Source organism: Notolepis coatsorum, assembly GCF_963971535.1.
Source record: "Notolepis coatsorum genome assembly, chromosome: 1".
In the NCBI taxonomy this organism is placed as follows: Eukaryota; Metazoa; Chordata; class Actinopteri; order Aulopiformes; family Paralepididae; genus Notolepis; species Notolepis coatsorum.
This window is the reverse complement of record NC_140165.1, coordinates 247,178,945-247,323,123: the sequence shown is the minus strand read 5'-3', so window position 1 is coordinate 247,323,123 and position 144,179 is coordinate 247,178,945. Positions and strand designations below refer to the sequence as shown.

The window sequence follows — 144,179 nt, the reverse complement described above, 5'->3', positions numbered from 1 at the left end:
CTTCCTCCCAGCGCGCACCTCACAGGGTAGTGGTCACTGCCCACTGTAGACTCTGACCATACCTCCCACTCACACCTCGCAGCCAAATGGGCTGAGACCAGCATCAGGTCTAGCACTGCCTCAGTTCCCGCCGCCAAATTCACCCTGGTTCCCCTCCCATCATTAACACACACCAATCCCCTCTCATCCATCAGTTCTTCAACCGCTTCTCCATTAGCGTCCGAATGGGACCTCCCCCCCATAGCGTACTGAGGGCATTAAAATCCCTGCACCAGATCTCCCTCCTCCTGTCCTGCCCCCCCGACCCCCGCTAGTACCCCCGCCTCCAGCCTCTTACATGGATTATAAAAATTAACCACCGCTACTCCCACTCTCTCTTCCCACAGCTCCACAACAATATACTCTAGCTCCTCCCCCACTTCCAGCACCCTAAATGGAACACCTTGCCTAACAAACGTAGCACACCCCCCACCCCTACCACTGCCCTCCCTATCTCTCCGAACCCCTGAATACCCACATAGCACAAAATCCAGACACGGCTTCAGCCAGGTCTCCTGGATACAAATAAAAGCTGGCTTACTTTCCATCTCCCTCAAAAAATGCTTAAACTCCTGGCCATTGGCCAACAGGCTCCGAGCGTTCCATTGTAGAAGAACAACCATACATCTCTCAAGCCTTCTGCGATTCCCCGACCGCCTAAAGCTCCCCCTGCACCTCCTCCCACACCAGCCCCTCTACTCCCAAATGACTCATTGCTGCCTTCACTACCAGCTGAATCTTTGTAGTCTTAGATGTGATCCCGTATGTGCTATTGATCACCCCAGCTATAAAAGTCACCAGCGCCTTCTTCTCCACGTATATCCTACCTTCCATCCGCCTATCCACCTCACCGACCACTGCCTCCCTCGTCTCCCACCCGCTGGCCTCTCCACCTCGTCCCCCTACCGCCCTCGCTGCCTGAGCATATGAGAGCCGACCTTCCACTCTCACCCTCTGGACATTCGTCTCCCTCCTCATGACCTCACAGTCCCCAGAAGCCACATTATGCTCCCCACCACAGCTGCAACACCAAGCTTTCACGCCTGCTCCGCAACCCCCATACTCATGATCCCCCCCACACCTCCTACTTTGGCTACATCCCCGGGCCATATGGCCAAATCGCTGGCAGTTAAAGCACCGCATCGCCCTCTGCACATACGCCCTTACAGAGTAGCTCACAAATCCCAAATTCACTCTTCCAGGCAGCCCCTCCCCTTCAAACTCCAGTAATACTGCCTCACTAGGCTCCTTCTTCCCATTTCTATTCTATTCACTTACACTAACTAGCGTACCTCCCTTAAGATTCACTTTTATTTCTTCCTCACTCAAGCCCTTCGGCACCCTGGCTATCACCCCCTTACTGACTGCCCCTCTCCGCTTCCCCACCCTACCCACCTGCACCACCGACAAATTTACTACCCTCTCCATTTCTTTAGCCTTCTCAGCCTGCCCCTCATCCACACATGGGACCAACAGGTTCCCATCAGGTAGGACCCTCGCATATTCTATAATCCCCAGCTGCGTGCTCAGATCTTTGGTCAGCACCATCGGGTTCAACCCTTTCATCACTTTCTGCTCCGCCTCCCCAAACCGAACTACCACAATAATTTCCGTCTCCCTCCTCCCTTCACCTCCCCCTGATCTGCCTCACGGCCGTAGCTACGACCACTTAATGTCAAGGCTCTCAGCCACATTCATTCATTTTCTCCCCCCGCTCTCTTCCCCATGATTTCAGAATACCGGAAGTGTTGCGGTGGTCTATAGTGAACACATTACAAGTCCCTGGTACAGTATGTTCAGCTAACAGATAAACCCACTCCTCAGGTTTCAAACAGAACCATTGAAACAATTCTGGAGTTCGCCTTTTAATTAACTCCATCAGTAACAAGAACATCCGTGATGCTTTCAGTCATGTCTGTCCAGTGTCCCAAACATGTAGGGCAGAATGTCAAAATTTTTATTTTTGCACTGGACCCGAATGAGAAATGTAGTCTCCGACTCAGTGGGACTTGGTTTCCAGTCTTTCATATGAACAGACCCACGAACAGGCCCACAACCCACGAACAGGCCCACAACCCACGAACAGGCCCACAACCCACGAACTGGCCCACAACCCACGAACAGGCCCACAACCCACGAACTGGCCCACAACCCACGAACAGGCCCACAACCCATCTTGGGACCTGAGACCAGAGCTGGAAGTGTCCATGAAGGATCTAGTCAGGTTCTAAGCCATCCCGCTCCACTGTAAGGAGGTGTAAACCACCTCCTCCGTGTCTTCTCCTTGCCCCGGGCCTGGAGAGCACAGCAGGACAGTCTTCTTCACGTTGGAACCCAGCCGTGCGATGGCCAGGACGTCCCACAGGGACATGGGCTCATCCATGGGGAGGCACACAGCAATGAAGTGAGCGTGGAAACGGACGGGGTCTCCTGAAAGTGGAAAAAGTGATAAAGATTTTAAAAAATAAATGAAAATGTAATATGGATAAAAAAAGATGGTGAACATGGGTCTGGCCAGTGTCGGGGATTCCGACTGTGCTCAGATCCTCTTTGAAAGAGAGGGATCCGTTGCGACAAATAATTTTGTTCTATTCAGATGTGGATTTCTTTTATAGTTTAATTAGGCAAAAGTATTAATAATAAACAGAGCAGTTGATGCAGAAAAAATAAAAGACAACAGAATATATTCTCGAGCCAGTGAGTCCCTAAAACGAAATGCCACACAGACTGTCCAGTTAGCCGTCCAGCAGTTTGCCTCAAGAAGCTCCCGTCTGTCCAGTGAGTCCGTCATATATAGCGAAACGTAGGAGTTCCTGGCCCTCCCTCAACAGAGAGAGAGAGAGAGAGAGAGATAACTCTCAAGGTCGGCCTACAAATGGAATGCCGGTTACCATGTAGATATGGCATATTGTAGACACTGTTTCATAGTCCTTTTACAATAGATAGATGGATAGATTTTATATATATTTTACACAAGGTCTGGCCCGGGGACCTTCCAAGGAACCTCGAGGGGGTTAACAGGGGGTCCCCAACCCGAGTGTTAATCTAGCTTGAGACAACAGAGCTGAACCCACCAGGGTAGACGAGGTAGTCTCCTCCGAATTTCCCCGCGGACGTGAGGTAGAAGCCCCGGCGACTCAGGTCCCTGAAGACTCTGAGCCGGGTTTCAGAGCTCGGGTCCTCCTGAGACCCAGTAGGCCTGCTGGCAGCCAGAAAGCCCCGCTCCTCCTGAGACCCGGTAGGCCTGCTGGCAGCCAGAAAGCCCCGCTCCTCTGCGCAGTAGGTCAGCCTGGCTTTAGCCGTGCACAGCTGCACTGTCAGAGCGGTACGAGGGAAGGTGAAGCCACGCTCCAGGGCCTTCAGGTGGTCTGCTACTGGCTTGGTCCCACTTCCTGCCTCGCCACCTGGGTTCACAGAAAAGACACTATTAGACCCGCCCCCTCTCAGACCACTAGTTGATTCATGTGATTTAATAGATCTAATATGATGAGCACATCTCTGGTAAAAACTAGATTAAATGATAATCACATCTCGAGCCCACCCCTCACCTCTCCGTTTCATGCCCTGTTTTCCTATGTGTTTGCCTGTGTGCCCTCCCATAAAACGGAGTGTGATTGTTGTCAATATGTATCTATGTGTATCTACCCTCTGTACAGCACTTTGGTTGACACGTGTCATGTTAAATGTGCTATATAAATAAATCTGATTGATTGATTGTTGGCCAATCATGACCTCAGAAAAGCTCCCCTCTCTGTTGGCCAATCATCCTCCGCATCCTCCAAAAAGAGAAAAAGATCCAATCGACATGGACGAGGAATTGTACAATCATGATCCGGCTAAACGGGAAGACATGTGAAGAAGCCAGGGTTGTCACAATTCGAGAGGTGAAGGATCTGGAGCCATTCAGATGACTAACCCATCATGACGGAAGAACAAGGACATGACCGAGTGGGACTGCACACAGATAGAGATGAGTACCAATCGCTCTCAAAAGCTGAATACACAGAACACAAATTACATGATTTTGAATATGATGTTGACCCAGAAAATCATCTATGTAATGCAATCAATCCAAACTGTGAATACTACACAGAGGAACAATTTAACAACAATGCAGCTGCGTTTGTCGACGGTGACTTGAAATGCAAAGCAGTTGAATATAATATATCTATTCCATGAAATATGACAGAATCAACAGACGAATATTTATGTGACGATAAGATACAAGACTTTGAATGCGATATCGACCCAGAAAGACATGTGTTTACCGGTAATTCCATTGAAGCCAATTGTAATTATTATACTGAGGAACAATTTAGTGAATGTATAGTATTAGATAACACATTTTCGTTAATACATTTCAACTGTAGAAGCCTCTACAAAAACTTTGATAAGATTAATGATTATTTGAATACTCTTAAAGGCAAGTTTAAGCTGATAGCCTTATCGGAGACATGGTTGGAGGATGAAAGGGGTGTTGATTTCCACATTGACGGGTATGAACTATATCACATAAACAGAACAAGTAAGAAAGCAGGAGGTGTGGCACTTTTTGTGGATGGAGATTTTAAATGTAAACCAGTTGGATATATGACAATGGCTATTGATGACATAATGGAATGTTTAACGGTGGAAATCGAAATGGAAAAAATAAGCAATATAATTGTTACTTATAAGATAAGATATTCCTTTATTGATCCCCTTGGGGAAATTCAGGCATCATAGCAGCATGGGGGGGGGGGGAGGGGTACAGGTAGTAAAACAACACAGTATACAGGTAGTAAAAGACAACACAGGCAGTGTAAACAATTTGATCAATATGGTCAATATAATTTACTATCTGACTAGCTGAGGAATATTCACATTATTCACAGTGTCACATGAGGTGCAGTATGCATGAGGTAGTGTTATAATTTACTATCTACTGAGTATACATTAATCAAAGTACCAGGGTAGTCTACTTTGTCCCCCTTGGGTTCCTATAAGTCCCAGGTCAATGTCTGGTAGCAGTCGCTGTCGCTGCCCCCTGTTGTGGGGCCTGGAGGCTGCTAGTCGCTGCCCACTGTTGTGGAGCCTGATGGCCGCTGGTATGAAGGACTGTCCGAGGCGGTTAGTTGAGTGTCGGGGGGGGATGAGTCTGTGGCTGAACGAGCTTCTCATCTTGACTAGCTCGTCGTAGAGGGGGTGGTAGGGGTTCTCCATGATGGCATCCAGCTTCCTTATCATCCCCCTCTCTACCATCACCTCAAGTCTAGGTAGCTCGACTCCCACCACGGAGCTAGCCTTCCTCACCAGCTTGTTGAGCTTGTTGGTGTCCCTTGAGTTGATGTAGCCTCCCCCTTGTATATACAGGAGACCTGGGTCAAAGATAGAAACATTTACAGACACATTGGATGATTTGTTGAGTAGGATAAACAGAAATAAGACATTTATTATTTGTGGAGATTATAATATTGACCTACTAAAGGTTTCTAAGCATAAGGCTTCAGCAGATTTTTTTGAATTATTGTATGGAAGAGGGTTATATCCACTGATCAGCAAGCCAAGTAGAATAACAGAAACCTCTGCTACATTAATAGATAATATTTTTATTAATAGCTTTAAGGATAACATCATAAGTGGATTAGTTATAAATGATATAAGTGACCACTTACCTGTTTTTGTTACTTTTGATTGTCAATTGAAGAGAACAAAGGATGAGAATGGGTACAGATATAAAAGGTTAAGAAGGGATGATGCTGTAAACATGTTCAGGAATGATCTTTTGAATGAAGAATGGAAGGGGGTCTATGTAGAAGACGTCAATGCTGCTTACAATACTTTTTTGAATATCTATCGGACACTTTACGATAGGCACTGCCCAATGGTTCAACATAAACAAAAAAGTTATGACAATAGAAAACCATGGATAACGAGGGGGTTAGAGAATGCATGTAAAAAGAAAAACAAACTATATAGAGATTTTATCAAATGTAGAAAAAAAGACTGCTGAAACTAAATACAAAGTGTATAAGAATAAGTTAGTATTAATTATGAGACGGGCTAAGAAATAGTATTACAATAGATTGTTAGGCGAAAATAAAAAATAATATAAAGGGCACATGGGACATTCTAAATAAGGTAATGGGAAATAAATCAGCGTCCATAAAAATGCCTAGCCATTTCATTAGTAATAGTAAGACAATAAAAAACATGAATGAGGTGGTTAATGAATTCAACTCTTTTTTTGTAAATGTGGGGCCAAATCTGGCAGATGCCATTCAAAAACATGATGAACCATTACAGGAAGGATGGAGAGGAGATAGTAAAGTACTGCAGTCTATGTTTTTGGGAAATGTCAGTGAAGCAGAAATCATGTCCATTGTATCAAAGTCAAAGAATAAGACATCCATTGACAGTGATGGGATAGATATGATTATAGTGAAGAAGACAATTGATTGTATGATCAAACCTCTCTGTTATATTTGTAATCTTTCTTTTCAGACAGGTATTTTTCCAGACAGGATGAAGGTAGCAAAAGTGATCCCACTTTACAAAGTAGGAGATAAGCACAGCTTCACTAACTATAGACCAGTGTCATTGCTATCACAGTTCTCGAAAGTGCTTGAAAAACTGTTTTCGCATAAGTTAGATGGTTTTGTGGAAAAGAACAAACTGCTGAGCGAAAGCCAGTATGGCTTTAGGCAAAACCGATCAACAGCGACTGCCTTAATGAATATTATTGAAGAAATAACAACAGCAACCGATAAAAGGAAATTAACAATAGGGGTGTTTATTGATTTAAAAAAGGCATTTGATACCTTAGATCATAATATTCTAATTTCTAAATTACGCACATATGGTGTGAGAGGAATAGTTCTAGAATGGTTGAGTAGTTATCTCCACAATAGGCAACAATATGTGCAGTTCGCAGATGTCAAATCTGAGCTCATGAAAATTGAATGTGGGGTACCGCAAGGTTCGGTTTTGGGGCCCAAACTCTTTCTTTTATATATTAATGATATTTGTGATGTTTCAAAACTATTACTATAACTATAACTCGTCGTGATACATATCGGCCGATACCGATCCGATACCGATTGTTTTTGATTAAAAAGAAATTAAAAATTATTTTATATAAAAAGTTTTTTTTTTATAAAATATATATATTATATAATTAGACTTGTACTTGTATTATCTGCGACTGCGAGACATCGCCACCACGCAACAAGTCAAAATGCTCACTATCTGCAAACAGCTCCACTGTCTGTGTGTACTCTAGTAGCCCAGCTCAAAAGGATTCTCCGGCGCTGCAGCGGGACCCCATTGGTAACGTTAAGTGCTTTGGTCGTTTCACATTCAGCAAGCCCTCAGCTCGAATACGCATTAAATCAATGTTATAAGACATTGATATCAAGAGCTATCTGTAGCTACTGCTAGCCGGCTAGATGACGTTAAGACAGAACTTTAGTTCAATGGGACATTTCGTTTTGAACAGTAAACGAACGTCAGCTAACGCAAGCTAACTGAGGTATGAACATGAACTACTAGACTTTCTGGATCATTTGTTGATATCAGGAGCTATCGGTAGCTAGCCGGCTAAATACCGTTAGACAATGCCTACTAAACGTGAATAGTTGACTGGGTAATTTTGTTTAAACAGTAACGATAGCTAGGTAGCTAACGTTAGCGCAGGTCGAATGCAGTGCACTACAGACTCGAGCAGAGGAGCCGCACCTCTTTGTTTACAAACTCTACACGGGGGCGGGCGGGGCTAGGGAGGAGGAGCAGCGGCAGTTTGCAGGTCGTGTGTGTCTGAGACAGACAGCGAGTGAGAGCTTCGCTTGATCGGTTTCCGCTATCGGCGAATATGACTAATTATCGGAATTCACAGATTGCATATTTATACTGAGTATCGGCCGATAACGATCGGTGGCCGATCGATCGGGGCATCCCTAGTACTGACAATAGATGGAGTTGATATAGAGAGAGTTAATGAATTTCGTTTTCTTGGTGTGATTATGGATGATAAATTAACATGGAAATCGCACATAGCACACGTTAAAAAAAAGATGTCCAAGAGTATTTTTGTTATGAATAAAGTAAAGGATGTGTTAGAGTATGAGGCAATGAGAACACTCTACTGTTCACTCATCTCACCTTATATCAGTTATTGTATTGAAGTGTGGGGGAATACTTATAGGACCAATATAAAACCATTATATATACTACAGAAGAGGGCTGTACGAATCACACATAAAGTAAGTTATCGAGAACACACAAATACATTATTTATTAAATCTAGAATAATTAAACTTGAAGACATGGTTAAGTTTCAAACAATGTTAATTATGTTTAGGGCAAGAAATAATACACTGCCAGAAAAACTACAAAATCTTTTTCATTTAGAAAGTGAGTTTAGTAGGAGAAAATACAATTTTAAACATCAGTTTGCACGTATCACACATAAACAGATGTGTCCCTCAGTTATTGGTGTAAAGTTGTGGAATTCTCTCCATAGCGAGCTTAAGGGAAGTAATAGTGTTTATCAATTCAAAAAAAATTATAAAAAAGAAATATTTAGTCAGTATGAAAATCAAATGTGATATGAATAGTGAGATCTTTTCTTTTCTTTTTCTTTTCTTTTTTTTCTCTCTTTCTTTTATTCTTTATTATTATTATTATTATTATTTAATTTTTTCTTTGTTTAACTGTGGATTGTGAGTTTCTGTATAATGGTATAAATTATTATTTGTATAAATTAGGTTGTACGCCGACCATTAAGAAAATAATTTTTAGTTTAGGAATAAGGGGCAGGTAACTATAAGATTTATTCTTCTTCCTGCTCCTTTTGTCCATGGAATGTTATTTATGATTGTGTAATGAAGAAACTCTGATTGTATGATTCCATGTGGCAAATAAAAACTCTGAATCTGAATCTGAATCATGACTTCAGAAGAGCCCACCCCTCACCTTTCTGTTGGCCAATCATGACTTCAGAAGAGCCCATCCCTCCCCTCTCTATTGGCTGAAGAGCCCACCCCTCCCCTCTCTATTGGCTGAAGAGCCCACCCCTCACCTCTCTGTTGGCTGAAGAGCCCACCCCTCACCTCTCTATTGGCTGAAGAGCCCACCCCTCCCCTCTCTATTGGCTGAAGAGCCCACCCCTCCCCTCTCTATTGGCTGAAGAGCCCACCCCTCACCTCTCTGTTGGCTGGTCATGACTTGGAGCAGTGCTGCCTTTCTGTCCTCCAAGGCCAAGACACTCTGCTCCTCGTAGCTCCTCTCCTCCCCCGCCTCGTACCGCTCCACCAGCTCTGTGTGCGCCTCGCCTCCGTCCCCCTGTCAGGGACCATACAGTAAATCAAACACACAGCAAGGGACACGCATCCTTTAGTCAAGTGACAGTCCATGCGGACGCTGTTAAGATTAGATTAGGCTCCCTGAGGCTGGAGAGGGTGCCCCAGCTCTGGAAGACCTCCTGCATTGTCCCGGTGCCCAAGAAGGGACGTCCCAGCACCCTCAACGACTACAGGCCAGTCACTCTGACGTCACACGTCATGAAGACGTTTGAGAGACTGGTCCTGCAACACCTCAAGCCCCTGGTGCGTGACTCCCTCGACCCCCTGCAGTTTGCATACCAGGCAAACATCGGGGTGGAGGATGCCATCATCTACATCAGGGGTCGGGAACCTATGGCTCGCGAGCCATATATGGCTCTTCTGGTGACAGCATATGGCTCCCAGAATTTTTTGAGTAAAAAAAAAAAAAAAAAAAAAAATTAATACTTGTGATATTTCTTAATAATACTGTGTCATTTAAAAGTAAACAGAAATTAGTTTTGAAGATACAGCTAATAGTATCTGTAGCTGAAGATATAGCGAGCAGAGCTGGCGAGGGAACACAAGTGGACAGAAATAAAAAATCTTCAACCTGAAGACCAGCTGATTCTTAAAACTTGGAACGAGCTTCCTGTGACATACCACACAATGCAGCGTGAGTATTGCCGTATTGACCATGTTTGGCTCTACATATGCATGTGGGCAGTCATTCTCGCATATGAGGAACATTAAGACCAACCTACGCTCACGTTTAACTGATGGAAGCCTCAACGCCTGCATGAAGCTCAACCTCACCACGTATGAACCAGATTACAAGGCCATCAGCAAAACCATGCAGCACCAGAAGTCGCATTAAAAGTAAGACATATTTAATTTATTATACGTTAAAAATACTATATGGCTCTCAATGAAATATATTTAGAAATATTTGGCTTTTATGGCTCTCCCAGTCAAAAAGGTTCCTGACCCCTGATCTACATGCTCCACAGAGCGTACACGCACCTGGAGAAGCCTTGCAGCTCAGTGAGGATTATGTTCTTTGATTTCTCCAGCGCCTTCAACACCATCCAGCCGTCACTGCTAGCGGAGAAGCTCTCTGCGATGCAGCTGGAGCACGGCTTGGTGGCCTGGATCAAGGACTATCTCACTGAGAGGCCACAGTACGTCAGACTAAAGGACAGTCAGTCTGACGTACTGGTGAGCAACACCGGCGCCCCCCAAGGAACTGTGCTGTCACCCTTCCTCTTCACCCTCTACACCTCAGACTTCTGCCGCAACTCAAGCGGGTGCCACCTGCAGAAGTTCTCAGACGACTCCTCCATCGTAAGCTACATCACCGACGATGATGAGGAGGAGTACAGAGCCCTGGTGGAGAGCTTCGTGGGGTGGAGCGACAGCAACCACCTCCAACTCAACACCAGTAAGACCAAGGAGCTGGTGGTGGACTTCCGGAGGGGCAAGAAGAGGCCCCCCCCGATTCCCATCTCCATCCGAGGGGTGGATGTGGAGATGGTGGACTCATACAAGTTCCTTGGGGTACACCTGAACAATAATCTGGACTGGTCGGACAACACAGAGGCCCTCTACAGGAAGGGACAGAGCAGGCTGTTCTTCCTGAGGAGACTCAGGTCCTTCAATGTGTGCAACAAACTGCTGCAGTCTTTTTACCAGTCTGTTGTGGCCAGCATCCTCTTCTATGCTGTGGCATGCTGGGGAGGCTACATCAACTCAAGGGACACCAACAAGCTCAACAAGCTGGTGAGGAAGGCTAGCTCCGTGGTGGGAGTCGAGCTACCTAGACTTGAGGTGATGGTAGAGAGGGGGATGATAAGGAAGCTGGCTGCCATCATGGAGAACCCCTACCACCCCCTCTACGACGAGCTAGTCAAGATGAGAAGCTCGTTCAGCCACAGACTCATTCCCCCCCGACATTCAACTAACCGCCTCGGACAGTCCTTCATACCAGCGGCCATCAGGCTCCACAACAGTGGGCAGCGACTAGCAGCCTCCAGGCTCCACAACAGGGGGCAGCGACAGCGACTGCTACCAGACATTGACCTGGGACTTATAGGAACCCAAGGAGGACAACCTACACTACCTTAGGCTTACTGCACCCTATGTGGATACTGTGATACTGTGATACTGTGAATAATGTATATTTCAGTGGATACCGTGATACTGTGAATAATGTATACTCAGTAGATAGTAAATTATAACACTACCTCATGCATACTGCACCTTATGTGACACTGTGAATAATGTGAATATTCCTCAGCTAGTCAGATAGTAAATTATATTGACCATATTGATCAAATTGTTTACACTGCCTGTGTTGTTTTTTACTACCTGCATACTGTGTTGTTTTACTACCTGTACCCCCCCATGCTGCTATGATGCCTGAATTTCCCCAAGGGGATCAATAAAGGAATATCTTATCTTATCTTATTAGATTCAAATGTATCATCATCATCATACAGCACAAGTACATTACATTTGCCAAACTTCTTTTTGTTGTAACAGGAAAGTGAAATAGCAATATACAATGTACAGGTGATTAAACTGGGTATAAAATATATAAATTAGTGCTACTGACTGAGTAATAGTGCTAATCAGATGTATGTACAGAGTTGTAGTATTAATATGTAACGGAACGTAGGCCAAATGCGTCCACATTTTTATAGGATTCTATCACATTTTCATAACAATAGCACCCTGCGCCGTTTTCATTGAGGTTTCTTACAAATTAACGATGCTTTATCTTGTCCTTTATATGCCGATTATCATTAGAATCTCAAATTGTACCATATGTCCCCCTTTAGACAACATATGTAACGCTACCAGCGCACTTTTGTTAAGATAATTAGTTGGCCATTCTCGGTCGCTATACCGAGGTCGCAGTAATAGTTTAACGCTGTTCAGATCACGTCAGAGAATAATTTATAGACACATCCCAGTGACCTGCGACCTGTGCTAACGCTCTTGGGAAATGCAGTGTTGTAGTTCTCAACATTTGCAGTCTTTAATTTTAAACCAATGCTGCCATCTACTGACAACAAAAAAGTGTTGTCTAATCGTCACCTTGAGAGCTACTTCCGTATACAGCGCCGCCCCAAACCCATTCTAGAGATTCCCACTTTTTGCTGGGAGTGGGGCGTGGCCGTATTTGGTCCCAGACAATAAGAGTGGCCGCATTTGGGCACCGTGACGTTACAGTAATACAGTAAGAATAGGTAAGGGATATGTACATATATAGATATAGTATCTCTACATATATGTAACAAGGGTTATATGTACAGACAGATGTGGATACATATAATATATGGTATATACAGCATTATTGTACATGCTATCATACGGAGTTATATGGGTTATATGCAGGTGTATAAATACAATAGGTATATAGAAGGATTATATGCAGGTATATTCGGGTCAATGACGTGACGCCTATTTTTTCTGTCCCACTGAATTTCTTACCTTAAAAAAAACATTAAAATTCATAAAAAGTTTACATGTATCTCTAATACCTTCCCCATATACAGACCCACTCTAACTCCTCCAAACATTTGAGTTATTGGTAATTTTTCTGCTACCTGAAGTGTCAAATGTCCATGTGGGGCGACCGTCCAGCATTGACTTCTATTTGGACAACCGGCTTAAAATCACTTTAAATCTATTTAAATATTTCCCTTGCCCTATTTGGCATAATTTCAAACATGTTTTGCATTCATTGACAAAATTATGAAGCATTTGCACATATACTTCCATCATAATATACAAACGAATGTTGTCCGCATATGTTAATTTTATGAAATATCATCTGGGGCGACCATCAAGAAAACACAATTGTGGGACTTTTATTTTGAAACCACCTCAAGGACAGGATGTTGCATCAGCCAGTCACATGTGAGGGACCCAGAGAAACAACTAGCAGGTTAGTAAGTCTCTTTCATATTGGCAAATAAATCTCTTTTTTAACTGCTGTAATGTAGTTGCCACTTTTGAATGTCTTGTGGGACGACCGCCCCAAAACTGTGAATAATACGTTTGATCTGAAAATCTATATTTTGATGATGAATTTGATAGTGACATGTGGTAAGAGCTAGCTAGTTTGGTTTCTGTAGCTAATGGTTAGCCTGTAATATTTGACTGACCTTAAAAACATCATCTGGGCGACCGAGTATCATGTGGGGCGACCACTGCTGAGTGTTTTAGATGATAGATATATGTCCTGTATTTGTAGTTTCTGTATATTTATTTTTTTATTCATGATTTATATACATAAAGTTCTTTGTTTTAGCATAACTCTTTGTATACTTTAACATATATTTTTCAACATTTCTGTAATTTTTCATTCCCATTTAGGAATTAATGTTTCTTTTTTAGTATTGTACAATCTTACGAGATTTTTTTTTTAAACGGTATAGCATGACATTCCATTTAGGTAATTGTACATGTATTAGTCATGTTTAACTAGTTTAACCTATTTTCTAGATGGCACAAACAAACAAACAAACAGAAGACTGCTCACTACAGACAGCGGGTCAATGCAGACTATCTTGCCAGGAAAAGAGAAGGTAAAAAAAACTATAGGTAGGTAACATGCAGTATATTTTTCTCTGGTGTATTTCAAACTGTCATGTTAGTAGGATTAGGAATGACCTTTTCTGTAATATCTTGAACTTAAGTTTGTATGTAATTTAGCCCACCAGAATCAGTATCACATTATACACCATTGTTTCAGCTACCAGAGAAGAAAACAACAGGGCAAGATTCCATATGTGAAGTCAGATGAGCTATCGGAGAGGGAGAAGGCTGCATCCAGAGGTTACAGGGAGAAGGAAAACGATGGAAAAGGCGATGCTGGACCTGACACCACCATCCATGGAGAACACTCCACCAGTTCTGGCTGGTGTAGTAGTAGAGAAGAGCAGCAGGGCAAGCTGTGGTGGATCCCCTACCTCTAAATGAGGATTTGAATCACTAACATTTACTTTGATTCTACAGTAGGTTTAACATCCCTTGAAACCATAGGTTATATATCCACCTCATGATCAACAGTGACATATTTCAACAATAAATGTTCAGTGGATTGCACTGTGCAACATCTCCATTATAATCTGATCAAAGTTTGTTTCGTGTTTGATATATCTTTGGGGAATGTTGACTGTAGGAGCCAAAGCTATATTGTATTGTATGAATGTTTATATGTTTATTTTTATAACCTTACATTGACACAGCATTATGAATATTGATTGGATTTAGATAGTCATTGAACCAGCTTATTTGTCATAATAGAACATTCTAGAACATTTGTGATGTCACAGTATGATGTCATGCCTGAACGTTCTAGAACATTTGTGATGTCACAGTATGATGTCATGATCAAACGTTCTGGAACATTTGTGATGTCACAGTATGATGTCATGACCGAACGTTCTAGAACATTTCTGATGTCACAGTATGATGTCATGATTGAACGTTCTGGAACATTCGTGATGTCACCGTATGATGTCATAACCGAACATTAATAATTTAACTAAATGTAAAAAATACCAGTGTTTTGTTTTTTGGTGTGCTTCTTATTCTAGGTGTTCAGGTTGCCTGATTTGTTAAAACATGCACATGTACCTCAATTTGAAATGCCTGCAGTTTACCATGAGATAATATAAAAGGAACTAGGGATGGCACCAATCCGATACTCAGTATCGGTATTGGTCCGATACTGGCCAAATTCACAGGATTGGATCCGATACAGGCCGTAAAGCATGCCATCACGTGAACAGTAGCGTGACAACAACGTTAGCATTAGCTAAACGTAAGTCAACTTGTTAGCAGCGCGCCGCGATCATGTCAACTGTGTGGAGTTATTTTAAGCTCAAAGAAGAGAAAGGCAAAACAGCCTGTGGTGTTATGCTAATGTGTGTGCATTAATACGACACAGAGTACAGGCCACCGTACTGGGGTCACAGACAGGTACACAGGGCAGAGTAGACTAAGAGCGGATAATAACAGACCTGTATGGTGGAGCTAACAGAATGAAGACACGCACAAACAAATACAGAGGACTCGCATGTATACTTGTGGAATAACACGACACAGCCAAGTGTAATATCTGCGGCGCAAGTATTTCTAGGGGTGGCAGCAACACTGGAAACTTCAACACCACACAACACTTGCAGATTAATCATGGAAAGGGAGTATGCCGAGTTCATATGTGCAACGAATGCCAAGAGGAAAAGTTTTGTCGCAGCAGCTAGCATAGCTGGAAACCATTCAGAAGCGAGAGAAACTCCCTGCAGACAGTAAAAAAGCAAAGCTGAAGAAAACCGAGAAAATAACCAAATTTATTGTGCTGGACGACCAGCCCCTTTCTGTTGTTGAAAATGTAGGTTTCCGACGCATAGCCTCACTTCATGTTGCCAAACCGTCATTATCTCTGACACGGCTATCTCAAATAAGTACAATGTTGTGTTTCTTTTTCAAATGTAGCCAAGAGTAAAGACCCTAACCCTATCAAAACAGCAGTCAAAGTGTATATTTTCAGCACTAGACGCAAGGACAGGAAGCCGTCATGAAATCGCTGTAGTCTTATTAACGTATTAACTAAATAATTTGAACAAAATAAAAAGCAGCAGCACTATTGCATAACTGAGTCATGTGTGGTATGTATTTCTTCCTTTAGGGGAGTTTTTGATGTTTTATAGATGGCTAGGTTAAACACAGGTTTTTGTTTTTTAAGGGAGTATCGGATGGGTATCGGTATTGGCAGATACTCAAGGCTGTGATATCAGTATCGGACATGAATAAGTGGTATCGTGCCATCCCTAAAAGGAACTGATACAACTGTGTTGTAGTTGTTTAGCGTTGATTTCATCCATGCAACTATGTTGGTGGTTATTGTTTATTGACTCTATAGAACTGTGTTGTGGTTTAATTTTTATTCCATACATACAACTCTGTTTACCTTTTATTATTGACTTAAATTGTTAATCCCTGTCCAATGTGACTACCATCACAAAAGTGATGCTACTTAACCCACCTTCTCGCTCTCATACATTGACAAAACCAATGATGATATGAGGACATGAAAATGGACATTTGTGAAATGTTCAAGTTCCTGAAGCATGTAATGTGTATTGCACTTAAACTTTTTGAATGTTTAATGTTTTTAACATTTGTAATATTTGAATGTTCCTGACGAAGCTTGTAACCTACCGTGCCAAATGATTGACGGAGCTAGAGCCCCGGGAGTCGGTGTTGTATTTGTACAACACTGTGTACTTCGGCGCACACCTCACATATCGGCATTTAACTCGAGAACCGCTGAACGGATTGTGTCACCTGAAATTGCTATCGACAGGCAACAAATAGGGCTTTAATTCGATATATATTGGATTAGAATATATGCACACCAGAGCCGGTAGAGGTTGCCAAAGTGCAGGTGGGAAAATCTTCCTCAAGAGGGCCCACATGTGGGCCCTCGCATGTTAACGTGTTTTACTTTTGTGATATTTGAATGAATTGAAGAATATTTTTGTTGACCACTTGAAAAGATTGTAATAAAAACATTGTTCAGTTTTCTTTTGTCTGAACTGCATTGTGTAACATTTTAAATAGACTTTTAACTACTCTCATCATTTGGGGCGACCATTTGTCATGCGGGGTAACCAATGATTGTCAATAACTGTACTAAATTCAAAATAGAATATCCATCAGTTTTGGCTCAAATATTAATCACTGTATACTATGCTTAAGTGGATACTATCTGTACACATTTTAAATCAGTTTTATGGGTTTTAGAGCATATGGGTATTGTAACTGCATTACGAGGGAGACACTGCCATTATAGAATAAACTTGTGAAATCATGGTTTACAAAAAATTAAAGGGCACACAAGCCTGTCTTTCTTAAGATGTATATTTAATTACTGATACCTGTTAAAATATTAGTAATGTTAAGGAAATATATTAATTTTGAGAAATTACGGTCGCCCCAAATGACTTTTATTAAGGCCATGTCCTATTAATTCAACTTAAAAACACTAAAATCTCTTAATTTGGGTTTTTTGCATAAATGCATGTATACACTACATTCCAAATGTTTGAAAAATGGCCAAATATATCCTTATTTTTTGTATTTTAAAATTGGCCTATTGAAAAGTCTTATCCGTCAATGACCCATTCAGAATATGGAGATATACTGTATATGCGGTAGTATAAATTAAATATATATACACGGTATATACAGCATTATTGTACATGAATAGGTCCTGCTCACAGCACTGAAACTGCACTGGTCAAAGTCATCAACGACCTCCTCATCTCCGCTGATTCCGGTGCCCTCAACATCCTGATCCTACTAGATCTGAGTGCAGCCTTTGACACAGTGGGTCACTCCATCCTTCTCCAAAGGCTGCACCAACTGGGTGTTGAGGGCACAGCACTTGACTGGTTTTCCTCCTATCTCACTGACAGACATAAATTCATCTCCCTCTCCGGCCACACCTCTTCCCCCTCCCCAGTCACACAGGGGGTCCCCCAAGGCTCAGTCCTAGGCCCCCTGCTCTTCATCTGCTACATTCTCCCCCTCGGTCACATCATACGTAAATACCACCTCAACCTCCACTGCTATGCTTATGACACCCAAATTTACATTAGCACACAATCCCCCCACAGCCCTCCCCTCAGTCACATCGAATCCTGCATCACTGAACTGCAAACCTGGATGACCCACAACCTCCTCAAATTAAACGGCGACAAGACGGAACTTTTCATCATCGGCACCAACACCACCCTCACCAGATCCGGACCCATGACACTCACCATCAATGACTCTACCATCACCCCCTCCCCCCTAGTCCGCAACCTCTGTGTCATCCTCGACCCCACCCTCTCATTTCACCCCCATGTCCGCTCCATTGTAAAAACATCATATTTTCACCTCCGCAACATTGCTAAAATCCGTCACTGTCTCTCCCCCCCTGCTGCTGAATCCCTCATACACGCCTTCATCTCCTCCCGCCTGGACTATTGTAACTCCCTCCTCACTGGCATCACCTCCTGCTCCCTCCATAAACTGCAGATGGTCCAGAATTCAGCCGCCCGCCTCCTCACTAACACCCGTCCGGGCCCATGAACACATCACTCCTGTCCTCCACTCCCTCCACTGGCTCCCGATCAAGGAACGCATCAACTTCAAAACACTACTCCTCACCTTCAAAGCCCTCCATAGCCTGCCCCCCCCCCCCCCCTACCTGACTGACCTCCTTCTCCCCTACCGCCCCACCCGTTCCCTCCGGTCCTCTTCCACTCTTTCCCTCACTGTCCCGTCATCCAAACTTAAAACGTTTTGGTGACCAGGCATTTTCACGAGCTGCACCCCGACTCTGGAACTCCCTCCCTCAGACCATCGGAGACTCTCCCTCACTCTCCACTTTCAAATCCAGACTCAAAACCTACCTGTTCTCCCTAGCATTCAACCTTCCTTACCCATAACCACCCTCCTCCAACCTACCACCCCCTTTCCCCCTGCCCTACGTTCTCTCCTCTCCTGCCCCACCCCCCCACCCCCCTCGGTTTCCCTTACTCACTTCCCGACTGTCTCCCCCACTGACTCCTGTATTTTTATCCGTTACTCGTGGTTTTATGTTCTTGTGTATTCATATTGTTCTCCGTTTCCCTGTGGTTCTATGTTTTCTTTGTTTTTTTTGCCTATTGTCAGCGACTTTGGGTAATTGAAAAGCGCTATACAAAATAAATGAATAATTATTATTTTATTATTAGAGGTAGGTAGGTAGTTATGTTTATTATTAGTATGATTACAGTGTAGGGCAGTTGTAGACAATGAAAGCAGCAGGCAGGTGTAAATGGAGTAACAAGACACTGAGGCGAGGCTCGTACCTCATCATCTCCAGCAGGAGCCAGAGCAGCCCCGCCAGTCTCCGTCAGGAGCCACGCTTCCTCCCGGCTCAGCTGCAGGGGTCTTCCTAGTCTGCCGTTCTGCCTGGGCTGTCTGGGGAGAGACCCGACCAGCGTCCCGATGACGCCCAGGGCGCGGGCCTCCCTCACGTCCGCAGCGCGCCAGAGGAGAGGAGTGGACCCGCAGAGGTCTATGCTGATGACGGAGCTTCTCTCCTCCCCTCTTCCTCCCTCCTCCTCCTCCTCCTTCTCGGGATCATCTGTTTTGGTTATTTTGGAAGGTGGTGGGATATCCATTCCCTGGCACGGCTTGCATTAATGGGTGCTGAGGTGTCACTGCCCAGTCCGTTGATACCTGCAGGATACTGGTCAGTCAGATGGTGTCCAGTCGTAGATTTACATAGCTGTAGATACTATATCTGTAGATACTATATCTGTACATATCTTTAGATAGATACTATATCTGTACATATCTATATACTATATCTGTACATAGATACTATGTACATATCTGTAGATCTATACTATATCTATATCATAGATACTATATCTGTACATATCTGTAGATACTATATCTATATCATAGATACTATATCTGTACATATCTGTAGATACTATATACATATATAGATACATACAAGATAGATACAACTCTGTACATCTGATGACTATAGCACTATGACTCCGTAGTACTAATTTATATATTGTATACAGTTTAATCACCTGTACATTGTACATTACTATTGCACTTTAATGTTACATTTGCACTCTGGTTAGATGCCAGACTTATTTTCGTTGTACTGTACTTGTGCTGTGTGATCACTATACATTTTAATCTAGTCTAATGTCGCATAGTTCAATATGTCCCACTGCGTGTTTACAAGCATATTTATACTTGGCCAAATGCAGCGTCGGACATCACTGTATTACTGTAACGTTGTCATATGTAAAAACATAAATCATCATAGTCTCCTAAACTAGTTACCTGACTTCAACGTGCAGCATACAAGCCAAACGTGAGGTTTGTTATAATTGGATTTGCGACGAAATAATCCTCATTTCTTTTTTAGGACATGTGTTTTGGCGAAAACACCAGCACTTCCTTCTTCTTCTTCTTCTTTTCTATTTTATTGGCGGTTGGCAATCACTTTCGACGAGCATTACCGCCATCTACTGAAAAGGAGTGTGGATCTGGATGTTCTAAATCCTATAAAATAAACCTGTTGTTCTCAAAAAAATAAAATAAACTCTCCATACAAACTTCTCCAGAATTTCTCTGCAAAATATCAACTATTTTAAGTGCCATCTTTTCCCTCTTCAAATCCCTAATAAGAACTTTCCTTTGCCTTTGATATAATATACACTGTTCTACCAGACTACCACATGTTCCACCGTTTCTAGACTAACACTACACTCACATTGTCCATTAATATGCTTTTTTAACATTACTAACGTACTATTCAACCCTGTATGCCCCAACCTCATCCTTGTAAACACGTCCTCTTCTTGCTTGCTCCTACTAGTATCCCTACTCCAACCCACCCTTTTTTGCACCCCATAAAACCATCTCCCTAACCTCTCATTATCCCACATGACTTTACATTTTTCCTTAACCTTTATTTTGACTATACTTTGGATTTCAGCCTTACTACTCTATTCATTGTAACTCTATTAAGTTCACAAGCTCCTTTGGCCAACTTGTCCGCCAACTCATTCCCTCGAACTCCTACATGGGCCGGCACCCACAAAAAGACAACCATACTACCTGAACGCCGAAGTCTGTCTACCATCTGCACTATTTCCAGCACAATATCCATCCTTGACTGGGACACTACATTTTGTATACTTATCAAGGACGACATTGAGTCCTTGATACGCAATTAAAATCTCACCCTTAGGCCTATTCTCCTCTATCCATGATAGCGCTATCATTATAGCTACTAGTTCTGCCGTATATACTGCTAGACTGTCACTCGACCTCTCTTTTTTTGAAATTCCAAGACTTGGGATTGTAAATGCTGCACCCACTCTGCTTGACTCCATCTTAGACGCATCTGTATAAACCACCAGTCTGTCACCATATTTTAACCTAATATAACTCTCCACCATATGACTACTAATACCCTCTCTCTCCTTTAACTCCAATAATTCTATATCAACAACAGGGGTGAATGAATGAATGAATGAATGAATGAATGAATGAATGAATGAATGAATGAATGAATGAAAACTTTATTTAACAGATTGCAGAATGGGTACAATACAGTACGGCTCAATACATACAATTGTTAAGGGGATGCAGACCTGAGAAAGACGTTTGTCTTGTTTCCATCAGGGTCCCCCATTTTCAATTCATATAGACATTTATGACATACACAACATACATGACATTTATGGCATAGGGACATATAGGTATTTAGTACTGATACATTTGTGACATAAGCGGTATTCAAATATACAGTACTGTTACCCCTAGATCCTGACAGAGTATATACATATAATGGGGAGGGGACTGTACATTAGGAGGGGGTGGGTGGGTGGGAGGGAAATATACATACGGCGGGGAGGGAATATATACATGCGGTGGGGAGGAGACTGTCTATTAGGAGGTGGTGGGGGTTTTGGGCATTTACGGTGGCCAGTTTCGAATTGCAGCCTCCCGTAGGTGCTCTTTAAGAGCGGGTACCCATCAACCAAAGAGGAACTACTGGGAAACAGACTGTTGGACACACACTGATTGATTGATTGATTGATTGATTGATTGATTGATTGATTGATTGATTGATTGATTGAAAACTTTATTAACAGATTGCAGAATGGGTACAATACAGTACAGCTCAATACACACAATTGTTAAGGGGATGCAGACCATAGAAAGACTTTCGTCTTGTTTACATCAGGGTCCCCCATTTTCAATTCATCAGGACATATATGACATACATGACATACAGATAGTCAGTACTGCTACATCTATACATTTATGACATACCAGATTTGCAAATACAGTACTGTTTGTGATACAGAAGGAGTCAAGAAAAGGGAGTATATACATTTGACGTAGAAACTGTACATTGGAGGAGGTTGGGTGGGGGGGGGTTGGGTACACTGGGATATTGACAACCATACTGGGTAATTTACATTGGAGGTGGTTGGGGGGGGGGGGGGCACACTGTATAAACAAGCAAAACTGTACATTGAGGGGGGGGGGGGGGGGGAGACTCTGTACAAACAAACAAAATTGTACATTGGACTATTGACAAAACCATACTAGGTAAATGACTGTACATTGGAGGGGGTTGGGTTAGGATATTTACAGGGGCCAGTGTTGAATTGCAGTCTCCCGTAGGTGTCTCTTGAGAGAGGTTTTGAAAGTGGGTAGTGATCCACATTCCTTTACAGCTTTGGGTAGGGCGTTCCACATTAATGTGGCATAATTGCGAAACGTGTTTAGTCCCTTATTTGAGCCGAATCTGGGTTTAACATGATTTGTGGAGCTCCCTCTGGTGTTGTGATCGTGGTATTCACTGACCTTTGGGAAGTATTTTGCCATGTACATGGGTACCTTGGTCGTGTAGTGTATCTTGTAGACCAGGCCCATTGCAAGTTGCTGTACTCTGTCATCTACTCTAAGCCATCCTAGGTTGTCAAAGTGGGCAGGGGTGAGGTGGGTTCTAGGAGTAAGGTCAAGCAGTAGTCTGACCAGTTTGTTTTGAGATGTTTGTAATTTTGTTTTTAGCGCCTTTGAGGTGCTTTGGTACCATGAGGTGCAAGCATAGTCGTAGTACCCCTGAATGAGTGCTCCTGCCAGAGTCTTCAGGGTATTCTTGTTTACCAGAGAGGAGATCCGGTACAAGAATCGAGTTCGTTGGTTGACTTTTTTTATTACATTGGATGCCATTTTGTCACAGGAGAGATTAGCCTCTAGGATGGAACCCAGGTAGGTAATTTCATCTTTCCTTGTGACAATATTGTCACCCACTGTAACTGAGAAGCCGTCGGTCTTGCTGAGTTTGTTATTTGAACCGAAGAGAATTTCCAGAATGCCCATCTCTCTAGCTTTTGACTCTATAACCCACCCAAAACTTTCTAGCTGCGCCTTCTCTTTTTCCTGACACTGCACTAATACATTTTTGCTAATATGATCCTCCTTATGACCTCTAAGATTGGCCCAATACACTAACCCCAACTGATCTCTTCTAATATGCAGGGGCATTTCTCCCATCTCCACTTGGAGTGCTGCAATTGGCGTAGTTTTCATAGCCCCACAACACAATCTCAACGCTTTACTCTGGATTACATCCAACTTACTTAAATGAGTTTTTGCTGCAGACCTATAAATAATACACGCACCCATAATCAAATAATGATCTGATGAGACTAATATAGACTGTTCTCATAGCATTTCTACTGGCTCCCCAATCCAGCCCTCTCAAACATCTCATCACATTCAGTACTTTCTTGCATTTGTCCACCATCTTACATATATGTAAAGACCATGTTAGCCTTTTATCAAACCACACACAAGATATTTAAACTGCTCTACCCTTTCCAATATTTTATCACCTATTGATATACTCAACTCTTGGGGAATACTCCTCCTTGAGAAAAATAGTTTTTGTTTGTCAATTGACAATCTAAAACCCCACTCTAGCGACCACCTTTTACCTAATTTACTGCTTCTTGCATTTTACGTACACCAGCACTTCCTTCGGTCGGTTGTTATCGAATGAGAATGTAAAGAACTTGGATTGGCGTTGTGTTCCACCAATGACAGTCCGAGAGGCTGAACCCTCTCTGTGAGAGAGAGAACGGCGCCATCTAGCGGTTACATTGCAGCAGTGACCTCGGTGAGAAAAGGTTCTCATTGATTGATTGATTGATTGATTGATTGAAAACTTTATTAACAGATTGCAGAATGGGTACAGTACAGTAGAGCTAAATACATACAATTGTTAAGGGGATGCAGACCAGAGAAAGACTTTCGTCTTGTTTACATCAGGGTCCCCCATTTCAATTAATCATAACATATATGACACACATGACATACAGATAGACAGTACTGCTACATCTATACATTTATGACATATGAGATTTGCAATACAGTACTGGTTTGTGATACAAAAAGAGTCTAGAAAAGAGAGTATATACATTTGACGTAGAAACTGTACATTGGAGGAGGTTGGGTAGGTGGGGTGGGGGATAAGAGACTATAATAATAAGATAATAATAAGATAAGATAGACTATAATACCAAAGCTAACACCAAAGCAGAGAGAGACTGTAATACCAAATCAGAGAGAGACTGTAATACCAAATCAGAGAGACTGTAATACCAACGCAGAGAGAGACTGTAATACCAAATCAGAGAGAGACTGTAATACCAAATCAGAGAGAGACTGTAATACCAAAGCAGAGAGACTGTAATACCAAAGCAGAGAGACTGTAATACCAAAGCAGAGAGACTGTAATACCAAAGCAAAGACTGTAATACCAAAGCAGAGAGACTGTAACACCAAAGCAGAGAGACTGTAATACCAAAGCAGAGAGACTGTAATACCAAAGCAGAGAGACTGTAATACCAACACAGAGAGACTGTAATACCAAATCAGAGAGAGACTGTAATACCAAAGCAGAGAGACTGTAATACCAAAGCAGAAAGACTCATCCTGCGGAGCTAAAAGCTAAACGTCGGCCGCGCCGCCCCAAAATCAATGGCGGACAAATGCGGAAGTAAAAAATGTATACACGCTTGCCGATTGGTGGTAACAGCAGAGGCGGGTGCAAGCGGTGTGTGACGTAATTGGCAGAATCGACTGTCAATCAAAATTTCATTGGCTGAGAGCTCTGGTTGAGACAATAGTATCCAGCTGCAGCCCAGCCGGTAGACCATACTGGGAGAACTAGTATCTAGCTGCAGCCCTGCAGAACATACTGGAGAGAGATAGTGCTATTTCTTGATGTTTCCTTTTTTTAAGTAAGTAAAGAGGCCTATGTTCATATCGGTGAGCACAATTTGTAACACAAATATACAGTAGTTTCATAAAAAAAATATATATATATATTACAAAAAAAAAAAAATTACCAAAAAAAAAAAAAATATTAAAAAAGAAAATTGCCACATATTTTTTTTTATCCACTTTTTCTCCCATTTTCTATATTTTCTCCCATCCCAATTTCGTATCATCCAATTCAACCCTCCCCTGTCACGAACGCTGTTTCTTGCCTCCCACAAGCCGGCTGCAATGTGGACTAAGTCATACATAGCACAAGTCCCCTCCGGTACTTGAGGTAACAGCAGTCGCATCTTTTCACCTGCGCAGCTCGATCTCTCAGTGGCGAGGAGTAACGCGTGGTTCTGATTCTACTGCGCAGGCGCACCAACCGACCTGTAGGAGTCGCTGTCCACAACGCCCGATCCCCACCCATCAGTTTCCCACCCCCTAATACGGCCAATGTGTATTAGTATGAACGACCAGCTAAACTGAAAGCAATGTGGAGCGCTGGGCTCAAGCAGGCGAGCCCAGCGTCTCCGCATTCGTGGCGAGCGCCTTGCCCACTAGGCCACGTAGCCGCCCAGAAAATTGCCACAAATATCGGTATCGGCCGATTGTGTTAGTTGAACAATCGGTATCAGTGGCAAATTTTCATATCGGTGCATCCCTATGTAATACCAAAGCAGAGAGACTGTAATACCAAAGCAGAGAGACTGTAATACCAAAGCAGAGAGAGACTGTAATACCAAAGCAGAGAGACTGTAATACCAAAGCAGAGAGACTGTAATACCAACGCAGAGAGAGACTGTAATACCAAAGCAGAGAGACTGTAATACCAAAGCAGAGAGAGACTGTAATACCAATGCAGAGAGAGACTGTAATACCAACGCAGAGAGACTGTAATACCAAAGCAGAGAGAGACTGTAATACCAAAGCAGAGCGAGACTGTAATACCAAATCACCCACCTGACTGCTAAGCAGACCATTATTTATCCTATTAATTACTCTTTACTAGAACCTTTCCTTTTCTTCTCTTTTGTCTATTTATCTACCCTTCCTCCTGCTGCCGACACCTATCCTCCTCACCGTGTGTCTTCTTCCTCAGAGACTCAGCAGCCGCTATCACCCCAGTCATCACACACATAATAAACCTCTCCATAAAACAGGGACACGTCCCCAAGGACTTCAAAATTGCGAGACTAACACCCCTGCACAAAAAGGGCAGCAAATTAGACCCATGCAACTACCGCCCTGTTTCTATCCTTACCTCCATCTCGAAAGTCATGGAAAGATTTGTATACGAACAGGCCGAAAAGTACCTCGTGGAAAAAAATCAAATCTATGAATTCCAATCTGGCTTCAGAACATCCCACTTCACTGACACATGCCTTCTCTATTTAAACGACCACATCAAACAAGAGGTGGATGCGGGCAAATACTGCGGCCTGGTCATGCTGGACCTACAAAAGGCCTTCGACACTGTCAATCACTCCATTCTGATTGACAAGCTAAAAGCAATTGGTTTTGATAGTCTATCAGTGAGCTGGATGCAATCCTACCTGTAGGGGAGAGAACAGATGGTAGAGGTAAACGGTACCCTATCCCCCCCCCCCCTCCCAGTGAGCTGTGGTGTTCCACAAGGAAGCATACTAGGACTGCTACTGTTCCTAATTTATGCAAATGACATGTCGTCAGCTTGTGACTGCAACTTGTTCCTGTTCGCGGACGACTCAGCCCTGCTGGTCTCTGACAAGAACAAGTTACAGGTTGAAAAAACCCTCAGCTCGGAACTAGGCAAATCTGCATATGGCTCGCCGACAACAAACTATCATTACACATGGGCAAAACAGAGTCCATTCTCTTCGGTTCAAATAACAAACTCAGCAAGACCGACGGCTTCTCAGTTACAGTGGGTGACAATATTGTCACAAGGAAAGATGAAATTACATGCCTAGGTTCCATCCTAGAGGCTAATCTTTCCTGTGACAAAATGGCATCCAATGTAATCAAAAAAGTCAACCAACGAACTTGATTCTTGTACCGGATCTCCTCTCTGGTAAACAAGAATACCCTGAAGACTCTGGCAGGAGCACTCATTCAAGGGTACTACGACTATGCTTGCACCTCATGGTACCAAAGCACCTCAAAAGGCGCTAAAAACTAAATTACAAACTTCTCAAAACAAACTGGTCAGACTACTACTTGACCTTACTCCTAGAACCCACCTCACCCCTGCCCACTTTGACAACCTAGGATGGCTTAGAGTAGACGACAGAGCACAGCAACTTGCAATGGGCCTGGTCTACAAGATACACTACACGACAAGGTACCCATGTACATGTCAAAATACTTCCCAAAGGTCAGTGAATACCATGATCACAACACCAGAGGGAGCTCCACAAATCATGTTAAACCCAGATTCGGCTCAAACAAGGGACTAAACACGTTTCGCAATTATGCCACATCAATGTGGAACTCCCTACCCAAAGCTGTAAAGGAATGTGAATCACTACCCACTTTCAAAACCACCCTCAAAGAACACCTACGGGAGACTGCAATTCGAAACTGGCCCCTGTAAATGTCCTAACCCAACCCCCTCCAATGTACAGTAAATGACCTAACCCAAGAATACACGATACCCTCCTCTTGGAACCAAGTATGGTTTCGTCAATATTCCAATGTACAGTTTTGCTTGTACAGTTGTACAGTTCTTACTGAGACCTGGATAACACCAGATAACTGCAGCTTTATCTACACTACAGCATACACCTTCACTCACACACCACGACCCTCCAGACGTGGCGGAGGCACTGGTCTCCTGACCTCTCCCTCATGGACTACAAGCTTAATATCACTGCCTGATCGCACCCTCTCCTCTCTCCAATAGCATGCGGTATCTGTCTCTAGTCCATTCAATCTCACCATTGTTGTTCTCTATCGCCCGAGGCCCCAGGTCCCCTCGAACACTTTCCAGATGAGCTGGACATGCTCTTAAGCTCCTCCCCAGAAGATGGCTCCTCCCTGTTGCTAATGGGTGACTTCAACCTGCCCGACTCATCCCAGTCAGCCACAGTGGTCTCTCTCCTACAATCCTTCCACCTGACTCCCACTGCCATGCCTCCCTCCCACAAAGCTGGCAGCTCCCTGGATCTCATATTCTCCCATGCCTCCAGGATAATTAACACCACGGTAACTCCCCTTCATGTACAATATCAGCCCTCTCTTCTTTATATCCTTTTCACTAACTCTTATGCTAAACCCCAAACCTCCCACTCCAACTTAGACACAACCTATGCTCCCTGTCCCCCTCCACCCTCTCCTCTGACATCCTGTCCACTCTACCTTTAAGTGAGACTTTCTCTGCTCTCCCCCCCAGATATGACAACCTCCACCCTCATCTCAGCCCTCTCAACCTCCACCCTACTCTCAGCCCTCTCAACCTCCACCCTCACCTCAGCCCTCTCAACCTCCACCCTCCTCTCAGCCCTCTCAACCTCCACCCTCCTCTCAGCCCTCTCAACCTCCACCCTCATCTCAGCCCTCTCAACCTCCACCCTACTCTCAGCCCTCTCAACCTCCACCCTCATCTCAGCCCTCTCAACCTCCACCCTCCTCTCAGCCCTCTCAACCTCCACCCTCATCTCAGCCCTCTCAACCTCCACCCTCCTCTCAGCCCTCTCAACCTCCACCCTCCTCTCAGCCCTCTCAACCTCCACACTCCTCTCAGCCCTCTCAACCTCCACCGTCCTCTCAGCCCTCTCAACCTCCACCCTCCTCTCAGCCCTCTCAACCTCCACCCTCATCTCAGCCCTCTCAACCTCCACCCTCCTCTCAGCCCTCTCAACCTCCACCCTCCTCTCAGCCCTCTCAACCTCCACACTCCTCTCAGCCCTCTCAACCTCCACCCTCCTCTCAGCCCTCTCAACCTCCACCCTACTCTCAGCCCTCTCAACCTCCACCCTACTCTCAGCCCTCTCAACCTCCACACTCCTCTCAGCCCTCTCAACCTCCACCCTCCTCTCAGCCCTCTCAACCTCCACCCTCCTCTCAGCCCTCTCAACCTCCACCCTCCTCTCAGCCCTCTCAACCTCCACCCTACTCTCAGCCCTCTCAACCTCCACCCTCATCTCAGCCCTCTCAACCTCCACCCTACTCTCAGCCCTCTCAACCTCAACTGTGTGCTGACAGCAGGTATCACGATGCACCTATAATTAGTTCTCTACTCAGTAACACAGTTTGTGATGTAAATATAGAAGAATGTCCCAAGTTGCGGCTGGTACGGTTTGCAGGGTTTTATTGTCCAAAGGTGAATGATAGACTATCCTTTCATTCACTATCATTGATAGTGAATGAAATGGTTCAATTAGAGCAGTTGTCAGTTGCTCTGTCTATCAGTTCCAAACAGTGAAACAGGTAGGAAAAATGAATCTCCTTAACAGGTGCATGAATTACAGTGATTAGCTAGGTTACTTATAGTAGGTGAGGAACCCCCTAGAGTTCAAACATAAATAAGACACTAAACAATAATATAAATACTATAAGTCGGTTTCTGCTTCTACAGTCATCATTATGAATTGAAAATGGGGGACCCTGATGTAAACAAGACGAAAGTCTTTCTCTGGTCTGCATCCCCTTAACAATTGTGTGTATTGAGCCGTACTGTATTCTGCAATCTGTTAATCAATCCTCTCTTACCACTAGATGGTGGTCAACAACCAGTGACTGGAAGATTAACAGGTTTTCTTCTGTGTCGTTTGATTGATTGATTGAAAAGTTTATTAACAGATTGCAGAATGGGTACAGTACAGTACATCTCAATACATACAATTGTTAAGGGGATGCAGACCAGAGAAAGACTTTCGTCTTGTTTACATCAGGGTCCCCCATTTTCAATTCATCATAACATATATGACATACATGACATACAGATAGACAGTACTGCTACATCTATACATTTATGACATATCAGATTTGCAAATACAGTACTGTTTGTGATACAAAAGTGTCCAGAAAAGGAGTGTATATACATTTGGCATAGAAACTGTACATTGGAGGAGGTTGGTGGGGTGGGGTTGGGTGGGTTGGGTGAGGGCTGTACATTGGAGGTGGGGGGGGGGGGGGGGTTGGGTAGGGGACACACACACATTTTACACTGTACATTGGAATATTGACAAAGCCTTACTTGGTCATTTACTGTACAACTAGGTTAGGACATTTGTAGGGGCCAGTTTCGAATTGCAGTCTCACGTAGGTGTTTTTTTTGAGTGTTTTTGAAGGTGGGTAGTGATTCACATTCCTTTACAGCTTTAGGCAGGGCGTTCCACATTGATGTGGCATAATTGCGAAACGTGTTTAGTCCCTTGTTTGAGCCGAATCTGGGTTTTACATGATTTGTGGAGCTCCCTCTGGTGTTGTGATCGTGGTATTCACTGACCTTTGGGAAGTATTTTGACATGTACATGGGTACCTTGGTCGCGTAGTGTATCTTGTAGACCAGGCCCATTGCAAGTTGCTGTACTCTGTCGTCTACTCTAAGCCATCCTAGGTTGTCAAAGTGGGCAGGGGTGAGGTGGGTTCTAGGAGTCAGGTCAAGTAGTAGTCTGACTAGCTTGTTTTGAGATGTTTGTAATTTGTTTTTTAGTGCCTTTGAGGTGCTTTGGTACCATGAGGTGCAAGCATAGTCGTAGTACCCTTGAATGAGTGCTCCTGCTAGAGTCTTCAGGGTATTCTTGTTTACCAGAGAGGAGATCCGGTACAAGAATCGCGTTCGTTGGTTGACTTTTTTTATTACATTGGATGCCATTTTGTCACAGGAAAGATTAGCCTCTAGGATGGAACCCAGGTAGGTAATTTCATCTTTCCTTGTGATAATATTGTCACCCACTGTAACCGAGAAGCCGTCGGTCTTGCTGAGTTTGTTATTTGAACCGAAGAGAATGGACTCTGTTTTGCCCATGTGTAATGATAGTTTGTTGTCGGCGAGCCATATGCAGATTTTGCCTAGTTCCGAGCTGAGGGCTTTTTCAACCTGTAACTTGTTCTTGTCAGAGACCAGCAGGGCTGAGTCGTCCGCAAACAGGAACAAGTTGCAGTCACAAGCTGACGACATGTCATTTGCATAAATTAGGAATAGTAGCGGTCCTAGTATGCTTCCTTGTGGAACACCACAGCTCACTGTGAGGGGGGGGGATAGGGTACCGTTTACTTCCACCATCTGTTCCCTCCCCTCCAGGTAGGATTGTATCCAGCTCACTGATAAACTATCAAAACCAATTGCTTTTAGCTTGTCAATCAGAATGGTGTGATTGACAGTGTCGAAGGCCTTTTGTAGGTCCAGCATGACCATGCCGCAGTATTTGCCCGCGTCCACCTCTTGTTTGATGTGGTCGTTCAAGTAGAGAAGGCATGTGTCAGTGGAGTGGGATGTTCTGAAGCCAGATTGGAATTCGTAGATTAGATTTTTTTCCGCGAGGTACTTTTCGATCTGTTCGTATACTATTTTTTCCATGACTTTCGAGATGGATGTAAGGATAGTGATTCACATACAAATTATTATATCTAAGAAACGCACCAGAAAAAACATCATATTTGATGCTTCCAACACCAACAATATTTTTTATATTTTAGTTTTATTGAGAAAACAAATTATATGATGTCAGACATAATATAAAGACAGCCTTTTATGATTAGACTACTGAGGGCTGCGGGTGTTGGCCACGAGCAGATAATATAACGAATAACCACTAAACTGCTAAGCAGACAACCTTTACAGGTGGAAGCCTCAACATGAGTATTTTAAGAAAATAAATCAAGTCCAAAAAACACTCAATAAAGAGGTATTATAGAAATAACTGAAATAAGCCACAAAGGCACCTCCTAATAGAGTTCATACAAATAACCTAAATAACAATAAACCTCCAATAAGGGAGTTTATGTGTAGTACTAATGACAGTTAAAAAGGAAACAAAAGAAAACTGTCATAAAAAGAAACTCACTACAATAAAAGGCTCAGCTACTAGAAAATAAAGTGCTAAAATAAGCCAGTATAGCCTAAAAGCAGAATGGCTACAGAAAAATAGAGATCAGCACTACACTAATATAGCAAAGACTGGCCTGGAAGGGTAGCCAACACGAAAGGAAATGAGAAAGCAGCTAACACTGCTAGATTCAAACTAAATAGCAAATAGACTCATTTACCAATTACCATAGGCACAGCTGCACTGAATCAGGTGCAATCAAGCCCACACACCTGCCCTACAATGAGGCAATTAATCACAGAGGACAGTGATTGACAGGAATGACAGCCAACCCTCACAGGAAGACGAAATAGACAGCTGTCCCTCACAGAAAGGCGAAATAAAGCAAAAACCATTAAATAGACTGATTGATTGATTGATTGATTGATTGATTGATTGATTGATTGATTGATTGATTGAAAATTGTACAATACAGTACAGCTCAATACACACAATTGTTAAGGGGATGCAGACCAGAGAAAGACTTTCGTCTTGTTTACATCAGGGTCCCCCATTTTCAATTCATCATATGACACACACGACATACAGATAGACAGTACTGCCACATCTATACATTTATGACATACCAGATTTGCAAATACAGTACTGTTTGTGATACAAAAAGTGTCCAGAAAAAAAGTGTATATACATTTGACATAGAAACTGTACATTGGAGGAGGTTGGGTAGGTGGGGTGGGGTTGGGTGGGGGGGACGACGACACTGTACACTGTACATTGGAATACTGACAAAGCCATACTTGGTCTTTACTGTACAACTGGGTTAGGACATTTGTAGGGGCCAGTTTCAAATTGCAGTCTCCCGTAGGTGTTCTTTGAGAGTCTTTTTGAAAGTGGGTAGTGATTCACATTCCTTTACAGCTTTGGGTAGGGCGTTCCACATTGATGTGGCATAATTGCGAAAAGTGTTTAGTCCCTTGTTTGAGCCGAATCTGGGTTTAACATGATTTGTGGAGCTCCCTCTGGTGTTGTGATCGTGGTATTCACTGACCTTTGGGAAGTATTTTGACATGTACATGGGTACCTTGGTCGTGTAGTGTATCTTGTAGACCAGGCCCATTGCAAGTTGCTGTACTCTGTCGTCTACTCTAACATCCTAGGTTGGCAAAGTGGGCAGGGGTGAGGTGGGTTCTAGGAGTCAGGTCAAGCAGTAGTCTGACTAGTTTGTTTTGAGATGTTTGTAATTTGGTTTTTAGTGCCTTTGAGGTGCTTTGGTACCATGAGGTGCAAGCATAGTCGTAGTACCCTTGAATGAGTGCTCCTGCCAGAGTCTTCAGGGTATTCTTGTTTACCAGAGAGGAGATCCGGTACAAGAATCGAGTTTGTTGGTTGACTTTTTTTATTACATTGGATGCCATTTTGTCACAGGAAAGATTAGCCTCTAGGATGGAACCCAGGTAGGTAATTTCATCTTTCCTTGTGACAATATTGTCACCCACTGTAACTGAGAAGCCGTCGGTCTTGCTGAGTTTGTTATTTGAACCGAAGAGAATGGACTCTGTTTTGCCCATGTGTAATGATAGTTTGTTATCAGCGAGCCATATGCAGATTCTGCCTAGTTCCGAGCTTAGGGTTTTTTCAACCTGTAACTTGTTCTTGTCAGAGACCAGCAGGGCTGAGTCGTCCGCAAACAGGAACAAGTTGCAGTCACAAGCTGATGACATGTCATTTGCATAAATTAGGAACAGTAGCGTCCATGCCGCAGTATTTGCCCGCGTCCACCTCTTGTTTGATGTGGTCGTTCAAATAGAGAAGGCATGTGTCAGTGGAGTGGGCTGTTCTGAAGCCAGATTGGAATTCGTAGATTTCAACACCAAATAACTGGGTGTAATGATGTATGGTACATGTTTCAGAGATTGAATTAAAATAATAAAATATATAAAAAATTACTTAGAAAATTTAGATTTGTGTTTATGAAACTTATCAAGCAGGATCAAGAGATTTATCATAAAACATTGTTAACGTTGCTTTCAAAATAAAAAAAAAATTGTTTAAGATAAGATAAGGTAAGATATTCCTTTATTGATCCCCTTGGGGAAATCCAGGCATCATAGCAGCATGGGGGAGGGGAGGGGGAGGTACAGTTACGTGGTAATAGTAGAAGACATGATACAGGTCATAAAATTATAGTACAGTAGAAAAGTAATAATAAAAATAGGCAGTGTAAACAATATAACAATATAATTAACTCTGAGTATGAGCAAGTAGGCAGTGTAAATATCAAGGAGAGTCTGTATGCCCTCTCACTCAGTTATATTTGCATTACAATAAATATAGTTACAATAGACATAATATAAATATATACTATGAGTAAGTAAGTATTTGAGATGTAACTCAATAAAGTGACCAGTATTTCTTAAACATATATTTCCAAATCGGTCCAAAATGTAATAGAGTATGAACAACTATATAACATTACTATGTAAATGTAAATTTGCATTTGCATTCAATTACATTTACATTTATAACATAGTAATGTTATATAGTTGTTCATACTCTATTACATTTTATATATATATATATATAAGTTTATTCATATTTATACTAATATAATATATTACTAATATTAGTCTAGACGTGGCGTCACAGTCATTGGAGGCGTGGCTTCGTTTGAAAAAGCATCCCGCGTTTCCCAAGCTTTTCTAAAAGCGTCAGGTTTCATCGCGAGAGTTCAGTACTTGCCGTAGTTGTTCTAGCTTCAGCAAAACCTCAACTGGGTGATCAATTTATCCCATGAATGAACAACAATAACGTCAACGGATTCGCATGGCGTTTTGGATGGTTCAGTTAACCGTTCTGAGTACGTTAATCTTTTGTAACTAAATCCGTATAACGTTAACCCGTTAAAAGCGAACAGTTAACGTTTTCCCTGCTGTAGCTACGTTACTTTATTGTAACCACCGTCGTTACTAACGCCAGCTCTCCATGAAAGAAGCTCCCCTCGGCTGTTCTGTTGTGGATATAACTTTCTCACTTTAAAGACCAAGTCGGACACTTTGGAGGATGAGGAAACAAGTCGTCGTTAACGCGACAAACATCCGCCGAAAGAGTCGACAAAGTCAAAGACGGACTCCGACTAACCGGGTAACGTTGAACTAAACCATGTCAGTGTTTGTTTACCATCATGTCGGCTAGCCGAGTTAGCCGCTAGTTTCAGTTTGTTGTAGAGTATTTCATTACTAGCTTTGAGTTAGTCACCATCACACAGTACAACGAGAAGACGTTTGACATCCAACCAGAGTGCAAACGTAACAGTAAAGTGCACACATGTACAGGTGATTATTAAACTGGGTATAAACTATATTATTAGATGTATGTACAGAGTTGTAGTATTAATATGTACAGTGATACAGGTATACAGACACTATGATGGTAGTAAGTCATACTGGCCAGCTCTAGTAAGAGTAGGTATATGTAGTATCTTATGTACAAATATATTGTAGTGTACTACTGTAGTGTGAAGTGGCAGAAGAACAGACAAATACTTCTAACTTCTGAAAAGTACAAATACAGTTATATATATAACGTTACTTAAAGGGGCACTTCACCAAAGAAACAATGCAGATTTTTTTTGAACATGATCTCTCAAACACCCAACAGCTATTGCACATGTATTCATTTAGTTGGACAGTTATTGGGTGTAAATTAGTTTGAATATGGCCACCAGATCATGTCATCATTGGATGTGTGTGAGATTATGTGCAAGACAAATCATACTCATTTATTATCCGGTTATGTGTTGAAGCATTGATCTGACCACACTTTTGCTTGTCTCCTCAATCACCAGGTGGTTCTTGAAAAGGTTTTGGGCATCACCATCACAAACAACAGCGGCCTGACGTGTGACCCCAGCTCAGGATTGATAGCCTACCCAGCTGGGTGAGTCAAACATGGAGACCTAATGTTATTCACGTCTTCACTGTAATCTTTTTTTTCCCGTTAATATTTTTATTAGAAGGATCTCAGCCAGGGGAGGAAATTAGGCCACTTTACTCGCCAAATGCGAGTTTTTTTTTACGTTTGGCGAGTAATTCATGAAGAGCACTCGCCAGTCTGGCGAGTACTAGTAATTACAAAACAAAACAAAAAAATCAATCTGCAATCTGCTGATTCGCTCACTGGCACAAGCCGAACTCTGACTCCCCCCTTGATTCCTCCCATTTGCGCCTCATAATAATCCAACCATAACCAATGAACATCATCATCGTTGTACAGATGCGCTCTAAGCTCCTCCAATGAACACTCATTTTCTAGAAGATGCCGCCCATCTAGGGGAAGTGGACAGATCACTGCGCGCGCACCTACAGACTCCTGCCACCGGCTTGACAACGTAGACAAACTTAGACAAAAACACATCAGTGGATGAAAATAATTGCATGTAGAGTCGTCGCTTTCGGATATCAGTGCGGTCTGACATGGGGGCGAACAACAGCATGCGACGCGTCTCCTTCGAGTCGGATGAGAATGACAAGTCAACCAGCATTAGCCGGCTAGCTACCTAGCATGTAACAAGCTACCATAACGCGCGTTCAACATAGTGGACTATACTGAGCGGCTTTGCTTAAATGCAGCCGAGTGACATTTTATTATTACCGGGTTTCCCCCCATATCACCACTCGCCCATATGCCCTTCACAACGGTGATGTTGTCATACTTGGCATTCAGAATACACCTGCTGAACCCCTAGCGTTGTCGATTCGGTTCCAATGTATTGTCATCTTACAGCACAAGTACAGTACAACCAGAATACATTTGGCATACAACCAGAGTGCAAATGTAACAAGTCAAGTTGTTTTATTTAGCTATTACATTACAGTGAAATGCTTGGTTCTTTCACTGCCCAACTCAGTCCAACCTAGACCAGCCCAACCCAGTCCAACCTAGTCCAGCCCAGCCCAGCATCTTTCACTGCCTAGTTCAGCCCAACCCAGTCCAGAATAGTTCCCTCTTTCATGTTAATATGTGATATCCTAATATTTTGAAGAGTAGAGACAGTGTGATTAATACATGTTGTATGCTAATATTGTGAAGAGTAGAGACTGTTATTAATGTTTTATGCTAATAAATATTTTAAAGAGTAGAGACACGGTGTGATTTTTACTATGATTGAAAATCAATTTAGACGAAGACATACAAAGAAGTAATTATCACAATTAGCGATTTTTTTTGGCTGGTAAAAAAATCAGTTTGTATGGTAAAAAAAATCAGATACTCGCCAGTTGGCTGGTAAGCCAAAACGTTAGTTTCCTCCCCTGATCTCAGCCTTCTGAGGAAGTAGAGTCGGCTCTGGCCCTTCTTGTACAGTGCCTCTGCGTGTTTTGACCCATTCCGTTTGTTGTCGATGTGCACACAGAGGTATTTGTACTCCTCAACCATGTCCACATCGACTCCCCTGATGGAAACGGGGGTCACAGGTGCACTCCACCTCCTCCCCAGCTCCACCACCAGTTCCCTGGTCTTCGCCACATTTAGCTGCAGTTGGTTTTTATCGCACCATGTCACGAAGTCCACTACCAGTTCCCGGTATTCCCTCTCTTCACCGTCCTTTATACATCCCACTATCGCAGAGTCATCAGAAAACTTCTGAAGGTGGCAGGACTCTGACCGATAGTGGAAGTCATTGGTGTGTAGACAGTGAAGAGGAAGGGAGAGAGGACTGTCCCCTGCGGGGCCCCGGTGTTGCTGACCAGTTTGTCTGACACACAGCTCCGTAGGCGCACATACTGTGGTCTGCCCGTCAGATAGTCAACAACCCATGACACCAGGGGGGCCTCTACCTGCATCGCCTCCAACTTCTCACCCAGCAGCCCAGGCCTTATGGTATCAAAACTAAAAGCACTGGAGAAGTCAAAGAACATGACTCTCACAGTGCTCCTCGGCTTGTCTAGGTGAGTGTAGGCTCGGTTCAGCAGGTAGATGACCGCATCCTCTACCCCCAGTCGGGGCTGGTAGGCGAACTGGAGTGGATCTAGGTGTGGTTTGATCACCGGGCGGGCACTTAGGGACAGGGACCACACAGGAGGTTTTCCACAGTGTCGGGACTAGGGATGGGTACCGAATTAGGTACTTTTAAAGGTACCTACCGAATCACATCGGTACTACCGAGTACCGATTCACGTGAGATCCGTCGGTGCCCGATTTCGGTACTGTAAAAAAAAAAAAATTAGTTTTTTTACGTCAACGTTCACACGCACAATATACGCTTACCTAGGATTTGACTTGATTCAACAACAAAGCAGTCGGGGCAATGGCAAGCCGAAAACGGTAGAAAATTTGGTTATTTGAAGTTTGGATTTTTTTTTCATAACTGAGGTAGGTAGATTACATTTTTAGAGACTAAAGTACAGAAAAAAGGTACCGTTGGGTACCGGTATCGGTTCAAATGTGAACGGTACCCATCCCTAGTCGGGACTCTCTGCAGCCTCCGGCTCATATTGAATGAGCTGGAGCACATCACACAGCTGAGAGGCACAGGTTTTGAGTACTTTTGGGCTCACCCCATCAGGACCTGCAGCCTTGCCTGCGTGTAACTTGCTCAGCTGTGGGGGGGTGGACAGACTAGCCGGGGCGCGTGTACCACTTCCGCAACGGATTTGATTTCCGGGGTTGGCCTGATTGGCCACTAAGCCCACGTGACCCTACGCTGGCACGCCCCCCTTACCCCGCTTACGCCTGAGAGTCACACACCAGCTAGCGGCAGCCTTCAGCCTTGCTACTACTAGCCGAGTGATGAATGAAGCTCCATCTGTTTCACCTAACAGCACTATTGCTCCGTGATCATAGCCATCCATCTCTAAAGCTAACCACTATTTGTAAAAGCCACAACCACGTTACCATATGTAATAATGTAAATCATTGTGTCGTTGTACATATTGTGTACACCGTTAGAAGCTAACGCAGCTTAGCCTGGTAGCTATTGTTGTGCTAACAACATCCCGACAGATGTAGAAGGCATAGACGCAGGTTGCTTGTTGGCCGGCATGAGTGCCCGATTTGGGGTGGTTCTCTCCTCTTTGTGTGCCTTTGTCCTTGCGGGTGTTCTGCCGGGGGAGCTTGTGGACGCGACAATAGTGGTGGTTGTAGGGTGTTTGAGCTTGTAGCGCTAGCAAAGCGGAGCTAAGTTAACAATATACTCGTTATCACCATACATAATGCTTATATTGGAACACGTTGACATTAGGGCCGTGCTTTCAACCTAAAAGTGCACTCTCTTCAACCTCGAGCCTAAATTCCTTAGCCACCCGTGACAAACCAGCGCGCACATTCGATACACAGATATGAAACAAGTCATACGGAACGTATAACGGAGGCTGACATTAGAGCAATATGACTCACGACAGTAGTACACAACTACACATACAGACGCACAAAATGTATTCTGCATTGATTAAGTGATAATCAAAACCCAGCTTAAGCCATTAAACCAATGTAGTGAATCGCGAAGCCAATACGCACACACACAGTCGAACTGGAATGCTTTACCAAACATACACTACCAGCATTCATATCTCAAGTTCAAGTTCTTTAATAGTTGTCATACAGAAGTACAGAATACTTTCATACAAAATGCTTCTTACTGTTACGCTCCAGAGACTGTGCTAGACAAGATAGTATCAAATAACATAATAACATAATATAGCATGAATTTAGAAGAAGAAAATGAGGTCACAGTGTTCGGTATAGACATATGTACAATGTTCTGAGTTACCATATAATATACAATACACAATACTATGCAGTGTACTAATGTACAGTACTATCTAGTGCAAAGCAGAAATGGGATGAGGTACAATTTTAGGTACAATTTACAGTAAGGTGTACGAGTTGTAGTGCAATCCTTCATCCATAAATATAAAGTGTGGGGAGTGGGTGCTACAGTGTGTTTGTTTAAAGTGGGTGTGTGCTATAAAGTGTGTGGAGTGGGTGCTACAGTGTGTTTGTTTAAAGTGAGTGTGTGCGTGTGGATGTGTGTGCTATGTGCGTTTGGTGGTTGTTGTTGTGTAGTGTTCATTCATTGTTCGTTTAGCAGCCTGATGGCCTGGGGATAGAAGCTACTTCTGAGTCTTTCTGTGCTCGCCTTGAGACTCCTGTATCGCTTGCCTGACCGCAGCAGTTCGAAGAGGCAGTTGTTCGGGTGACTGGAGTCTTTAATGATTCTCTTAGCCTTGCCCTTGCAACGCTTGTAGTAAATGTTCTGGAGGGTGGGGAGCCCCCCTCCAATTGTGCGTTCGGCTGAACGTGTCACTCTTTGTAGTCTGCTTCGGTCTTTTGCAGTGCTATTCCCAAACCAGGAGGTGATGTTGCCGGTCAAGATGCTCTCTATTGTACATGAGTAGAAGTTCTTAAGGATCTTCTGGCTGACTTGGAACTTCCTTAGGCGCCTGAGGAAGTAGAGGCGTTGTCGTGCCTTCTTCACCACACTGTTAATGTGTGTGGTCCATGTCAAGTCCTCGGATATGTAGGCTCCGAGGTACTTGAAGCTGTTGACTCTCTCAACCGGTGCCCCGTCGATGCTGAGGGGGCTGTAGTCCTTGACCCCCGACCTCCTGAAGTCCACAATCATCTCCTTTGTTTTGCTGACGTTCAGGGAGAGGCTGTTTTCCTGGCACCATCCCGCCAGGACCTTGACCTCTTCCAGGTAGGCCCTCTCGTCGTTGGCAGAGATCAGGCCCACCACCACTGTGTCGTCAGCAAATTTGACGATTGTATTGCTACTCCGCTGAGCCACACAGTCGTGTGTGTACAGGGAGTAGAGGAGGGGACTCAGAACATAGCCCTGGGGGGCCCCTATGTTGAGGGTGATGGATGAGGAGGTGCAGTTGCCTGCTCTCAGTCACCACCTGGGGTCTGCCAGTCAGGAAGTCCAAGACCCACTGGCAGAGGTCATAGCCCAAGCCCAGGTCCCTGAGCTTGGCTATGAGTATGGAGGGGACTATGGTATTGAATGCCGAGCTGTAGTCGATGAATAGCATTCTCACATAGTTCCCCTGCCTCTTGTCCAGGTGTGATGCTGCTGTGTGCAGCACATGGGATATGGCGTCCTCCGTGGACCTGTTGGGGCGGTATGCAAATTGCAGGGGGTCCATGTTGATGGGGAGGGAGGAGCAGATGTAGCCCTTTACTAGCTTCTCAAAGCACTTCATGGCTATGGAGGTGAGAGCTACAGGGCGGTAGTCGTTGAGGCAAGCAGGCTTGGATTTTTTGGGTACAGGGATAATAGTGGACTTCTTCAGGCAGGTGGGGATGACAGCCTGTTCTAAGGACAGGTTAAATATGTCAGTGAATACTGGGGCCAGTTGGTCGGCACAGACTTTTAGGATGCGGCCGGGGATGCCGTCCGGACCTGCTGCCTTCCTGATATTCACTTTTTTAAAGGTCCGCCTCACCTCATGCTCTGTTACCCTGAACACTGCGCCTCCATCAGCAGCCGACCCCCCCCCCCCCCCATTGCCGAGGCTTGTGAGCTGGTGTTGTTATTACCAGCATCAAACCTCGCATAGAAGGTATTGAGGTCGTTTGCTAAGGAGATGTCACTGTTCAGTTTGAGGGAGGCGCCTTTGTAGTCTGTCATCGTTTTGAGCCCCTGCCCCTCATACATACGTTCATCTTCCAATCGCTTAACCATAACATAACTTACTTACCGGTACCCAAACAACGTGTCCCTGAGTCCACATTCATGCACGAATCAATTTCAAAACATTAGAAAAACGCTCCGTTTCCTCAATCGTCCAATGTCTGGAAGTGGGCCCATGGTTAATAAACGGTCCATAACCACATTCTATAGAAGAATAAGTCTTTATTTATCGTGCAGATTAACACATGCAAGATGAAAGACCCAACGGAACTCGCGCGTTGCCTCACCTGCTCAGCTCTGCTCTGACTGAGAGCGGGAAAGACGGACTGCCCTGCCCCCTGCTGGCGCGTGCTGTGCACTACAGATTTGGCGCACGGTCTGACGTCACGGTATTGAAAATCATACCGACGGGATTTCGAAATACCCTGGTATACCGTCATACCGCCCAAGCCTAGTGGACTGTGTTGTGCTTTTTACCGTTGGGGGGGGGGGGGGGGGGATGATGATGAAGGATAATAACGATAATCTAGCGTTGATTTCAGGAAGATTCGATAATCAGGCGAAAAATGACAATGTGATAAGTGGATTCCACTAAAACGCTATTATCGTGTCAGTTTTTTGCACGTTGACCAGAAGCAACTCACTGACAATCGACGGTGTTATTAGACCCATAGCTATAATATAAGTTATATTTTAAGCATTCGCAAATTTCCCCATTGATTAAAGCGATGGCGCTCTAGCCAGAAGGTAGACGGCGACCCCTGGCGCTGAATGAGTTAAGGGGGAGAAACTCTGTCAGAAAAAAGAGATGAGACGGTTCTAGTTACATTTATTATATAGATATCTAAAGCCAGAAGTACTCATTTTAAAGGGAAAATCTGATTGTGTCAGTTGAAGTGCTGATTGGTTGACAGGGTAACATTAGCTCTTGGAGATATTAACTTTGTAGCCTGAGAATGCGCTGAATAGTTTAAGGGAAGCTAGAATAAGAGGAATCGATGTGCTTCGGTCAGAGACATACAGTAATAGATTGTCCGTGTAAAGTGACAATTTAAATTCCATTTTTGACCTAGTTATTCCTTTATAAGTCGGGGAAGTCCTCAGGTATATTGATAATGGTTCGATTGTGATTGCGAACAAGAGTGCTGACATCGGACAGCCTTGACAATTACCACGTGACGGAGAGAAGAAATTGGATTGTGTGGTATTGGTGCTCACTGTAATCTTAGAGAATTCAGTCAAATGTTTGTGAACATGAACAACCCACTCAAAATTCAAAACATGAAATTAAAACTCGTAAAGGGATATTTAATTTTAGTAGAACTTGTAAAAAGAAAGATCAGCAGTCTTACCTCTATGTAAAGTAATCTACTAGTAAACTAGTTACCACTGCTGTCTCTGTGGAGATGAATGAGGAGCCTGACACCTGGGAGGAATGGTGCTGTTGACAGCAGACGACGGGGATAATAATAAACTTTATTTTTTTATAGATGGCAGTGGTCACTAGTTTACTAGTAGACAAGACTGCTGATTTACTTGTAGATGACTTTACATAGAGGCAAGAGACTGCTAGTTTACTAATATATGACTTTACATAGAGGTACAGTAAGACTGCTGGTTTACTAATAGATTACATTACATAGAGGTAAGACTGCTGGTTTACTAATATATGACTTTACATAGAGGTACAGTAAGACTGCTGGTTTACTAATAGATTGCATTACATAGAGGTAAGACTGCTGGTTTACTAATATATGACTTTACATAGAGGTACAGTAAGACTGCTGGTTTACTAATAGATTACTTTACATAGAGGTAAGACTGCTGGTTTACTAATATATGACTTTACATAGAGGTACAGTAAGACTGCTGGTTTACTAATAGATTACTTTACATAGAGGTACAGTAAGACTGCTGGTTTACTAATATATTACTTTACATAGAGGTACAGTAAGACTGCTGGTTTACTAATAGATTACATTACATAGAGGTAAGACTGATGGTTTACTACTAGATTACATTACATAGAGGTAAGACTGCTGGTTTACTAATATATGACTTTACATAGAGGTACTACAGTAAGACTGCTGGTTTACTAATAGATTACATTACATAAGAGGTAAGACTGCTGGTTTACTTGTAGATTACTTTACATGGAGGTAAGATTGCTGGTTTACTAATATATGACTTTACATAGAGGTACAGTAAGACTGCTGGTTTACTAATAGATTACATTACATAGAGGTAAGACTGCTGGTTTACTAATAGATTACTTTACATAGAGGTAAGACTGCTGGTTTACTAATATATGACTTTACATAGAGGTAAGTCTGCTGTTTTACTAATAGATTACTTTACATAGAGGTAAGACTGCTGGTTTAATTGTAGATTACTTTACATAGAGGTAAGCCTGCTGGTTTACTTGTAGATTAATTTACATAGAGGTAAGACTGCTGGTTTACTAATATATGACTTTACATAGAGGTACTACAGTAAGACTGCTGGTTTACTAATAGATTACATTACATAGAGGTAAGACTGCTGGTTTACTTGTAGATTACTTTACATGGAGGTAAGATTGCTGGTTTACTAATATATGACTTTACATAGAGGTACAGTAAGACTGCTGGTTTACTAATAGATTACATTACATAGAGGTAAGACTGCTGGTTTACTAATAGATTACTTTACATAGAGGTAAGACTGCTGGTTTACTAATATATGACTTTACATAGAGGTAAGTCTGCTGTTTTACTAATAGATTACTTTACATAGAGGTAAGACTGCTGGTTTAATTGTAGATTACTTTACATAGAGGTAAGCCTGCTGGTTTACTTGTAGATTAATTTACATAGAGGTAAGACTGCTGGTTTACTAATAGATTACTTTACATAGAGGTAAGACTGCTGGTTTACTAATAGATTACTTTACATAGAGGTAAGACTGCTGGTTTACTTATATATGACTTTTAGGGATGCCCCGATCACGTTTTTTGCCACCGATACCGATCGTCTTGAGCCATATCGGCCGATAACGATCCGATATCGATCGTTTTTGATTAAAAAAATTTAAATAATTCTTTTTATTTTATATAATTTTTTTTAATAAAATATATATATTATATAATCATACTTGTAGTTGTATTATCTGCGAGACATCGCCACCACGCAACAAGTCAAAATGCTCGCTATCTGCAAATAGCTCCACTGTCTGTGTGTACTCGAGTAGCCTCCAGCTACGGCCAGGATTCTCCGGAGCTGCAGCTGGACCCTATTGATCACATTCACATGTAGCCCCGAAAATGAACTAACGTGAGCTATCATGCACTACTAGACTTGCTGGAGCATTTGTTGATATCAGGAGCTATCAGTAGCTAGCCGGCTAGATACCGTTAACAATGCCTCATGTAGTCACTGGGTCATTTAGTTTAAACAGTAACGTTAGGTAGCCAACGGCTCGGTAGGTAGCCAACGTTAACTCACGTTGCATACACTACTAGAGCAGACTGTTGCCGGAGGCTCCTCCTTCTCCTCCAGCCCCCATATAAACAATGGGTGCGGTAAAGGGGCTGGAGAGAAGAGCAAGTGAGAACTCGGCAGAGAATTGGATCATGTTTTCCGTGTCATCGATCGGTTTTGACGATCGGCAAAAATAAAGCATTATCACCGATCACCGATCGCATACTTATACTGATTATCGGCCGATAACGATCGGTGGCCGATCGATCGGGGCATCCCTAATGACTTTACATAGAGGTACACAGTAAGACTGCTGGTTTACTTATAGATTACTTTACATAGAGGTAAGACTGCTGGTTTACTAATAGATTACTTTACAAAGACTGCTGGTTTACTAATATATGACTTTACATAGAGGTACACAGTAAGACTGCTGGTTTACTTGTAGATTACTTTACATAGAGGTAAGACTGCTGGTTTACTAATAGATTACTTTACATAGAGGTAAGACTGCTGGTTTACTAATATATGACTTTACATAGAGGTACAGTAAGACTGCTGGTTTACTAATAGATTACATTACATAGAGGTACACAGTAAGACTGCTGGTTTACTTGTAGATTAATTTACATAGAGGTAAATCTGCTGTTTTACTAATAGATTACTTTACATAGAGGTAAGACTGCTGGTTTAATTGTAGATTACTTTAAATAGAGGTAAGACTGCTAGTTTACATGTAGATTACTTTACATTAGTAACAGAAGATTTTTTTGTGAAGTGAATATCTCTTTTAAGATGATGACACAATCTGGAAATGAGTTGGACATTGACTTCAAATAGTGACTTGACTATTTACTTTTATGACTTCTCTTAATTCAGATTCACACATAACAACAGTTTTTTCTTGTGCTCTGTTTCTGTTCTAGATGTGTTATCGTGCTCCTTCATCCAAAGAAGAATGAGCAAAGCCACATCATCAACACGTCAAGGTAGATGTATAAACTGCTCTTAACTCATTAAACGCCAAAGACGAGTATTCTCTTTTTTCAAAGCCAACCGTTGGCCGCCAAAAACGTAAATACTTGTTTTATTATTATTATTCTAAACAGTCCGCCGGACCTTCTTGTGTTAGCTCTGTGTGAATTGGAATTGAAATGACGATCGAATCCCGATAGGTGGCAGTATTGCCTACGCCTACCTTTTGAACTGGGCTAGTTTACTGTGGGGAAGGGGGTTGCTCACTCACTGCTCGCCAGAGACGTCGTAGCCACTAGCCTGCGGACTGTCTATGCAATGGCGAGCGAACCATTGGAGATTATTATGAAGAGGACAAAACGATCACACTTATGGATGATAAGGTGCGTTTTCACTAGGGTTGGGCATCGCTTGGATTTGAACGATTCCGATTCTCCATTTAGACTGTTCTAAACGATTCTCGATTCCGATTCTTTGAGGTGCAGGTCAAAACAGGTCACAGCTTATTTCGCAGGAGATTTTTTTGTTGTTGAAAAATCGTAATTTTTTTTCATACTATTCACATTGTCAGTTGACTTGATGCAGTTTAATTTGGTTGCTGTACTGTAACTAGGGTATTAATTAACAAAGTACATATTTTTTGCGATGTTTAAGAATCGAAATGCAAATATGTTACTTCCGGTTCCAGAACCGGTTACTATTAGAACCGGTTCTCGATGCCCAACCCTAGTTTTCACCAGACTACATTGGACTCTGCACTTCTGGTAAATCATTTTTTTTTATCCACTTTTTCTCCTTTTTCTATTTTTTTCCCATCCCAATTCCACTGTGCCAATTCTCCCCTCCCCTGTCTTGAACGTTGCTCGCATATGCCCCCCACTGGCCAGTTGTAGGGAGGATAGAAGCCTTGCATCACGTGTCCCCTCCGATACATGAGGAGGCAGCCTGTCACATCTTTTCACCTGCCAGCGCGGACTCTCATTGGCGAGGTGTAACGTGTGGGAGGCTCACACTACCCCCGCCATTTCCTGGCTCTGCTGTGCAGGCGTCCCCAACCGACCTGTAGGAGTCGCTGTCCACAACGTCCAGATTACCACCCATCGACTTCCACCCGCTAACTCTGCCAATTGAGTTAGTATGACGGCTGGTACAAGCCGGAGGCAACGCAGACAGCCGGAGTCGAACCCGGTGTCTCTTGCGTTGGTGACGAGCGCAATGTCGCACCCAGCCGCCTGCACTTCTGGTAAATCATAAAAATACTATAGTCAAACCGGCCAAGCATGTAACATCTGTTCACCGCTCTGCGGTAGTCGCCAACACTAGAGTTGAGAGCACTCCAGACTAGGGCCAACTAACGTTCGGCAATGGCAATTGCCTAGACTAACAAACTATTAGAGATTATTATGAAGAGGACAAACGGTGACGATCCATCCATAGCATAAGGTCCGTTTTCACCAGACTATGTTGGATTCTAGTATTTTCAAACGGGCTGTTTGGATCTGTTCGGCGCTGCCAGGGCCAACTAACGTTATTTATTGTTCTGACCCAAGACACTTCGGAGCAAGAGTGGACAGGGTTTTGGTGGACCTGCTGACAAAGGTAACGTCTATTTTACCGAACCCCATCATAAAACATGCCTTTGAAATGATCCCAGCGTAGGTGGCAGGCGAGCAACCCGCATGAAATGCGCACAAAAGGCGCCATATCTCGCGATCCAGGAAACGGAACTGTATTATTTTGAAACGGGGCGATTTTTTGCATGGGATAGTGCAGGAACGAAGGTATGCAGAACTAAACGGTTTTTCCCTGTTAGAGTATACATATTTCCTTTCAAATTAGCCATACTCCATAGCTATAATATAGAATATACGATGGGTCTGCAAATATCGTGAAAATGGTAAAAGAAAAACGCTGGCGCCAGGGAGTACAGATGGAAAAACAGCCTGTGACCTTGACCTGTGTATTTACCAAAAAAATGTGATGCGCCCAGGCAGTGGTTCGGCAACTTTTTTTTCTCTCCCCCCCCCCCCCCCCCCCCCCCCCCCTCCGCGCTTTGAAAAGGTTCCTCCATCCTAGCGTATCTGCCAGTGCAGGTGGGTGACTGTCAATCGAAGCGCATTGCGAGTATGGGCGGAGCCCAGCCAAAAACAGCTTGTACTTTGGAAGGGGAGAAAGTGGTGGTGCACCAAAGTACTTGATTAAAAATACAAAACAATGAATTTTATTGAAAAAAAAACCTTACAGATGTATTCCATAGACTCTCAGGAATTGTGTAAAATTGCCCAAATAATAACAATGGGGGACATTTAAATGAACAGACCAATGTTCCCTGCAGACTGTTTTGCCATATATTGGTCCTCACATTGAACAGATGGATGACATGACTCATATTTCCAAACGAGGCACGCCCGAATTGCCCAGTAATTGTGCATAGACAAGCCATGCATTTATTTGCATTTCCTGGTTGAAAGCAGATGTCATTGACAAAATGGACGTTGAATGTCTCATTAAATACTTAAGCTACAAACTTAGGACTGTTCTGACAAGGTTCTGGGCTGGGGGGGGGGGGGTTCCTGCAGTGAAAACATGGCTTATGACGTGTGCCTCAGCCTGCAGTGCCGTCAGTACAGACCGTGGTCCCAGAGACAGACGAGCTCTGTTTCTCTGATCATCAGCATGTGATGTTCTTCACAGTGCAGCTGTAGGGAAGTCATGCTTCTGGATGTGAGATCCTTCACAGTGCAGCACGGCACAGCTGTAGTGGTGGGGTCAGGTTTGTGCTAAAAACTGAAAAGTAGGCTACCGTAATTCCTCTAATAGTAACCCCGGCTTGTATTTGTTTCAACTGTAGCGGGTACCAGGCTTGTATTAGGAGGAGGCCTGTATAAGAGGGAGGCCTATATTTCAAATTTTCAAACGGATCATAATGAATAAATCAACATTTTGTGTCAGTTTGAACCCAGTCAAATGTACTGGGTTCATTTATTGAAACCAAGTACTGTATGAAATAGTAAACAGTGCAATTACAGGTGGTCACTGGTCATTTCAACGTTTTCAAAGTGAAATCAAGTAACTAGCTCAGTATGCAGCTCAGTATATTAGTAACCCGGCTTGTATTAGGAGGCCGGCTTATAATTGCTTAGCTCAAGAGCGCACCCGGCCATTAATAGAGACCCGGCTTGTATTTGAGACCCGGTTACTATTAGAGGAATTACGGTACTTACATTATTGACGCTAGAACAGGGGTCAGGAATTTTTTTGACTGGGAGAGCCATAAAAGCCAAATATTTCTAAATATATTTCATTGAGAGCCATATAGTATTTTTAATGTATAATACATTATTATATAAATAAATTATTAATAAATTTCTTACTTTTAATGCGACTTCTGGTGCTGCATGGTTTTGCTGATGGCCTTGTAGTCTGGTTCATACGTGGTGAGGTTGAGCTTCATGCAGGCGTTGAGGCTTCCATCAGTTAAACGTGAGCGTAGGTTGGTCTTAATGTTCCTCATATGTAGGGTTGGGCATCGTTTGGATTTGAACGATTCCGATTCTCCATATCGATTCATGTTCTAAACGATTCTCGCTTTCGATTCTTTGAGGTGCAGGTCAAAACAGGTCACACCTTATTTAGCAGGAGAATATATATATTTTTTTGTATTTTTTTATTTTTCATACTATTCACTGTCAGTTGACTTGATACAGTTTAATTTTGTTGCTGTACTGTAACTAGGGTATTAACACTTTGATCGCCGGGGTTAAATTCATAATTTACCATCCCTTGCCAGCCCTATTTAACATGGAGAAGTTCCCCTTCTTTGCAGGGCTATAACTTTTTAAATTGTATTGCTAAATTGACATTACCATGGCCCATTCAAAGTCCTATATCTATTGTTCAGGGTGTAGCAACGTTATACTTTTTCATTCACATATTCATACTAAAATACGGTCTAAAGTATAAGTATGTTTTTATCGTTTTCTGCAGCTTTCTCCAGAACGTGATTTATAGCCCTAAATGCATTATATTGATGATTGTATACAGTTTGATAGCAATCGGCGCGAGATAAAAAATTTCAACTGCACATGCTTCTAGAAGTTACTACTGATCATTTGATGTTGACCGGATGGGGGGGGGGGTCGTTTATAATTCCGTGTCCAACGTTATATGATTCATCTAGTGTGGGTGATATGATCATTAGAGCAGTTAGTATCGAACACGTTAAAAAATGACGTTGGATCTTACCGTAGCTTCCTCATAGCGTTGGGCGATGAGCGTGGAACAGAAATGTTCCTATTATGGGATGTAGAAATATGCGATCCATGTCCAGGTTGTATAATAGTATATACGTCCAAATCATGTTGTTTATCGAGTTATTTGCAACCGATCGATGTCCAGTGTATCAAGATGGAGTCCCGCTAACGATAGCGAGTGCCCGGACGAAATATGGGCGAGCACCACTTCCGGCGCATCACTTCCTGTTTGGGCGATCCGCCGATCGGCCACCAGATGGAGCTCTCGAACCGTTGGAGAGTTGAGAGGGGATCAACAGTATATCTCAAGTGTCCGGGGGAGAAATATGATTTCCATCACAGATTTTTGAAATATTGATATCAAAGACGTGGTACGGCGTCTTTGGCAGAATGAGCATGGCGAGGAAAGACGTGGTACGGCGGTTTTGGCGACCATAGTGTTAAGAAATATCACAAGTATTTTAAAATCAGTTCCAAACAGATTTTCTTTTTATATAATTTTTTTTTTTTTTAATAATTTCTTTTTGACTCAAAATTGTCTGGGAGCCATATGCCGTCACCGGAAGAGCCATATATGGCTCGTGAGCCATAGGTTCCCGACCGCTGCGCTAGAACCTCCCAAAAAAAGAAGGTATGCCGCCAGCTGTTGTTTACATATAGCTTGCATACAACTTTATTTCAATGTTCCACAAGTTGATAAAAATCTGTATTTCCAACCGGGGCTTGAGGTTGCTCAGAGTGCCAATCACTGTCTTCGTGAATGATGGTCGCGGTTGTTGTTGTTACTACTGGCTCAATGACAGTGACACGCCCACAGGGGGCAGTTTTTTTCACTATCTAATATTATTAGTTATTAATTTGAATATAGGATATTCGTTGACAGCCCTAGTTCGGTCGGGGCGCCTGCTCAGCGAGGGTAGGATCTGGTGAGAGGTAGTGCGGCCTCCCACATGTTACACTCTCCCGGTGAGAATCTGCGCGGCCATGCTGGCTGCCGGCTGGCTGCACATGCGTTGGAGGAAAGCATGTGACAGTCTCCGGTCTCTCCGACCAACAGAAGGGGAAAGTGCGCAACAACCAGGAAGGGTGGGATGGGAGAGAAATCGGAAAAAGGAGGGGGAAAAGATAATAATAAAAAATTAAAAAAAACAGTAACTGCACACTACATCACCCCTGAGTTGAACACTGAAAGCCAAACTGTCCCCCTCTGTACCGAAAACGTACCGTACCAAACCGCAACTTCAAAACCGAGGTGCGTACCAAACCGTGTTTTTTGTGTACAGTTACAACCCTATTTTCCACACCTTTCTAAGAGCTCTGTGGATGTATTATTTATATATGCAGTGATGGCACAAGTGTAACAGTTCCAGTAACGTTGCCTTGCCAACATCTTTGATCAGCTATCGGCAACCTGTTGTGACATGATCACTGCTGTAATCTGAAAAGACACAGCCCTGGCTCTGCAACTATTGATTAAAACGTTGGTATTCAGATTTGTAGGTTGCATAAGGCTAGTCAAAAGACCAAAGGTTCTGGTTAGAAATGCATCCATACTAGGGGTGTGACGGTGTGGTGGGCCTGAATGTGCTGCATGACGGATAGGAGACACACAACGTCACTTTCATTGAGCTGAAGAACGTGCCAGTAGTAACAACAGCAACCATGGCATGATGGTCGCGAAGATGGTGATTTGCACTCTGAGCAATCAAAAATCCAATCCAACTTGTGGAACCTCAAGACAAAGTTGTAAACTACAGCTGGCCTACCTTTTTATGCTAACGCTATTTTGGGAGTTCTACCGCCAAGAATGTAAGTAGTCTACTTTTCAGTTTTTAGCACTTTATTGTAAATCATCCCTCAGGGTAAAACTAGATATTGAATAGAGCCAGAAGCGTCATGCAGGTCCCTAATAGTTTGATTACTATTTCCCATTTCATGCCAAGGAAAAGATATCGCTTAATGTTTATCAGACCCTGTTTGGAGGTGGGTTGCTGTGTATGAATGTCCGTTCTAGAACGACCATTAATTAATTAATTAATTTGATCTCGCTCCAAGAGACAGCCCCTTCTCAATCTAGCACTAATCTCTCCTCACAGGGGTGTGTGTGGAAGGTAGGTAGGTCTTCTAGCTCTGGCTCGTTTGCGTTCACCATACTAGGAGGATATGCTAAATTACAGGTAATCTCTCAGTGGTGTCCGTGGGCTGAACGAACAACATCCGGCCGTTTGCGCAAAATTTTATTTTGGGAAGTTTTAAAAAAAATTAAGTTCCGCATGCGAAATGGTTCGGTACGAATACGTGTACCGTTACACCCCTAATCGATACCGATATTGAATATCTGGCTGATCCCAGGCTGAAATAGGGTGTTAGTATTGGGAGAATTTCCTCAATACTAAAATCACATGCCAAGAGCCATATAATACTGTGTTGGTCTGAATATAAGACGACTCCTATTTTTTAAGACAAATCTTTTGAAAACTACCTTTCTTTTTATAAAGAAAATAATCATAATGAAACGCATTGTTTTATTCAATGTAGGATGTTGTTTTTAAACATCTTTTGGTAAATGTTTTATAAAAACAGACATTGAATAAAAAGAAATTAGGCTGTTTTTACTCTGTATCCTGTAAATACATAACATTTTAGAAATGGTTTAGCTAGTTATCAACGGTCTGTGAGACGATGTTTCTCTTGGTGTTGTATCTGACAGTGTGGAAGACTGCTGAGTGAGAAGAACAGATGGGATTAATACTTATTATTATTTACAGTCTGGAGCTCAAAATCTGTCTCGGGAGTAACACTGGTTATCACTGATAACTTATCAGTGGGTCCATGATTCCGCTGTAACTGGATTGAAATGCCTCCTGCTAACCTTATGGTGATTGAAACGCTGTCCTCCTAAGTGCACGACTGTCTCTAACGTGAAGCCTGTTGTGTTTGTGTTCCCCAGGAAAACCTTCACTGCCTTGGCCTTCTCCCAGGATGGAAAATATTTGGTCACCGGTGAGGTAAGGCCTCAGAAATGTCCACAAAGCCAAAAGCTGTTCTCTCTCGTGTGTGTGTGTGTGTGTGACAGGGTTCGCACAAGGTCCTTGAAGTGCTTAAAGTGCTTGATAAAAAAAAGCCAAGGAATTCATTGAAAACAGCCAGTGTAACTAATTGTCGGAAATAGGTTTTAAGCCATAAATTAATTTCTATAAAAAACAGCATTTAAAAGTTAATTGTATCTGTTTAAATGCCCTTTTTAAAATGAAAAATAGTGCTTGGAAAAGTATTAAGTCCTTGAATTTCATTTTGCAATGTCTGTGGGAATCCTGGTGTATGTATGACAGTGTTTGTGAGTTAAGGTGCACCAACATGATCATTTCTATTGATAGTGGTTGTATGTGTTTGTGTTTATCTCTGCATGTTGAGTTCTGAAGTGAGATGAATGGTTGTTGCTCTGCCTCCTCTGTATGTGTTGAGAGCCTCTCAGGCACATGTATTCATGACTTGTTGTGAGTTTGTTTGTCTTGTGGTCGAGGGCCAAGTTGGATGACGGGACACGGACACATTTCCAACGGTGGAGTCATATGTAGAGCCTGGTCGATAATTAACCTAAATGATTCCTATATATATATATATATATTAGGGATGGGCATGAGTAATGTTTTCCCAGATCGAGTACTCCCATTAATTACTCGAGTAGTGTTCATGCAATTGTTAACCCTTTTACTACCGCACTACAGACGGTTAACAAACGGTTCTGTAGTGTGGTAGTGAAAGGGTTAAGGTACAATTTATTTTTTAACGCTTCTTATAGTGCATGGCAGCAGCAATAAGTCACGCACACAACCTACTTTATTATGTCTCGCTCCGTGGACACGGTAACGTTAAGTGTATCCATGTTCCACAACTTCCAGCAACAAACTCACGCCTCGAGGGATTTCAGAGCTTGCACAAACTGTATTTAGTATCTAGCTCAATAATATAATTAGTATCCTTCCTCTTTATTGAGTGTATTTACTAGTAAGGCTGAGACCACTTATCGATTAAGTGGCGTCACTTATCGATTTTTTTGCATGTGTACATATATTTTTTTTAACTATTTACCGTTAGTTCGTGTGTGTCACGTAGGGCTATCACTTTAACAAAAAATCTATTTCGAAATTCGTTGCAGAATTGTAGACTACCGTACTTTTCGCACTATAAGCCGCACCTGACTATAAGCCGCAGCAGCTAAATTGAATGATGTGTACATAATTATATAAGCCGCACTGGACTATAAGCCGCAGGTGTTTTAATGTTTAATTACCATATGTAATTAGCATTGGGACACAATACTGTCGGACAAATAACAAGAATTAACTCATTTACAAGTTGTATTAAGTTTAGCAAATAAGGGAACAGATAAATAACATTTCAATGCAGTCAAAAAAGCAATATTTTGATTTTTACATTTTCGGGTTTGGTCACGTCGAGTCACATATAAGCCGCACCGTTATATAAGCCGCAGGGTCGAAAAATGGGGGAAAAAGCTGCGGCTTATAGTCCGAAAAGTACGGTAGTTTGAATTCGGATGTCGGTGAAAAAAGAAAAAGACCTAAATCTAAAAAAAGGTCTAAGCTATTTTCAAAGTTTTGGCAACTTCTTTTTACCATGGTATGTTTAGTATCATTCTTTTCAGCACAGTCTCACCTATATGACCTGACCGTTAAATGTATATTATTATTATAAAATTTTTTAAATTTAATTTATTTTTCTCGAATTCCTCCCTTTAAGTTCTGCACGATATAGATTTTTTGACCCCGATATTGATACCGATAACTTTCTGCTCCTCAAGGTCGATACCGATAACCGATAATATTAGGGATGTCCGATATTATCGGCCGACCGATATTATCGGCCGATATCCGCAGTAAAATGTGATATCGGAAAATATCGGTATCTGTTTAAAAACAAAAAAAAACAATAACAATATTTGTTATATATATATCCAGTGAAATTATTAGTTACCTGAAATTATTCAGTTTTTTGGACGGGGAAACCCTGCATATATCAGTATCGGTTGATATCGGTATCGGAAATTAAGAGTTGGACAATATCGGAATATCGGTATCGGTAAAAAAGCCAATATCGAGCATCCCTAGATAATATATATATATATATATATTTATTGTATTATTTAAAAAAATTCTATTCCTGTAGTTTTGACTAACCATATTTTATCATGACATGAGCGTTACTACTATGAACAAAACAAAGCCAAGACAACAGTTTTGACTCTTCAAATAAAGTGACCATATTTATTTTTCCAAATAAATATAATTTGTAGGGATGTCCGATATTATCGGCCGACCGATATTATCGGCCGATATCGCCAGTAAAATGTGATATCGGAAAATATCGGTATCGGTTTAAAAAAAGAAAAAAACAATAACAATATTTGTTATATATATATCCAGTGAAATTATTAGTTACCTGAAATTATTCCGTTTTTTGGGGTGGGAAACCCTGCATATATCGGTATCGGTTGATATCGGTTGATATCGGTATCGGAAATTAAGAGTTGGACAATATCGGGGTATCGGTAAAAAAGCCAATATCGAGCATCCCTAATAATTTGAATCACAAAATTCACAATCCGTCAATAACTTGTAAACATAACACTGCAAAATGTAAACATTTGCCAATTGCCATAGTGAGGTTCATCACTCAGTGATGTAAAAATAAAATAAAGGCCTCTAGAACTGTTGCAAATCTTTGCATAAGCCTGGGATTCAAATTCAATACTGGCAGGTAAAATCGGACAGTCGGATATGAAAATGCCTCCGATACTGCCTAAAATGCTGGTATCTGCGAATACGCCGAAAGTGTAGCCTCCGATCCCATGACGTCATTTATCTCCTGCGGAGAGTGAGGATTATAAAATGAACGTGTTTTAAAGTGTGATGCTGTTTGTCATTTTAACAGCAGATACACTTTCTTAAATTCCATTGTCCCCGACAGAGCGTGTGACGGGGAGCTCGGACGGGATGTGTTTTGCTTGCTGGTGTTATTATAGCATTAGCTGAAAAGCTAGCTAGTTGTTCTTCTTCTCTGCTCACATCGCAGCGACAACCAGAACCTGCCGATTCCTCCTGAGCAACGTCAGAAGGGTCCGCCCCTTCCTGACAAAAGAAGCCACCCAACTCCTCGTCCAATCAACAGTCATCTCCCGCCTCGACTACTGCAACGCACTGCTCGCTGGCCTCCCGGCCACTGCCACTAAGCCTCTTCAACTCATTCAGAACGCAGCGGCCCGCCTGATCTCAAACCTACCGAAGTCGGCCCATGTCACCCCACTTCTTAGGGACCTGCACTGGCTCCCCATTGCTGCACAAATCCGCTTCAAGGCCCTCGACCTAGCATACCGTGCGGCAAAGGGAACCACTCCCGCCTACCTCCGGTCAATGGTCTCTAACTACACACCCTCAAGACCCCTACGCTCTGCATCTTCTGGCCGCCTCAGACCTACTCCTATCCAAGCTCCGGGAGGGTCATCAAAGAGAAGTCGCCTATTCTCAGTCCTTGCCCCACAATGGTGGAATGAACTACCCACCCCAGTTAGGACAGCCGAAACACGTCCAATCTTTCGCCGTCGACTAAAGACACACTTCTTCAACCATTATCTGACTAAAAAAAAAAAAAAAAAAAAAAAAAAAAAAACTAACCTTACTGTCATGCACTTGTCCTAATAAACTAACCTACACTGTAGCACTCAACACTTTGATGAACATTGTTGCTCAGCTGATAGAGTTGTGCCCTTCCTGATGGCTTGTCGTACAGAACATGTAAGTCGCTTTGGATAAAAGCGTCAGCTAAATTACTAAATGTAAATGTAGTTGGAACAACATCCGCTTTAATGTTTCATCAAAGCAGATGATCGCCTGTCCTTTCTCCAGGACCTGACACTGTCCGTCTATCAACAATAATGCACCCACGGTGAATCGTATTTAAGTCAAGTAGCTACTGACTAGCGTTAGCTGGCTAACGTTATCAAATATCAATGCGGGGAAGATGAGCTAGGTCAGCTAGCTTAGCTTGATAACGGTACCTTGGCTAAAGTTGGTGCTATTCATAATCCAGCAATAATGGCTGCAGACCTGCAAGCAAAGTACAGCAAGTTCCAAGTGCCAAAGGATAAGTCTAGAGCCATATGGAATCCGCGATCACTGAATCGCGGACGGAATCGCGGAATTGAGCAATAAAAATGGAATAAACTATAAAAAAGAAATAATTTTTTTTTTTTTTTTACTTTTTCTTTCTTTTATGTTGTGGGACTTGTACAGCACTTTGTTCAACTTTGTCAGTGCTGTAAAGTTTAAACCTTTTTAAATCTTAGACAAACAAAACACTTTGCTTTCATGAAATATTGTAAGCCGTCATTTGAGGCTTTATAAAAGCAGCACAATGAACACATCTGTCAGTGCCGAGTCCAACCTCATCTTAAATAACAAACAGCATTGCTTGTTGTAATTAACAAAGAGAGGCAGAGTTGATTTTGCAAAAATATATATACATTTTTCTTTTTTTTTATATAATCGAATTTTATTTTCATATTCGAATCCCATGCCCATCGAACGAAGCTTCGAAGTATTTAAGACAGCCCTATTAAATGGACTGTTATATCTTATTAAATTGTGGACATTTATTCATTCCCACTTATTAGACACTATTTCTGATGGTAAAATGAGCGTACAAAGCAAAATATAGAATTCTGAAATATTAAAACGGAATTTGGAAAAAAAAATAATGGAATTTGGAAAAAAATTTAACGGATTTCATATGGCTCTATAAGAGTCTGAGGCCGAGTCTCCAAGGAGAATGTTGAATATTTATTTGGCATCGAAAATCACAACATAAACATTAATACTAGCCAGAGCATCTGCTACTAGCTAACAGACTGGGTAGCAAGTGCAACAACGTCTAACGTCTGTGTGGATAATTGGACAGTATATATAAAACAGTATCTGTAGCTGTAAAAAAAAAAATATATATATATATATATATATAATTTATATAATATACTTTTTTTTTTTATTTATTTTGTATGTATGCACTGGTATCGGATCGGTATCGGCCGATACCCAAAGCTTAGGTATCGGAATCGGATCGGGAAGGAAAAAATGGTATCGGAACATCTCTAGTAATAGCTAGGGGTGCACCGATGTATCGGTCGGGTATCTGTATCGGTATCGGCCGATAAGTGCCTTGTTGACTGCAATCGGCCTATCGGCAGTAGCCGATAAATATCCATCAATTTGTGTAGCGTCAAAAGACAAAAAAAAGTTCACTCGCGACCTGCACAACGCCGTCCCCAGTCCCCCCCCCACACACACACGAGCTACTGCATCAAAGTTACTACTTATGATTAACAAGGCATTCGTTTTGTGGCATTAACGTTATATAGTTAGTGTTACACGTTCAATAACATCAGCATATTATTTACCCGAACGTAGCAAGCGTTCATACTAGCTCAGTTCCTTCCGTTGCTCATAGAGCCCTGAGTTTTACCCATTCTGCAATCTATTAATAAAGTTTTCAATCAGACACATGTATAGAAAGGCTTTGTTTTATTATAACATTAGTTGCAGTAAAATCATTATGCCTCGTTTAAGTCATCCTGCGGAGCTAAAAGCTAAACGTCGGCCGCGCCGCCGTTGTTGTTATAGAAAAGCTCTTGTCAAAATCAATGGCGGACAAAAGCGGAAGTAAAAAATGTATACGCGCTTGCCGATTGGTGGTAACAGCAGAGGCGGGTGCAAGCGGTGTGTGACGTAATTGGCAGAATCGACTGTCAATCAAAATGTCATTGGTTGAGACAATAGTATCCAGCTGCAGCCCAGCCGGTAGACCATACTGGGAGAACTAGTATCTAGCTGCAGCCCTGCAGAACATACTGGGAGAGAGATAGTGCTATTTCTTGATGTTTCCTTTTTTTAAGTAAGTAAAGAGGCCTATGTTCATATCGGTGAGCACAATTTGTAACACAAATATACAGTAGTTTCATTAAAAAAAAATATATATATTACAAAAAAAAAAAAAAAAGATTTTGCCACAAATATCGGTATCGGCCGATTGTGTTAGTTGAACAATCGGTATCGGTGGCAAATTTTCATATCGGTGCATCCCTAGTAATAGCTGCCCTTCAGAAGCATTTATAGACATTTTAAGATAAATTAATATACTGTGAATCCGTGATATATACCGTTACCGTCTATGCTTCAAATTATACCGTGTTTTTCAGAGACTATGGGGGGTGAACCTCCGACCAACTTTATTTTTTTGGTACATTTTAAAAGTTAAATGCATCAATCTGGTGCACTTTGAGAGCAAAATAAAGAGGCTAGATCTATGATGAACACAAAATCGACTAGACTAGTGCTTCCCAATCTCCTCGAAGCACCCCAGCCGTTCAATGTATTTGTTAAATTCCACCACCAGCAAACCTGATTCAACTTAACTAGCCCTTTATTAGTTGAATCAAGGTGTGCTGGTGGTGGCATTTAACAAATGCATGGAACGGCTGGGGTGCCTCGAGGAGAGGTTTGAGAACCACTGGCACTAGAGCATACATTTGAGCCATCAAAGAAATTAAGCAAAAGTGGTTACCTGTGTTGAACTGGTTTATTTTTTAGAAAATAAAAAAATATAGTGGATTACTATTACGACTACTACCACTGCCAATACTACTGATACATCCCTATTGACAAACTTTATATTTAGGTCTAGGTAATTTATGGGAAACCCTGCGTGATATAAATGTTAGACCATACCGTCCAGCCCTAATTTCGAGTTTGATTTCTTGGTGATTAGTGGCTGGTGGACTAAGAGGAGGCAGCCTTATTAGACACAGTTCAGGGATGGTATATTTATCTACAGTCAGTTCCATACATATTTGGACATCAACATAATTTTCATAATTTGGGCTCTGTACATCACCACAATGTATTTGAAATGAAACGATCAAGATGCTCTTTAATCCAAATCAGGTCAACAGTGTAGGAGTTGGAACAGTTTTCAGTTTCAGGTCCATACATATTTGGACATCAACATGTGTCCTACTTTATAAGGGACCAAAGGTAATTGGACAATTGACTGCTCAGCTGTTCCATGGCCAGGTGTGGGTTATTCCCTCATTATTTCATTTACAAGGAGCAGATAAGTTCATTTCAAGTGTGGTATTTGCATTTGGAGTCTGTTGCTGTCAACTCTCAATAGGAGGTTTTTGCAGAGAGATGGCAAACACATTAGGCGTGGCCAAATCAACTGTTTGGTACATTCTTAACCTCTTAAGCCCCAGCTATAATTTCAAGAAACTTGCCTAAAAGTACATACCCAAGTAAATGGAAGATTGCTCTACTTCTTCCAGGGATATTTGCATGTTGTATCTAGGGACATTTATGGACCTCAGGGAATGTATTCCCAGTGTCAGAAATATTGTGTCTGTTACTATGCTTGAGTAAATTGTAACGAACCAAAGGAGAATATAAATTATTATTATAATTCTTTCCATCTTTGACGGTGAATAACACCATGCTAACATTGGCCAGACGTGGAAAGTTGCCAGGATCTCACACCTTCTTGAGATCAATTGTACAGAAAATCTAAGCAAATGAATAAAGGGCAGATGATTTACAGGGTTTTTTGTAGATACAGTGCCATCCGGACACATGCAATTTGAAATATGAATATAGAATATCAGGCTTATAAATTACCTTATTATGGCCAAGTCATACATCAGGCCAAATCTCCTCTTTCCAATGGCAGAGTTCAATCTGGATTTAGTACCACCAGGCGCCCCTGACAGGGCAGCAAAGACTGAATGAAATCTACTGTAAGTAACTTTTTTGTAATGAAAAATTCGCCGCCATTTTTCACCAGATTGAGATGCGTTTTTTTTCTTCTAGACGTTCACAGAAAGGTAAAGAAACAAACTACCATACTTTTCGCACTATAAGCCGCACTGGACTATAAGCCGCATGTGTTTTAATGTTTAATTACCATATGTAAGGAGTGGAGCCTGCGGCTTAATTTGACTCAACACAGGAAACCTCACCCGGCCCGGACACGGAAAGGATTGACAGATTGATTGCCCTTTGCTCGATTCTGTGAGTGGTGGTGCATGGCCGTTCTTATATTGAGCTTTAAGTTCCCACCTCTACAGAGAATGACTCCCATTGGGACACAATACTGTCGGACAAATAACATTAACTCATTTACAAGTTGTATTACGTTTAGCAAATAAGGGAACAGATAAATAACATTTCAATGCAGTAAAAAAAGCAATGTTTCGATTTTCGGGTTTTGTCCACATATAAGCCGCACCGTTATATAAGCCACAGGGTCGAAAAATGGGGAAAAAAGCCGCGGCTTATAGTCCGAAAAGTACGGGTACATTCTATTTTATGCCAATACCGTTCAGGTTTGTGCGACCTGTGAGACATAATCACGGAAATAACGCTGACATTTTTCTCACACCAGACTGGCGTGAGCTGGGTAGTGTAGTTTTATGAAATTCGAAAGCCCTGGGTCTCCTCTTTCATGGGACTACAAACAAGAATGACGGCGTAATTTCCTCGCCTCTATATCCTCCGGTTTCTGACTCAATGCGCTGAGATTTCTATCAACTCATATTTAGCTAATAACACTTAAAATCATTGGTAAACAAAGGTAGTGTTGAAAATATACAATTTGACTGCTGTTTTGATAGGGTTAGGGTCTTTACTCTTAGCTACATTTGGAAAAAAACACGGCAATAATTCATACAGACTATCGATCTATTTATGGCATGAAATTATTGTCGGTCTGGGACCGGACCGCTCGGGCTTAAGGGGTTAAAAAGAAAGAATGCACTGGTGAGCTCAGCAACACCAAAAGACCCGGAAGACAATGGAAAACAACTGTGGTGGATGACCGAAGAACTCTTTCCCTGGTGAAGAAAAACCCCTTCACAACAGTTGGCCAAATCAAGAGGTAGTGTTATGGTGTGGGCATGTATGGCTGCCAATGGAACTGGTTCCCTTGTATTTATTGATGATGTGACTGCTGACAAAAGCAGCAGGATGAATTCTGAAGTGTTTCCGGCAATATTATCTGCTCGTATTCTACCAAATGCTTCAGAACTCATTGGACGGTGCTTCACAGTGCAGATGGACAATGACCTGAAGAAGACTGCGAAAGCAACCAAACGTTTTTTTTTAGGCAAAGAAGTGGAATGTTATGCAATGACTTAAGTCAATCACCTGACCTGAATCCAATTGAGCATGCATTTGACTTGCTGAAGGGAAAAAGCCCCTAGAACAGGCGGGAACTTTTCCCCCCCTCCTTTTTCCGATTTTTTCCTCCCATCCCACTGTTAGTAGTTTTGCCAATTCCCAACCCACTTCCTGGTTGTTGCGCACCCCCCCCTACTGTTGGTCCGGGAGGCCGGAGACTGTCGCATGCTTTCCTCCGACACATGTGCAGCCAGCCGGCAGCCGGCCTGACAGCACGGACTCTCACTGGGAGAGTGTAACGTGTGGAAGGTCACACTACCTCCCTCCAGATCCTTCCCTCGCTGAGCAGGCGCCCCGACCGAACTGTAGGAGTCGCTGTCCACAACGCCCAGGACCCACCCATCAGCTTTCCCACCCCTAATACTGCCAATTGTGTTAGTATGAGCGACCAGCCAAGCTGGTAGCAACGCCGAGAGCTGGGCTCGAACCCAGCGTCTCCAGCGTTGGTGGCGAGCGCCTTGCCCACTACACCACCTAGCCGCCCTTCAAGCACATCTTGATAGTTTCATTTCAAGTCGTGTCAAGTTCCTCTGTCCAGAGCGGTCACCTGTCTGTGTCTCTTCCTGTGTCCAGAGCGGTCACCTGTCTGTGTCTTTTGTCTCCTCTGTGTCCAGAGCGGTCACCTGTCTGTGTCTCTTCCTGTGTCCAGAGCGGTCACCTGTCTGTGTCTTTTGTCTCCTCTGTGTCCAGAGCGGTCACCTGTCTGTGTCTCTTGTCTCCTCTGTGTCCAGAGCGGTCACCTGTCTGTGTCTCTTGTCTCCTCTGTGTCCAGAGCGGTCACCTGTCTGTGTCTCTTGTCTCCTCTGTGTCCAGAGCGGTCACCCGTTTGTGTCTCTTGTCTCCTCTGTGTCCAGAGCGGCCACCTGCCCTGTGTGCGTGTGTGGGACGTGTCCGAGAGGAGTCAGGTGGCTGAGGTCCAGAGTCATAAGTACGGCGTGGCCTGCGTGGCGTTCTCTGCCAACAGCAGCTACATCGTCTCTGTGGGCTACCAGCACGACATGACCGTCAGTGTCTGGGAGTGGAGGGTGAGTCCACACACACGCACTCGCATACACATACATACATACTGTACATACATACACACACGCACACATGCACACACACACATACACATACACACACATGCATACACACACACGCACACACTGTCCTCGACTAAAGAATTTCTTGGCTGACTACCAATCATAGGATTTCTCGACTAATTGATTTCATCCACATGTCAAAATTTGTTTCCCACATGCAATAATACAGAAGAAGCTCCTTAAATGTAGTGCTCACCAGAGGAGTATCACTGTTCAGGAAAGAATCCATTCAGCATGGGAACAAGATAAACATCGGCTTATTATAGAAAGGAACAGGGCCCTGCTTCAAGACTGGGGGCCGTCTCTGCGGGTGGAAAAATGAGGAGAGGTCAAGGCAGCGTCATGACAACGGAAGGAGCTTTCAAATGTAAACAAACAAACACATGGGAGCAGTCTGGCATGGTAGGTCAACTTTGGGAATTGATGCTAGCAGGTGATAAATCGACTGTCTCGAGTCGCTGCGAATGTTTTACAAGAGAGAATGCCCCCAGCTGACTGGAGTACACAGTTCCTTTACTTAAGTAGAAATACCCAGATATAATGGTACTCCTTAAAAATCCTACTTAAATAAAAGTAGAGACGTTTTTTATATTGAATGTACTTACTTAAGTATTAAAAGTATGCACTCTACTTGATGTTTGTGTATTCCAGTGCTTGGGAGTGTTCAACCCTCGGACCATTGACCTCTAAAGGTTAAAGTGGTATGTGGTCCAGTTCTGCTGCTCTGATTAAAGGCTATGTTAAAGTGGTATGTGGTCCAGTTCTGCTGCTCTGATTAAAGGCTATGTTAAAGTGGTATGTGGGCCAGTTATGGTGCTCTGGTTTAAAGGTTATGTTAAAGTGGTATGTGGTCCAGTTCTGCTACTCTGATTTAAAGGTTATGTTAAAGTGGTATGTGGGCCAGTTATGGTGCTCTGGTTTAAAGGTTATGTTAAAGTGGTATGTGGTCCAGTTCTGCTACTCTGATTTAAAGGTTATGTTAAAGTGGTATGTGGGCCATTTATGGTGCTCTGATTTAAAGGCTATGTTAAAGTGGTATGTGGTCAAATTATGCTGCTCTGATTAAAGGTTATGTTAAAGTGGTATGTGATCCAGTTATGCTGCTCTGAAGTAAAGGTTATGTTAAAGACAAGTGGTGTGGTCCAGTTATGCTGCTCTGATTAAAGGTTATGTTAAAGTGGTATGTGGTCCAGTTATGCTGCTCTGAAGTAAAGGTTATGTTAAAGACAAGTGGTGTGGTCCAGTTATGCTGCTCTGATTAAAGGTTATGTTAAAGTGGTATGTGGTCCAGTTATGCTACTCTGAAGTAAAGGTTATGTTAAAGTGGTGTGGTCCAAGTTGAATTCGAAAGTACATAATCTTTATCAAGTCTTGCTGTGTTTTCTATGCAAAATCGTTTTCTTCAAAGTAACTAGTAACTGATGGCTTCAGATAAATGTAGTAGAGTAAAAAGTACAATATTATCTTTGAAATGTAGTGGAGTGAAAATACAAACTTCCCTAAAATGAAGTACAAGTACCGAATTATACTGAGTACAAATACTTAGTTACTTCCCACCACTGCTCATGGTGCAACAGTAAGAATGTCTTCAAAATCGGCACAACATGTCTTTCTTCACTGACAACATGTGTCTGTTTCACAGTGTGATTTGTTTGCAATGAGAGGAGCAGTCGTCAACTTGAGTGCCCAGAAAGAATGCAGTCTAATCATCAGGCCTAACTGGAGCTGTACTTCACGTATTGTGTTTTGGTCCTTGTGTGCAGAAAGGGACTGTGATCGCCTCCAACAAGGTGTCCAGCAAGGTGCTGGCCGTGTCCTTCTCCGAGGACAACAGCTACTTCGTCACGGCTGGAAACAGACACATCAAGTTCTGGTACCTCAACGCTTCCAAGGAGACACGGGTGAGGAGGAGGGCAGACGAGAGACGTCCGTCAATTTGGTGTGGTGTGTCTGGGTGGTTTAGAGGTCTAGGCGCCGCGGAGACCTGGGGTTCAAATCCCGTTGTCAGCGGTACCTGCAGCGGTCTGTCGTTAGTCACCGCTGTGAAGCACCGAAGGGTGCTGTACAAATAAAGTTTATTGTTATTATTGGTGTCTCAACTAGCACACAAGCTCTTATTCCATAAGGGCGGATGAATACAGTATTTTGTTAAAGGAAAACCCCATTTGTTTCTCTCGGTTGTTTCCTCACAGCATTCTGTCCATGTTTCTTCTAATCCCTTTCATCAGTGAAAAGTGTTATTTGTCGTCTCCCTCGCCTTGCCGACTCTTCACTGTATGCTGACGGTTTATCTTTTACTTCCTGGGTGGTTTCCTCAAGGTGAACAGCACGGTGCCGCTGATTGGCCGGTCAGGGTTGCTAGGAGAACACAAGAACAGCCTGTTCTGCAGCCTGGCGTGCGGCCGCGGCAGCCGGGCCAACAGCACCTACTGCATCGTGGCCTCTGGTCTGCTTTGCCTCTTCAACAGCAAAAGAGAGTTGGAGGCCTGGATGGATCTGAAGGTCAGTCCACCTCTACCCCCTAACCCTAGCCCTCATACTATAGCTGGAAGCCTGGATGGATCTGAAGGTCAGTCCACCTCTACCCCCTAACCCTAGCCCTCATACTATAGCTGGAAGCCTGGGTGGATCTGAAGGTCAGTCCACCTCTACCCCCTAACCCTAGCCCTCATACTATAGCTGGAAGCCTGGGTGGATCTGAAGGTCAGTCCACCTCTACCCCCTAACCCTAGCCCTCATACTATAGCTGGAAGCCTGGGTGGATCTGAAGGTCAGTCCACCTCTACCCCCTAACCCTAGCCCTCATACTATAGCTGGAAGCCTGGATGGATCTAAAGGTCAGTCCATATCTCTGGAGCACGCTCAGTAGTTTAGGTCTATATCTCTGGAGCATGCTCAGTAGTTTAGGTCTATATCTCTGGATCATGCTCAGTAGTTTAGGTCTATATCTCTGGAGCACGCTCAGTAGTTTAGGTCTATATCTCTGGAGCATGCTCAGTAGTTTAGGTCTATATCTCTGGCCTGACGATATGTACAGAACTGGCTGTGAGCTCATTTGACTCTGTAGTAAAGCAACCTTTCTACAGATACAAGAGAGACCCAGAGTGGAATTCCCCTTTTGTAATGAATTGCACCGTATGTCATGTAATAGTCAGTCAGACCCTCTCGCTGTCTGTTGAAAACCTGTGGTTGTCCTCTCGTCTCCCCACAGACCACGTCTGCTCGATGCCTGTCGGTCAGCGAGTCCTACGTCTTCTGTGGCTGCGCCAACGGTACGGTCCGGGTCTTCAGTCCCCAGAACCTGCAGTACATCACCACGCTACACCAGCCCCACTGTCTGGGGGTGGACATCACCCAGGGAGTCCAGTCAGGGTAAGAGCTAACATGCAGACCTGAGGAGTCCAGTCAGGGTAAGAGGAGAGCTAACCTGCAGGACATCACCCAGGGAGTCCAGTCAGGGTAAGAGCTAACCTGCAGACCTGAGGAGTCCAGTCAGGGTAAGAGCTAACATGCAGACCTGAGGAGTCCAGTCAGGGTAAGAGGAGAGCTAACCTGCAGGACATCACCCAGGCAGTCCAGTCGGGTGGATCAGTCTGCATCAGGTCCTTTCTAAGTCTGGATCAGTGATGCGACGGGTCTGATGAAGATCTCCTTGGCTGATCAGATGTTTTCCTAGTTAAATAATCATGGATTATTCTGGAGAGTGTGTGACACCGATTGATCTCTGCTCTCTGAATCTCTTGATCTTGGCAGGGCAGGAAACTAACTTCCTTCCACAGTGGCTGAAAGGGTAATAGATTCACCAGACACTTTCATTATTCTACCGGACAAATCTGATTGTAGAATAGAAGGGTAATACATTCACCAGACACAAATCTGATTGTAGACCAGCTTTTAGGAATTTATAGACAAAATGACTAGAAACACAAGAAAGAACAGACATAACCATATCAGCCCATAAAACATAACGGTGCATACATCCACTGATGGAAGCCTGGAATGACCACATCCAAACAGTAAAGCTTCCTCCCAAAGTAAGACTATCTATCTAGTGTAGTATCAGAATAAAGACCATCTAGTGTAGTATCAGAATAAAGACCATCTAGTGTATATCAGAATAAAGAGACCATCTAGTGTAGTATCAGAATAAAGACCATCTAGTGTAGTATCAGAATAAAGAGACCATCTAGTGTAGTATCAGAATAAAGACAATCTAGTGTAGTATCAGAATAAAGTAAGACCATCTAGTGTAGTATCAGAATAGACAATCTTGTGTAGTATCAGAATAAAGACCATCTAGTGTACTATCAGAATAAAGATACCATCTAGTGTAGTATCAGAATAAAGTAAGACCATCTAGTGTAGTATCAGAATAGACAATCTTGTGTAGTATCAGAATAAAGACCATCTAGTGTAGTATCAGAATAAAGATACTGTTCTGAAGGATCAGATTAAACCGAATATATATATTTATTTATATATATATATTTAATTGTATTTGTATATCCCCTGATATCCCTTGTATATTCCTTGTACAATATGCATTGAATATCCCTTCTAGTCTACTGAACATCCCATAATAGTCTCCATTCTACCATTGGACGAGACCTTGGTGCCAGGTCGCCATACCCCTCAGACCAGGTTCAATCGTACCGCTCAACATGTATGGACAAGTCCTAGTTCCGCGTAGGAATATGTCTACCGCACCACTAATGGTACTATTTGTTCATAGTGCGTATATATACTGCGCTATTAAAGTAGAGCTTTCTTTTAGTCCAGTTCCTTACCCTCCAACAGAGTGACAGACGCAAAAGCCTCCCCGCGAACCACGTGTGGGCAGTAAGGCCAATTCGGCCCAGTATCGGCATTGAGACATCGTGTATATTAATATTTGAATAGTCATATTTGGCACTATATCGTCGAGTTGGACGTATTCTATTAAGCTAATAATAGTCTATTCATATGTAGTGCCTCGTGCGGTAAGAGTTCTATAGTAATCAGCACCCCCATCGTTTCGGGCATCAGCTGGACGCTTATCCAGGGTGGTTGACCCCACGTGAAGCTGCACCCGAGGAGCTCCAGGCCAAAGAGCGAGTGGACCTGTATATTGGATTATTCTACCGACGACGGCTAGCCTTCCCCGGCTTGGATTATGCTTTGAGTACTTTGATTATTCTATGGATAAAGGCCAACACTGCGGTGTGTTGGAAATACCCCCCCCGGAGAGGACGACAGGTGAGAAGACGCTCTACACGACGAGGTCGCCTCACGTCTCTCCATCGTGGACCGGAGGACGCCGGCCACAGAGAGTCCAACTGCTTTCATCTGTGGATCGAGGATCGCTGGGCACCGGGTCGCACGACTGTGGGCTCTCCCAGGATACCCTCGGCCAGACTGGATACAGCCAGACTCTACCCCCCCCCTCCAGCTGTCCTACAAGCAGTCGGAACCTCCCCCTAGTGTATCCAGCTATATAATCATTCAAGTATCATTGCTATTGTTCCCTAAATATTCCAGGTTGTATATTTGCTTCCTGCGCAATCAGAGATTGGACATTCGATATTGATCTACCTACGAATACTCATTTGCCATAAAAGTGCATACTATTTCAAATCATAAATGTAATTAAGTGATCGTTGTACATACCTTTTGCTATGTATTATTATTAAACGCAGACTTTCGACTTGGTACATTTGTGTTGGATCCGTTTCATCAGGTGGGAGTGTTTATCATAATTATTTATACCTAGTACTGGGTGGCCAGAGTCTAAAGTACAAGAGGTAGTGGTATTAAGTATCATATCTAACAATACAGTCAGGGAATTGTACCCCTCAGTTAGAATTGGTCCTTCGAGCCGGAGGGTAATCAGTGTAATATTAATATAGTGTTATTAATATTAAAATGGCCTATGATGAACACTCCACGAAACGATCCTCCTAACCAACAACGCCCGCGGCGCAAACGACGGCTCCCTCAGTACCTAGAGGCTTACGCTGTCAGTCAACAACCTAGTCTTCTACCAGCCGTAAACGCGGTAAAACTAGAAAGTAAAATTATGTCTAACCCTAACGACCAGGCTACCCCGACCATAGAGGCCCCTATGGGTTCTAACGTAACTGACCCAGCTCACGGTGGGGACCAGGGGGAACCAGACATGACTTTACACCCCGCCAATACCGAAGAAGTAGTCCCCGACGAGTCCCGGGAGGAAGACAACACTACCGTGAGAGAACTCGGCACGGAAGAAGATGAGGAGAGCACCGTGGAGATAGAGCTCCAAGACTCCGCACGGAGTACCCCAAGGGACGGCTCCCCTATACAACCGTCTTCTCCCAGCGAGGCAGAGAGGACACTACAGCAGGCATTCCTCGTCAGCCTGAAAGCCTCTACTGAACGCGATAGACTCCAGGGTGAACGCGATCGATTGCAGATACAGCAACGGAGCGAAGAAGAGCACATACGCCTGGAAATAAGACGCATTCAGATGGAAGAGAATATGGCAAGAGACCGGGCCGACGCCCAGCGCGCCGCCACCGGTGCCCAGAGAGAATCGGATCTCACCAAGCGCGAAGCCGAGCGCGACAGAGCACAAGCGCAACTAATAGAACAGCTGATCAGAAGGACAACACCCCCTCCCTCCACCAGAGGCTCCAGGAACTCGTCTAGACATCACTCCAGGGCGGCATCCCCTAGCCGAGTAAGCGACCCTGAACTTGACCAACAGACGAGGTTTATACCCCCCGCAGACCCCCTTCCCCAACCGGTCCAAGCGAGACCCAGCCACCGGGAAGGAGCAGCATACACTGCGGAGAGGCTAAATCAGAGACTACAAGCCCTGGATGACCTAACGGAAGACTAAGAGGAAGAGGAGGAGAACCACGCCCGACGACAGCACAGTACTCTACCGGACCAGGAGGTCCAGTACAGCCCAGGCCATACCCCCGCGGAGCTGCGCTACAGACCCCCGACGCTATTCACGGGTGAGCACGACGCACGACCCGCACCGAGGAACAGCACCTGGACCAGCGGGCCATGGTACACAGCCGGTACCAGCCCACGCCAAGGAGCAGGAGGAGACTCGCCTAGGAGGCCTCTCCCCCAACGCTCGCCGATGTATCAACAATCCGCGTCATACATTGGCACACCTATGGTACCAGACTTCACCCAGGAGAACCGGGCCCAGTATACGGAGCTCCGCATGTGTCTGGAGACAATGTTGGTGGATGTCATTGATGAACGCCATAAATACGCGATACTACTGAAGCATTTAAAGGTACCCCGCGCGCACAACATAGCGCTCGCCTACGCCACTTCCACGACCCCATACACCGCAGCGCTGGTAGCGTTGGACCAGAGATATGGACGTATATGGGATTACGTGATCCAGGAGATCAGGCACATCGACCGCCTACCCCCAGCAACAGACAATCGAGCACTGGACGACCTGTCCATCAGAGTGCAGTCCCTGGTAGGGATGCTGGGAGCGCAGAGGGAAAAGGGTAGGCATGAACTATACGCCAACTCAAATGTAGAGAGGATCTTGGAGAAGCTACCGCCCGCCCGACAGGAGCGCTTTAGGCGGCAGAGAGACCACCGAGACCCTAATGGCCCCGAACCGAACCTCCTCGATCTAGCCGACTTCCTGGCGAGAGAAGTCAGCAGCTTACGGCTAGATACATTCGGACGGAGCACCCCTGGCTCCAGAGAAGGAACCAGGAGACTAAATGATGGAAGAAGATCTGTGACTGTCATGCACCAATCGGAGTCAGTGCCAAGCAGTAGGAGCCACAGTACCCCCTCAAGAAAGGAGAAGTGGAAGATAGTGTGCCCCTACTGTGAGAAAGAACACTGGCTGTCACAATGTGACTCATTCCCCAAGATGAATGCGGAGGAAGCGAGTCAATGGATAAAGTCCAACAGACGCTGTTTTCGCTGTGCGCGATCACACACGGCAGCCGAATGCCGCTTAAAGAAAAAGTGCAGTCGGTGCGATGGAGCCCATCTGGACATACTCCACGACAGTAACAGACGGCGGCCTCCACCCGCACCATCAAGCAGCAAAGCAAGCGTCATGTACATCGACCCCGCCAGCAGCAGCGGAGCCAGAGTGCTCTTAAAGGTAGTCCGTGTGACATTGAGCTACCAGAATAAAGTCATGGACACTTACGCCGTCCTTGATGACGGGTCAGAGAAGACCCTTCTGCTCGCGTCCGCTGCGGCCCAGCTAGGGCTGCGGGGGAGCGAAAACCAAATGACAATTCGGACAATAAGAAGAGATTTGAAAACGATAAAGGGCGAGAATGTCTCATTCTCTATCGCAGCAAGCGGCCAGCCCGAGCGACGGTACAGGATTACAGACGCTTTCACCAGCCAAGAAATAGGACTCTCGCGGTACACATACCCCGTAGCCAAGCTGATGGAGAAATATGTACATCTACGCAAGCTACCGATCCCACTCATAGACGGTGCTACCCCGACACTGTTGATAGGCTCCGACCATGCAGACCTCATTGTCCCGATAGACCGGGTTCATACCGGACCCAGAGGCTGTCCTGCAGCAGTCGAGACCCGCCTAGGATGGACTCTCCAAGGCCCACTCGCCAAATCTCTCAACCGAACCACAGCCACTAGCTGTCTCCACTCCCGAGTCACAGAGGGAGACACCGCACTCCTGCAGCATGTAGAGAGGCTATGGACCTTAGAACAAATGCCCTTTAAGAACGAAAAGAAAGACATTCGCTCTAAAGACGACATCTACGCCATTAACCTCCTCGAGACGGGAACAAAGAGAGTCCCAGTCAGCGGCGTGTTGAGATACGCCACGCCACTCCTGCGGCGGGAAGGGATGCCTACCTTTCACGCAAAGAAAGACGCCACAGAGCGGTACCTACTAAACACAGAGCGGCGCTTAGCCAAGGACCCCGCCCAAGAAAGTGTATACCGCGCTGAGATTGAGAAGCTCATCACAGCGGGACACGTCACAAAGATTGACATTAAAGAGGCCGACCAGACGACTGAATCGTGGTACGTGCCCCACCACAAGGTTCATCACAACGGCAAAGACCGCATCGTGTTTAACTGCAGCTACCAGATCGGATCCCAAAATCTGAATAAAGAGATATTGCCCGGTCCTACACTCGGCCCCTCCCTACTAGGCGTACTACTCCGCTTCCGCCAGGACAAGGTGGCTATCAGCGGGGATATCAAAGGGATGTTCCTGCAGGTGAGATTAGTAGAGGAGGACAAGCCCCTGTTGCGGTTCCTATGGAGAGAGAGGCCAGGAGATGAGCACCCAGCCATCTACCAATGGGAAGTCCTCCCTTTCGGAACTACATGCAGCCCATGCTGTGCTACATTTGCACTACAGAGACATGTCGCAGAGGACCCAGCAGCGGACGAAGAGGTCCGACACAGTGTGAAGAACAGCTTCTACGTAGATAACTGTCTACAAAGCGTTTCGACCCAGGAAGAAGCCGAGGCTCTCCTACATAAACTCTGCGCCTCTCTGATCAAAGACGGCTTTGATCTCAGGCAGTGGGCCAGCAGCGATCCGCACGTACTGCGCAGCCTCTCCTCCGAGGACAAGGCAGCGAGCAGCGAGACCTGGATGGCCACAATCCCAGGAGAAGCCCAAGAGATGACACTAGGACTAGTGTGGCGCTTCAAAACAGATTCGCTCCACTATAGACACAAACCCCTGACCACGGAGCAGGGAAGGTCGACGGCAATACCGACCACCAGACGGAGTGTGTACAGAACACTCGCCCGACAATATGACCCGTTAGGATGTATACTACCGTACACCACCAGGGCAAAGATGATTGTACGAGCATTGTGGGACAAGGACCAGGGCTGGGACGACCCCATTCCCGCACACCTTGCATCCACCTGGAGAGAGTGGGAGATGGAACTCCACTCACTCCCAGGCGTTAATATACGCCGAAGCTACTTCCCACCCACGGTGAGGCCAGAGACATGTAAAATGGATTTACACGTCTTCAGTGACGCCTCCGAGGTCGCCTACGGATCAGTAGCCTACTTGCGGGCCCAAGAAGAGGGGGGAGAGATCTACACAGCATTCATCCTCGCCCGCTCGAGAATAGCCCCACGCAAGCAACAGTCTATCCCACGTCTAGAGCTCTGCGCAGCCCTCGCAGGAGCGCATCTAGCCACGCTCATCCAACGTGAGCTCACCATTCCGGTGCATAGAACAATCCTGTGGTCAGATTCCACGACAGTACTCGCCTGGATCAAATCGGATTCATGCAAATACAAAGTCTTCGTGGGAGTCAGAGTCACTGAGATTCAAGAGTTAACCGGAGAGTTAACCGGAGAAGCAAACTGGCGCTATGTTGATACAAAATACAACCCAGCTGACGTCATCACCCGGGGAATGTCCCTAGATGACTTAACCCGTCATAACATCTACAGTGACGGACCAGCATTCCTCAAGCTCCCGGAAGGAGATTGGCCCACGCCCACCCCGAGGGAAGCAAGTGACGAGGAGGCTGAGAATAAGAAACCCATGTTCTGTGGATTGAGCACTGTTGTCTCCGCAGACCCCAACATAGACGATTGCATTACCATAGAGAGTGCGCAGCAACGGACATTCCTGCGGCACCACCCAGAGATTAAGTCCCCCGCTGATATGTCAGCAGCTGACTACGAGGAAGCAGAACTGCTTCTACTGCAACGAGCCCAGAGAGACTCGTTCCCCGATGAACTAGACTGTCTACAGGGAGGAAAGCCCGTCCCATCAGACAGCAGATTGATTCATCTGGCCCCCGAGAGTGACACACATACCCTCATCAGAGTGGGTGGTCGCCTGCGGAGAGCCCCCAATTTACCGGATGACATTAAGTACCCGATCGTATTGAACAGCCGACACAAGGTCACAGAGCTGATTATAAAGAAATACGACGAGGATGTACACCACGCAGGAGCAGAGAGAGTCTTCGCGGAAATCAGACGTCGTTACTGGATACTTCAAGGAAGAGAGGCGGTGCGACGCTTCCAGCGAACCTGTCTAGACTGCCGAAAGTGGCGCGCGCAGCCCAGCATACCACGGATGGCTGACCTACCTCCATGTCGCCTCCGACTCAGCGACAAGCCATTCCACTCAACAGGCATGGACTGTTTTGGCCCGCTGCACATAAAGAAAGGAAGAGGCACCGAGAAGCGGTGGGGTATTGTATTCAAATGCATGACCACCAGAGCGATACATATCGAGCTCCTTCCGACCATGAGCGCAGACTCATTCCTTATGGCCTTCCGAAGATTCACATCACGGAAAGGAAAACCGTCTACATTATTGTCCGATCACGGGACAAACTTCAAAGGCGGAGAAAGAGAGCTGAGGGAGAGCTTCCAAGCTATGGGCCCAGAACTTAAGACCCACCTCGCTCCAGCCCAGATTGACTTCCAATTCAACCCCCCAAACGCACCCCACTTCGGTGGAACTTGGGAACGAGAAGTACGTTCTATAAAGACAGCCCTGTACGCAGTACTTGGGGCCCAGACTGTGGCGGAAGAAGTCCTAATGACAGTCCTCACGGAGATTGAGGGAGTATTGAACTCCAAGCCCCTCGGTTACGTCTCCAGTGATGTAGCAGATGTTGACCCAGTCACCCCCAACACCCTCCTGATGGGGCGGCTAGATCCCGCGTTACCCCAGACAATGTACCGGCCTGAAGAAGCGAACGGCAGACGAATGTGGAGGTACAGCCAAGTATTAGCCGACAAGTTTTGGAGCAGTTTCCTACTGCACTACCTACCGTCTCTACAGACCCGCCAGAAGTGGGTAAAAGAGAGAGACAATTTGACGGAAGGAACAGTCGTCATGATTATTGACCAGTCACTACCCAGAGCTATGTGGCCGGCTGGCCGCGTAAGCAAAGTGATCACCGGTGCCGATGGCAAGGTCCGAGCAGCTGAAGTACTCGTCCAGGGGCGCATTTACACCCGTCCTGTGGCGAGGCTCATAGAACTGCCCCGACTCCCAGACACAATCGATGATGACCATGACCCTATGACTTTGTGAGTTGACTGACCCTTACAGCGAACCCTTGAGTGGTAGACAGTGCGGTTAATCTGTCTCTGCTTAACTAATTGGGTTGGGACCAATTAGGGGGCGGCTGTTCTGAAGGATCAGATTAAACCGAATATATATATTTATTTATATATATATTTAATTGTATTTGTATATCCCCTGATATCCCTTGTATATTCCTTGTACAATATGCATTGAATATCCCTTCTAGTCTACTGAACATCCCATAATAGTCTCCATTCTACCATTGGACGAGACCTTGGTGCCAGGTCGCCATACCCCTCAGACCAGGTTCAATCGTACCGCTCAACATGTATGGACAAGTCCTAGTTCCGCGTAGGAATATGTCTACCGCACCACTAATGGTACTATTTGTTCATAGTGCGTATATATACTGCGCTATTAAAGTAGAGCTTTCTTTTAGTCCAGTTCCTTACCCTCCAACAGAGTGACAGACGCAAAAGCCTCCCCGCGAACCACGTGTGGGCAGTAAGGCCAATTCGGCCCAGTATCGGCATTGAGACATTGTGTATATTAATATTTGAATAGTCATATTTGGCACTATATCGTCGAGTTGGACGTATTCTATTAAGCTAATAATAGTCTATTCATATGTAGTGCCTCGTGCGGTAAGAGTTCTATAGTAATCAGCACCCCCATCGTTTCGGGCATCAGCTGGACGCTTATCCAGGGTGGTTGACCCCACGTGAAGCTGCACCCGAGGAGCTCCAGGCCAAAGAGCGAGTGGACCTGTATATTGGATTATTCTACCGACGACGGCTAGCCTTCCCCGGCTTGGATTATGCTTTGAGTACTTTGATTATTCTATGGATAAAGGCCAACACTGCGGTGTGTTGGAAATACCCCCCCCGGAGAGGACGACAGGTGAGAAGACGCTCTACACGACGAGGTCGCCTCACGTCTCTCCATCGTGGACCGGAGGACGCCGGCCACAGAGAGTCCAACTGCTTTCATCTGTGGATCGAGGATCGCTGGGCACCGGGTCGCACGACTGTGGGCTCTCCCAGGATACCCTCGGCCAGACGGGATACAGCCAGACTCTACCCCCCCCCTCCAGCTGTCCTACAAGCAGTCGGAACCTCCCCCTAGTGTATCCAGCTATATAATCATTCAAGTATCATTGCTATTGTTCCCTAAATATTCCAGGTTGTATATTTGCTTCCTGCGCAATCAGAGATTGGACATTCGATATTGATCTACCTACGAATACTCATTTGCCATAAAAGTGCATACTATTTCAAATCATAAATGTAATTAAGTGATCGTTGTACATACCTTTTGCTGTGTATTATTATTAAACGCAGACTTTCGACTTGGTACATTTGTGTTGGATCCGTTTCATCAGGTGGGAGTGTTTATCATAATTATTTATACCTAGTACTGGGTGGCCAGAGTCTAAAGTACAAGAGGTAGTGGTAGTAAGTATCATATCTAACAATACAGTCAGGGAATTGTACCCCTCAGTTACAGATACCATCTAGTGTAGTATCAGAATAAAGACCATCTAGTGTAGTATCAGAATAAAGTAAGACCATCTAGTCTACTATCAGAATAAAGACCATCTAGTGTAGTATCAGAATAAAGAGACCATCTAGTAGGGTGTAAAGGTACACGTATCCGTACCGAACCGAATCGTTTCAGTGTGTACCGTACCGAACGGCTGTGTAGTGTACCGAACTAATACAACGGTATGTTAACCACTAAAGACCGCCCACCGCGGGCTGTTTTTTTCACAATCTAATATAATAATTATTATTTGTTTTATTCTTTTACAAGTCGATTATTAATTTCAATATAGAATATTCGTTGACAGCCCTACAAGTGCAATTAGTTACTGCACACTACATCACCCCTGAGTCGAACATGGAAAGCCAAACTTCCCCCCACTGTACCGAAAACCCGTACCGAACCTTGACTTCAAAACCGAGGTATGTACCGTACCGTGGTTTTTGTGTACCGTTACACCCCTACCATCTAGTGTAGTATCATAATAAAGAGACCATCTAGTGTAGTATCATAATAAAGAGACCATCTAGTGTAGTATCATAATAAAGAGACCATCTAGTGTAGTATCAGAATAAAGACCATCTAGTGTAGTATCAGAATAAAGACCATCTAGTGTAGTATCAGAATAAATACCATCTAGTGTAGTATCAGAATAAAGACCATCTAATGTAGTATCAGAATAAAGACCATCTAGTGTAGTATCAGAATAAAGACCATCTAGTGTAGTATCAGAATAAAGAGACCATCTAGTGCAGTGGTTCCCAAAGTTGGGGGGGCCACTGAACTTAGAAGCAGGCCAGGACAGTGTTTCTAGTTGTATTCTAAAATTCTATTGTATTAAAAAATGTGACTATATGGTTTTATATTAACTTAATAAATAAACAAAAACGAAAAATCTACTTATTTCAACGAACATTTCAAACTAAATAACAGATTATGCACATAAAACGCTGAAAACAACCGAAGCAACAATAGTATTTTAATGAGGCTATTATTATTATCATTATTATTTTGCAACAAGTTAGCCCTCTCATAAATAGCACATATAAATGAATAACTAACTTGAACTAACTTAATAGGATTGAAGTGATATTTGGCTTAAAAAATCGGTCGCCTGGCAAAAAGAAAAAAAGCCTGACAATGTGCATTGGGCCGAGGGGTCTCTGACGCCTTATTTTCTGGGTCCCGGCCTGAAAAGTTTGGGAACCCCTGATCTAGTGTAGTATCAGAATAAAGACCATCTAGTGTAGTATCAGAATAAAGACCATCTAGTGTAGTATCAGAATAAAGTGGTGAGTAGATTCGAATACTCTAGTAATGTCCAGTGTCATGACTCTTGTGTGTAAACTCACCAGCCATTACATTATTTTCTGTATCTTACTAAGATATTCTGTATCTTTCACAGGCACCTGTTCACTGCCAAACCTGAAGCGCAGTACCCAGACACCCTGGCCCTGACCTTTGACCCCGCTTCCAGACAGCTGACCTGCGTGTACAACGACCACAGTGTGTACGTGTGGGACGTACGGGACTTCAGGAACGTGGGGAAGCTGTACTCGGCCATGTACCACAGCAGCTGTGTCTGGAGCGTGGAGGTGGGTGTCGGGGTCGTTACTGAGCGCTTCCAAATGACACGATGAGGGGTATCTGCAAGGAAACGTACATTTTCATACGGTCTATAACAAAAAGGAGCGAATATACTGTATATCTCAGCAGATGTATCTAAATTGATTGTTTCTTTATTGGAAATTTCATTTCAAACCTTTATTTAAACTCGAAAGGCAACTGAGGTTTCCCTCATTTACAGTCACGTCGAGCGTACATACAGAAATAAGCATAAAAGCATATCAAATCATAACAATAAGACGACAAGACGAGGCTAGACAAAAGCAAGGATAACAAATCAATTAAAATACGTACAACTTCACTGACGATGGTTGGAGATCAAGGTTTTAAACTTTGCAACAGAGGGGAGAATCTCACGCTTAACACTTTGGATGCCAGCGACACGTTTTGTCGTTAGTTCATGCCGACCTATGAATGCCACCAACGCTATATAGCGTTTGTTTGTCGTATTTTTTTTATTGGCGATTTGAATTCATATTTCATCAATCGAGCCTCAGGTTAGTGCTGCAGAGTCTCTCTGAGCTCAATTCGGAAGATACCGCCCCCTATCGTCTCTCCCTGTTGTAACTGCACCCCATTAGTTTAGACTGATGGGGGGGGGGGGGGGGGGGGGCAGTTTCCTCATTTTACTTTTCCGTCAAGCCAACTGAAGAGACCCAAGTTGATCGCCGACCCCAGAACAGCGTGGATTATGTATTTCCAGCACCCAACGCTGAATCAATAAACGCGATCGATATTTGGAATGGCGATCAGGAATTGGAATAATCTTTTTGGATAACATCTGATCTGAGGTAAGTCAGAGGTAACTAATTTTACCAGTCTTGGGATAATCGGAGCTTTTTTCACAGATATATCAACGTGTCCCGTGTGTGTGTGTGCCGCTGATCAGGAAATGAGAGAATCGATATTTCAGCCCGCTTCTATAGCGTGCATAAGTACACATACTATCGATAATCTAGCGTTTATTTGAAAACGATTCATAAATAGGCTGAAAAATTACAACATTTTTGTGTATGCCAGAATATTCCAGTAAATGCTGTTTATCACGGAATCTTTATATTTTCCTGAAAAACGAGGGCTTTTCAAAATGCTATAAAACGGAAATGAAGCGAATTAAAAAAAAAAATCAGTTTTGACAATGTTGACTGCAAACAAGTCATTGATAAGCGACGGGCAGATTAGACACATAGCCATAATTTAAGACAGAGATTATGCGTTCACAACGCTATCATTGAAGTAAGTGCTGGCATTCAGCCAGGTAAGTACGACACCCCCTGGTGGCTCTGAAAGTGTTAAGGACTGTTGGAGTTGAAATTCAAAGGACCGTAATTTAAAGGCTGTCCCCCGTCTGGGAGGAAAACACATTTCAATCATTCTTGCTGGCCTCACCTCAGCCTCTGCCAATCTATCTTGCATAGAGGTCGCTGTTCTACCTTTTTAAGCTCCCAAATATCAACCAAAACACTTACCATTTCCAAATTGTTTCTTAAAAAAAAATTCTTTTGGAATTTGTGCAGAATTTTAAGATGGAAAACTTGATGGTGCCCTAATTCCTGTTCCCTCAGACGTACCCTGAGCAGGTGGAGGCGTCCCAGGCCTGCCTGCCAGCCGGCTCCTTCCTCACCTGCTCCTCGGACAACACCATCCGGCTGTGGCACGGAGACCCCCTGCTGGGACCGGGGCAGAGCCAGCCCCGCGGCCCCGCCCCCCTGCCAAACATCTACAGCAATGTGAGCCTCTAAACCACACAGCATGGAATGTCTCTGCACATAATAGAATATCTCTAGTGTAATATAATATATCTGGACATAATAGAATATCTCTAGTGTAATAGAATATATCTGGACATAATAGAATATCTCTAGTGTAATAGATTATATCTGGACATAATAGAATATCTCTAGTGTAATAGAATATCTCTGGACATAATAGAATATCTCTAGTGTAATAGAATATCTCTGGACATAATATAATATCTCTAGGCATAATATAATATCTCTAGTGTAATAGAATATCTCTGCACATAATAAAAAATCTCTAAGCACAATAGATTATCTCTAGGCATAATAGAATATCTCTAAACACAATAGATTATCTCTAGTGTAATAGAATATATCTGGACATAATAGAATATCTTTAGTGTAATAGAATATCTCTGGACATAATAGAATATCTCTAGTGTAATAAAATATCTCTGGACATAATAGAATATCTCTAGGCATAATATAATATCTCTAGTGTAATAGAATATCTCTGGACATAATAGAATATCTCTAGGCATAATCAATTGTATAGCCACCCACCAGCGTAATGATCATTGACTTACAGTGGACGGTAGGATCACTGTAACTATGTTTACCACTCAACCTACTTTTAAATTAAAACCTGCTCAGGGTGCTGTACGCAGGTCAACAGTATGTTATGTGTTCAGGACCTGCTCAGGGTGCTGTACGCAGGTCAACAGTATGTTATGTGTTCAGGACCTGCTCGGGGTGCTGTACGCAGGTCAACAGTATGTTATGTGTTCAGGACCTGCTCAGGGTGCTGTACGCAGGTCAACAGTATGTTATGTGTTCAGGACCTGCTCAGGGTGCTGTATGCAGGTCAACAGTATGTTATGTGTTCAGGACCTGCTCAGGGTGCTGTACGCAGGTCAACAGTATGTTATGTGTTCAGGACCTGCTCAGGGTGCTGTACGCAGGTCAACAGTATGTTATGTGTTCAGGACCTGCTCAGGGTGCTGTACGCAGGTCAACAGTATGTTATGTGTTCAGGACCTGGGCCCTATTCCCCGTACCTGGTTCAACTAAGTCGATCAAGAGTCCCATTATCCAGATTCAATTAACCCGATGTTTGAATCCGGGATTTTCCTGTTCCTCGAACGCTGATTCAGTCTCGTTCATTCGAACCAGACTTGAGACCCAGGATAATTGCGCGTGGCCGCCTCAGCTGAAAAGACAGCAGGTGTCGATCGCAGAAATCCTGATTTTCTAACGACATTGATTGATTGATTGATTTAAAACTTTATTAACAGATTGCAGAATGGGTACAATGCAGTACGGCTCAATAGCCTCGCCGACAAGTTAAATGCATAATCTATAGGCTAATTTTAAGTCCCTCATTACCCCAATCAATCAGATTATATTTCTTTAAACGTGCCTGCTGGCAGTAGGCTTATGGAATGAATAATCAAATGAGATCTTGCTAGCGAAAATAATTAGTTCAACTCTTTCAGAATAAGGATACGGCTCTCTTATCCATTAATGGATATATAATGGATATTTTATTTATCTGGCACCGTGGTCTAATGGTTAGTCCTTTTACCTCTCACGCGGACGACCCGTGTTCGAAATTCTAATTTTCTTTTTCTTTTTGCGATGTAAATGCTTCAATTTGGTGCACTTTGAGAGCTATATAAAGAATGACATCCTCAATGCATGTAGATTTATAATATTTTAACTTAAAACTAGGCTACTTTTGCGTATAGTCATTAATATTATATTCCAAAAAAAATTATATTAGAAACGCGGGGTTTCGAACTGGGGTCATCCGCTTGACAGGAATGAGCACTAACCATTACACCACTGTGCCAGACAAAATATATCCATTATATATCCATCAATGGACAAGAGACCTGTGTTTCGAATATTTTTCTTTTGAATTAAGTTTTATCTCTTTATTCTCAAATGCATTAATGTGACGTCAACGGCTCATTCAATTGCTCAAATCCGTCAAACAGCGCATCTCATCAGACATTTTAATCCCAGTTACAATATCACAATAACGTGTGAGTGATGATGCAATTCAACAATCCTCAGATTCCTCGTAATTCATAATCCACAAAGACCACAATCCACGCATAGACACTTCAATTTTATGCTTGAATGAAACACAATCCGGGCGCTCCGTTAAGCAAATCTACAGCGGAGAATATATGAAACTAATCAGAGCCAAACGGCCGATAGGTTTCATTCATTAAAAATATCCCAGCGGGATTCACATTTGCAATGCGCCGTTATTAAAATAACCACATGCAGCGTGTATCGCGACTCCGAGCGCCGTATATGACGTGCATTATTTTATTTAGGACAAAGTAAATCTATAGGCTGAATATGATTTATTATCAGCATTTAGTTCTATTATTATACATTTCAAAAGCCCCCTCTAGGAAAACGAAGCACAAAAACATCATTCAGAATGGTATAATGTGTTCAGGACCTGCTCAGGGTGCTGTACGCAGGTCAACAGTATGTTATGCTTCTATCCCCAGGCCATCCGGATGCTCAATGACAATCACGCTATGTAATAACGACCCATCATCTACACACACTGCACACACATCCACATGTACACACTCACTTTAAACAAACACTCACCTTACCACTCACTTTATTCACTTTAGACACTTTAACACACTTTATATGCATCTATTATTAAAGAGATTTGCACCACATTCATACCTCATTTGCACCCTACCCCAAGTTTTGTACCTCTGCATTCTACCTCACTGTTACTCATTTTACTCTGTATTGTATATATGTATATTGACTTTACCTACTTTTTGCTTACTTCTTAATTATTCTTTTACTTACCGGTACTTTCTTTTTACTGTATGTAGCACACTCTCAGGGGCTCATGCAGAAACAAGCATTTCATTATAAAGTATTCTGTATTTTGTTCTGACAAATGATAAACAAACTTGAACCTTGTGTGCTGGTCCAGGACCTGCTCAGGGTGGTGTACGTGGGCCAGGACACGCAGCACCTGCAGGTGGAGGCTGAGAAAGGAGACGCCTCTGGCATGGATGGAAAAGCAGGCATCAGAGTCATGGTGGTCAGTCCTGACGGACAGCACCTGGCGGCCGGAGACCGCAGTGGAAACCTACAGTAAGACACACACACACACAGGAACAGACACGCGCATAGGAACAGACACACACATATTGGAACAGACACGCACATATAGGAACAGACGCACAGACAGACACAGAGAATCGGATGCACACGCAGACACAAGACACACACACAGACGCGCTCAGATGCACACACCCAGAGACAAAGACGCACGCACACACACGGACACAAAGACGCTCACACACACGCACATGGACACAGACACACAGATACATACACATACAGAATCATAAAATCATTTATTTTTGGTTTACAGATAATACATTTCTGAGTGTCTTCAGTATCTTTGTTCCGTTGGTTATATTCTGTTCTATAACATCGCCCCCTACTGTCTTATCTTTGTTTTGTAGGTTATATTCTGTTCTATAACATCGCCCCCTACTGTCTTCAGTATCTTTGTTCTGTCTTTATATTCTGTTCTATAACATCTCCCCCTACTGTCCACAGTATCTTTGGCCTGCAGTTTATGGACGAGATGGAGAAGATAGTAGCGCACGACTCTGAGGTTCTCTGTCTGGAGTTCTCTCCCAGAGAGACGGGTAAGGTTCTCAGTGTATTTGCTGTGTGTGGGATCTAAGGATCTCTGAAATCCAGACTTTACCTGGAATATCATCGCAGCATTGCTATTTCCATTTGGTAACACTGACACTAATATGTTCACCCGAGGCTATAGTAAGTCACATGTATGATGTTTTTGAGGTTTTTAATCTGGGAGGTGAGAAAATCACAACATCCTTTAGCTATAGTGCTTCTCTGCTGTGGTGGCCTGTCGTTGCTAAATGAAAACGGGGGAAAGGTCCTTTGCTGCTTTCAAACACCCAGATGTCAGATCCTGCTACTAGAATCAACCCCTGCTCTGACGGCAGAGTCATTTCAAAAGTTCACTTGGGATATTCAGGGTTCTATAGCTTGACGGGGTTTGTCACCGGCGACGGCTTTCACTTCTAAAACCGATGACTCTTGCTGGTGCTCTCGGTCTTACGGAGCACCAGCATGTCATTTATCCTGTGATTCCACCTGGGGAAACGGGATGTAGGAGAACATGCCTGCAACATGTAAATGACAACATTCATTTTGGACCCGCCAAGACTTTTTAAATGTTAAATTCATTAATCATTTGGGGGGGGGGGGGGGGGGGGGGGGGGGGGGGGGGGGGGGGGGAGAATTTTTTTTATTACGCACCCTTTTATTAAATGTTTTTGTTTTAATCTCACTACTTTCGGCAATAAAACTGTTTAATGAAATGGGATTATTTTACTTGGAAATAATATGAATACATTTTTAATGATCCCTTTTGATTTCTAGTGTTACGGTGTGTTTTGAAGAGCTAGCAACGTGTGTGTTTTGAAGAGCTAGCAACACGTGTGTTTTGTGGGGTTCCAGGTTTGCACCTCCTGGCCTCAGCGAGCAGAGACCGTCTGATCCACATCTTCAACATGAAGCGGAACTACAGCCTGGAGCAGACCGTCTACGACCACTCAGCCTCCATCACCGCCATCAAGTTCACTGGTAGGTGGAGAGACTGCAGAACCAGAGGCAGTAGAACCAGAGGCAGTAGAACCAGAGGCAGTAGAACCAGAGACCGCGGAACCAGAGACCGCAGAACCAGAGAGTAGAACCCATGATACCATATTATCGCCATACTAGAATCACCAGAGACCATGATACCATATTATCGCCATACTAGAATCATCAGAGACCACGATACAATATTATCACCATACTAGAATCATCAGAGACCACGATACAATATTATCACCAGAGACCACGATACAATATTATCATCATACTAGAATCATCAGAGATCACGATACAATATTATCATCATACTAGAATCATCAGAGACCACGATACAATATTATCACCAGAGACCACGAAATTATCATCATACTAGAATCACCAGAGACCATGATGCAATATTATCACCATAATAGAATCACCAGAGACCATGATGCAATATTATCACCATAATAGAATCGCCAGAAACCATGATGCAATATTATCACCATACTAGAATCACCAGAGACCATGATGCAATATTATCACCATAATAGAATCACCAGAGACCATGATGCAATAGTATCACCAATACTAAAATCATCAGAGACCACCATACTAGAATCACCAGAGATCCACAATACCATATTATCACCATAATAGAATCACCAGAGACCATGATGCAATAGTATCACCAATACTAAAATCATCAGAGACCACCATACTAGAATCACCAGAGACTCGCAATACCATATCAGTCAATGATAGCTGACGCTTTTATCCAAAGCGACTTACAAGTTCTGTACGACAGGTCATCAGGAAGGATACAACAAGGAGTTGGGTGGCTTCTTTTGTCAGGAAGGGGCGGATCCTTCTGATGTTGCTCAGGAGGAATCGGCAGGTTCTGGTTGTCGCTGCGATGTGAGCAGAGAAGTTCAACTGGTTCAAGTTCAAGTAAAAAATAAGCCATCACTTGTACAAATCGGGTGGATACTTTTCAATCTATGAGCATTCCTGAGCTACGGGGCTTCAAAGAAACCGTAGCCATTTCTCTTTCGATGCATAATGTGATTAAGCATTACATCACGCGCATGAGTGTGTTATACTCATTAGATCACGCCTAGGGGTGGTTGTTAGGCCCGACGTGCAGCGGAGGGTTGTTAGACCCCCCTAGGCGTGATCTAATGAGTATAACACACGACTTCAACTGATGTAATGCTTTTATACAATGGCCCAATTCACCCAACCTTATTGCTATACAATAAATACACAGTAATTCAAGCATAATGGAGATTTATTCACAAAACCATCCACAGAGAAATTAGATCCAATAGTAGATCCACTAGTAGACACCAGAGGGAGCTCCACAAACCATGTTAAACCCAGATTCGGCTCAAACAAGGGACTAAACACGTTGTAAAGCTGTAAAGGAATGTGAATTAGAGCTGCCGCGGTATTGATTATTTCCTTACCGCACAAATTTGCAAAATATTTCCTACCGCCGCAATTATTACCGCACGCACACAAAAAATAAAAAAATAAAGTTTGAATGCATTTTTAGTAGTAGTAGTCTACTCTTTATAGCATATAGCCTGCCTCTAGTCTAAATGTCTATCTTTAGAGGATGACTTTGCAGCATGAATATTGTTTGGGATTCGGCAAGCACGCATTAGTTATTGAAAGTGAAACACGGATTCGAAGTTTCCCCTCTGGTCGTGCGCAGTTCACTCGGTGTCGCGGGCAGGGGTGGTTACCCCTAACCCCCCCGACCCTTTCTTATTATTATTACTATAAAGTTACTACTTTATAATAAAGGCATTCGTTTTGTGGCATTGACATTATATAGTTATACGTTCAATAACATCAGCGTATTTACCGGACCATAGCAAGCAATACTCTATTCATATCTCAGTTCCTTTCTTTGCTCAGAGCGTGCTGAGTTGTCCCATTCTGCGGTCTGTTAATAAAGTTTTCAATCAGACAAGTGTATAGAACGAAGGGCTTCTATTATAACATTCGTTGCAGACAGTAAAATCATTATGTCTCGTTTAGTACTCCTGAGGCGCGATGGTAGTCCACTCCGGCGGAGAGTTAAAGCTAACGTTATTAGCCGTGTTGTGATGAGCTGACATTCAGGACGTAAAAAACTAATACGCGCTTGCCGATTGGTGGTAACACACTGCATGACGCTACAACGTGTGACGCGTCTCTCTTCTGACCAATCAGTGGTCTGCAATGTTTCACGTGACTTTTCTGGTACCCAATAGGGTCGCTTGGAACCTCGATAGAGGAGTAGGGTATATCTGCAGAGCCGCAAGCCCAACGAGAGGAGGGTAATTTATTATTATTATTATAAAAAACAGCGGTGACGCGGTATTCAGCCTACTCTGCGGTGGCCGTGATGTAACAGCGATACCGCGGTAATCGCGGCAGCTCTAATGTGAATCACTACCCACTTTCAAAACCACTCTCAAAGAGCACCTACGGGAGACTGCAATTCGAAACTGGCCCCTGTAAATGTCCTAACCCAACCCCCTCCAATGTACAGTAATTGTCCTAACCCAATAATACACGAGACCCTCTTCTTGGGACCAAGTAAGGTTTCGTCGATAATCCAATGTACAGTTACCCTCCCCACCCAACCACCTCTGTACAGTTTCCCCACCCCACCTACCCAACCCCCCCCCCCTCCACCCCACCTACCCAACCTCCTCCAATGGACAGTTTCTTCGTCAAATGTATATACTCTCTTTTTTAGACTCTATTTGTATCACAAACAGTACTGTATTTGTAAATCTGATATGTCATAAATGTATAGATGTAGCAGTACTGTATCTGTATGTCATATATGTTATGATGAATTGAAAATGGGGTACCCCGATGTAAACAAGACGAAAGTCTTTCTCTGGTCTGCATCCCCTTAACAATTGTGTGTATTGAGCCGTACTGTATTGTACCCATTCTGCAATCTGTTAATAACATTTTCAATCAATCAAATCCAGTGGTCTGACAAAAAGAAAAAAAAAGATCGACGGCCATTATTATTTTTTTTAAGTCTGCGATTTTTCTTTTGTTTCACAATGGGTCATGACAAACCAATTACATACCGGTAATCCAACATATGTGTAATGAACTAACATATTCCAGTTGACTGTATCTTTTTTGGAGGATTCGTTCAAAGGTTATCTATGGCAGATTCATTCAGACAGAAAAAAAAAGTAACTCGGTTGTGGAAGGGATCTGGGGTCACGTGGAGTGTGTTATACGAAATAACAACGTCTAACTTGACTGTTTCAGCCATCAGAATCAAGAAATGTGCATGCCATTGTATAATCCCGTTCTATTCCCAGGCCATCAGGATGCTCAATGACTATGCAACACTAACCCAACCATCTATGATATCATAGCACTGATTGGAGACAAAATAAGTGATGAGATAGTCAAACAGGTGAAACAAGCTAAATCCTTTCCCATCATAATGGACTGTACTCTTAAAAAGTTTATTTAGTATATTTTTTGTTCGCGTCAAATTATTTGTAACATAATGGAGATGAACATTGGTTGGGGGAGAATGGCTTTTCTCCCCTTTGTGTAATTCACTCACAGATCGGGCTGTCGTTGTGATCATAATTAGGTTTTTATGCACATGAGTCTCCCGAACAATTTAAAACTAAGTGTGAGTCGATCAGAGCTTCCTACGCTGAGATATGGTCACTTTTCCGCACCTAACCTTACCGGTGAATGCGTCATGCCTCCGCGGATTCCCGGAGTTATGCGGTGCCCGAATAATACACACACACATTTACGCTTATAGCAGACTTAACTTGCATCAACATTATCTGGCCATCCTCAGTAAATACTATCAAACTACTATCGAACTAAGACCAGAGATGGACAGGCGCTCGAGCACGCGCACACACACACACATTTACGCTTATAGCAGACCTAATGATTTTAGAATATTTCAGCTAATGAAGTTAAATCAACTATCCAGTTCGTTTTTATAATGTAATGTTTGGCTACTTGAGAGAGAGAGACGGACTCTGTCTGATTTGAGGAGCACGCTCTCCTGGACTTAATCTATGTGCCCTGCCTGCCAGTCAGGCTGGTATGCCTGATTCAGATACAATTTAACACAAACTGTTCCAAAGATATTAATGTTTCACACCGCCAACAAAGTAGCCAACTGAGTCCATTGTCTCGGAATGGAAATTAGCTGTAATATCGGCGCATCTCCCTCCCGAGTATTTAACCACACCCCTCCGAGGCGAATGTAGTTATTTTCAGTGCCTCGGAATACATACTGTCGGACAATCTAACAATAATTAACACATTTTAACATTTACAAGTTGTATTACGTTTTGCAAATAAGGAAACGTATAGAGAACATTTCAAAGCACAATCCGACCTAAACCGCGCCGGGTCGCATATATCATATCGCATATCATTGTCAGATTAGTTGTATTACCTTGGTATAAATACCGTAAACAAATGAGACCATTGCCGAAACAATTCGTGGTCTAATTATCACAATGAAACCATTTCCTAGATGCCATGTGGAAATCCTACATGTAGGACCTTTTAATGAGGTTCTGTCCTGCTTGTGTTCACTGCAGGTGTGAGTCCAGAGGTTCACATGGTGAGCTGTGGAGCTGACAAGAGCATCTACTTCAGAACAGCTGAGCAGGTAGGTCTGGGGTTGGGGTTCGTCTTTGGGTTGGGCTTAGGGTCAGGGTTAGCATGTACGTCAGCACTCAGGACAGCTGAACAGGTCGGTCTGGGGTACACACACTGGATCTCTTTAGGACACTGATGATTTTTATGCTGTATATACCATATATACCGTAATTGCCAGACTATAAGCCGCACCTGAATATAAGCCGCACCAGCTAGATATAGAACGAAAAATAAATGTGTACATACAAGCCGCACCTGACTATAAGCCGCAGGTGTCCACTAGACACCTGCGAGAGCGCCCCTGGTGGCCGTTCGCTGTAAAAATCCATAGATTAGCCGCATCGTTGTATAAGCCACAGGGTTCAAAACATGGGGAAAAAGGTGCAGCTTATAGTCCAGCAATTACGGTATGTATTTATATTTACCATATATGTATCCATGTCTGTCTGAATATACCTGCATATAATCCTTTTACATATCTCTATATACTGTAGCTATATCTGTATATACAGGTATGCCACTGGCCAGTATAACTTACTACCAGTGTTTTTATACCTGTATCACTGTACATAATACTATAACACTGTACATACATCTGATTATCATTATTACTCTGTAGTACCCATTTATATATATTCCAGTATAATCACCTGTACATTGCATACTGCTATTGCACTTTACCGTAACCTTTGCACTCTGGTTGCATGCCAAACCTCTTTTCGTTGTACTGTACTTGTGCTGTATATGACTACAATGCATTTGAATGTAATCATCCGTCTGGAATACACAACGCCCTGTGCTCTTATTTGTGCGAACTCTTCATGAACGTGCTTCAGACGTCCGAGGGGCTGAACTTCTCCCGGAGTCACCACGTGGTGGAGAAGACCACGCTGTACGACATGGACCTGGACGGCATGCGGACACACACCGTCATCGCCTGCCAGGACCGCAACATCAGGTACAGGGAGAAGAAATACTGTCCCGGAGACGATACTACTATCCTAATTGCCCCCCCAGTAGACGTTTACAGTAAAAACTCTTCCCCTCTGCAGAGTCTACAACGTGGAGAGTGGGAAGATGAAGAGGTGCTTCAAGGGCTCCACCAGTGAGGAGGGAACTCTGCTGAAGGTGAGAGACGGACAGCGGTTCTACTGAGAACACCTCGGCTGTTCTACCGAGAACATCTCAATATCATATGTTCTACTAGGACCATCTTGGCTGTTCTAGGAACATCTCAATATCATATGTTCTCCTGGGAACACCTCGGCTGTTCTACAGAGAACATCTCAATATCATATGTTCTACTAGGACCATCTTGGCTGTTCTAGGAACATCTCAATATCATATGTTCTCCTGGGAACACCTCGGCTGTTCTACAGAGAACATCTCAATATCATAAGTTCTACTAGGACCATCTTGGCTGTTCTAGGAACATCTCAATATCATATGTTCTCCTGGGAACACCTCGGCTGTTCTACAGAGAACATCTCAATATCATAAGTTCTACTAGGACCATCTTGGCTGTTCTAGGAACATCTCAATATCATATGTTCTCCTGGGAACACCTCGGCTGTTCTACCGAGAACACCTCAATATCATATGTTCTACTAGGACCATCTTGGCTGTTCTAGGAACATCTCAATATCATATGTTCTCCTGGGAACACCTCAGCTGTTCTACTAGCAACAACTGTATCTGTGTTTTTGAGGGATTAACAAAAGACACTCAAGACCATTTCCGTGCAGTAAAGTCATCTGACATTAATTCCACGTTGTGTTTTGTCACCAGGTTCAGATGGACCCGTCAGGGATTTACCTGGCCACCAGCTGCTCGGACAAGAACATCTGCATCTTTGACTACGAGTCTGGAGAGTGTATGGCCACCTTGTTTGGACACTCGGGTAAGCTCTGTCAGTATGGCCACCTTGTTTGGACACTCGGGTAAGCTCTGTCAGTATGGCCACCTTGTTTGGACACTCGGGTAAGCTCTGTGTCAGTATGGCCACCTTGTTTGGACACTCGGGTAAGCTCTGTGTCAGTATGGCCACCTTGTTTAGACACTCATGTAAGCTCTGTCAGTATGGCCACCTTGTTTAGACACTCGGGGAAGCTCTGTGTCAGTATGGCCACCTTGTTTGGACACTCTGGTAAGCTCTGTCATATATCCACCTGTCTCCACAGGTTTCACAATGCGCCTTTCAGCCCTAATCTACAGTACAACAATCGGCCCTTAAAAAGACAATAATAAATGCGTGGATGATTTTTCTTTCTACATGGTACTTGATTTGGAGGCCAGTCGAGCTGCACTGCACAGTATGATGTTTTAGCAACGGTCTTAAAATGGGGGTTAGTATCAATGGGTCTGTTTCTCTAATTACCATTTTGGCGGATTGCTCTAATTCAGTTGAGACAATCTCCTCCCCCAGTGAATTATGTCATTCTGATTTGACTCTCAATGCGACGCAGCAAGGAGCTGATCTGCAGTAACGCCCCCTCTATGGTTGTAGCGCAACCATTCGCTCAACAGCAGAGCGAGTGGAAATACCCGACACTTCCTCAAGCGGGTTTTGACAGAGAGGCAGAGAACGAGCGAGGGAGAGATGGAGAGGGAGAGATAGAGAGGGACAGGAGCTTCTGTCGGGGAAACAAACGCACACGCATGTACACACACACAACCTGGACCGCCGTGTGGGTCTTCTCCCTGGGAGCACTCGCTTATCACTGTCAAAATATCTTTGACTCCCATGTTGTGTGTAAATGCTCCGTGTCCCTCTCCCTCTCCCTCTCTCTCTGTCTGCCAGTCGCAGACTGTGGGTGACTGTCACTCAAAGCGCTTATGGGCGGAGCCCAGCCAAAACAGCTTGAAAAATGTTGCTTTTGAGTACTTGATTAAAAATATAAAACAAATTTAATTTTTTTACAGGAATTGTGTAAAGTTGCCCAAATAGTGAAAGGAATAGCAATGCATGTCTCCTTTAACACCTTTCCTGTAGAAGGAACCCCATTTAGAAACTGCATTAGTTCACAATGTCACAATTTTAAATGTCACTTTATTATTTTCCAGTGAATTGTGTAGCCCTGTTGTAATATTGATTCCTCCTGCTGACTTGTTTGTTTTTCCGCCCACAGAGATCGTGACCTGCATGAGGTTTAGTCAGGACTGCAGGTACCTCATCACCGTCTCTGGAGACAGGTAAACCCTCCTTTATCATATCGTCTACATTAACCCTTTCACTGACACACTACCACATGGTTAACCCTTTCACTGTGACAATACAGAAGGTTAACCCTTTCACTGGCACGCGACAAAGGGTTAACCCTTTCACAACCACACCACAGAAGGTTAACCCTTTCACTACCACACCGTCTGTAGTGTGTTAGTGAAAGGGTTAACCTTCTGTAGTGTGGTTGCGAAAGGGTTACGTATTTAACAGGTTACTTATTTCCAGTTGTTGAGACACAATGAACCACCTGCTGTCGGTATCATAAGCAGAGGAAGTTGATTAGAGACCGGTTATGTCTCCATTCCATTTATTTTCTTAAGCTAGGGCTGGGCAATATGGCCTAAAAATAAAATCTCAAGATTTTTTTTCACACTACATCCGATTTACGATTTTAATCGATCTTTTTCTCTTAAAAACTAGAAACGCCAAGGAAATCATTCAAATAAGCGTTGTTTTTATTTGACACAAACAAATTATCAAACTAAAATGAATTTCCCTATCTATTGGGATTGAAATGCAATCCTAACTTTCACCAATCTTCGCTGAAAAAATAAAATGTATATATATATATATATATATATCAAACAAAGATGAATGTCCCTATTGGGATTAATAGTGCAATAACTTGCTTTTTCACCAAACTTCACTTAAAACAAATAAAAGGTGCCTCTTGATCATCAAACAAGAATGCATTTAATAAAGTGCAAATCTAACTTTCACCAAACATCACTGTTTGGAATTGAATAAACACACATCTGGATCCCTGCTCTTTAAACCCTCTTGATGTGCCAAGGCAGGTCAAATAGCAGCTTTAAACCCTCTTCATGTGTCAAGGCAGGTCAAATGGCAGCTTTAAACCCTCTTCATGTGCCAAGGCAGGTCAAATAGCAGCTTTAAACCCTCTTCATGTGCCAAGGCAGATCAAATAGCAGCGTTCTGCCAGTCAGAGGTGTTTGCTCTATTTGTATAATATGCACAGAACACCATTACAGTACATAAGTACTCTACATAGTAGCTCACACCCTGGCTTCCACCTGTTAGATCCGGCAGACCTTACAGGTGCATCAGAGCCAGAACAAACAGGCTGAGAGACAGTTTCTTCCCCAGAGCCATCACCACCTTGAACTTTAATATGCACCAATAATTCACCCTTTCCCCCCTCCTCCCACACTGTGCAACGTCCTACCCCTCAAGTGCAATATCCACAGTGCAATACCCACCCACTACCCTCTGATACTGATTGTTATTTTGTATATTGTACAGTATTGTAACATTGTTTTATTGTATAGTATTTTATGTTTCTCTTTTATTACTCGTGTGATTTTATATTCCACTACTGCACCTTAAGTTTGAGTCCCAAATCTCGTTGTATGCAAATATAATGACAATAAAGTTCTAATCTAATCTATCATAAGCATCCACTAGAGAGCACTATTGTCTTTTTATCATCGTCAACCCCTTGGAAGCATGGCTCTGTTCTGAGCTCACTAATTAACATCACTAATTGCATCTCGGAGGAGATGAAGTCTAAAGCCAAAGCTTTGTGTTCTGCTGCCACGGCTCTTAACGCTGGTGTGCTCTGTGTGTCCAGCTGTGTGTTTGTGTGGAAGCTGGACTCTCTGATGACCAACACCATGAGGAAGAAGCTGACGGAGAGGAGGCTGAGAGCCGGTCTGCAGACCACTGACAGACAGCCTGACATGAGGTACGCTAGGCAGGCTGGTCTGCAGACCACCAACAGACAGCCTGACGTGAGGTACGCTAGGCAGGCTGGTCTGCAGACCACCAACAGACAGCCTGACGTGAGGTACGCTAGGCAGGCCTGTCTGCAGACCACCGACAGACAGCCTGACGTGAGGTACGCTAGGCAGGCTGGTCTGCAGACCACCGACAGACAGCCTGACGTCAGGTACGCTAGCAGGCCTGTCTGCAGACCACCGACAGACAGCCAAAATCACGACATGGGACAAGTTTAAGTTTATTAAATTTTTTACCCAGGGACAGTGCACATTAATCAACATCTTCAGTTTCCACATCAATGTAATGTGCCAGAATTGCCTAATGAGCTAGTTTTCATCTGTAGTCCCTGCCTAACATCCATGTCTTTATGGTGTGAACCACCAAGAACCAGTGATGCGTTTTAAGTGCACCTCATGTGAATGTTCTATTTTTTTTTTTTTTAATGTATTCATGTTCGACTGGTAGTTTGATATTTGAATATTGAAATTCATTTTGACAGCCCTATTGTGTAGTACGGAGTTGCTATAGTGGGGAGAGTGAAATCTATGATCAGAACATGGATCAGATATATTATTTCTTTTAGCACATTATACTTCATTATAATGACGGCTACAATTATGTTCTGTAAACGATAGCGTTGGTGAACTTTTCTTCACCTCTCGAGCATTCCAAAACGAACGGCTGCTAATTGAAAAGATAATGTTTTGTTAGGGGTTCATTTGCCTCCAGGGATTTATAATAAGATAAGATATTCTGATCCCCTTGGGGAAATTTCGGGTGTCATAGCAGCATGGGGGAGGAGAGGGGGGGGGGGGGGAGTACAGGTATGGGCAGGGTAATAGTGGAAAGACATAAATATAGGCAATCAAATGTAATCTTGGTGTGTGTGTCTGTAGGAGAGAGACGTTCATCGTGCCTTTCAGTCAGCTGACTCAGTCTGTGGTGGTGGAGGAGGAGGAGGAGGAGGAGACGTTCCTGGGGGAGGAGCAGGAGGAGCAGACGTTCCTGGGGGAGGAGCAGGAGGAGCAGACGGTCCTGGGGGAGGAGGACTCTAAAACTCCTGCTAGATTTGACCTCACTTTTGGTAAGAAGTAATGATGTCAGGACTCAACATCACATCATAACAGTTTCCTTAGCTTTGACAGGTTAACAGTATGGTATTTACTTCTCCAGTACAAATCACTATGTGATATGACGTATTTTTATTTGTGTTTATATTATATGTATTTTACAACATATGTTATAGGGACTCACTGATTCCACTTCTTTAGTACCGATAACTGACACTGATATCTGGGCTTTGGGTGTCGGCCGTTACCGAGCACTGATCCGATCCGTTACTTTTAAAGAACAGTGTAGACTTGGTTTTTGGCTTGTTAAACACGTTTCTTGGTATTGGATCTTAGTATCGGGGGAAATTCTCCAATACCGATTTATATTTTAGCCTGGTATTGGAACTCCATTTGATACCAGTATCTGTATTGGTGCATCCATAATATGTTGCAATGTTATTTTCTTTAACCTTTTTAATACTGCTGTAAAAAAAAACACTTACTGTATATATAATAAAAAGTATTACATTCATAATTCTCAATTTAAAAAGTCTTAAATTCCATTTGCACAGGTATATATATTCCTTGGGGGGGGGGGGGGGGGGGGAGATGAAATAATATTAAATATATTAAATGTTTTTGTATTCAAGTCGTTGTTTTTTGCGGGGCTACCAGGAGCTCGGTGCGTCTGGTGCGAGCTTGTATGGGACGTGCAAGAAACGCCAGTTCAGTGTCGCTATGTTTTTTCTTTTGCTAGTATGGTCGTGAAACTGGTATTAAAAAGTCTTACATTTAACTTGCTGAAACCTGCAGATACCTTGTAAATAAATACAAATCTTTAGGCAAATATCTAGGGGCGGCTGGGTGGCGCAGCGGACATTGCCCTAGTCACCAATGCAAGAGACACTGGGTTCGAATCCGGCTGTCGGTGTTGCCTCCGGCTTGGGCCGGCCGTCATACTAACTCAATTGGCAGAGTTAGCGGGTGGGAAGTCGAAGGGTGGTAGTCTGGTCGTTGTGAACAGCGACTCCTACAGGTCGTTGGGGCGCCTGCACAGCAAAGTCAGGAAAAATGGCGGGGGCAGTGTGAGCCTCCTACACGTTACTCCTTGCCAAAATGAGAGTCCGCGCTGGCAGGTGAAAAGATGTGACAGGCTGCCTCCACATGTATCGGAGGGGACATGTGATGCAAGGCGTCTATCCTCCCTACAACCGGCCAGTGGGGGGCATATGCGAGCAACGATCAGGACAGGACAGGGGAGAATTGGCACGAGAGGTAAATTGGGATGGGGAGAAAAATCACAGAAAAAAGGAGGAGAAAAAGTAGATAAAAAATTATAATCTTTAGGCAAATATCTGTTACTGAATACATGACTTCACGCTCCTGTTCTGCCCTAGAGTTTGAACAAATGGAATAATAATAACTTTATTTATATAGCACCTTTCATACATGGATTGCAGCTCAAAGTGCTTCACAGTAAATAGCATAAAATGAACATAGGCATAAAATTGGCATACAGTTGAAGCGATGCATAAAGTGCAGACATAAGAATAGGTATAAACAGCCAGTCCCCCCCCACACATCAATCCCCACCGCGTCTATTCGAATCCTAACTAATTTATGCTTCCGCGTTCGCGTTTTGCGCTCTGATTGGCCACTGATGTTTCTGGTCGCACCAATCGTGTGACGGCAAGTTCTTTCGCCGGTTAAGCTTAGGCACTCTTTTGAAGTTGGTTAGGGTTAGAGTTTGTCTTAGAGCAGGGCGATAGAACACCAGCCCTGATTCCAAACTCTAACCTTAACCAACTTCGAAAGAGTCGCCTAAGCTTAACCAGTGATAAATTAGGCGTTAGGTAGTTTGCTGCTGGTCGAGGCGGAAATGGGCGCGTCACGCGATTGGGCGCACATGTCACATGACCAGAAACGTCAGTGGCCAATCAGATCGCACCAGAAACGGCAGTGGCCAATCCGATTAGCAAAACGCGAACGGGGAAGCATAAATGCGCTAGGATTCTAATAGACTCATCCCCACCACATCCCCATCCAAGACAAGCATGTCATGACCGAAGGAAAACACAAAAGGCCCCGAATACACCCGGACCATTCACCAAATACAAAATACAATGACCAAACGTCAAAGGAATGTGTGACTTCAGGTGATTGGTTTGAGACCTGTATTCTGTGTGTTTGCAGACTTCCCTGATCCTGATCCCATCGTTCTAGAGTCCAACGGCAAGCTGCCCATGTGGTTCCGCAAACTGGTGCGTCTGCAAGATGAACACTTCTACATGCAGCACAATAATCCCCTTTTTTAAAAGGGGCACTTCACCAAAAAAACAATGCAGATTTATTTGCACATAATTTCATGCATATCCCAAAACTGTAAATAGTTGTACACTTAATCTGACAGGCATTGAGAGTTAATGAGTTTAAATATGTCCTCCAGTGATGTCATCGGAGGTCACTGAATTCTTGTGTTGTGTTAATTACAGCTCAATTAAATGATGGAGATGAAGAAATTGCTATATTTTACATTTTAATTTCTTTAAGCTGTAATTAACACAACACAAGGACTCTGTCCTCCGATGACATCACTATAACTAACACAAGGACTCAGTGTCCTCAGATGACATCACTATAACTAACACAAGGACTCAGTGTCCTCGGATGACATCACTATAACTAACACAAGGACTCAGTGTCCTCAGATGACATCACTATAACTAACACAAGGACTCAGTGTCCTCAGATGACATCACTATAACTAACACAAGGACTCTGTGTCCTCAGATGACATCACTATAACTAACACAAGGACTCAGTGTCCTCAGATGACATCACTATAACTAACACAAGGACTCAGTGTCCTCAGATGACATCACTATAACTAACACAAGGACTCAGTGTCCTCAGATGACATCACTATAACTAACACAAGGACTCGGTGTCCTCAGATGACATCACTATAACTAACACAAGGACTCTGTGTCCTCAGATGACATCACTATAACTAACACAAGGACTCAGTGTCCTCAGATGACATCACTATAACTAACACAAGGACTCTGTGTCCTCAGATGACATCACTATAACTAACACAAGGACTCGGTGTCCTCAGATGACATCACTATAACTAACACAAGGACTCTGTGTCCTCAGATGACATCACTATAACTAACACAAGGACTCGGTGTCCTCAGATGACATCACTATAACTAACACAAGGACTCAGTGTCCTCAGATGACATCACTATAACTAACACAAGGACTCTGTGTCCTCAGATGACATCACTATAACTAACACAAGGACTCAGTGTCCTCAGATGACATCACTATAACTAACACAAGGACTCAGTGTCCTCAGGTGACATCACTATAACTAACACAAGGACTCCGTGTCCTCCGATGACATCACTGGAGGACATATTAAAAATCAATAACTTTTCAACCAACATTTGTAAACTACACTTTCTGGATATGTACGAGATTATATGCATAATGAATCTGCATTGTTTTTTCAGGGGGTGAAGTACCCCTGTAAAAGGTGTAAGGTGGGCGTAATAATTTACTCTCATTTCAGATGATGTGACCTTTAGATAAAACCATGAATAAATATAATAACTATATGTAATGTTTTGTGTATTGTTATTGTGCGTTGTCCCTGTCGAATAAACAAATGGCATAACTATAAATGTAAGCCAGCCGTAACAACAGCCTCGTTGTCACCAGAACGCTGCGGCCAGCACCACCAGCACCGCCAGCACCAAGCCTGCAGCGGAGCCCCAGCAGCACCCCCCTCAGCCCCCACGCTCCCGCTGGGTGGACCAGGCCAACACCCTGGTGCTGCCCATGTACTCCGTCCTCACACCCAGCCCCATGAGACCCGAGGGGGACCAGGAGGAGGAGGACGACCCTCACTTCCACCCTCAGAGCCTGGACAGCCTGCTAGGAGAAGAGGAGGAGGAGGAGGAGCAGGAACAGGATGAAAAGGTAATGGCCTGTAGAAGAGGCTGGGAGGTCTGCCAGGTTTTAATGTGGTCAAACGGTGACCTCTAGGTCTACATTTATAAACAACTTTTTAAAGATTTATTTTTTAGCGTTTATCGCTTTTTGCTACTGGGCAGTCCAGTAGAGAGAGAGAGAGAGAGAGAGAGGAAGAGCGGGAGACAGAGTGGGGGGAAGACATTCTGCAAATGTCGCCGGGTCCGGGAATCGAACCCGGGTCGGCCGTGCCGCGACTCAGCGCGTTACATGGTTTGCCACTTGGGTGCCCCTATAAACAACTTTTTAAGGTGAATATTATGATGACTGCCCAATGTCATCTAGCAGCTGCCATAGGGGAGGGGCTGCTTCTGCTGGCCACACCTCACACTCTGTCTAGAGAGGCACAGAGACACTACTGCTGGCCACACCTCACTCTGTCTAGAGAGGCACAGAGACACTACTGCTGCCTGCTGGCCACACCTCACTCTGTCTAGAGAGGCACAGAGACACTACTGCTGGCCACACCTCACTCTGTCTAGAGAGGCACAGAGACACTACTGCTGGCCACACCTCACTCTGTCTAGAGAGGCACAGAGACACTACTGCTGGCCACACCTCACTCTGTCTAGAGAGGCACAGAGACACTACTGCTGGCCACACCTCACACTCTGTCTAGAGAGGCACAGAGACACTACTGCTGGCCACACCTCACTCTGTCTAGAGAGGCACAGAGACACTACTGCTGGCCACACCTCACTGTCTAGAGAGGCACAGAGACACTACTGCTGGCCACACCTCACACTCTGTCTAGAGAGGCACAGACACTACTGCTGGCCACACCTCACTCTGTCTAGAGAGGCACAGAGACACTACTGCTGGCCACACCTCACTCTGTCTAGAGAGGCACAGAGACACTACTGCTGGCCACACCTCACTCTGTCTAGAGAGGCACAGAGACACTACTGCTGGCCACACCTCACACTGTCTAGAGAGGCACAGAGACACTACTGCTGGCCACACCTCACTCTGTCTAGAGAGGCACAGAGACACTACTGCTGGCCACACCTCACTCTGTCTAGAGAGGCACAGAGACACTACTGCTGGCCACACCTCACACTCTGTCTAGAGAGGCACAGAGACACTACTGCTGGCCACACCTCACTCTGTCTAGAGAGGCACAGAGACACTACTGCTGGCCACACCTCACTCTGTCTAGAGAGGCACAGAGACACTACTGCTGGCCACACCTCACTGTCTAGAGAGGCACAGAGACACTACTGCTGGCCACACCTCACACTGTCTAGAGAGGCACAGAGACATTACTGCTGGCCACACCTCACTCTGTCTAGAGAGGCACAGAGACACTACTGCTGGCCACACCTCACTCTGTCTAGAGAGGCACAGAGACATTACTGCTGGCCACACCTCACTCTGTCTAGAGAGGCACAGAGACACTACTGCTGGCCACACCTCACTCTGTCTAGAGAGGCACAGAGACACTACTGCTGGCCACACCTCACTCTGTCTAGAGAGGCACAGAGACACTACTGCTGGCCACACCTCACTGTCTAGAGAGGCACAGAGACACTACTGCTGGCCACACCTCACACTGTCTAGAGAGGCACAGAGACATTACTGCTGGCCACACCTCACTCTGTCTAGAGAGGCACAGAGACACTACTGCTGGCCACACCTCACTCTGTCTAGAGAGGCACAGAGACATTACTGCTGGCCACACCTCACTCTGTCTAGAGAGGCACAGAGACACTACTGCTGGCCACACCTCACTGTCTAGAGAGGCACAGAGACACTACTGCTGGCCACACCTCACTCTGTCTAGAGAGGCACAGAGACACTACTGCTGGCCACACCTCACTCTGTCTAGAGAGGCACAGAGACACTACTGCTGGCCACACCTCACTCTGTCTAGAGAGGCACAGAGACACTACTGCTGGCCACACCTCACTCTGTCTAGAGAGGCACAGAGACACTACTGCTGGCCACACCTCACTCTGTCTAGAGAGGCACAGAGACACTACTGCTGGCCACACCTCACTCTGTCTAGAGAGGCACAGAGACACTACTGCTGGCCACACCTCACACTCTGTCTAGAGAGGCACAGAGACACTACTGCTGGCCACACCTCACACTCTGTCTAGAGAGGCACAGAGACACTACTGCTGGCCACACCTCACTCTGTCTAGAGAGGCACAGAGACACTACTGCTGGCCACACCTCACTCTGTCTAGAGAGGCACAGAGACACTACTGCTGGCCACACCTCACTCTGTCTAGAGAGGCACAGAGACACTACTGCTGGCCACACCTCACTCTGTCTAGAGAGGCACAGAGACACTACTGCTGGCCACACCTCACTCTGTCTAGAGAGGCACAGAGACACTACTGCTGGCCACACCTCACACTCTGTCTAGAGAGGCACAGAGACACTACTGCTGGCCACACCTCACTCTGTCTAGAGAGGCACGGAAACGGCAGGTTGGAGACTTGATGGGCACATTGTAAATGTGAATGGTTTGCTAATAGTCTGATTTCAATCAATCGATAAAATATATATATTTTATCAACTTTTTCTCCCATTTTCTATTTTTCTCCCATCCCAATTTCGTATCGTCCAATTCTACCCTCCCCTGTCTCGAGCGCTGTTAGGCCATGCCTCCCACAGGCCGGCTGCAATGTGGACGAAGCCTTACATCACGTGTCCCCTTCGGTACTCAAGGAGGCAGCCGTCGCATCTTTTCACTTGCACAGCGCGATCTCTCAGCGGCCGGGGTCTGCGTGGGAGGTACACGCCGCCCCCGTTGCTTCCTGATTCTACTGCGCAGGCGCACCAACTGACCTGTGGGAGTCGCTGTCCACAACGTCCGAACCCCACCCACCAGCTTCCCACCCCCTAATACTGCCAATTGTATTAGTATGAACGACCAGCCAAGCTGGTGGCAATGCCGAGAGCTGGGCTCGAACCCAGCATCTCCTGCATTTGTGGCGAGTGCCTTGCCCACTGCGCCACTTAGCCGCCCTTAAAATTGACATTTATAAAGTATATTTAAAAAACAGTTTTGTATAAGTTGCTACTAGCAACAACTACAAACGCAAAGAAGAAAGGCAACACATAATAATGGGTTTGGTGGGGGACACCTCATTCTGCTTTCTTGACAGCTGGAAAAGTCTTTGTGGGTTATGTCCTTGGTGGGTCGTCTCTCAGAAGAGAAGAATGCCTTCTGAGTAGGCATTTCTTCTAGGAAAAATGCAACGTCGATTTAAATTAGATTTTGAGTAGAGTGAATTTTAACAACTCTGTCCAAAATTACTGAATGCAGTCGTTGGTCCTCTGCGTGGAACGCAGCAAGTGTCTTAGTCAGTTCATTGAGGCAGGTCCTAGGCAGGTCCTGTGCGCGGTAAACGGAGCCAAAATCTTCTGATGGCAATCCAAAATCTTCTTACAGCATAGCCAACCACATACCGCAAGTGCTCCTAAGCCGAGCATGAATGCGATAATCCAAATGTCTTCCACGTCTTCTGTCAATTTGGTAGCCCGATTGAAATGTCCCAAATGGGCAGAGAGGGTCAGCCTCATTCTGCAAGTGGAGCTCTTCCACCCGCAGCAGCATGGCATCACTGCCTTCTGGCTGGAAGCGTTATGATTCAGGGCTCTGGACGAGTCCAGCCTGAGGTATGGATTTTTTTTTTTTACAAATTTTTTATTTTCAATTTTGACATGCCATAAAACTAGACACACAAACATTAAAAGTAAAAATCCACATTAGCTCCCAAATTAAACTATATCCTATATATGTTGCCGCTGACTCTCCCGACCCAGTTACTCAAACAGTATGACAAAGTCATTAATGTATATCTGTGGGGGGGCAAAAGGCCGCTGTTTGGACGGACCAAAATGTATGCAGCAAAGGAAAATGGCGGTTTATCCCTGCCTAAACTAGACTGGTATCACTATGCATTCTCGCTCTCCCAGCTCTCCAAACTGAATCACTCGTCTGAGGAGGCACCTGCTTGGGTCAGGATGGAGGAGGAAATGATATATCCCTCATCTCTGGAATCCTTCCTGACACAATCAGACAGACCTACACCTCTTAAAAACCCTTTGATGGCATTTATCAGGGAAACTTGGAATCAATCGCACAAAATGACTGGTGATAGCCCATACTTAACTACGAGAGCCTCTATATGGTATAATAAGAAACTAAAGATTGGGAAGAAATCAGTCATATGGGACGATTGGGTTAAAAGGGGGATACATGTACTGGGTGATATAGCCGGGGAGGATGGGGTTTTGCCTTTTGAGGATATTAAGGAGGATTTTGATATAGATAATAAAAACTTTTATAAATTCCTACAGATTAGACATTGTATATCGTCATCAATAGGAGGACCAAAGTGCGGCCCAATTACTGCAATTCAAGAACTATTCTATAAAGGATGGCGCAGGAAAGGCGGTGCGTCAAGATTTTATGATGTTATAAGAGAATACAATGCACCCAAATTGGCGGGTTTGAGATTGAGCTGGGAGAACGATGTACATGAGGAGATTACTGAGGAAATGTGGGAGAAACTGGTATCCAAATGGAGTAAATTCTCTAGGGAGGCGCAATCACAACTTATTTTTTACAAAGTACTGAACAGAAGCTATTGGACGCCTAGTAAACTGGCCAGACTGAAATTAAGGGACAGTGACATCTGCTGGAGATGTGAGAAGGAGACAGGCACTTTACTGCACATGTTGTACGAATGTGAGAAGGTCCGGAAAATGTGGGATCAAATTGTGATATTCCTAAGTAAGGTCCTGAATGTGAAGATAAATAACGCCCCAATGGCATGTGTTTTGGGTATAGTACCGAAAGGGATTAAGCTGCCTAAATACCGGGGAATGTGTGTGAGTTTTCTACACCTGACTGAACGATCGGAGGACAAATGATTAAGATGGGAATACAATATTATCAAGGATGAATATGAAAAAGGGGATTTGATCTGATGATACTTGTGCTCTGTAATATATTATGTATATATGTACATATATTTTATGTCCGGATGGGGTGTCTATGGAATGGTCAATGTCTCTATCACACTCACATGTGCGCAGATATAGCCACATACAAATATCTAGGATACACATATTCATATGTGTACATAATAGGTTTACACGCACTCATACACAAGGATAAGGTATACACGTCAGGGGCACACATACATGCACATACTCATGTATAGGAAATAGACATACATACACCTACATATACACATAGTTGAGATATAGGCTTTCACTGACACATAGGGGGATACACAAGTATATAGGAGACACACACATACGTAGCTGAAACGTGGAAAAAAGTAAAAAAGGAAAAGAAAAAAAAAGAAAAGAAAAGATGCAGCACATACCTGCCCGCAGGTAGATCGGCCTACATGTAACGTATGACGTATATATATATATATATAACAGGGATGTATATGCACAATGTATAGTATGTTTTTTTTTTTAAGTGTTTTTTTTTATTTCCATGTCAGTTATTAATGTGTTTGTATGAGTCTCTTACATGTTTTGTATGTTGCTACAAAAACGAAAAAGGCGAATCTTGGATGTTGGATACTATGCTGTGAAAAGATACACTGTGAATAATGGAAAGATTTGTACAAAAATATCAATAAAAAAAAAAAAAAAAAAAAAAAGTAAAAATCCACAATAAATCATATGACTATGATAGTCTAGTATTTAAATCAAAATAAATGTAGATTAAAGGATATACATTACATATACATAATAATTACGATACACTACAATACATACAAATGCTCTTGCTAGCTCTTCTGCACCCTTCCTTTCTCCCCCCCCCCCCCCCCCCCCCCCCCCCCTCAGGACCCCCCTTGGACAGTAAACCACCATTTCGTTCAACACCAAGGATTACAAATTCAAATGCTGTGCTTTATCTTCTCCACCATATCTGACCAAATTGCTATGTTGGCTTCATTGACACCTAGAATTCGTGCGGTAGATATCTCTAAATAAATCACATCTAAATAGGTAAGAATCCATACCTTCAGGCACATTTTATCCGGTTGAATCCAGCGTGATGCTATTCGCTTTTTGGCAGCCGTAAGACCGGACAAGATTAGCCTCTTAACATGTACTGAGTGTGATAACTGAGAGACATCATTCAGCTATAATACCGAAGGCAGTACAGGTATGGCCCGAAACAAAAGTTCTGATAATTGTGTGGTTACTTCTTCCCAGAATATCTTAACGGGAACAAGAGGTATGGATCTTAATGGACGCTGTGAGAGACATGATCCTGATCAGCCGAGGAGCCTGTCTCTCCAGGGGGTCTGCTGGTCCACTTAGCTGCCCTCACCACGTTATTATTATTACTCTCTTAACACTTTGGATGCCACTGGTGAACATGGTCAAAACATGGTTGAATGCCAGCACCCACTTCAATGATAGCGTTGTGAACGCATAATCTATGTCTTAAATGTGTCTAATCTGGCCGTCGCTTATCAATGACTTGTTTGCAGTCAACATTGTCGAAACGGATTGTTTTTTAATCTGTTCATTTCCGTTCATTTCCGTTTGAAGAACCCTCGTTTTCTTGAAAGTTTCAGGAAAATATAAAGATTCTGTGATCAACGGCATTTACTGGAATATTCTGGAATACACAAAAAAACTGTCATTTTTCGGCCTATTTTTTTTTTTATTCAACTAAGAGGTTGGCAGTCGACTACGGCTCCTTTCGATCGATTATTCGACTAATAGGGGTCAGCCCTAATATATACATAAGTATGCTGGACATTAGTGAAGTGTGGTATGTCATGTGTGTACATTTGCATTTTTCATTTAGCTGACACTTTTATCCAAAGTGACTTACGAGTTCTGTACGGCAGTCAGTGTGTGTGTGTATGTATATATATGTGTACAATATGACATGTGTAACAACAACTCATCCATCGCTCTGGTCTTGCCCGGTTGTTTTGGTGCGTAGACCCAGCTGTTGGCAGAAGACGAGCAGCTGTTTGCTGATACGAGGCCCAGCCCCCCTGACCGCAGCCACTACATCCTCTGCCCAGCCAACAGCACCGCCCGGTCCACTGGAGGAGAGGGGTGAGTGGACCTGCTCGGAGAAATACTTTATTTTTATTTAACCAGGCAGGTCAGTTAATTCTTTCATGGCCAGCTATTTTCCTCATCCTGTTCTAGCTAGGCCACGCTTTAAAGATAGGGATGCGTCACCATGTTTGTAGAGCTATCTATACTATAGCTATGGATACAATACTATGGTCATTTGACAGTAACTATCTTCTGTCCAAGATGCAAAAAAGAATTTTTCTTTTCATGAATACGTTCGCACGTTATCCCGTGGTGAATATAAGTATAGCTTCGGAGTGATCCGGGCTAATTCCTGGGAGGCTGAGTTATAGGGCGCAACGTGAATTCTACTCAAAGCATTGGCGTTTCATCCCTGGACACGCTACTATTTCCAAATAAATGTATATAATACGTATTATGTTTCATGAATACATGAAAGGCGGGGAGGTCGTTTCTGATGCTTTGATTGCCAGTAACGGCTTTTGTTGTGGACACTACACAGGCTGATCAGCTGGATCGGTATGAAAACATTGTACGATCAAGCTGGAATTGACGTCAGATAGTCCTTACACCGGTTCCTGACAGGCAGCGAGCGAGCGAACTGGAGACGAAATTGCGCGCGACACTGTCCTGATATGACGCAGCGCTTGTCCGAGTGTGTCTGTGTGTGTGTGTATTTACCTGGAAGCACAGGGGCAAAGCAGCCTGCGATTCTCGACCAATAAAGTGTTTAGGGGCGGGACTCGGCCGCGTAATCGCTCAACTAGAGACACAGCGAGCGAATATTTGAGGGGGGAACGACATCGCCGCTCAGTTCGCTGTCGCTCGCGGTAGGTCAGGATAGTCTGATTGAAACGAATACATTTTAATCATTTTCGCAATCACGCTCGCTCGCGTCGCTCCCTGTCAGGAACCGGTGTTACCTGGGGCGCCCCAGTGGCGCACCGCATAGTGCCCTGCACACCTACACGGCCGTCCCGGGTTCGCCTCCCACTCCCGGGCTGATTTGTCTCATGTCCTCCCCACATCTTCTCCCGTTCTCCCTCTCCTCTGTCGGTCTTGTATGGCCAATGAAAGCTGTACAAATGTTAAAATAAATCTTAAAAAAAAGATAGGCCTTACCTTTGACCGGGGCTATTCCAAAAAGAATATTCCAATTGTTTGATCGCCATCTGGTCCATCTGATGTCCATCTGGTCCACAACATAATCCGGCACAACACATGCATCGAGTGTCCCGTACACGTTTCAATGCGACCGAGTGAACCTCTAGGCTTCCCTGTACTAAAAAACTGCGCCCAGAGCAGGGGACGTGAGCGGATCGGCGCGGCCGAGAAATCCGCTCTTCGCTCTTTAAAGCTTGGTCCGCTCCGCTAATCGCTCATGTTGACCCCGCCCCCAAGTCGCTCTCCGCTCGCTCACCGCTCACCTTGAATCGAGCGCTCCCCGCGCCAGATCGCTCGGCATTTTTCTTTTTCTTTTTTGGAGCATGGTGTAAATTAGCTCAAACTACAACAGTCTACACCCCCTGGGCCCCTTAACAATTGTTTGTATTGAGCCGCCTTGTAATTGTAGCCATTCTGCAATGTTAAATAACGTTGTTTATCCATTCACTAGCTCTATTAAGCGATGATAGGCTAGCCTAGCCACAATGCTATGGTCGCTGCCATTAACGTTAGCATGTAAGCTAACGTCAACAACAATGGCGTCGATACTTTTTCTAACAGGAGTGAGTGAAGGAGGAGGAGTGAAGCCTGAACAGGATATCACAGGTTCACCCTTCTCATTGGTTGAAAATGGCCTTCATGTTTGTACATCGCCATCTGTTGCTTTGGCATTGTACTGCATGTATATTACATCAACAGTGTTAAACCACTGTGAGCGGCCTGGAGTGGATTGGAGCGGAGGAGAACTCTCGCTCCGGACGTCGCGCCGACTCATTTTAAAACCCACTCCTCGCTCACGTCAAAACCGGCCACTCCGCGCCCCGCGCCGCTCACGCTCCGATCCGCTCACATGCACTGGCCCGGAGCGGTTTAAACGTAACACACTGTCTGGAACAGGGTTTACTGCACTCTCGATACTACCACCTGGGAGGATGCGGCCGGTACTGCACCCTCGGGGTCCCAGTATGCCTTGTAACGGCAACATACAGGTCCGTGACATTGAATAGAATATTAATGAGCGATGTCTTCCCAGACCGACTGCTCGCATGAATAACTGGAGTAGCGGTCAAGTGTTTGTTTAGGGAAATCTATTTTTAGAGCTCAGCTTAAAGAGCATTGGAGCAGCAATAACGAGATATTGCGTGGAGTCACACATGCGCACACACACGCTACTGATTTTTATTATGTCTCACTCCGCGAACATAACAATGCACAGCAATATACCTGCAGCTTAATGCGTAGTCAAAACAGTCGGTTACCATTTGTAATAATTACCTCCACTCTGTCTACAGCAGGTCTCTCTGCTCATGGAACAGCATGTCTGTATCAGTATCTATGAACGCAAAGTGGGCGACATGTTGTTGCACAATTTGGAAATGCACAAACAAGAACCTCTGTTTTTATCTTTTGGATAACGCTGAGCTAACTGGTAACATTAAAGTGTACTATCCATGCTCCTTAACTTCCAGATTCCTGCAACAACTCGCACCTCGCAGGGTTTCAGAGCGGGTTTTCTGCTTCAGTGGCACAAACGGGCACTTTTGGTCAACATATTTGGTGGTAACCGAATAAGAAAACAACAAGCACCCTCAAAAAACACTCATTCAGTTGAAACGCTTACTTGCGTTCATCCTGTGAGTGGCTGTCTCGTAGTGATGACTGGAGTGTTGGACGTCCCGTGATGATGACCGGGAGGATGCGACCCTCTCTGCACCGCCCCCTTGCCTCAAATAGATCCGCCATCAGCTCTATTCTTAATCTTTCAAAAATGTTCAGTTGCTATTGCATGCACTTATCTGTGTTTCACTACACATATGAGTGCATGCTTACCAACTGTTCGCCTGTTTTTACTGCAACACTACTATCACCGACATCTAAGAAGGGAGATCCCCCCTTGAACGGCCCATCTAAGGATTCTCTTCTCCACATTGCCTGTGGTGCATTTTTTCCTATTGCTAGGTTTTAGAGAGTTTTTCCTTACCTTCGCGTGGGGTATGTCTGGGAGTGTTGCATTTATTTTATTTATTTAAAAGATTTTGGACTTTATGGTGTTTTTGTTTTGTTCCTGATTTATTGTGATGTTTCTTCTTGACTTGTTTAAAGAAGACGTGTCCGGCCCATGGGGACATTAACGTGTGTTGTCGGGCCTTACAAATACATTTGATTTGATTTAGATTTGATCCCTAATGGATACATCAGCAAAGCTGTTGTTTCTCCATATTATGCACGACTATGTTCGATTCTAATAAAAAAAATATACAGACTGACCGCAATAACTTCCGTCTGTTTTCTGATGGATCAATGTAGCCGATTTAAAAATGGTTTCTTTCCCCCAATAATGATTGATTCGTTTCCTTGGGAAATGACGAGCACATCTCTGTTAAGCACTGGATTTAAAGAGGTCCTTCTGCATGAAAGAAATGACATTAAATAGCCTGTTTTTGCTGAACCGTGTGGTTCTGTCAGGGAATTTGACCTGACCCTGTGTGGTTCTGCAGGGAGGAGGAGCTGAGCCCGGACAGTGCCTGCTGCATGGCTCCTGCAGAGACCCAGGACCAGACCCAGGACGGTGAGAGGCTGCCCTGTGTCTCCATCCTGCAGTCAGATTCACATTATTTTATTGACGCAGCTTTTTGAAAATGTACATGCATGCTTGTTTTTCCCGGCTCCTCAACCGTAGTAGGTTTGTAAACGGAATAGACAACAATCTATACAATACAAGGTATACAAACAAACTAAAAAGGTAGCAGCAGTGTGTTTGTGTAGTAAGTGTGGCGTGTAGCACTTAAGGTGCTCTTGTGTGTATGCTGATGTGATGATTCGGAGTCTATCCGTCAGTCCCTGCTAGGGCTGTTCCATATGACCAGATATATTGTGGGACGAGAGAAAAATAATCTTATCTGTAGATATTTTTCTCTTATCACTATTGTCGCAAAAAAGCTGCAGAATTGCTTTACGTCAGTATTTTGCATGACGTTGAATTTACAGAAAACGTATTATATTGTGTGATGTATATCATTATTGAGATGTGAAATGTCCCATATTGTGATAGAGGATTCTGTCCAGCCCTAGTCCCTGCCCTTCAGGAGGCTGCTCACACATACTGAAAACGTTTCTCTCCTCTCCTCCAGACACAGACTCTCTGAGCCAGGTGAGCTCTACAGGCAGCTCTGTGTTGGAGGAAGAGGAGGAGGAGGAGGAAGAGACCCTGCTCAGGCAGCACTTTGAGACCATGGCCAACAGCCTGGCCAGTGATGGTAGGTGTTGGGCTGACGTTTATACACTTCATGCCAGTCATTCTATCCTCACAGTAGCAGATATGTTTCTTCCAGGTAGAGTTGGAAAGGAGAAGCATGGATTACTCATGTTTTAACCATGTGGCCAGTTGTGGACATTAACTAAGTTTCTTTTGTACTTTACTCTTAAGTACAATCTCAAGGTACTTATTGTACTTTTTACTCTCACTATATATTTTCTGAACCCATCAGTTACTAGTTACTTTGCATTAGGGCTGTACCTGACTCAGAATTGTATTATTGAAAAGATATTCTGGCTAAATACATTAGCATGTGTTTCAGTGCTAGCATACGTTATCATAGTCGACAGTCATATGAATTATTTTTTAGCATTTAAAATCGATACATTTCTTTTTTTATTCTAAAGATGTTTCTAGTATTTAATAGTATTTCTGTATGTTACTTTCTACAGAGAAGTTTGAGATGGACCCAGAGATGTTTGCAGTATTTAATAGTATGTCTGCATGTTTCTGTAGAGAAGTTTGGGATGGACCTGCGGAGCCTGCAGCCGGCCCCAGAGGAGAGGCCCTTCCTCAACCCTCGCCTCAGTATCTCCACGCGCTTCCTGTCTCGCTTTCAGAGCCGCCTCCGGTCAGTCGCCTTGCTATTGTCCTGCCTGTAACCACTGGTAACCACTTTCCAAACAAAATGCCTCATTTCTGTGCAGTGGTGCAGCAGGTAAAAGACTGGAAAGGCTGTTACTGCTCAACTGTGGCCTGTTTACAAGATCCAGTAATGAGACCAATTTATTAAATCTTTGTTGATATATTTCTCGGATATCAACACATAGTAGGGGTGTAAAGCTATCCGTATTGAACCGTTTCAGTACTGGACCTTAGGTTCACTACGGCTGTGTACCGAACGAATACAACGGTATGTTAACACAATCTGCGCCGGAAACGAGTTAACTCGTTATTGCCCGCCATGCGTTCAGCGCCAGAAACGAGTTAACTCGTTTTTGGGATCGTTATTTCGTTTATTCGCTATATCTATTCATAATTCATATAGCTGCAGCCTTTGGCATAGCCTTCAGACCCTGTCTGAGCTGGCAGACGGTCAACACTGCCCTCTACTGCCAGGCGGAGCTATTGCATCTCATTGAAAATGGGCTGGTGTGTTTTAGGAGCTGATCTGAGCCGGGCGGGTGGGGTTTAAATACTCAGGCGAGCCTTTTTTTTTTTTTTTTTTTTTTTTTTATTATTATTATCTTTTTCTCCTCCTGATTTGTCTGTTTTCCACCCATCCCAATTTAGTCGTTATGCCAATTCCCCCCTCCCCTACCTGGTCGTTGCGCACATGTGCCCCCTACTGGTCGGTCAAGGGAGCCCTGAGGTCTACCGCATGCTTCCTCCGACACATGCGGAGACAGCCAGCGGCTCTCTTTTCACCTGACAGCGCGGACTCTCATTGGTAAAGTGTAACGCGTGGGAGGTCACACTACCTTCATCACTTCCTGTCTTTTGCTGTGCAGGCGCCCTGATCTGACCTGTAGGAGTCGCTGTCCACAACGCCAGATTGCCACCCCCGACTTCCCTCCCGCTAACTCAGCCAATTGAGTTAGTATGACAGCCGGCCCAAGCCGGAGGCAATGCCGACACCCGGATTCGAGACCGGAGTCTCTTGCATTGCTGACTAGCGCAATCTCTGCTGCGCCACCCAGCCGCCAGGCGAGCCAGTTCTATATAACGATGGCATCGAACAGTAACCCCGCCCCCCCGTCATTGTGAAATGGTCGGTAGTGTGGTACGGACCTCCACGAGCAGTATTTGGAATTGCGATCAGATATTTGGATTATTTCTTTTGCATTACATCAGATACCCGCTACAACGGTAATTTATGTATGCACAACGAGATATAATAATGATAATCTAGCGTTGATTTCAGGATGATTAGATAATCAGCCGAAAAATTACAACGTGATGACTGGATTACAGTAAAATGCCTTTTTCTCGTCTTTTTCCTTGAATTACTGAAAAGCACCCAAACCATACTCTATTCAAAACGGTATCAAACGGAAATGTACGGATGAAAAAAGAATCTGTCTCTGGCATGTTGACTGGAAGCAACTCACTGAGACTCGACGCCGTTATTAGACCCATAGATATAATATAACATATATTTTAAGCACTCGCAAATGTCGCAGTCTAAAACTATATCCATTGAATAAAGACCGGTCAATGAAGGGGGATCAGCGCCCCCTGCTGCTGGCGGTCAATGTGTTAACCACTAACGACCGCACGAGCAGAACCTGTTTTTGCATGCAGAATTTAATTAAAAACCCCAAGTTCACCCATTCCCAAAATATAATTTGCGCAAAGGGCCGGGTGTTCGTTCAACAACACACACAACACTGAGAGATTACATGTATCCCCCCCCCCCCTGGTTATTAATAATTAAGTTGATTATTAATTTCAATATAGAATATTCGTTGACAGCCCTACAAGTACAATTAGTTACTGCACACTACATCACCCCTGAGTGGAACATGGAAAGCCAAACTTTCCCCCACTGTACCGAAAACCTGTACCGAACCGTGACTTCAAAACCAAGGTACGTACCGAACCGTGGTTTTTGTGTACCGTTACACCCCTAACACATAGCAACTGTTGTTTTGTACATAGCAACCATTGTTTCTTCCAACATGTAGCTCAAATGGGCAGAATGCGTAAGTTGTACCATTTACCTGTTGTTCCACCTGTGGGACAGAAAATCAAGATTGCGTTGCTCTGAGAGCGATTTTACTCTACTTTCACTCTACTCTATCCTGGAGCGCATAGTCTACATACAGCTACAATCATTCCTTGAACACAACAACATCCATGATAAATTCCAATCTGGCTTTAAACCACGACACAGCACTGAAACGGCCCTCCTCCGTGTCTTAAACGACCTGATTTCAGCTGCTGATGCAGGTAACTCATCCCTACTACTACTCCTTGACCTCACAGCCGCCTTTGATACGGTAGATCACCACATCCTCTTAGCTCGCCTCGAGCATTACGTAGGCCTTAGGGGCCCCGTCTTAGACTGGTTCCGGTCCTACTTAAGTAATAGGACCTTCTCTGTCCAACTTGGTGACTTCACTTCCTCTGTGGCCCCCCTCACCTGCGGGGTGCCCCCAGGCTCGATATTGGGTCCCACTCTCTTCTTCCTATATATACTCCCCCTAGGCCAGATCTTGGCAAAACATAACATCTTATTCCATTGCTTTGCCGATGACGTGCAGGTCTACCTCCCCTTAAAACCCACCCAAGGGAAAACATCAATAACACCACTACTTGACTGCCTGGCAGAAATCAAGTGCTGGATGTCTGAAAACTCCCTGACATTAAATGAAGGGAAAACCGAGGTCATTGTTTTTAATAGTGCCCCCCCGACCCCCCTCATTGACGCACTTGGTCCCCTGGGTCCAAACCGCTCCACCTCTGTCAGGAACCTCTGGGTCATCTTCGACAGCAATTTAAAATTTGACGAACAGGTCAGCGCCGTAGTCAAAAACAGTTTTTACCACCTTAGACTCCTGGCGAAGACAAAGGCATACCTCTCCCAAAGTAACTTAGAGACGGTGATACATGCCTTTGTCACCACTCGCCTCGACTACTGCAGTGCCCTTTACACGGGCATCGACAAATCCTTGCTTCGCCGCCTACAACTGGTGCAGAACGCAGCCGCGCGCCTCCTCACAAACAAAAAAACATGAACATATCGGCCCAGTTTTGGCCTCGCTCCACTGGCTGCCTGTCCGCTTTAGGATCGATTTTAAATTAGCCCTAAATGTTTTTAAATCACTAAATGGCACGGCTCCTCTCTATCTGTCCGAACTCCTGCACCGCCACACCCCCCACCGATCCCTCAGATCAGCTGACCAGCTGCTACTGGTGGTGCCTAGAACTAGGGGAGACAGAGCTTTCTCCACCGCAGCGCCTAGACTGTGGAACAGCCTCCCCCTCAGCGTACGGACCGCCCAGACCGTGCAGGCTTTTAAATCACTTTTAAAAACCTACCTGTTCTCCTTGGCCTTCCTCCCCACTTAATCACCACTAGACCCCTGGCCCTTCTATCCTCTTTGTTTTACTGTGTCCTACCTTGTTTTTATTACTTTCATTGCTTTACTATGTTTTTAATCTTATATCTTGCATCATATTATTTTGTTTTTATTACTTTCATTGCTTTATTATGTTTTTAATCTTATATCTTGCATCACATTATTTTGTTTTTATCAACCTGCCTGTGAAGCACTTTGGTGCCAGCTGCCGCTGCCTGGAAATGTGCTATATAAATAAAATTGACTTGACTTGACTCTACTTTTTAAGTAGTTTGACTGACTACACAGGGCTGAATGCAGTAGTATGTGACTGACTCTACACAGGGCTGAATGCAGTAGTATGTGACTGACTACACAGGGCTGAATGCAGTAGTAGGTGACTGACTCTACACAGGGCTGAATGCAGTAGTATGTGACTGACTCTACACAGGGCTGAATGCAGTAGTATGTGACTGACTAGCAGGGCTGAATGCAGTAGTAGGTGACTGACTCTACACAGGGCTGAATGCAGTAGTATGTGACTGACTACACAGGGCTGAATGCAGTAGTATGTGACTGACTAGCAGGGCTGAATGCAGTAGTATGTGACTGACTACACAGGGCTGAATGCAGTAGTATGTGACTGACTACACAGGGCTGAATGCAGTAGTAGGTGACTGACTAGCAGGGCTGAATGCAGTAGTATGTGACTGACTAGCAGGGCTGAATGCAGTAGTATGTGACTGACTAGCAGGGCTGAATGCAGTAGTATGTGACTGACTACACAGGGCTGAATGCAGTAGTATGTGACTGACTAGCAGGGCTGAATGCAGTAGTATGTGACTGACTACACAGGGCTGAATGCAGTAGTATGTGACTGACTACACAGGGCTGAATGCAGTAGTATGTGACTGACTCTACACAGGGCTGAATGCAGTAGTATGTGACTGACTCTACACAGGGCTGAATGCAGTAGTATGTGACTGACTAGCAGGGCTGAATGCAGTAGTATGTGACTGACTAGCAGGGCTGAATGCAGTAGTATGTGACTGACTGGAGAGTGTGAAGGTACTGTATGTAAAAGGTGCAGTGTTGTTCTAATAGAGGAAGTAGTTTCTTGTCTTGCTTCGTGCGTGCCGGTGGCCTGTGCTGGTTTCAGGTTTGACTGGTGTAAAACACAGAGGAAACATGACACACCCAGTATCACTTTTAGCTGAGGTTAAAAATAGACCTTCAAAGAATGAACAAGGAACAAGTGAACACTGAAGTACAGAACACTATTCTATACTGCTTCTATACTGCTGAGCAGCACAGAAGACCAACCAATATAATGAGAAAACTATAATTCCCTGGTAAACGATGGTGGTGTTCAACAAAAGGTTTCTTCACTGGGTGTTAATTTATTTTTTTTAAATACAGTATGTTTACACAGTATAGCAGCAGTATACAACAAAGAAATGGAATGTTATCCAATGGCTAAGTCAATCACCTGACCTAAATCCAATTGTGCATGCGTTTCACTTGCTGAAGACAAAACTGAAGGTTAAATGCCCCAAGAACAGTTGCAATAGAGGCCTGGCAGAGCATTACCCGGGACGAAACCCAGCGTCTGGTGATGTCTATGGGTTCCCGACTTCAGGCTTCAACTCCAAAGGATTTGCAACCACATATTAAAACAAGTTATTTATGGATTGTTAGTTTGTCCAATTTACTTTTGGTCCCTTTAAAAAAGCACATGTAGAAACTGTTGTGATTCCTACACTGTTTACAAGATTGTGATTGTTTCCGATGTCTTTGTGTGCTTTTGATGTGATTGTGGATCAGTTGCCCTCATGGTGTCGACAGCGGCTTTACTGTCTGGTTTAAAAACGTCTCTGAGGTAGAATCCTGTTTCCAGTGCTGATCTGTTCTTCTGTGTTCCAGGCTGGGTTTAGGACAAGCTCTGCCCCCTCCTGCTCTTCCTCCCAGCATCTCTGAGGAGTCCAGCAACACCTCGTCCAGCCTCGACGACACAGAGGTAGCCTCGGATCTTATATATATATATACACAACTAGAGCCTTGTACAACTAGAGCCTTGGTAATCTATGTACCAGCCCTAACTAGAGCCTTGGTAATCTATGTACCAGCCCTAACTAGAGCCTTGGTAATCTATGTACCAGCCCTAACTAGAGCCTTGGTAATCTATGTACCAGCCCTAACTAGAGCCTTGGTAATCTATGTACCAGCCCTAACTAGAGCCTTGGTAATCTATGTACCAGCCCTAACTAGAGCCTTGGTAATCTATGTACCAGCCCTAACTAGAGCCTTGGTAATCTATGTACCAGCCCTAACTAGAGCCTTGGTAATCTATGTACCAGCCCTAACTAGAGCCTTGGTAATCTATGTACCAGCCCTAACTAGAGCCTTGGTAATCTATGTACCAGCCCTAACTAGAGCCTTGGTAATCTATGTACCAGCCCTAACTAGAGCCTTGGTAATCTATGTACCAGCCCTAACTAGAGCCTTGGTAATCTATGTACCAGCCCTAACTAGAGCCTTGGTAATCTATGTACCAGCCCTAACTAGAGCCTTGGTAATCTATGTACCAGCCCTAACTAGAGCCTTGGTAATCTATGTACCAGCCCTAACTAGAGCCTTGGTAATCTGACTGAGTGAAATAAATACACCTGGAAACTTGGAGACATAATGCCACATGGCAGGAGGGCTGGCCAACCAAGAAGGATGTTGGAACGTATTTTTTTTTTAGGTGTAGGCAGCATGGTGACATCAGTGACATCTGTTCATGAAATCACTGACTGGATGTTTTTTTTCCCCTTGTCAGATGAAGGCAAAGTCATGTCCTGACAGTTTTACCACAGCATCCTCCCAGGAAGAACAGAACAATGGTGGGTGTCTTCTGTCTTGTCTGTCGATTTGTCTAGTATGTATCTGTCTGTCTCTGTCTCTCTAGTATATATCTGTCTAGTATCTATCCGTCTGTCTCGGTCTATCTAGTATATATCTGTCTAGTATCTATCCGTCTGTCTCTGTCTGTCTAGTATATCTGTCTAGTATCTATCTGTCCGTCTAGTATCTATCTGTCTAGTATATATGTCTGTCTGTCTCTGTCTGTCTAGTATCTATCTTGTCTAGTATCTGTATGTCTGTCTAGAAGTACATTTTAAGGTGTTGAGTGAACAGTAGTGATGCACCGATGTGAAAATTGTGGCCGATATCGATAACCGATATTAATATTGCTGTTCTGGCCGATACCGATATTTACCGATGTCGATATCTCTGTATAGAAAACACTTTTTTATGATCATCAAATAAAGAGCTATTTTCCAAAATGCTTTTTTCTTTTTTTCTTCTTTTTTTATATATATATATATATATATATATATATATATTAAACTAGATAGGACTCGTGCACATCTGGTTGGACCCCGACTGGAGGTGCAGGTCAGCGCAAGAGAGATAAATAAACTAAAAGGAGAAAACCTTCAAAGGAAAGAAGGGACCGCACACTCCACAGGACTCGTTTTTTCTTATTTATTGTTTGCACAACGCGTTTCGCTGTCGCTTCCTCAGGTGCTATGCAGCAGGTGTCATCAATGATCATCATTATGTATAGCATGCTCCACCCCACATCGTAATACATCAAGCCCATTGGCTACTCAATTATCACATTTAATTTGATGATTTTGCAGGATGTAATGCATACAACTCTTAGTATAAAAATGATGCATAGAGACCACATATATACATACTCATTTTTGAAAATTATATAATACAAAATGAGAGAAGTGACGAATCTTAACATATCAAGCCCATTGGCTACTCAATTATCACATTACATTTTATCATTTTGTAGGATACATATCACTTTTATGTATAGAAATGCCTAGATACCACATACATACACAGACTCATTTTTGAAAATTATATATAATAAAGCAATATGAGAGAAGTGACAAATACCTAGGTCATTAGACCTGATAAATAGTTTAAAACAGACTTAAAACCACACCCATATAGGTTACACAGAACGGATAGTGGTTACAAAAATGGATTCAGCTCGAGGGATTCATTTAGACCATGGGGTTCCACAGAATTCAAAGTAAAAATCCAGTACGCTTCCCTTTGTAAGAGAAGCTTTACTATATTACCGAGGGGCGGTAATATAGTAAAGCTTCTCTTACAAAGGGAAGCGTACTGGATTTTTACTTTGAATTCTGTGGAACCCCATGGTCTAAATGAATCCCTCGAGCTGAATCCATTTTTGTAACCACTATCCGTTCTGTGTAACCTATATGGGTGTGGTTTTAAGTCTGTTTTAAACTATTTATCAGGTCTAATGACCTAGGTATTTGTCACTTCTCTCATATTGCTTTATTATATATAATTTTCAAAAATGAGTCTGTGTATGTATGTGGTATCTAGGCATTTCTATACATAAAAGTGATATGTATCCTACAAAATGATAAAATTTAATGTGATAATTGAGTAGCCAATGGGCTTGATATGTTAAGATTCGTCACTTCTCTCATTTTGTATTATATAATTTTCAAAAATGAGTATGTATATATGTGGTCTCTATGCATCATTTTTATACTAAGAGTTGTATGCATTACATCCTGCAAAATCATCAAATTAAATGTGATAATTGAGTAGCCAATGGGCTTGATGTATTACGATGTGGGGTGGAGCATGCTATACATAATGATGATCATTGATGACACCTGCTGCATAGCACCTGAGGAAGCGACAGCGAAACGCGTTGTGCAAACAATAAATAAGCAAAAACGAGTCCTGTGGAGTGTGCGGTCCCTTCTTTCCTTTGAAGGTTTTCTCCTTTTAGTTTATATATATATATATATATACTTTTGTAACTTATTTTCAGAAATTACTGATATTTTGAAACTATTTAAGGCCAAAACATGTAAAAAGATAAATAAAAAAATTAAATAATAATACTTTTTAAATTTTTTTTTTAATATCTGCCCTATCTTGATATCGGACCGATACCGATGTGTAAAAAAACGGCCATATATATCGTGCATCACTACCAAACAGTATTATAATCATGTTTGTGTCACGTTTTATCCCCTGTTGGCACTCAAACGTACCCCCAAACAAAGAAAGATAACAAGGCTGCCTGTAGTTTCTAACTGTCGTTCTGTAGGTTAACTAGACTAGAGCTCATAGTGAAGCCTGTATGTTAACTAGACTAGAGCACGTAGTGAAGCCTGTAGGTTAACTAGACTAGAGCACGTAGTGAAGCCTGTAGGTTAACTAGACTAGAGCACGTAGTGAAGCCTGTAGGTTAACTAGACTAGAGCACGTAGTGAAGCCTGTAGGTTAACTAGACTAGAGCACGTAGTGAAGCCTGTAGGTTAACTAGACTAGAGCACGTAGTGAAGCCTGTAGGTTAACTAGACTAGAGCTCATAGTGAAGCCTGTAGGTTAACTAGACTAGAGCACGTAGTGAAGCCTGTAGGTTAACTAGACTAGAGCACGTAGTGAAGCCTGTAGGTTAACTAGACTAGAGCACGTAGTGAAGCCTGTAGGTTAACTAGACTAGAGCACGTAGTGAAGCCTGTAGGTTAACTAGACTAGAGCACGTAGTGAAGCCTGTAGGTTAACTAGACTAGAGCACGTAGTGAAGCCTGTAGGTTAACTAGACTAGAGCACGTAGTGAAGCCTGTAGGTTAACTAGACTAGAGCTCATAGTGAAGCCTGTAGGTTAACTAGACTAGAGCACGTAGTGAAGCCTGTAGGTTAACTAGACTAGAGCACGTAGTGAAGCCTGTAGGTTAACTAGACTAGAGCACGTAGTGAAGCCTGTAGGTTAACTAGACTAGAGCTCATAGTGAAGCCTGTAGGTTAACTAGACTAGAGCACGTAGTGAAGTCTGTAGGTTAACTAGACTAGAGCACGTAGTGAAGCCTGTAGGTTAACTAGACTAGAGCTCATAGTGAAGCCTGTAGGTTAACTAGACTAGAGCACGTAGTGAAGCCTGTAGGTTAACTAGACTAGAGCACGTAGTGAAGCCTGTAGGTTAACTAGACTAGAGCACGTAGTGAAGCCTGTAGGTTAACTAGACTAGAGCACGTAGTGAAGCCTGTAGGTTAACTAGACTAGAGCACGTAGTGAAGCCTGTAGGTTAACTAGACTAGAGCACGTAGTGAAGCCTGTAGGTTAACTAGACTAGAGCACGTAGTGAAGCCTGTAGGTTAACTAGACTAGAGCACGTAGTGAAGCCTGTAGGTTAACTAGACTAGAGCACGTAGTGAAGCCTGTAGGTTAACTAGACTAGAGCACATAGTGAAGCCTGTAGGTTAACTAGACTAGAGCACGTAGTGAAGTCTGTAGGTTAACTAGACTAGAGCACGTAGTGAAGCCTGTAGGTTAACTAGACTAGAGCACGTAGTGAAGCCTGTAGGTTAACTAGACTAGAGCTCATAGTGAAGCCTGTAGGTTAACTAGACTAGAGCACGTAGTGAAGCCTGTAGGTTAACTAGACTAGAGCATGTAGTGAAGCCTGTAGGTTAACTAGACTAGAGCATGTAGTGAAGCCTGTAGGTTAACTAGACTAGAGCTCATAGTGAAGCCTGTAGGTTAACTAGACTAGAGCACGTAGTGAAGCCTGTAGGTTAACTAGACTAGAGCACGTAGTGAAGCCTGTAGGTTAACTAGACTAGAGCTCATAGTGAAGCCTGTAGGTTAACTAGACTAGAGCACGTAGTGAAGCCTGTAGGTTAACTAGACTAGAGCTCATAGTGAAGCCTGTAGGTTAACTAGACTAGAGCACGTAGTGAAGCCTGTAGGTTAACTAGACTAGAGCACGTAGTGAAGCCTGTAGGTTAACTAGACTAGAGCACGTAGTGAAGCCTGTAGGTTAACTAGACTAGAGCACGTAGTGAAGCCTGTAGGTTAACTAGACTAGAGCACGTAGTGAAGCCTGTAGGTTAACTAGACTAGAGCACGTAGTGAAGCCTGTAGGTTAACTAGACTAGAGCACGTAGTGAAGCCTGTAGGTTAACTAGACTAGAGCACGTAGTGAAGCCTGTAGGTTAACTAGACTAGAGCACGTAGTGAAGCCTGTAGGTTAACTAGACTAGAGCACGTAGTGAAGCCTGTAGGTTAACTAGACTAGAGCACGTAGTGAAGCCTGTAGGTTAACTAGACTAGAGCACGTAGTGAAGCCTGTAGGTTAACTAGACTAGAGCACGTAGTGAAGCCTGTAGGTTAACTAGACTAGAGCACGTAGTGAAGCCTGTAGGTTAACTAGACTAGAGCACGTAGTGAAGCCTGTAGGTTAACTAGACTAGAGCACGTAGTGAAGCCTGTAGGTTAACTAGACTAGAGCTCATAGTGAAGCCTGTAGGTTAACTAGACTAGAGCACGTAGTGAAGCCTGTAGGTTAACTAGACTAGAGCACGTAGTGAAGCCTGTAGGTTAACTAGACTAGAGCACGTAGTGAAGCCTGTAGGTTAACTAGACTAGAGCACGTAGTGAAGCCTGTAGGTTAACTAGACTAGAGCACATAGTGAAGCCTGTAGGTTAACTAGACTAGAGCACGTAGTGAAGTCTGTAGGTTAACTAGACTAGAGCACGTAGTGAAGCCTGTAGGTTAACTAGACTAGAGCACGTAGTGAAGCCTGTAGGTTAACTAGACTAGAGCTCGTAGTGAAGCCTGTAGGTTAACTAGACTAGAGCACGTAGTGAAGCCTGTAGGTTAACTAGACTAGAGCACGTAGTGAAGCCTGTAGGTTAACTAGACTAGAGCATGTAGTGAAGCCTGTAGGTTAACTAGACTAGAGCTCATAGTGAAGCCTGTAGGTTAACTAGACTAGAGCACGTAGTGAAGCCTGTAGGTTAACTAGACTAGAGCACGTAGTGAAGCCTGTAGGTTAACTAGACTAGAGCACGTAGTGAAGCCTGTAGGTTAACTAGACTAGAGCACGTAGTGAAGCCTGTAGGTTAACTAGACTAGAGCACGTAGTGAAGCCTGTAGGTTAACTAGACTAGAGCACGTAGTGAAGCCTGTAGGTTAACTAGACTAGAGCACGTAGTGAAGCCTGTAGGTTAACTAGACTAGAGCACGTAGTGAAGCCTGTAGGTTAACTAGACTAGAGCACATAGTGAAGCCTGTAGGTTAACTAGACTAGAGCTCATAGTGAAGCCTGTAGGTTAACTAGACTAGAGCACGTAGTGAAGCGGCTGTCTGTAGGTTAACTAGACTAGAGCACGTAGTGAAGCGGCTGTCTGTAGGTTAACTAGACTAGAGCACGTAGTGAAGCGGCTGTCTGTAGGTTAACTAGACTAGAGCACATAGTGAAGCGGCTGTCTGTAGGTTAACTAGACTAGAGCACATAGTGAAGCGGCTGTCTGTAGGTTAACTAGAGGCGCTGGCCGTCCTTGCCGTCTGACTGTGGCTCTGCTCGCTCCAGTTGTATTTGTCAGGCGTAATTCGGCGGCAGCCAGGAGACGAGCCTCCACCACCCACAACCACCGGCGCTCTTCCCCCCTTACCCGGCCGCACCACAGGCGCAAAACCTTCTCTGTCCTCCCATGGAGACGCAGCCTGGGAGGTGACCTGTGTGTTTTGTAAGGTGTACGGGTCACTGGGTTTGTTGGGAGTGCTTGTCTCTTGTGTGTAACTGGTTTTGGTGTAGGTTGGGCTCACGGGATGTGAATGGATGGTTTATAATGGTGTAGTCTTTCAGTATAAATTAGATGGTTACCATGGAATTCTGATAACGTCGTGATGGGGAGCGAGCGTCGTTTCGTCTCGTCGTATGTTCATCCTAATGGTGGCCTTGTCCATGGAGACACAGCGGCTTTCTGTGTCTCGTGCATCTAATAAAGACGGATTCCCATGACAACATCATGGCAGACGACATTCTATGGCTGCTATCTTAAGCCCAATGACCGTGCTGTAATCTGGATTTGAATGGTACTGACTGTTCTATCAATGTTCCATGGTCGGGCGACACCGAACGACGGGTGACTGGTCACGGTGGTGTGTGTGTGTTCCTCTGTGTGTTGGGTGTGTTTTAACAGCCACAAAGGAGAAACACAAGATGCTTGGTGATCACACTTCAGTGGATGGTTGGGTCTCTGTCTTGATGTCTGAAAGAAAGGCTCCTCCTTTTCTCAGCACGCTAACCTCTAGCATTTGGGGATTATTCTTTTTCTTCTTTCTTCACGTTTTCTAAGGATTTCAAGTTTTTTTTTTATTGCTGTATTTCTGCTTTTGGTATTGTTCTGAGTGTTTTGATTTATAATCTCTGGTGATAATAATCGGTCCATTTTCACACCATACACTAGTTTGATTTATAATCTCTGGTGATAATAATCAGTCCATTTTCACACCATACACTAGTTTGATTTATAATATCTGGTAATAATAATCAGTCCATTTTCACACCCTACACTGGTTTGATTTATAATCTCTGGTGATAATAATCAGTCCATTTTCACACCATACACTAGTTTGATTTATAATATCTGGTAATAATAATCAGTCCATTTTCACACCATACACTGGTTTGATTTATAATCTCTGGTGATAATAATTTTCACAACATACTGGTAATAGGGTAAAGGTTCCTTCACTTTCAGATGAATAAACAGAGTTTTTGAAGAAGTGAACAATCTTTCTTCTCAGTTTGACCATATAAGAGAAAAATTGAATTACTTATAAGATAGATATTTAATTAATTGCATCTTATAAGAAACATTTAATTACTTATAGTCCTTATAAGATAAACATTGAATTACTCATAGACCTTATAAGGCAAACATTTAATTAATTATATATCACATAAGAGAAACATTTAATTACATATTGACCATATAAGAGAAACATTTATTAATTATATATCATAAGAGAAACATTTACTTATAGACCATATAAGAGAAACATTTAATTTATGATATATCATATAAGAGAAACATTTAATTTATGATATATCATATAAGAGAAACATTTAATTTATGATATATCATAAGAGTAACATTTAATTTATGATATATCATATAAGAGAAACATTTACTTATAGACCATATAAGAGAAACATTTTATTCATTATATATCATAAGAGTAACATTTAATTACTTATAGACCATATAAGAAACATTTACTTATAGGACATATTGGAGAAACATCTAATTACTTATGACATAAGAGAAACATCTAATTAGTTATAGACCATATAAGACATAATTTATTAATTATATATCCTATAAGAAAACATTTACTGTATTGTTGCCGTGTTGTGTTTGTCATGTTTTATGTATAAAATAAAGATATTTGATAAAAAAAATAGAAACATTTACTTATGGACCATAGAGAAACATGTAATTATTTATAGACCATAAGAGAGATTTAATTACATATAAACTGAGAAACATTTAATTAATTATATATCGTGTAAGAGAAACATTTAATTACTTATAGACCTCATAAGAAACATTTGCTTATAGGACATATTAGAGAAACATTTGATTACGTATAGACCATATAAGACAAACATTTATTAATTATATATCATAAGAGAAACATTTACTTGTAGACCATATAAGACAAACGTGTAATTACTTATAGACCATATTAGAGAAACATTTAATAAATTATATATCGTATAAGAGAAACATTTACTTATGACATATTAGAGAAACATTTAATAAATGATATACTATATAAGAGAACAGTTATTAATCATATAAGAGAAAAATGTACTTATAGACCATATAAGAGAAACATTTAATTAATTATATATCGTATAAGAGTAATGTTTAACACTTTGATCGCCATGGGTTAAATTCATAATTTACCATCCCTCGCCAGCTCTATTTGTCTATGGAGAAGTTTCCCTTCTTTGCAGGGCTATAACTTTTTAAATTCTATTGCTACATTGCCATTATTATGGCCCATTCAATGTCCTATATGTATTGTTCAGGGTGTAGCAACGTTAAACTTTTTCATTCACATATTCATACTAAAATATGGTCTAAAGTATAAGTATGTTTTTATCGTTTTCTGCAGCTTTCTTCAGAACGTGATTTATAGCCCTAAATGCATTATATTGATGATCAGATACAGTTTGGTAGGAATCTGTGCGAGATGAAACATTTCAACTGGACGTACTTCTAGAATGATCTACGTATGATCTGATGATGACCGGATGGGCGGGGGATCGTTTATAATTCCGTGGGCAGCGTTAGATGATTCATCCAGAGTGGGTCATATGTTCATCATAGCAGTTTATATGGAATACGTTAGAAAATAACGCTGAATCTTACCGTATGTTCCTCGCGCCGTTGGACGATCAGCGTGGAGTAGACCGTTTTCGATTATGGGATGTTGATCCTGATGAACCATTTCCAGGTTGTATAATACTATATACGTCCAAATAACGTTGTTTATTGAGTTAGGGCGAGCGATTGATCATCCAGTGTGTTGAGATGGAGTCCGGCTACCGATCGCGAGTGCCCGGAGCACATATGGATGAGCACTTCCTGTTTGGCGCGCCCCTCCCTCTTGGCCGATCTGCCGATCGGCCACCAGATGGCGCTCTCGAACCGTTAGACAGTTGAGTGGAGCTCACCAGTACATCTCAGGGCTCCGGAAAGGAAATATGATTTCGATGACAGATTTTTGAAATATTGACATCAAAGACGAGTTACGGCGTCTTCGGCAGAATGAGCATGGCTAGGAATGACGTCTTAACTCGTCATCGGCGATCATAGTGTTAATTACTTATAGACCATATAAGAGAAACATTTACTTATAGGACATATTAGAGAAACATCTAATTACTTATAGACCATATTAGAGAAACATTTAATTATGTCATATAAGATATAAATCGATCGAAGTAATTAAATGTTTAAGAGAAACATGTAACATGTTTTTCCACCATTCAAATTTAGATTTCCATCCTGGTTTGACTGAAGGAGTTGAAAGTGAAGGGACGTGGCCTCTGATGATGAATGAGATTCCTGGGATCCACATTGATGTGCTGTAATTTAAGCACAGTTGAACCTTGTGTAGCCAAGCCACTGATGTCACACATGTGAAACGTATCACTTAACTTTCATATGTCCGATGTTATCAACCTCAGGGACACAGCCGCTTTTCAAACATTCCATATACTGTACTTTGAACGTCTGGGGACTGTATTTGTATATGGTATTTGACAGTATTTCAAACCCCCCCATCAGAGTTTTGAGGAAGTTATGTGGAATGTTTGAATAAATGGACAGGTCTCAGAGATAAGGTGGTAATGATGCATTTGGCAATGATGGTGAACAAGAATTACAAATGAAATTAGGTCAACCTCATAGATTGAGGAACAAAATTGTGTTGACAAATTGACAGTGAGACAAAGTTTCTGTCCACATTTCCTCAAAATGTTGTCCAATGCTTCATGGCCTTAATGTTGACCAGTTGTCTTGGAAAAAGAGGTTCTACTGTACACAGTTTCCCTATGAAACATTTTAGACTTTTTTTTCTCCCTTAACCCTCCAGATATTACAGGTGAGGCTGTGGTGCTACAGTCCAGTTCTCAAAACATCCCCCCACAGTTCCACACAAATGGCCCTGCTAACCAGCAAGGCCCCCTAACCAGCCTGAATAAAGAGGCCTCGTCCCGGCCCGCCAGGCAGAGGTACATGGGTACCACGGCCAGCTCCAGGGCCAAGAAGGCCCCAACGGGCTTGAATATAGAGGAGCAGCCGTCGGGGAAACTCTCTTCTACTACCCAAGATCTCAGCCCAGACCTGGAGTGCAAAGAGAACCTTCCCCCTGTGACAGAGAGCCTGTCTTCTTCAGTTGAACCTTACCCCCGTGACGCCCTTCCTCCCTCCTGGTCTTCAGTTGAACCTTCCCCCCGTGACGCCCTTCCTCCCTCCTGGTCTTCAGTTGAACCTTCCCCCCATGACCCCCTTCCTCCCTCCTGGTCTTCAGTTGAACCTTCCCCCCGTGACCCCCTTCCTCCCTCCTGGTCTTCAGTTGAACCTTCCCCCCATGACCCCCTTCCTCCCTCCTGGTCTTCAGTTGAACCTTCCCCCCGTGACCCCCTTCCTCCCTCCTGGTCTTCAGTTGAACATTCCCCCCATGACCCCCTTCCTCCCTCCTGGTCTTCAGTTGAACCTTCCCCCCGTGACGCCCTACCTCCCTCCTGGTCTTCTTCAGTTGAACCTTCCCCCCATGACGCCCTTCCTCCCTCCTGGTCTTCTTCAGTTGAACCAGGCCTCCATGACGCCCTGCCTCTCTCCCCTGGCAACCACGGTGCTAGAGCTGCTCTCCACCTGGACTTGTTCTTCTCGGAGCGGCCTGCTCCTCTCGGTTCCTCCATGTCGCCTCTGTCCTCCAACAAGGCCTGCTCGCCCTGCCGCCCGGCCATGGTCACCCCCACGCAGATACGCCCCCTGGACTCGCCCCGCCGCCCGGCCATGGTGACCCCTACGGAGATGCGCTCGCTTGGCAAGGAGGGGAAACGACGCATCAGCAGCATCGAAGAGAGTTTGATATCGAGAGGACGGACCACCAGCTTGGCCCACGCCCTGGCCATGCTGACGGAGAGCCCGCCTGGGGGCCACTCTGCTGGGGGGCCAGTTAGGAGGGAGGCCGGAGGTCACCAAGGTAATCAAATGGAAGAACATGTAGTCCTTTGTAGCTCAGTGGGTAACTGCCAGGGTTAGGGGGGTTGTTAAGGTTTTCTGCTGCTAGTGTTGACTCATTATGGTTCCCCCCTCCTAATACTCTAAATCACCACTGTGATTCAAGATTCAAGAGGTTTATTTATCACATACATGCCCAATGTGTGTTGGGGTTCTAGTACTCCGACTCATCATTGCATTGTGGTGTTTCTAGTAGTACTCTGACTCATCATTGCATTGTGTTTCTAGTAGTTTGACTCATCGTTGTGTTTCTACTAGTACCATGACTCATCATTGTCTTGTGTTTCTAGTAGTACCCTGACTCATCATTGTCTTGTGTTTCTACTAGTACCATGACTCATCATTGTCTTGTGTTTCTACTAGTACCATGACTCATCATTGTCTTGTGTTTCTAGTAGTACCCTGACTCATCATTGTCTTGTGTTTCTAGTAGTACCCTGACTCATCATTGTCTTGTGTTTCTAGTAGTACCATGACTCATCATTGTCTTGTGTTTCTAGTAGTACCATGACTCATCATTGTCTTGTGTTTCTAGTAGTACCATGACTCATCATTGTCTTGTGTTTCTAGTAGTACCATGACTCATCATTGTCTTGTGTTTCTAGTAGTACCATGACTCATCATTGTCTTGTGTTTCTAGTAGTACCTTGACTCATCATTGTGTTGTGCATCTGGTACTCTGACTCATCATTGTGTTGTGTTTCTAGTATTCTAACTTATCATTGTGTTATGTTTCTAGTACTAGTACTGACTCATCATTGTGTTCTGTTCCTAGTGTTGTGTCTGATCCTCTCACTCCTCATTGTGTTGTGTCTACTAGTACCTTGACTCATCATTGTGTTGTGTGTCTACTAGTACCATGACTCATCATTGTGGTGTGTGTCTACTAGTACCATGACTCATCATTGTGTTGTGTGTCTACTAGTACCATGACTCATCATTGTGGTGTGTCTACTAGTACCACGACTCATCATTGTGGTGTTGCTACTAGTACCATGACTCTTCATTGTGCGTCTACTAGTACCATGACTCATCATTGTGTGTCTACTAGTACCATGACTCATCATTGTGTCTACTAGTACCATGACTCATCATTGTGTGTCTACTAGTACCATGACTCATCATTGTGTGTCTACTAGTACCATGACTCATCATTGTGTCTACTAGTACCATGACTCATCATTGTGGTGTGTGTCTACTAGTACCATGACTCATCATTGTGTTGTGTGTCTACTAGTACCATGACTCATCATTGTGGTGTGTCTACTAGTACCATGACTCATCATTGTGTGTCTACTAGTACCATGACTCATCATTGTGTGTCTACTAGTACCATGACTCATCATTGTGTGTCTACTAGTACCTTGACTCATCATTGTGTTATGTTTCTAGTTGCAGACATGCTGTCCAGTCAGCCCTCTGGACTCTGTGCCTCTCCCCTCTCTGGGGCTTCTGCATCTCTATCGGAAGGTTCTGGGGAGCAGTCACACTCCTCAAGCACAGGTACCACCCCTCTCTCCATATGCATGCTCTTTCAAAGGGAATTTACAGCATTTATAATAGTAATGATAATAAAGTGCTTGCTACATACTGACGTGTATTCTAGAAAAGAGAAAATCTGGGAATTTCCTGATGAATTCATGGAATATCTGGGCATTGCTCAAATGGTTTAATTCACAGGAATCTACCAGAATGTATTTTACAACCTTTTTTTATGTGCATTCATTAGGGCTGCAATGATGAGTCGACCATGACATTTAGTTGATTTGCATATTCATGAATGAATAAAAACTTACTGGAGTGTTGATGATAAATATTTCACTTTATTTGCATAAATATTCAAAGATAATTAAGTCTGATATAAGCTATTTTCCCTCCCTCTGTTGTGTGTGTCAAAGAGGCTACTCTTTTTGACATGGATTAGGCTAATTAGCTTTAACATTCCTGAGCCTATTTTATTCAAAAGTAAGATGCATATTTACATATGTATATATATCATCGTTTGTTTTTAATCATCTTTCTCCCGCGCTGCACTAACATAGTGTGGAGTGGAGAGATTATACATAATAATAACAATGTCATAGTAACTGGTGGGTGTTGTATTTAAAGATAATAAAGGCGCTATAAGGAGTCAATAGATCAAAAGCAGTAATGGCATGTAGGTTACTCACCCTACTCATGTACAGTAGGCATCCACACTACACAGCATTTACAGACATAAATAAACTTCATGGCTCATCTCCTACTCTGGGTATTCAGTAGGTGGTGTCAGAGAGGCAACTACCCATGTGAGGATAGTAGCACCGCACATGTCAACCATTTTGAAATGCAGATTTTAGATTAACCTCTTAAATTTCTGCGCCCGGGCCGTCTGTCGGCCTCACGCGGTGTTATTGTCTCTCAACCAACACATCGGTTGAAAGCTAAAATGGCCACCGTTTGATTGCCACACCGCTTGACCTATTACGCGCTTCCAATCTCGGCCAACAGCCAATGAGCGCAAAAAAAAAGTGACCACCTCCGGTTTCGCCTCACAATGACTGGACAAATCATACACTGACGCTGAAAATTATTGACCATTTGTGTAGCCACTCAAATTCTGAAAAGAATGATGTGTTACTTGAGTTGGTTTTCTAAGACAGAGAAGCGGTAAAAGTGTACCGTACGCAAGTGTACCCGGACCCTCTTCTCCACTGTCAAGAAACTCCTACAACCCCCGGACAATAACTCACTCTCCTCCCCTGACCTCTGCAACTCGTTTCTCCTCTCCTTCAATAACTAATTTTCTCAAATCAACAGCTCACTGACCGCACGCATCGCCAACTCCCCCCCCCCCCCCCCCCCCCCCACTATCATCTTCCCCCCTCCTGATTCCATCCCTCCCACCCCTTTTACTGCCTTCACCCCAGTCGACTCCTCCTTCATCACGGACCTCATGACCACCTCCAAGGCCACTACCTGCTCCCTGGACCCCCTCCCCACTACTCTCACCAAGGCCTGCCTCCCTGCTCTCATCCCCCACCTCACCGCCCTCTTCAACCAGTCACTATCCCTAGGCCACATCCCCTCCCTCTATAAACTCGCCGCTGTCACCCCTGTCCTCAAAAAAACCACCCTCGACCCATCCAACCTCTCCAACTACCGCCCCATATCCAATCTCCCTTTCTTCTCCAAAACACTCGAACGCATTGCTGCCTCCCAACTCCACTCCCATCTCCAGTCCAACACCCTCTACGAACCCCTTCAGTCTGGCTTCCGTCCTGCTCACAGCACTGAAACTGCACTGGTCAAAGTCATCAACGACCTCATCTCCGCTGATTCCGGTGCCCTCAACATCCTGATCCTACTAGATCTTAGTGCAGCCTTTGACACAGTGTGTCACTCCATCCTCATCCAATGGCTGCACCAACTGGGTGTTGAGGGCACAGCACTTGACTGGTTTTCCTCCTATCTCACTGACGGACATCAATTCATCTCCCTCTCCGGCCACACCTCTTCCCCCTCTCCAGTCACACAGGGGGTCCCCCAAGGCTCAGTCCTAGGCCCCCTGCTCTTCATCTGCTACATTCTCCTCCTCTGTCACATCATATGTAAATACCACCTCAACTTCCACTGCTATGCTGATGACACCCAAATTTACATCAGCACACAATCCCCCCACAGCCCTCCCCTCAGTCACATCGAATCCTGCATCACTGAACTGCAAACCTGGATGACCCATAACCTCCTCAAATTAAACAGCGACAAGACGGAACTTTTCATCATCGGCACGAACACCACCCTCACCAGATCCGCACACTCACCATCAACGACTCCACCATCACCCCCTCCCCCCTAGTCCACAACCTCTGTCATCCTCGACCACCCTCTCATTTGACCCCCATGTCCGCTCCATTGTAAAAACATATTTTCACCTCCGCAACATTGCCAAAATCCGTCACTGCCTCTCCCCCCCTGCTGCTGAATCCCTCATACACACCTTCATCTCCTCCCGCCTGGACTATTGTAACTCCCTCCTCACTGGCATCACCTCCCGCTCCCTCCATAAACTGCAGATGGTCCAAAACTCAGCCGCCCGCCTCCTCACTAACACCCGGTCCCGTGAACACATCACTCCTGTCCTCCACTCCCTCCACTGGCTCCCGATCAAGGAACGCATCAACTTCAAAACACTACTCCTCACCTTCAAAGCCCTCCATAGCCTGCCCCCCCCCCCTACCTGACTGACCTCCTTCTCCCCTACCGCCCCACCTGTTCCCTCCGGTCCCTCACTGTCCCGTCATCCAAACTTAAAACGTTTTGGTGACCGGGCATTTTCACGAGCTCCACCCTGACTCAAAACCTACCTGTTCTCCCTAGCATTCAACCTTCCTTACCCATAACCACCCTCCTCCAACCTACCACCGCCTTTTCCCCTGCCCTACATTATCTCCTCGGTTTCCCTTACTCACTTCCCGACTGTCTCCCCCACTGACTCCTGTATTTTTATCCGTTACTCGTGGTTTTATGTTCTTGTGTATTCATATTGTTCTCCGTTTCCCTGTGGTTCTATGTTTCTTTGTTTTTTTGCCTATTGTCTATTTGTCAGTGACTTTGGGTCATTGAAAAGCGCTATACAAAATAAATGAATTATTATCAAGAGAATGAACGTGTGCCTCTCTCTCCGGAGCGCAAGTTGCACTGATCTTTTGTTGTTGCTCCTCTGGGGGTTGAGGGTTTTTGTGTTTGTGTAGGGAAGGGAATGTGAATCACTACCCACCTTCAAAACCACTCTAAGAGAGCACCTACGGGAGACTGCAATTTGAAACTGGCCCCTGTAAATGTCCAAACCCAACCCCCTCCAATGTACAGTTTCCCCGCCTACCCAACCCACCCCACCTACCCAACCTCCTCCAATGTACAGTTTCTTCCCCCTCAAATGTATATACTCTCTTTTTAGACTATTTTTGTATGTCATATATGTTATGATGAATTGAAAATGGGGGACCCTGATGTAAACAAGACAAGTCTTTCTCTGGTCTGCATCCCCTTAACAATTGTGTGTATTGAGCTGTACTGTATTGTACCCATTCTGCAATCTGTTAATAAAATGTTCAATCAATCAAGGGAGTCGTGTTGACTCTCACTCCTTTTTGGAAAAACGCCTAAACATAAAGATTTCTTTATAGTTTATATTGTAATCAAGTTTGGACATGTTCTAGGTAAGACTTCAGGCTATGGCCCCAGCAGTGTTTTCAGCTAATAACTATAGAGTAGATAGATCTGCAGGCATCTGTTTGCAAAATAATTCAGACAAAAATGAAAATACTTTTATTTCAGTGTTTTCAAACCTCTAACTCTATGACAATAGCACTCAATGATTATCCTTTTTGTGGAAGAGAATTTAGAGTTTCCTTTCAAAGGAGGCCTGACTTGTGCATCTGCTATAAATGGTTCCCGAATAGAGTCCAATTTACTTTCAGTATGCAATCGACAGGCTGTTAAGAGGTTAATCGACTAATCAATAATGGTTATCAGCTGGACTCATACATTGTACACCATGTTTCCTTTCTGTACATGTGTGGATGTTGTGGATGGTCATTGTTCTGTGTTCAAAATTAGCATAAATGTGTGTAACCTTGTGATTGACAGGTTCTGGGGAGGAGCAGGTTAATCTCCAGATGTGTCATCAGGTGATCAGTGACTTTAAACACAGCATGAGGACAGCTGTTGACCTGTACCAGAAGGTGAGTCTCACTGGAATAACATTAGTGCTACACATACTTAAAAGGGATGATTAAGAAAGGATGTTCATATATACAAGTCGGATAATAGTGGTACATTTGATCAAATAGTTTTACAGGTGAGTAATTCAATTTCGACGTAGCCCAAGTTCTCTGGTTCTTCAAACCAGTTCTCGTACAAATAAACATGGTTTAAAACTAGTTCTCGTACAAATAAACAGGGTTCAAAACCAATTATTGTACAAATAAACGGGGTTCAAAACCAGTTCTTATACAAATAAATAGGGTTCAAACTAGTTATCGTACAATAAACGGGGGTTCAAAACCAATTCTCGTACAGATATACAGGGTTCAAAACCAGTTCTTGTATAAATAAACAGGGTTAAAAACCGCAGTATCCCATACAATTTCATCTACTAACATAAACTCTAAGTACAGTAAGAATAAGATCCTCAACATTTGACCTCTGACCTTAAGCACAAATGGTATGATTTGCCAAAGGGACTCTGGGCTTTTTTATTTATTTGTTTTTAAATAAACTTGGTGGTTGTAATATTTAGGTTTTCTATAAAGTTATAATGAATGGTTGGCTATAAATTATACTAGCCTTCAAGATATTCCTTTCACGCCTCGCGTCAAATAACATGCGCAGATTATTCCATCTAATGAATATAACCAAACAACAAAACCTCGATGTAATAATCACCTCACTAGATGCAGAAAAAGCTTTTGATAGAGTAAACTGGTCATTTTTATACCGGACATTACAAAAATTTGGTTTTGGAGAGTCGTTTATTCACTAGATTAAAACACTATACACGTCACCCAGGGCCACTGTTACTACTAACGGACTAACATCACAAAGCTTCACACTTCACAGGGGAACCAGGCAGGGATGTCCACTCTCTCCCTCTCTTTTTGCCCTTTTTATTGAACCTCTCACAGCAGCAATCAGACAAAATGATGATATGAAAGGAATCATTACACACAATACTCACCATAAAATCAGCCTCTATACAGGACCCAACCAATTCACTACAAGCAACTACCAAACTCATAGACTCCTTCTCTAAAATATCAGACTACGCTATAAATTGGTCGAAGTCGATCATCTTGCCATTGTGGGGGGGGGGGGGGGGGTGTTAGGAGTCCTGCAGCTCAGAGCCCATCCTTCCCCTTCCCCTCAGGGAATATCAGATATCTAGGAATCAACATTTCACCCAGGCTGTCAGTTATTTCAACTCAATTTCATCCCACTATTAAAAACAATAGAAGACTGGGTTTGAATCCAGCTCTCGGCGTTGCTATCAGCTTGGCTGGTCGTTCATACTAACACAATTGGCAGTGTTAGGGGTGGGAAAGCTGATTGGTGGGTTCTGGGCGTTGTGGACAGCGACCCCTACAGTTCGGTCGGGGCGCCTGCACAGCGAGGGTAGGATCTGGAGGGAGGTAGTGTGACCTTCCACACGTTACACTCTCCCGGTGAGAATCTGCGCTGCCAGGCTGGCTGCCGGCTGGCTGCACATGTGTTGTGGCTGATGGTTGTTTAACACAGCAGGAGACGATATTTCCAATTTTAACAAGTAGGTAATTTATTTAGGAAAAGAAGTTTTTAACAGCAAAAGCTATGGCTCAGTAGACGGTCACCACAGTTGAAGGAAAAACACTCTAACTCTCAATCCCCCTGCTTGTCCCCTAAATCCCCTCTCAGTCCTGCCCCCACATGACAGATATGATGACGTGTCATATCATGTCAGATATGACATGACGTACATTAAGATGACACGTAGATTTAACATCGGAGAGAGATAAAAACATTAAGAACATCGAAGAGAGATAAAGACATTAAGAAGAACATAGATTTAGATAAAAACATTAAGAACATCGAAGAGAGATAAACAAGATATGATGTACACACACGATATGATGTAAAACATTAAGAACATCGAAGAGAGATAAAGATTTAGTGAGATGTGTGTGTGTGTGTGTGTATGTGTGTGTGTCTGTGTGTGTGTGCGTCTGTGTACAGACGTGTGTGTATTGTGTGTGTGTGTCTGTGTGTGTGTGCGTCTGTGTACAGACGTGTGTGTATTGTATGTGTGTATTGTGACACAGGGAATGTGTGTGTGTGTGTGTGTGTCGGTGTGTATGTCTGTGCGACTGTGTGTGTCTGTGTGTGTGTGTGTGTGTGTGTCTGTGTGACTGTGTGTGTCTGTGTGTCTGTGTGTGTGTGCTGTGTCTGTGTGCTGTGTATGTGTGTGTCTGTGTGTCTGTGTGTGTGTGCTGTGTCTGTGTGTGTGTGCTGTGTATGTGTGTGTCTGTGTGTCTGTGTGTGTGTGCTGTGTATGTATGAAAGAGAGTTTAGTTTATTTGGATCCCCATTAGCCACAGCAGTGCTGGGGCTATTCTTCCTGGGAGAAAAGACACAAGATTAGAGCACACGATATGATGTACTGAAATGTCCATCTGCCTATCTTGAGGTTGTTTTAAGAACATCAGCCAGACTGTCGCCCTAGTGTCTTTGAGCCCTGCTAGTTGACCTATATTAAACTAGTCAAGACTAACCCCTTTCCTACCTCCACCCCCGTATACACATTTTCCACAACACATGCGTCGGAGGAAAGCATGTGACAGTCTCCGGCCTCCCGGACCAACAGTAGGGGGGGGGGGAGTGCGCAACAACCAGGAAGGGGGTTGGGAATTGGCATAACGACTAAACAGTGGGATGGAAGAAAAATCGGAAAAAGGAGGGGGGGAAAAGATAATAAAACAAAAAACAAAAAAAGCAATAGAAGACGACACACAAAGATGGCTAAACTTACCACTCTCACTAATAGGTAGAATATCATCTGTCAAAATGTCAATTCTCCCAAAAATGTATTATCTATTCACTATGATCCCAACCCAGCCTACCACCAACTGGTTCAACTCCCTCCACCATTACTAAGTTTTACTGGAAGAATAAAAAAGCAAGAATTAATTTAACCACCCTTCACAAAAACCAAGGAGGACTTGAAGCACCTAACTTTCTCAACTATTATCTGGCCAATCAATTAATATTAGGGATGCTCGATATTGGCTTTTTTACCGATACCGATATACCGATATTGTCCAACTCTTAATTTCCGATACCGATATCAACCGATATCAACCGATACCGATATATGCAGGGTTTCAATTGCCTGGGCATCATCAAGTAAGTTGTCTAACTAGCAGCTTTATTCAGGAACAGAGCCTGGTTTTTATTTGAACTAGCAGCCTTTTTTATTTTTTTATTTATCCTTTTCCCCCTTCTTTTTCCGTTTTTCTCCCATCCCAATGTTAGTCATTATGCATTAGGGCATAAAGAACTGTGTGAGAGCTGTATCCTCCTGGCATTTCGGTTAATGGGTTTGTCCCTTTAACTGGGACGACTGATGAGACATGGGGTGATTAATCAACGTTACTCTACAGCTTGCCAAGCAAACAAACAATTAACCTATTGACCAAGATGGGTCAGCCCCACTTGAGTTGTAGTCGATATCCAAGTGTATTGAGTCTACACTACCTTGCTCTTTCTCTGGGCATGTATACAATATACTCATCAGCTGAAATGCCATTGATGTAAACCATTGAGTGGTGAGGTCACAGTATAGCTACGCTCCCCCTACGCTCTACATCAGGGGTGTCCAACCTTTTTTGAACCAAGATCTACTTTTTTATTTACCACCTAGCCCGAGAGCTACCAGCCAAAATTGTATATTGTAAGCCGTCATTTGAGGCTTTATAAAAGCAGCATAATGAACACAAATCTGTCAGTGCCGAGTCTGACCTCATCTTAAATAACAAACAGCATTGCTTGTTGTAGTTAACAAGGAGAGGAAGAGTTGATTTAGCAAAAAAAAAAAAAATTTTTTTTTTTTTTTTTTTTTTTTTTTTAATAATCGAATTTTATTAATCAAGATCTACTTGAAATCAGCCCGCGATCTACCTGTCGATCGCGATCGACTGGTTGGGCCCCACTGCTCTACATCTTCTGGCCGCCTCAGACCCACTCCTATCCGAGCTCTGGAGGGGGGGGGGGGGGCTCATCAAAGAGAAGCAGGCTATTCTCAGTCCTCGCTCCACAATGGTGGAACGCACTTCCCACCACAATTGGGACAGCTGAAACCTGGCCAATTTTCCAGCATCAACTAAAAACAACATTTTTATGAAAAGATGAGATAACCTCTTTTTACTACTATGTATCCTACTACCATGCTGCTACTTATTATGCTCAAATGTCTCTACTACTATGCACTCGGAGTGTAACCCTCAAGTTTGACACTGTTTGACGAACAATGCCACTGACCCTTAGCTGCCAGATGTACCCTTCCTGCTGACTTGTTGTTCACAATCTGTAAGTCGCTTTGGATAAAAGTGTCGGCTAAATGACTAAATGTAAAATGTAGCTACCTCCTCCTAATCGGTATATCCACTCCCCCTTGTAGCATCAGGCCTTCTGTGTTTGTTTTCTTAAAGCCATTTTAATTATTCACACATGTTCTTCCTATAAGAGAGAGAACCCTCCCAATTGGTGATCTCACTGGGATGTAAAATCATGGTCCACTCCCAACATGGTCAAGCAGAGACAGAATGACTCAGCAACATGGTCAAGCAGAGACAGAATGACTCTCAACATGGTCAAGCAGAGACAGAATGACTCCCAACATGGTCAAGCAGAGACAGAATGACCCACAACATGGTCAAGCAGAGACAGAATGACTCAGCAACATGGTCAAGCAGAGACAGTGACTCAGCAACATGGTCAAGCAGAGGCAGAATGACTCGACAACATGGTCAAGCAGAGACAGAATGACTCGGCAACATGGTCAAGCAGAGACAGACTGACTCAACAACATGGTCAAGCAGAGACAGAATGACTCAACAACATGGTCAAGCAGAGACAGTGACTCAGCAACATGGTCAAGCAGAGACAGAATGACTCAGCAACATGGTCAAGCAGAGACAGTGACTCAGCAACATGGTCAAGCAGAGACAGAATGACTCGACAACATGGTCAAGCAGAGACAGTGACTCAGCAACATGGTCAAGCAGAGACAGAATGACTCAACAACATGGTCAAGCAGAGACAGTGACTCAGCAACATGGTCAAGCAGAGACAGAATGACTCAACAACATGGTCAAGCAGAGACAGTGACTCAGCAACATGGTCAAGCAGAGACAGAATGACTCAGCAACATGGTCAAGCAGAGACAGAATGACTCACAACAAATATTCAATTTCTCACAACAAAAACATCTGTACCAAAGATTATGAACACTATTATGCATTTTAATGTTCATCACCTCGAACCCCAGGATGAGAACCGCTACTCAAGGACTTGACTGGTTGATGAGAACCACTGCTTTAGTTAATGAAGGGACTTGACTGCTTGATGAGAACCACTGCTTTAGTTAATGAAGGGACTTGACTGCTTGATGAGAACTACTGCTTTAGTTAATGAAGGGACTTGACTGGTTGATAACTACTGCTTTAGTTAATGAAGGCACTTGACTGCTTGATGAGAACTACTGCTTTAGTTAATGAAGGCACTTGACTGGTTGATGAGAACTACTGCTTTAGTTAATGAAGGCACTTGACTGCTTGATGAGAACTACTGCTTTAGTTAATGAAGGCACTTGACTGCTTGAGAACCACTGCTTTAGTTAATGAAGGGACTTGACTGGTTGATCGACTCATCATCTTCTCCTCCCATCATCCTCCAGGTGGGCGCCATGACCGGCGGCCGGGAGCAGAGTCTACTGATGTCCATCTTGAAGGACGGCTTCTCCGCCGTCCAGACCGACATGGACTCTGTCCTCCCAGCGGGGGGTGAGCCAGCCGGGGGACAGCTGAGTGGCGACGGCACCCTGGCTCTGCTGGAGAGATACTCGGACATGTTGCTGCAGATCACACAGAGGAAGATGGACTGCAAAGGAAGCGGCTTGTAACTAATGTTCAACTAACACTGCCTGCCAAACAGATAAACTCTCTATAACCGGGTTGCCCAGAGTGAGGCCTGTGGACCAAATTTGGCCTTGAAATGGTTCCATAGAGTGAAAATATATATTGTATTTTGATGTCATTCCATAATATTTGAGGTACCTTGATTTATTACGAGGAATAGACCTAGGACACTGTTGGCATGCTGGCTTACCAACCGGGCAGACCAGGCAGATGCCCCAGGGCCCCAGACCACCGAAGGCCCCAGGATTCTTGTGTATATTAATTGCCTCATTTTCAATTGGAATGTGCCCAGGCAAGCATGGTTTTAATTGAGGGGCCCCCAGCATACTGTGTAGTGTACAGGGCTCCCAGCATACTGTGTAGTGTACAGGGCCCCCAGCATACTGTGTAGTGTACAGGGCCCCCAGTATACTGTGTAGTGTACAGGGCCCCCAGTATACTGTGTAGTGTACAGGGCTCCCAGTATACTGTGTAGTGTACAGGGCTCCCAGTATACTGTGTAGTGTACAGGGCTCCCAGTATACTGTGTAGTGTACAGGGCTCCCAGCATACTGTGTAGTGTACAGGGCCCCCAGCATACTGTGTAGTGTACAGGGCTCCCAGTATACTGTGTAGTGTACAGGGCCCCCAGTATACTGTGTAGTGTACAGGGCCCCCAGTATACTGTGTAGTGTACAGGGCCCCCAGTATACTGTGTAGTGTACAGGGCTCCCAGTATACTGTGTAGTGTACAGGGCTCCCAGTATACTGTGTAGTGTACAGGGCTCCAGTATACTGTGTAGTGTACAGGGCTCCCAGTATACTGTGTAGTGTACAGGGCTCCCAGTATACTGTGTAGTGTACAGGGCCCCCAGTATACTGTGTAGTGTACAGGGCTCCCAGTATACTGTGTAGTGTACAGGGCCCCCAGTATACTGTGTAGTGTACAGGGCTCCCAGTATACTGTGTAGTGTACAGGGCCCCCAGTATACTGTGTAGTGTACAGGGCTCCCAGTATACTGTGTAGTGTACAGGGCTCCCAGTATACTGTGTAGTGTACAGGGCCCCCAGCATACTGTGTAGTGTACAGGGCTCCCAGTATACTGTGTAGTGTACAGGGCCCCCAGTATACTGTGTAGTGTACAGGGCCCCCAGTATACTGTGTAGTGTACAGGGCTCCCAGTATACTGTGTAGTGTACAGGGCTCTCGGTATACTGTGTAGTGTACAGGGCTCCCAGTATACTGTGTAGTGTACAGGGCTCCCAGTATACTGTGTAGTGTACAGGGCCCCTAGTATACTGTGTAGTGTACAGGGGGGCATACTGTGTAGTGTACAGGGCCCCCAGTATACTGTGTAGTGTACAGGGCTCCCAGTATACTGTGTAGTGTACAGGGCTCCCAGTATACTGTGTAGTGTACAGGGCTCTCAGTATACTGTGTAGTGTACAGGGCTCTCGGTATACTGTGTAGTGTACAGGGCCCCCAGTATACTGTGTAGTGTACAGGGCTCCCAGTATACTGTGTAGTGTACAGGGGGGTATACTGTGTAGTGTACAGGGCTCTCAGTATACTGTGTAGTGTACATGGCTCCCAGTATACTGTGTAGTGTACAGGGCTCCCAGTATACTGTGTAGTGTACAGGGGGGTATACTGTGTAGTGTACAGGGCTCCCAGTATACTGTGTAGTGTACAGGGCCCCCAGTATACTGTGTAGTGTACAGGGCTCCCAGTATACTGTGTAGTGTACAGGGCTCCCAGTATACTGTGTAGTGTACAGGGCTCCCAGTATACTGTGTAGTGTACAGGGCTCCCAGTATACTGTGTAGTGTACAGGGCTCCCAGCATACTGTGTAGTGTACATGGCCCCCAGTATACTGTGTAGTGTACAGGGCTCCCAGTATACTGTGTAGTGTACAGGGCTCCCAGTATACTGTGTAGTGTACAGGGCTCCCAGTATACTGTGTAGTGTACAGGGCTCCCAGTATACTGTGTAGTGTACAGGGCCCCCAGTATACTGTGTAGTGTACAGGGCCCCCAGTATACTGTGTAGTGTACATGGCTCCCAGTATACTGTGTAGTGTACAGGGGGGCATACTGTGTAGTGTACAGGGCCCCCAGTATACTGTGTAGTGTACAGGGAGATATCCTTTACCAGGAGGCCCTAGAAACCAGTATTACCGGGCAGTTTTTTGGAAACATGTTCTTCCGGGTGGAGCGTGCTCCGTTAGTTATGTGACGGACAGGGTGGCACATGGCACTTTTTCGGCCCGGCGCCCCCTGGTGGCCTAATCTGACCATGGCTACAGGTGAAGGGAGTTACAGGAATGTTCAAATAATACAGTGTGAGGTCAGGCCATGGTTTTCTCGAGAGTGGAGAGAGAAGGGAAAACTATTCTAAACGGGTCCCTAATTTGTAGCCAGGGAGCTTCATTATAAGAGCAACTGCCGTATAATAATTACTCTCATTTGTACATTGTGTTTACATTTTTTTTTTTTTTTTTTTATACTCTTAACACTACTAATTTGTTTTGCTATGTATTATTTTAGTGTGCTATGTATTTTATTGTGCTATGTATTCTTTTATTTGTCGTGTTGAATGTGTCTTCAGTTTGTCCCTGTCCCCCCTTGTGTGTTCAGCCATGGGGTTTATGTTCATTGTACATTTTTAAAGCTTTTACACAATGCATTTCAAGTTTTAATAAAACATTTTATATGTATATATATTTAGAAGTTTGCTAAAGCGCTTGCCTGTTTATTTATTACACCAAATCAGATTTGATACAGAGGAACATTTTTGTGTGAGGCTGCTTCACATTGTTGCTTGAATTCCTTCACGTCCAAAACGGGGCGTGTCCCCTCACCCCACGTGGTGTCGATGACGTCATGACGCTTTTCGGTAAAAAAAATCAGGAAAACGAGTAGAGAGTCGAACGTGATTGGCTCAGACGTCGCCTGCGCCACGGACTTGACCTGCCCGTCAACTGCAATG

At 43.8% G+C, this 144,179-nt stretch overlaps 2 protein-coding genes across 2 annotated transcripts; one reads left to right on the top strand and one right to left on the bottom strand.

Moving 5' to 3' along the window:
* Positions 1–1,904: 1,904 nt before the first annotated feature.
* LOC311229212 (tRNA-splicing endonuclease subunit Sen34-like) lies at positions 1,905–20,384 on the bottom strand. Its single transcript, XM_084315284.1, has 5 exons — positions 20,262–20,384; positions 19,259–19,631; positions 9,222–9,360; positions 3,114–3,443; positions 1,905–2,469 (listed from the first exon to the last, which is right to left on the bottom strand). Exons 2-5 carry the CDS (start codon positions 19,571–19,573, stop codon positions 2,267–2,269), a joined length of 987 nt encoding a protein of 328 aa, XP_084171410.1. The 5' UTR covers positions 19,574–19,631; positions 20,262–20,384; the 3' UTR covers positions 1,905–2,266.
* Positions 20,385–35,022: 14,638 nt separating this feature from the next.
* On the top strand, positions 35,023–141,585 carry wdr62 (WD repeat domain 62). The gene is made up of 31 exons (XM_084315309.1): positions 35,023–35,386; positions 36,090–36,181; positions 46,261–46,323; positions 53,513–53,570; positions 63,716–63,886; positions 65,707–65,844; positions 66,263–66,445; positions 67,155–67,315; positions 78,925–79,114; positions 80,711–80,875; positions 83,868–84,031; positions 84,506–84,597; positions 85,442–85,567; positions 90,172–90,242; positions 91,069–91,190; positions 91,285–91,360; positions 92,021–92,132; positions 93,361–93,424; positions 95,047–95,160; positions 96,092–96,279; positions 98,441–98,508; positions 99,977–100,237; positions 107,238–107,356; positions 111,004–111,074; positions 111,637–111,762; positions 112,278–112,392; positions 117,749–117,842; positions 118,647–118,710; positions 130,892–131,002; positions 135,131–135,225; positions 140,970–141,585. The coding sequence occupies exons 1-31, from the start codon at positions 35,306–35,308 to the stop codon at positions 141,192–141,194; spliced, it is 3,780 nt and encodes a 1,259-aa protein (XP_084171435.1). The 5' UTR covers positions 35,023–35,305; the 3' UTR covers positions 141,195–141,585.
* The last annotated feature ends 2,594 nt before the right edge of the window (positions 141,586–144,179 follow it).

Bases quoted from the DNA above. Each gene is read 5' to 3' on its own strand.
- LOC311229212 (XM_084315284.1), bottom strand. From the start codon at position 19,573: ATGGATATCCCACCACCTTCCAAAATAACCAAAACAGATGATCCCGAG. The intron at 9,361-19,258 runs GTACGAGCCTCG...GGTCCCTGACAG, and splicing joins CTCCTGCTGGAGATGATGAG to GGGGACGGAGGCGAGGCGCA. The intron at 3,444-9,221 runs GTGAGGGGTGGG...CTGTGAACCCAG, and splicing joins CATGACCAGCCAACAGAGAG to GTGGCGAGGCAGGAAGTGGG.
- wdr62 (XM_084315309.1), top strand. From the start codon at position 35,306: ATGAGGAAACAAGTCGTCGTTAACGCGACAAACATCCGCCGAAAGAGT. The intron at 91,361-92,020 runs GTGAGAGACGGA...TTTTGTCACCAG, and splicing joins AGGAGGGAACTCTGCTGAAG to GTTCAGATGGACCCGTCAGG. The intron at 118,711-130,891 runs GTGGGTGTCTTC...TTATGTTTCTAG, and splicing joins CCAGGAAGAACAGAACAATG to TTGCAGACATGCTGTCCAGT.